Source organism: Megalobrama amblycephala, linkage group LG20 (assembly GCF_018812025.1).
Source record: "Megalobrama amblycephala isolate DHTTF-2021 linkage group LG20, ASM1881202v1, whole genome shotgun sequence".
Taxonomy (NCBI): domain Eukaryota; kingdom Metazoa; phylum Chordata; class Actinopteri; order Cypriniformes; family Xenocyprididae; genus Megalobrama; species Megalobrama amblycephala.
This window is the reverse complement of record NC_063063.1, coordinates 27,061,096-27,205,274: the sequence shown is the minus strand read 5'-3', so window position 1 is coordinate 27,205,274 and position 144,179 is coordinate 27,061,096. Positions and strand designations below refer to the sequence as shown.

Here is a 144,179-nt window from a genome sequence, read left to right as displayed (position 1 = left end):
CACAAGAACACACACACGCACTCACACACACATAAATATTATATATAATATTTTCTGTTATTGCAGGTAATTGATAGCCAGCAGATAACCTGGTGTAGTCTGGCCATTGTAGACAGAGCTAATTAATCTCTTTCAATCCCAGCTGCAGTGCCCAGCACAGTCCAGGGAGTTTGTGTTTCTCTCCACAATTACAGATGCCCTTCCCTGCCTTTTCAATCAATGCCTGCACCTGTATCTGGTACCTCACACAAGGATAGGATAGTACTTTTATTTATACAACACAGGGTGATGGGATTGATTCTCTGACCTTCATAGTGTGTTGAACCTCTGAAGCTTGTTTGGAATATCCCAGCCTTATTGGATACATACTCTAGTGAGCACAAATTCACAGCCTGTGTTCATCTGCGGAGAGGACAGAATGTGAGTGATGCTGTTTTGCCTGGTGAAACAATAGATCATGTCATTTTCTTGAGTAAAGGAAATGTTCAGAGACTATTCTTTCACTATTTCTTATATCCCTAAAGATTGAAACTTTCTATTGCTAGCACTTCTCATGTTATTGCCTCATTAATGCTTGTATTCCTCAAGTTGCTTTGAGTAAAAATGACTGCTAAATGAATGTTTTTAGGATTGACAACCACATTTACTTTCAGGTGTGAGTCTTGAAATGTCTCGTTCACACTATATGACTTGACAGACAACTAGTTTTCCAGTCTGGTTCGGTTCACACCTGTTCTGAGAAGGCAGTTGTGAGTCCTGATAATTTACAGGTGTGAGTTCGGTCATAGATTGAGGTTGTCACTCCTATAAATAACTGTGTGTATAAGTACTATGTATAAGTACTATTATATAACTATAAGTAACTGTATTAAGGACTCAAATACAGGACTGCTGTTGTGTGAACGTGGTCTGTGATAGATGCATGCTGGGTAGTAAATAACTTTTTTTTCAGTCAGAAGTTTATCAGTTGTACTCTTGAGGATCAGATAATTGGGTCCTCCATCTCCTGAGACACAGAACCTGCCTCAACTTTTCAAAGTTCACCAGGACGGCAACATAATATTATCCACAGAAATAAATACAGTATACAAAGAGGTAAGCCATGTTATTCAGCTACACTGCTTTTTCCTACCTTAAAACACTGGGCAAACATGACAGTCGACTGACTCATATTGTTTTTTTCTGCCAGGAGAATAGGTCTCAAGTACATTAGGACTCTCAGAGTCTCAGGAGTGAATTTTATCTGATAATCTTATTGATGTGTTTCAGCTCCTGGAGCCGCAGGGGAAACTGGCAAATAAGCACACAGATACTTGCACTGATTAAGAAGGTGCTGATATGTAGGTAATGACCTGAGTGCTCATGTACTTTGTCTAGAATTGATGTAATGATCAACTATACTTAGTCTCTTTAATGTTAAGACAAGCATTGTGCTTTATTATATTATATTATATTATATTATATTATATTATATTATATTATATTATATTATATTATATTATATTATATTATATTATATATATATTATATTTAAGTGCTGTCAAAATTATTAATTGCTTATAACATAGAAGTGTGTAAATAATCTTTGTGTGTGTGTGCATATATATGTAAAAACCAAAATGTATTCAGACACCTTGAACATTTCATTCATTAATACAGTTTATTCTATTGTTAAAAAAAAAAAAAAAATAAAATAAAATAAAAATATTACAAGATCTCAGAGCTAAACTGTGTCAGAAAAAAAAAAAAAAATCTTAATTATGTCAGATAACACTTCAGCAAAACATGGTCATGTCAAAATGTCTGAATAATTTTTGGTCCCAAATTTTTATAAATTTTACTGGTAGTCCACTGTATGAAGAATTTTTGGGTATAATATGTCACAGTTTACTTTATTTTGCTATCCTCACTTACATAAATTAACTATAGTGTCCTGCTCCCACTAGTAAAAACAAAAATATCAAAAATGTCTGAATAATATTTGGTTTGACTATATATATGTATGTATATACATACATACATACATACACATACATACTACAGTGGGTATGGAAAGTATTCAAACCCCCTTAAATTTTTCACTCTTTGTTATATTGCAGCCATTTGCTAAAATCATTCAAGTTCATTTTTTCCTCATTAATGTACACACAGCACCCCATATTGACAGAAAAACACAGAATTGTTGACATTTTTGCAGATTTATTAAAAAAGAAAAACTGAAATATCACATGGTCCTAAGTATTCAGACCCTTTGCTGTGACACTCATATATTTAACTCAGGTGTTTTCAATTTCTTCTGATCATCCTTGAGATGGTTCTACACCTTCATTTGAATCCAGCTGTGTTTGATTATACTGATTGGACTTGATTAGGAAACACCTAATCAAGGTGCTTTATGGCAGAGTGGCCCGACGGAAGCCTCTCCTCAGGAAGCACTGAGGAGAGGCTTCCGTCGGGCCACTCTGCCATAAAGCCCCGACTGGTGGAGGGCTGCAGTGATGGTTGACTTTCTACAACTTTCTCCCATCTCCCGACTGCATCTCTGGAGCTCAGCCACAGTGATCTTTAGGTTCTTCTTTACCTCTCTCACCAAGGCTCTTCTCCCCCGATAGCTCATTTTGGCTGGACGGCCAGCTCTAGAAAGGGTTCTGGTCATCCCAAACGTCTTCCATTTAAGGATTATGGAGGCCACTGTGCTCTTAGGAACCTTAAGTGCAGCAGACATTTTTTTGTAACCTTGGCCAGATCTGTGCCTTGCCACAATTCTGTCTCTGAGCTCTTCAGGCAGTTCCTTTGACCTCATGATTCTCATTTGCTCTGACATGCACTGTGAGCTGTAAGGTCTTATATAGACAGGTGTGTGTCTTTCCTAATCAAGTCCAAGCAGTATAATCAAACACAGCTGAACTCAAATGAAGGTGTAGAACCATCTCAAGGATGATCAGAAGAAATGGACAGCACCTGAGTTAAATATATGAGTGTCACAGCAAAGGGTCTGAATACTTAGGACCATGTGATATTTCAGTTTTTCTTTTTTAATAAATCTGCAAAAATGTCAACAATTCTGTGTTTTTTTCTGTCAATATGGGGTGCTGTGTATACATTAATGAGGAAAAAAAATGAACTTAAATGATTTTAGCAACTGGCTGCAATATAACAAAGAGTGAAAAATTTAAGGGGGTCTGAATACCTTCTGTACCCACTGTATATACACGGACATATATACACACAAACTTTTGTTAATGCGATTAATCGATTTGACAGCACGAATTATATTATATATATATGTGTGTGTGTGTATATTTTACATTTTACAACATAACTGTTTAAAAAAATAATAAATTACAGAAATATTAATTTTGTATATCACAGACATTGTTTCTGTACACATGTAGCTCAAAGACGAGTGGTTCTGATCAGAGTGTTGTGAGTAGATGCCAACTGGAAATGTATTGATAGATCACCTGCAAGATGTCACTGTTGTGCAACATCAAGCTGTATGGCCCCTCTCTGTCTGTCTCACACACAGTTGGAGAATATGGATAATTGAATGCCCCATACCAGCAGACCAGGCCATTTGGCGTAGCTGATATGTCATGTGCTTATAAAGGTGTGGAATGTGATGACAGTTGCCATGGGAACCTCTAGACCGATGGGTGGGGACGGGGGGATTGGACATTGGGGTCAGAGTGGACAGAATTGCTTCGAGAGCATGCATGAAAAACCAGGATGGTACACTTTGCTTCTGTGCTTTTTTGTATTTATTTATTGCTTGCTGAAGAAATTAAAAATAACATCTTGTAAGATGACATCTTACAATATTGCTTAATTAGAATGATTCACACCTACATTTATATTGCACAACCGACTGTAACCTCATACAGAAGCAATTACTAAAAAGTGTAAATTAAGTCTAATATAACATTTTATATATCTTATTTAGAATAAGAGAACGCTGCAAGTGTAACATATTTTGAAATATGATAATTATACAAATTAACAGCCTGATATTTGTTCAAAGTGGCTTATTAAGATCATAAAACAGTCTTGTTCAAACCTCACTCAAATGTTAATTATATTTGTATTTGTTTGTATCTAAATAGAAAGCAATTATTTTCCTAGTTTCTCATATGTGAAGCTTAAGCACTTGATCACTCTGCTAAATATGTTAAATAAGAAGATGGGAATTGATTATATAGACATAATAACATATTAACCACATCTAATCCTCATTTTCTTTGTCACGTGGCAGATTAAATATGACAGCACTGCTAAAACATAAATAAATGCATAACAGTTTAATTTGAAAGAGCACCTTCTGTGTTCACATCCCTGCTGCCATCAGTGAGAAGAAATGAGGCAGAGATTTGCAGGGGCGCATCAGGCCCACTTTAAAGCCTCTGTTGATTTCTCCAAACAGTCTTTCATTATTGTAATTGCCATGTCTGTCCGTCAATGTGTTGCCCCTTCTGAAAAAATAAAGCATTATCTTAAGTGTGAATAATGTCAGCCTTGATGTGGGAAATGTGTTGTGAATTTATTGCATGGTATTATTAGGGTTGCTTTGAAGGACAGAAAAGGACAAACTTGTTTCCCATCAGCTGTGGCCTGTTTGAATGTAGATAACAATGTTAGCGGGTGCGGGATGCATCAACTCTGTCTTTGTTTGTGTGTTTAAGTCTCACTTGTGGAAGCTGACTAGATATGTATTGATGTAATCTATTAAAATTGTTAATTACTTTTGGAAAATATGGCTTCAAATACCCTCTGTATCTTATGTCTTTGTTGTGCTCACAGAAATGCAAATGCCGTGACACATAAATGCAAATGCTTTACCCTCTAACATCTATTTTTATTTTTTTTTTTTTTTGCAGAGCTTCTAAAGGGACATGGTGGTGAAGAAAATTATGAGATGGGAGGAAAAAATATATTTCAAAACGTTTGCATTCCCCTGACAAACTTTGCGTTTGTGTGCAAAATGTTAGCGTTCCCCCAAGAATCTTTGTATTCTCTCGCAAATCTGTTGTGTTCTCTTGCAAAATTTTTGAGTTCCCCCGAGAAACTTTGCGTTTCCTTTTAAAGAACTTATAATTTTCGCAAGCGAACGCAGTTTCTCAGGTGAATGCAAACATTTTGTGAGAATGCAAAGTTTCCTAGGGGGAACCCAAAAAATATTGCAAAAGAACGCAAAAATATTGACATATAATGTTTGCGTTCTCTTACAAAATGTTGCATTCCCCCTTGAGAAATTGTGTTCGCTTGCAAAACGTTTGCATTCCCCTGACAAACTTTGCGTTCCCCCAAGAAACTTTGCATTCTCTCGCAAAACTTTTGTGTTCCCCTGAGAATTTTTGCGTTCTCTTGCAAAACTTTTGCGTTCCCCCAAGAAATGTGCGTTCGCTCACAAAGAACTCAAAAGTTTTGCAAGCAAACGCAGTTCTCAGGAGAATGCAAACATTTTGTGAGCGAACGCAAAGTTTCCTGGGGAACGCAGGAAAAAAAAAAAAATTGCGAAAGAACACAAAAGAATTAACATATAATCTTTGCATTCTCTCACAAAACGTTTGCGTTCCCCCGAGAAACTTGGTTTGCAAAGAACTAAAAAGTTTTGCAAGCGAACGCAGTTTCTCAGGGGAACGCAAACATTTTCTGAGCAAACAAAAAGTTTCCTGGGGAACGCAGGAAAAAAAAAAAAAATTGCGAAAGAACACAAAAGAATTAACATATAATCTTTGCGTTCTCTTGCTAATTTTTTGCATTCCACTGAGAAACATTGCCTTCTTCTCCAAACTTTTGAAACGTAAACCTATTTTGAGCGAACACAGAGTTTCTCGGGGGATGCAAAAAATTTGTGAGAGAACGCAAAAGGGTTAACATGATTCTTGTTCCCATCTCATTTTTTTCCCCCATCACCATGTCCCTTTAGGGGCTCAAAAGTTTTTCTTTCTAAAACACCTTCATATTGCACAAATAAACAAAATAAACAACGTAGAGCACAAACACTTGATAGAGGCTACCAATCAGGTATAAATAATCCTGTGGCCCTCAACTGGTGGGTTATGGAACTGTTCTGACAAGGTCATGGTAAGCAAGGAAAAAAGTCACATGTGTTATGGTTAGTCACATGTGACTAACCATATAATTGTGCATAGTAAAATCTGGGTCTTGAAGTAAAAAAGCACTTCTAAAAAAATAAATTCATCATTCTACAAAAGATGTGTTCACTCTAAATTTGTGGCTGATTTTGACCTCCACCTGCTGGAGGTGAACAGAAGGAACATTTAGCCCTGCTCAGAATAGCAGCATTTACTTTGAGCTTTAAACCTCAGCATTAGGTCTGAATCATGCAGTAAGCTGCTATTTATTTACAGCATTCACACTGCCATTCTTTGCAAGTAAAAGTAAATCTATTTATCTTTTGCATTTTAAGGTTTTGTGGTACAAACTACTTTTTGAAAAAGATGTCTCACATTTTTATTTAGTAATTCTGGCAAGTATCCAGTAAAGCCTTTATTTTGGAATTTGGGTCCCATTCGATAGATTAACAAGAAAGACATTATAATTAATGACCGATATAATTTGTGCACTATCTAAGAAATCATTTAACATAAAATAAACAGAATAAAGCTAACGAGAGGATGTGGTATTGTGGGTAAAGAATAACACTGACTAATTAATCAGCCTGTAATTAAGAAACTGCCATCTCTGCAATCACGATTACTGATCTTCAGCATGGCATGGTTAACACAGACATTCTTTGTTTTCATCTCTATTTCTGTAAGGACCACTATTGTCAAAGATGATTGACAATTAGCATGCAGTTTGGATTGGCATTATGGTTCTTGGCAAGAACCCCCTGTGCATCCACGAAGCCTAGCATGGATGGGAGTAGGGAGAGTAGCGATAACAGAACAGAACCAACATAAATGTATTGCAGATATATTTAATGTTTAGTAATTTAAAGTACAACATATTTGGAGAAAAATGAGTCTGATTTGAAGAGGAATATCAGAAGGCGATATCCTGACTCGAGAGGAGGAGCTGGGGATGGAGGAGGGTGATTATCTCCTGAGCAATGCGATGAATTTGCTGATAATACTGAATAACTTTATATACGGATGCTGTGATTGGTGTCGTATTCCTAGAGGTAGATGTAGACAGGGCTGGCTAGGTTACTTTTAAAATGTATTTCACTACAGATTACAAAATACATATTTTAAAGAGTAATTTATAACATATTTTGTTAGATTAACCAAGTTTTGTAACTTAATCTAAATACTTTAGAATACTTTGGAATACTAATATATATGTAACACACAATTTTTTTCAGAATTGCATGATATAAAGTTGCAATTGCAAGTTATAAACTCTCAATTTTGAGAAAAAAGTCAGAATTGCGAGAAAAGTCAGAATTGTGAGATATAAACTCACAATTGAAAGAAAAAAAAGGTCAGAATTGCAAGAAGTCAGAATTGCAATTTTCCAGAAAAAAAAAAAAAGTCAGAATTGCAAGAAAATAAGACAGAATTGTGAGATATAAACTCGCAATTGCAAGAATAAAAAGTCAGAATTGCACGTTTTTATCGCAAAATTCTGCAATTGTGACTTTATATCTCCCAATTCTGACTTTATAAAATGGAAAATATTTTGGTAGAAAAAAAGTCGCAATTACTTGTTTTTTTTTTTTTTTTCTTTTTCTTTTTTTTTTTACAATTACATGTTGACTGCAAAACATAAAAACAGTCACGGATCCTCCAGGTAATATTAAGATTCAAGGGTATGTACATTTTTGAATGGGGCAATTTTTATAAATTCAGTCATTTTGTCCTGTGGAGTATATTTAAACATCTGTTATGTGAAATAGCTTATTCAGGATAGTACTAAAAAATAACATGCAATTTTTATGATTTTATGATAATTTGTTACAATTATTAAAATGCTGCATATTCTGCAAGGAGTATGAAACTTACGAGCAGAAATGGAGCTTATAGGATGCTTTTGCAGCCTGTCAGAGTCTGAGAATAGCCAACTGCTGTTTATATCAATTGCCCGTCACAGTTTACATTGATGTTTAGATTAAATAAATTACATTAAAATTCAAAGTAATCACTTTGGTAATCTAAAATATTTTACAGATGTAACTATAATTTGATTACCTCCCATTTAAATGTAACTGTTTTTTAAAGAAAAAGTTCTATAGAACCTTGGCACAGCACAGTTGAGATCATAGGGAGAGGTTGAAAAAGGGTCACTGGTATCAGTGAAGGCGCATATTCCATAATGCTAGTAGATGTGCTTCCTGAACTGTGCTGCCCTCACATTAAGAGGTACCCCAGGGTATATACACATATAGATTACTGCGAACACATAAACGGACACACATAAACTATACACAATCAACCGTACCGTTGCATATTACAGATTTGTGGGCTCTTTGGGAGTATTGAACAGTTATTGGCTGATGGAAATTGCCCCTGGGATGATTTAAGCTCTCAACATCTCAACATTACAATTTTGTTAAAGAGACAGTTCCCTCAATAAGGAAAATAATTTACTCGCTCTCATTGCCGTTCTAAACCAGTTTGACTTTCTTTTGTAGAACATGAAGACAAGCTTTTAACCTTCAAAAAGGACACAAAAGCACCAAAAATGGTCTTTATAGAAAGTCACACAGGTTTGGAATAACATGAGGGTGAGTAAAAGAAAACAGGATGTTTATTTTTGGGTGGACTATTAATTTGAAAAAAAAAAAGAAAAAAAAAAACACTTCATGTCTTAAATCTGCTTGTTTGGCTACGTCCACACGCATGAGGGTGAGTAAAAGAAAACAGGATGTTTATTTTTGGGTGGACTATTAATTTGAAAAAAAAAAGAAAAAAAAAAACACTTCATGTCTTAAATCTGCTTGTTTGGCTACGTCCACACGAAGCCAGAGCTTACCCTAAACCGATCTTTTTTTTCCTTGTCTCAAAAAATGTCTGCGTCCACACGAAACCACTGAAATGACTCAACATGATGTAGTATACATGCCAGACCATTATGTGGCGCTGTAATTCTGCCACAGAGATGCACTTAAAGTAGCAAATAAGACATGGAGCATGCGCATAAACCATGCGCGCTGTATACAAACTATAGGAAAGCTTAGAAATAACGCTTTATTTTGGCTCAGTAGCTTCTGCAGCACGAACACAAGCATCTAGAGTCTGCTATTGATGTTGTTGTTGTTGTTGTTGTTGTGCTGTTAGCGGCGTCTGACCAGGGTCGACATGTGGGGTGATGACATCCTCATTTCAGAAAATATATGGATAGGCTGTCCACACGAAAACGCAAAGACGGTTATCAAAAAAATAGCGGTTTCACCTTTCAAAAATCCGTGTGGACGAAACGCCTATCCGATACAAAATTTGTGCGTATTCACAAAAACGCGTCTCCGTGTGGACGAGGCCTTAGACCAATATATATATATATATATATATATAAAGAGAGAGAGAGAGAGGAACTTGCTGTACTACTGTCTTACAGTTACTGCAAGCTTCATTGTGGGGTTTATAGACTTTCCATTCAATATATCAAATAATTAATTCATCTTCTTCTGTCTTGAGGGCAAAAGCCGTGCGCCCTTCCAGCGGTGTGTGTAAGATCTAAAACACCTAACAAATTGTTCCAATTTCCTCTAAGCATTACCTGGAACCCACAACATCTGTTATTTATACTGTACCCGAGTGCTTAGTGTTACCAGATGTTGTGTGTGTTTTGGGAAGAGATTTGAGGCCATTACCCACCAGCTATTTTACATAAAGGCTCAAATAGAAACTCTCAATGGAATGGCAGATCAGCTGACAACTCTCTAACCAACACTGCATGTAATACACTGAGGTTGTGTAATAGATTAATCCACATCATACTCACTTCTCAGTTGTCGTGATGTACCTGGAACTGGGGTAACTAACAGAAATGTTCACCCAGAAATGAAAATTCTGTCATCATGTTCTCACCCTCATGTCGTTCCAAACCTGTAAGACTTTCATTCATCTTCAAAACACAAATGAAGATATTTTTAATGAAATCTGAGAGATTTCTGTCCCTCCATTGACATTCTACCAGTTTTACACTTCAGAAAGTTCAGAAAGAGATTGTAAAACTAATCCGAACTGAGTGGTTTAGGCCAAATTTTATGAAGAGACTAGGTTATTCTTATGATGGTAAAGCTGGATTTTCAGCATCATTACTCCAGTCTTCAGCGTCACATGATGCTTCAGAAATCATGCTGATTTGGTAACATTTATCATTATCATTGATGTTGAAAACTGTTGTGCTGCTGTGGAAACCATGATACTTTTTTCAGGATTTTTTGATGAATAGGAAGCTTATAAGTACAGCATTTATTTTTCAAAGAGTTTTTTTTTTTTTTTTTTTTTTTTTTTTTACAGTGAGGATGACTTCACTGTCACTTTTGAATAATTGAATGTGTTCTTACTGAGTAAGTTTTAATTCCACAGGTTTTGTGGAGGACAAAAATAGCAAAAAAACAAATGAAATAATACTGCATTTCTATGTTTGTTAGTAATTAAACTGTATTTCATACTGTAATTAATCCATGTTAGTTATCCACCTCCCATGAATATTACATTGTTGACGATCTTGGTAAAAAACTACAGTATAAAACCTATGAAATGCACTGTGTTTGGACCTATTATACCTGCTCACCTTGTTACTTGCCGTCCAGGTCATCAGCTTTAGACATGCTGAGATGATGTTTATTTTCAAATGGTATGACCAATCCATCCATAGCTCTCATTTTCAGGCCACTTGATCAACTTTTTCTCATGGCTTTTCTATTTCACACATATTACTGAAATGTTTTAGCTGCAAATCATGAGGAAAATCAATATTCTGCACAGACTGACCAACGTGCTTAGATTTATAGGTTGGGGATTTCACATTGAAAGGGAGATTTTCTCAAGGTTTTAGAAAGTGTGGGCAACAGGTTACGCTTAAAAAGGCTCATTTCAAAACAGCCCACACAGACCTCTCTTTTTCTCAATCCACTGGGCTTAAAACCCACCATAGCCATTTTATTCCAAGCGAAACTTCTTGGGTAACCAGTACAAAGCTGGATGACAACAGGAAATTCCTGTTTCGTTACAGCCATGGAAATCCTTGTTTGCTCCTCATTTATGCAATCTGCTTAATTTCCCTCAAGTTTCACGTCTTTAGAACACCCAAACCAGTATTTGAGAGAGATGCAAGGTGTCCTAGTTGAGTTTGAGGCAGAAGATTTATGACCCTGAGAATTGAAATTTATATCCTACTTTATTATTTCATATGGACCCAATTAGGTTTGTATTAACTTGGGTGACATTAAGCAAAAGCGATGAATAAAGTTTGAAATTACTTTTAGTTTGCTGATTCCATTGGGCATGCAAAACAGAAAAGCAAGCAGGCTTTTAATTAAAGTTGTCAAAATTAACATTTTTGTTGAATTTTGGAAGAATTGCCAGTTGCCACAATGGTGTTGAGCTTGCATCTCATGTTAAGTTTGGAAAAATATTTCCAGAATAAGCTGTAAAGCTCAGAGCAACAGAAGACAACAAATACAGAACTTTCTGTTTTGTTATGAGACCTCTATTATGAGAACTGTTTATCTAATATAAAATTATACACATTAAATGATTAATTCAACCTCCTGAGATTGACAAATAACATTTTATTTTATTTTTTTTTAAATCTCAATTTCTATGTTTGTTAGTCATTGTACACTATTTCTTACTGTAATGAATCCATGTTTGTAATCCGCATCCATCCCATAAATATATATTACAATGTAATATTGACATTAAAGGGCTTATATGTAGAATTCAGAAGCCGTTGTTATTAGCGACACCAGTTCCTATAGAAACAGTCAGACACTTGTCTCCGAAATGAGACACAAGAGACGCATTTAGGATTGTGCATGCGCATTAGCTTGATCCAGCCTGGAAAATAACGTGCTTTCATAGACAACCTAGGAAGACGGGGAAGGTGTCGTTGTCAACAAAATGCGATTAATACATGACAATTCTTACATAGCACCTTAACATTTAGATAATGATGTTAAATAACCTATTTGTTATAAAAATGATTTAATTAATAGTACTACTACTACTACTACTACTACTACTACTATAATAATACTACTAATAATAAAACTTTTAGGCCCTATATTTTGTACCATATTAATGAAAAACTGCCAGCTGGTTAACTTACCTTGAAAGAAACAGTTTGGCATTTTTACAAATGAAAACCAGCATGACATAGAATGTCTGAGAGACTTCACAGACACCTTCTTATGACCTGTAAGAACTGCTGCTTCAAACGAAAACATCCGTAGGCCATGTCAAACTGTCTTTGCTGATATTAAGGTTATATAGGTCCCCTCAATACAATTCTCTGTCTGAGGGACCTGCTAAAAATAGCACCGAGTCAATATTAAGGCCCTGCTGCCGTGCAGAGTTTATCATTAAATATGCATGATACTTTAATGTAAAACATGACACTCAGCCACAGGAGAACTTGAGAAACATGTCATACCTTCAATACAGCTTGATCTGGAATGCTTGCATTTGAGAATTGGCACCAGGATTTGCAGGTATAGCAAGAAGAGCCATTTATTTGGACTGACAGGTTTTGTTTGGCAACCAATATATCAATGCAAAGCTCAATAATATGTGCTCGTCTTGAAAGGGCTTGTTATAAATAATTCAGAGCAGGTTCTGTCATGGAGACTCAGGTGCAGGTTATGGATATGATTTGTGTTGCCTGTATTGACAGAGGCTAGTCTATGCGGCTCCTTGCTCCTTGAAGCAGGCCAAGACACACACAGTGATGTTGGATAAATCATTAGTCTATGTGGTGTTATTAGTATTATACTATTAGTATAAATCTGGGCTTTTAAGTCACTTACCAGTGAGATTCATTTTTGTTTAGCTGACCTTCCTCTTTCTTTTTTTCTGGTATTTTATCATTGAAATGCATAGTGTGGTTGGTTTTAACAGCCCTTGAAAGCTCTCATATAATAAAACCTGTATCGCACCACTTTAATCAACATATCTTACACTTGCAGTAAATTTCTGCTTTTCATTTACATTTACATTTTAAAGAAAGCACCATAGTAGCATTTCGTTTCAGTTTAGAGCTATTATGTCTAATGCACTGAACTCAGTCACAATGACAGGAAGTACATAAAGAGACTGCTAAACTGCTTTCTACAATAACTACAAAATGGAACTGATTTTATCAACGGTTCAAAGGAGAGAGTGTTATAAATGTCATCCCTCACTTCTCAAGCCATTCTTTAACTTTCTAAACATAATTTGCATTCTCTGCTCTGTCTTTACAATTCATGCATCCTTACACATATGGACTGGAATGTGTGGTGAGGTGAAATACAGCTCCTCAAATATCAGTTGTTGTTTTTTGTTTTGTTTTCTTTTAGTTTAAGAATATGTCTCAGAGGAGATAGGAATTTTAGTGATATCGATCTACATTTGCTGTGCAGTTTCACCCTCAGAACATCTCTTAAAGGGTAAGATTCCCCAAAGATCAAGTCTTTTGGTTTGAGTTCGACAAGCGAGACACTTGACGCTATTATTAGCAAAAGACTAAGCTGTGCATTATAAATTAATTCACAGCTTAAGAGAAGGACTACTGAACTTATGGGGCTTTAACGGGTCTGACATGACTAAGACGTCTTTTAACAAGGTTAAAATAAAATATTCATAGAAAGAAAAAAAAAAAGTTCAAAAATCTAAATGTCACTTTTGTCACACACACACAAAAAAAAAAAAAAAAACAGAAGACAGTTGCTGTAAAAGATTAAGAGCCCCTCTTCTGACATTTACAGTATTTCATGAATAAAACATTCTAGAATGTGCTGCTTTGAAATATAAATAGTGTTCTATACATCTTCTAGTATGTCTCATAACTTTTTTATTTGTGTAGAAGGCAGTGACTTATAACTTGACATATACTGCCATCTACTGTTCATGAGCTAGTAGTGCATGGTTTTTGTTTATTCATATCTTGAAAGTACTTGTGTGTTTGTACATTTGTACAACATATTCTTCAACAGGGAACCCATGACACATTCTGGATTCAATTTTATCAATGAAAGGTTCCTCTTCAGTTGCAATAGCAGTACTGCCCTACAAAGGCAGAACATAACTAGCCAACATGTAACAACGTTTCATTTTTTTAAAAAAATTTTTGTTGAGAGAGAGAGAGAGAGAGAGAGAGAGAGAGGGATATATATATATATATATATATATATATATATATATATATATATATATATATATATATATATATATATAGTCAATTCAGGGTGATTGGGACACTTTTTGCCATTAAGATGACTTGAAAAAAGTGTCCCAATCAACTTGAATTAACCCCTACATCTCATGAAAGATATCCAAGGCTTAATTTCCTGAAGTTGCATGTTAGCTGAATGTAAAATGGACTTAATATGTGCACTATATGGCACATTTCCCAAAAGCATTATTATAAGTAGTGTGTACAAATTGTTATACTACAGTCAACCACACTTAAAGGGATAGTTCACCCAAAAATGAAAATTATCCCATGATTTACTCACCCTCAAGTCATCCTAGGTGTAAATGACACCTTCTTTCAGACAAACACAATCGGAGATATATTTAAAAACATCCTTAGTCCTCCAAGGTTTATAATGTTTGGGAATGGGGGGCAGTGTTTTGAAGTAAAAAAATAATGCATCCATCCAAGCGATGCATTTTTTGTAAGAAAAATATCCATATTTAAAACTTATAATTAGCTTCCAGCGTACGACCATACGCAAATTTTATAAATGCATAAAAAACAGCAGAAGTGCGACTGATTGGATGCACATACTCTGATGTTAACCACAAAAGATGGTAAGCTTTTTCTCCTCCCTTTAAAAAGCTAATACATAATGATAATGATAAGCCTGTCCTATGTACTAATATGGTTATTACTTTTTTTTTTTTTTTTTTTTAATTATCTGCCGTTTCCATCTCTGACTCTCTGTAACCCTATCAGGACAGACCTGCAATCCACAAACTGAGAACCACTGATCTGAACAATATTTGCAGCATTATTGAGAAACCCAGCCAATCAAAAAGGTATTGAACAAATTTTATCACAATACAAAATTGTAAAAGATAAGAACAATGGAAATAGAAAAAAAAAAAAAAAAAGATCATAGATTGATTGTGAACTCAATTATTGTCTGAATGACTGTTAACCCTTCAGTTATTTGACTCACTGTTGAATCCATTAATGTGAATATGAATACAGATTAATTTTAGACTCTTTGTTGCACGTAGATGAGTCATAGCTTCTGGGTAGAAATGTGCATTTCTCTCTTTCTCTGGCTCTATTTCTCCTCTTCCTTACATTTTTAAATGCAGACGCTTGCAGATCCTTATGCTGCATTGAAACCTGCATGGACACAATTGATTGGCACGCAAGGAAGCAACAAGAGCCCAGTCCAAAAGCCCACCCTGGGGCAAAGCTCCTGTTGTCTCACATCCAGGTCTCAAAATTCAATGTGTCAAATTGGTGTGGAGAAAAACAATGCAGAACTGACTATGTGTAAATGAGGGATTCTGGAGAGACCAATAACACCTTCAGTTTGATGTTTGTGTGTGCATTTTAGTGTTTGGCTGCTTTTGGTGAAGAGACCATCTCTGTTGTAATACAATCTGCTCTGTGGTCTTGGTTGGAAGAGATAAGGTGGTTCATACAACAGTTTATCAGACATTCTCCCATGCAGTCTCTTAAATGGATACCCAGAGGGGGCAGTAAAAGGCCGTGTTGCATTGTGTGAGCTTGCTGCTGTGCCCGTGCTGCTTTATTGAACATGGAACAAGGCCATTTGGATGCACAAAGCAGAGATGATCTTGGGTAAAGTGGATGCGCCCAGAATACTGGAGTGTGAAGCTTACATTCTGTGTAAGACTAACCACTTTTACCACAGTGGCACTTTAGAATTAAAAAGAAAAAAAACAAAACAAAAACAACATCAACAAAAAGCAAAAGGTAAGTTCGCTGAATAAGGAATAGTGTAATGTAATGTGGATTATGTATTAAATACTTCTCTTTACCACAAAATAAGGCAGATTTAAAGGGATAGTTCACCCAAAAATGAAAATTTGATGTTTATCTGCTAACCCCCAGGGCATCCAAGATGTAGGTGACTTTATTTCTTCAGTAGAACACAAATGATGATTTTTAACTCCAACCGTTGCAGTCTGTCAGCGTGTGAATGGTAACACAATCTATACGAGTCAAAAAATATGCATAGACAAATCCAAATTAAACCCTGCGGCTCATGGCGGCGCATTGTTGTCCTAATATACGAAACGAATGGTTTGTGCGAGAAACCAAACAGTATTTATATCATTTTTTACCTCTAATACACCACTATGTCCAACGGCGTTCAGCACTCGCTTAGTGAGGTCTGATCGCGCTCTGACAATGGAAGTGATGCCTTGCACTCATTGAAGCATATGCGTGAGACATTACTGCCGTTGTCAGAGCGTGATCAGACCTCACTAAGCGAGTGCTGAACGCAGTTGGACATAGTGGTGTATTAGAGGTAAAAAATGATATAAATACTGTTCGGTTTCTCGCACAAACCATTCGTTTCGTGTCTTAGGACATCAATGCACCGCCATGAGCCGCAGGGTTTAATTTGGATATGTCTATGCATATTTTTTGACTCTTATAAATTGTGTTACCATTGACACGCATTATAAGACTGACAGACGGCAACGGTTGGAGTTAAAAATCATCATTTGTGTTCTACTGAAGAAACAAAGTCACCTACATCTTGGATACCCTGGGGGTAAGCAGATAAACATCAGATTTTCATTTTTGGGTGAACTATCCCTTTAAGTACAAAGGAAAAAGAAAAGTGTGAATAATATTTTCATTCTACTTATAAATATCAATTTGTTACTTGCCATGTCTTTGTAATTAATTATGAAAATTGTTTCTACTCCTTTTTTTCAGTGCTCATTGCATTTGTCCTTCACACATGCTTATTGTCACTTGTTACTGAATGTGATGGATACGAAACAGCAAAATAAACGGTAAGAAAAACATTTCTATTGAGGGATCCAATTTACGAGAAATTGACTTATATGAGCCAACGGGTTTTTGGTGAATCAAAACATACTGTGCAACCCTTTCACAAACAAGTGACTCGTATGAGAAATCGGGTCTCCATCAAGACATCAACTATAGTTATATTAAAGGGATAGTTCACCCAAAAATGAAAATTCTATCATCATTTACTCACCCTCAAGTTGTTCCAAACCTGTATGATTTTTTTTTCTTCTGCTGAAGCAAAAGTGAAGAATGTCGGTAACCAAACAGTTGATAGACCCCATTGACTTCCATAGTATCTGTTACTGATTGGTTACCCATATTCTTCAAAATATCTTCTGTGTTCAGCAGAAGAAAGACATTCATACAGGTTTGGAACAACTTGAGGGTGAGTAAATGATAATAGAATTTTAATATTTGGGTGAACTATCCATTTAATTATACACAAATGACATTACTTTAAAATATTTAGGCCTATATATATATAATTGCTTATAGTACGTAGTAGTACAAACTCAATGTAGCTTATTAAATCTTCAGCTAATTAAAAAACATACCCCCAACCAGTTTAGTACTCCAGTTTATGATCAAATGACTCTTACTGGATCTCTTAATGAATTTTTTGAAAAGACTAGATACCTCTTTGACTCAATCTGACAAATTCAGACTGATCTCCTTAGGAGCTTTTCAGAATGAAAATTTCCTGATAATTTACTCACCCCCATATCATCCAAGATGTTCAAGTCTTTCTTTCTTCAGTTGAAAAAAAAATTACGGTATTTGAGGAAAAAATTCCAGGATTTTTCTCCATATAATAGGCATCACCGGGGTCCAACAGGTTGAAGGTCCAAATTGCAGTTTCAATGCTGCTTAAAAGGGCTCTACACAATTCCAGCCGAGGAATAAGGGTCTTATCTAGCAAAACGATTGGTCATTTTCTAAAAAATAAAAATAAAAAATTATATACTTTTTAACCACAAATGCTCATCTTGCACTGCTCTGCGATGTGCCACACATTACGTAATCACACTGGAAAGGTCACGCATGACATAGGCGGAAGTACCAATCACAAACCGTTTACAAAGCAAACGTGCAAAGACTAAGTCAAACGGCATTTAAAAAAAAGGTAAAACAACGATGTCAGAAGATTTTGAAGTTGGAGGAGAAAATGAGATGGAGTTTTTCGCCCTACCGCGGTACTTCCGCCCAGAGATGGGCAGTATTTTAATTAAAAGGTGCTCTAAGCGATCCTGGGTGGAGTAACTTCCTGTTGACGTTCAAAGTGTTGCAAACAAAACAGAGGCTAGCTAGACCCTCCTTCCTCCTCCCCCTCCCCTCCCCCTCCTCTCCCCCAGGCAGTTAGCGGATAGTGAGGAGATGTTTGCTGTATGTGACAAAAAAATGTTTGGCCTAAAAATACGTGACATCACTTAGAGCACCTTTAAATGTATTTAAAAAAAACGTTATTTAATTACTTTTGACAAAGAAAAAATCAAATGTAATTTGTAATTAATTTGTAATTAAACACTTTGAGAGAAAGTATTTTGTATTTAAAATACTAAAAATACATTCAAATATGTTATTTTATTCTCGCATACAATAACTTTCATCACCAGGCTTAAAGGTAGGGTAGGTCATTTTCAGAGAGGCTAGCAATAGCGAGCTAGCTTTGAAAGCATAAAGATCTCACCCTCCCTTCAGAGCGTCTCCAAAGCCACACCTCCTCCAAAACACATGAACGCGTACAGCAGGGAGCAAAAGCGTCATGAGAGATGGCGTTAAATTACCTCATGTCTCAGAGCACATAACATTACATTAATAATGAACATAAACAACTTAAAGAGCACCAACCTGTACCACCTGACTGATGCAGATTCATTTCGGCGTCGGTACTGTTGCCATTGAAATTCGAGTCACAGACCACTCCTAGTATAATGTCAGGGGTTGCCATCTCTTAATTACAGTAGTTATTGCGTGAGCGCAGCATAAGCTCATTGTTTTGGTTCAGAAGGAACTGTAACGGTGCATACGTCGATCGGTCCACGCAGTGCCGATGCATCTTGAAAAAAAAAATTAAATCTGTGTTCACAAGACTTCTGGGTATTGGAGGTTGTAAACTAGCGTTTTTGCTTCAAAATTATGTAAAATTGTGCTGCCTACTCGTTCATTTATAACAATATATTGATTTAGTTTTTGTAAGACACTTTTTGTCAAGAAACACAGTATGCGTGGAGGCGTGAATCATCATGAATAATGGGTCATTTACACCTGAGAAGACAAAAGAATCGCATAATGAGTTGTAATGACTTGCATAATAATGAGGCCTTTCAGTCAGGTAGGCTGTGAAAAAACCCTCTGTGATCATGTCTCAAGCTCATCATGGTGTATATCAAACATACAGAAAAAACAGCAATATGGTGAAATATTTTTACAATTTAAAATAATGGTATTCTATTATATACTTTAAAATATATTGTATTTCTGTGATGCAAAGTGTCTGAATAATTATGTTACCTCTATGGCATTTCATATAGCCTTTTAGCTTAAACAGTCATTATCCCCCCCCCCCCCCACCCATTTCTGTTTATTTACTATGTTGTTCTAAATATAAAGGATCCTGAGTGCAAATTTTAGTATTTATATGTAGCAACATTGTATTAATTTGGAGCAAAAAAAAAAAAAAAAAACTATACCTTTACAATGACACAACTTCTGGTTAAAAGTTTTCTCATATAGATTATGTGACCCTGTCAAGTATCTCAGATCACTTTTAAGACATCGGTGTCAGGTGGACCAATGTTATCCTAAAGCAAGTATAGAGGCACCAATATAGAATAGATCCGCTTGTGTTGTGACCCTGATGCCCCCCTAGAGATTTTCTTCAAGCTAGGAAGCTTTCAGGCTCCTGGGAGAAGGTGCTCTCCTATTTCATTTGAAATGACTGGGGTTCAAACACACCCTATTTTCAACAGTCTTGCAGGGATTTTGATGATAGGGCTTTTTCCAGCACAAGGATTAGTCTTTCACAGCGTTCTGTCACAGCGTTCTGATTGCCCTTCACATGCTGTTCCTGTTTAATCCTGGAGGACTCCACTTACTTACTCTCATATGATTACACACGTCTGTCTGAACGTCAGTTGTTTGCTGCATTGTTTTCTCAAATGTACAGTGTTTACTGGCACTTATATAGAATACAATATGTGTGGCACAAACTCAGTTACTTTAAACAGTTTACATGGAAATTGTTGGGAAAAGTTCTTCCAAATCAAATGCAACAAGTGTTGTCTACTAAGAGAACCATTCAAATTCTTCAACAGACACATTGTGGGTTGGTTTTTTTAATGTATGAAACTTCTGTTGTAATAGCAAATAGCAATACTGTCATACAAAGGCAAAACATAATAACTACACCAATATTGAAATTTTTCATACTTTATTTATTCTGAATTTTAGCATTATTTGCGCCAAACCCAGGTAAACACCTGATTACCTTAATATGTAGTTACTTTGCTTTTGTGTGGCAGAATAGCAGTAACAGTGTGTGTGTGCATGTGTGTGTGTATGCTTCCTTCACTTGATTTCAGAAATTTCCTACTTTCCTCTTCTGAAATCATGATTATTATATATAAATCATGATTATAAATCATGATTATCATGATTTATATATATATATATAAAATTATAGTATTTTTTTAAGCTTTTTTCCTCAATGTTCTGAATATTCCATTCGCAAAACACATATCCAGAGGCGGAGTATCCTGAAGGTGTTGTAAGTTCATTGTAGGTTCAATCAGCAGAAGCCAATCCAATGTGTCCTTGAGCGAGACACTTAACCCCAGAATACTCCAGGGGGATTTGTCCCTGTAATAAGGGTACCACAAGTTGCTTTGGATGAAAGTGTCGGCTGAATGACAAATTACTAATAAAGAGTAATCCATTTTAACGTTCCCAAAGAGAGGCATGAAGCAGAATAGTTACAAATTTTATTAATTTAAATTAGAAAAAATCTTCTGAGAAGGCAAAGCATAAAACCTTGGCTAGTTACGGCAGAAGAACCAGCTTTTGGCACCTTGCAGAAACCGTAATTTCTCCTCAACCTCGATCCGTCAAGATAAAAGACTGTCATAACCCATGGCCATGGCCCTCTGAACCTTTCAAGTTGAAAGATTGCAGAGCAATATTCATGAATGGTTGGGCACAAATCTATTGAGGCACTTCATGAAATGAGAGACCTGCTTTCTAGGTCAAGGAGAAACCCAAATTCATTCTCATCAAGGCTGCGCTACTAGAAAGTCATCAGCAGGTCTAAATGGCTGCTTTATAAAGATTTAATTGATCTTTTTATTTTTTTGCCAGGAGCCAATTTTAGTGTCTTTGCGGAAGTTGCTTTACGACAAATTTTAATTGATTTATTGTATCAAAACAATGATCTATCAAAACATCATGAAAATAGTACATATAAATCTGTTGAATTGCATTACCAAATAATGTGATGTTATGAATTACTTAATTGGTCTGTAACCAAAACATAGACTCTGATTTAAATTCAAATGAATTTGTATTTCTGGCTCGTCTTTTCAACATAATTTTACCACTTTTAATAATAAGGGTTCCAAAAATGATTTACAGAGAACGAAAAACTATTTTTGGTTCCCCAAAGAACCAATCAGTGAAAAGTTCTTAAAAGAAGTTTTTTTTTTTCTTAGTGTGAAGGACAATCCATGAACCTTTTTCAACTATAAAGAACCATTTGTGCAATGGAAAGGTTCTTCATGGAACCAATGGCAATAAGGAACCTTTATGGGACATTACGGAGTAACGGTATTGGTGCATGTTGAAGGGTATTCAAAGACAACCAACATCCTGGGCTGCAAAAATGATGTAGGACATTTGGACATGTGTAGGTGAATGGTGACTCTGGTAAATCAAAGTAAATTATTTAAACTCATTAATCGAACTACATTATTTAAGAGCATTAATTTATCTCCAATGTGTCAGTGGGTTCTGCTAGGAAAGTTAATAGAGTTTTTTTTTTTTTTTTTTTTTCTCCCAGTTATTTATTTATTTAAACAGGCATTTAAAATGACATTTAAAATATACATGAACGTGTATTACCACAACCTCAAAATCATTTTCAGGGGTTTTGACAGATTTATTTTGTCTAAATGTCAAATTGTTAATATGATTGTTTTGTTGTCTTCTAGGTCCTCCATTTTTATATATTTTTTTCTTCTATTTTAATAGTACCATCACAAGATTACATTTTTTACAAAAATGAGAAACACAAGTCACGTAAGACCTCTCTTCTATGACTTGAAGCTAGCAAAAAATGTGAATTCAGGGTCATCTGAGAACTTATATTAACTTAAGACATATACCTGAAGTGTGTGTTAGATCACCTTAACACAGGTGCAGTTTCTAAAATATAGATTTTTAATTAACTAAATCATCTATTTTTAGTATTTTTTATTTTTTTTCCCCCTTAGATGATTGAATTTCCAAAATGACCGTGAACAGAGGAGTCATACTACAGGCCAAGATGCAGAAACCATGTTTCAGAGATATTTCATCATGCTCATGGCATTCTCACGTGGCAGGCAGATGTTCAGGTGACCTTGGTAAAGTGTGGCATTGTTTGCACACCATACAGAATTTCACCTCAAGATGGCACCAAGTAACTGCTGAACTCAGCATAAGAAGTCAAGGACACCCGAATATGTTGTGCGTTAAAATGCAGGTCTAGTATTTCAATGCGATGTTTGTTTCCCTAAAAAGATCCAACGGAAATATATGCAGATTAGTATGGAGGGTGAAAATAGTGTAAACGTGATATGTTAAGCAATCACAGAATATGGCTAGAACTGCTGTGGTTTCTGGTAATGTGGATAAAAGATCAGACTTCAACATTGGAAGTATTGTTATAGAGAATCTGCAGGAAATAATCTAATATGTACTATTTTAATGTGAAAGAAAAGATTTGTTGTGTATATAATATTCTCTTTACAACTTCACACACATGTATTTATTTTATTTTATTACGCTATTTTGAATCATAAATATTGCTAAATTTCTAAATAAATGAACAGATTTAAATTAATATTACAATATTGTGTAACAATAGTCTGTAGAGCTGTAATATAAACGTACATTTTGCAATGTCTCAATTAATTATCTGTACTATTCAAATGTGAAATAACATATATATTCATGTTATTAAATATTATTAAAAGTGAATAACAAATATTTATACATTTGTAAATAATTTACATTAAAAGAATTTTCACTTATACCTTTGAAACTGCCTGAAGTTTCAAACTGCCTAATAATTAAGCACTTTTACTTTGTAACTAACTATAAAAAAAGACCTAGCCTAAGTGAAATACAGGACAAATGGACCATTGACCACTAGATGGTGCCATCGAATTAAACAACATGATTCACGTGTTCTCTGTGAAAAAGGTATAGTTTTCATGTTGCAAAACATATAGAAACTGGACTTTGCTATAGACTTTAGCAGTTGTTATTTCGTTGGCAGCAGTTGTTATTCCAGCATGTTCCCCATGTGTTCACTATATATATATATATAAGATAACATAGAGTGTACGATCTAAAATGCCTGTTTTATTCACAAAACACCTCTGGAAGATTGTGTGAGTGCCTTTACTTCACTAAACCGTGTTGTTTAATTTATGAAGCTATCGCCTTAGAGTACAATCTGTCATTCATTCAAACCCGTAGAGGTGTGTCAAAATAAAAACAAGCTGGGTAATCTCAAAGCTATTTACCTTCTGCTGTTCGTACCCTTGCGTTTGGGTAAGACACTAATGCAAGCCTTCAGTTTGGCAACCGAAACTGCAATTATCTAAATCAGCCCTCACCACTTCTCTCCTGCTCGTCTTCTCCTTCCTAAACCTCCCAAATTACACATCAACGGCACGAGAAGACCGTGCCATCAGCAATAAGCTGGAAATGACATGACTGGCATCTGCAGCTCCCATAATCACGGCAGATATGATGGATGCGTATTACTGCCGCTCAAAAGAGGCGGGCAACCCGCATTCAAGAATGGCAATTACAGTTTTCCCCCAAGAAAATCACCCAGATGGAGCCAAAATATGCAAAAATTTGTGCAACCATTAACGCTTCTCTTCCAAATTTTGTCTGAAATGGGCATTACAATATAGTGGGGCGTGCACCTCCGTTTTAAATGCTTCAGAGTCATTCCGCAGTGTCGAATGAGGTCACGGCTGTCGCTTAAAATGCTGTTTTGATGCTTATGTGGCTCATTCTTTGCCGATGTTTGTGTAATGAAGCTTGCGATGGCATTATAAGTGGTGTGTGTGAGCAAGACTAGCAGTAACTGAGCGAGGCCAAGGTTTGGGGGGTGGGGGTGGGGCTGGTTTGTGCTCTTTTTAAGAGTTTGAAAAAGGCTTTCTCGTGTTTTTTTTTTTTTTTTTTTTTTAAGATGTGTAGTTTTCTTCCAAACAGTAGATCAGGAAGTTCTCGCTAGTAGCACGAGTCAAGGTCCACGAGACCTCGCAAATCTACCAAAGTGCCAAATATAAAATCTTTTTATGAGCTCAGTCAGGTGAAGTATCAGGGCTTTTTCTCGTTGGCAAGCAGTTTTATGGAGATGCTGAGTGCTTTATCAGAATGCATTTTCGCCGACTCTCTGTGAGTGCCTTCTTTCACAGAGTAATTGGCAAGTTCTCTGTAAATTAGATTTATGGACTTTTATGGAGTAAATTACATTTAAAGAGTGGCATTCAATAATGCCCATGATATAATTTAGTTATATCGCTCCTCTCCCACGACAGTATGTCTTTAAGAAGATATATCACGTTTAGTTTTATTTTACAAGGCTTTTGAACGTATCACTTATGAGCCGACAACTCTTGGCGGTACCCACAACAAAACCACTACTAAGTGCAGAGATGAAAAAAATATATTGCTGTTATATATAAATATATATCCGTTAGACCTTTCTGAGTGTCTGCAAATCCATCAAGCTGTTATCCCAAATTGGTTCAGAATCCCATAACGGCAAGGCATCACCACAACCTCCAGTGCCCTGCGCAGCTTGTTAGGCTGCTATCGTCATAGCCAAACACCTCTAGAGCCCCTACCTGACTATTACCCTCTAAGTCTCTGGAGAGCTGGACTGCTTTTTAAGATGGATTTTAAAAAGCGATGAGTACATCCGGTGGGACGTTGGGCCGCATGACTCAAATGATTAATTGTACATCTGGGCGGTGTTCCACTCATCATGCCCCCTTGAGCTCGCTCTAGAGTACCTGTTTACTGCCTGTGGCACGACCCTGTAAAACTTCAGGGTCCTTTTCTTTAATCTTTCCTTCGCTGTCTTCTCTTTTTTTCCTCTCTCATGTCTTATGAAGATACCCCTGTTTAACCTATGTTGGCACATCAAATAAGACGTGCATTATTGATCAATAATCTGCCCTTTTCCTCCCAAGTCGTTGTGCATCTATATGTGTCTAATAAAAGTGGTAAGATACATTATTAATATTTCACCAAACACATTCAACAACCGTATTTTTGTTTGAAGCATTTGATCTATGTTGCATACATGCTTAAAAATAAAGGTTATTTATTGGCAGTAATGGTTCCGTGAAGAAACTTTAACATCCATGGAACCTTTGCATTCCACAAAAGGTTCTTTTTTGTGGAAAAAGGTTCTTTAGATTATTGAAAGGTTCTTTGGGGAACCCAAAATGGTTGTTCTATGACGTCGCGGCAGAACCACCCTTTTAGAATCTTTATTTTTAATAGTGTATGGTAAAAATAAAAATCTTTACTATGCAAGCACACAATGCTTGTCAGATGACCATAAAATTAGGGATGCACAATATATTGATTATTATCCAATATTAGTATTTATTTTATTATTATTTATTGGATGTTTAATTGTGCATGCTCATTGGGTTAGTTCACCCAAAAATTTAAATTCTGTCATTTATTACTCACCCTCATGTCGTTCCACATCTGTAAGACCTTCGTTCAAATTAAAATCTTTTTGGTGAAGTCTGAGAGGTTTCTGTCTCTCCATAGAGATCCAAGACAACTACTGCACCAAGGTCCAGAAAGGTAGGAAAAAGACATCATTAAAGTACTCCATGTGACTTCAGTGGCTTAAACTCAATTTTATGATGTTTTGTTTGTGCAAAAAAAAAAAACATAATTTACCACTTTTTTAATGCACGTTCACAAGAACTTCATGATGCATGCGTGTTGTGTTCAGACTCGCGCGTCAACTCAACGCGCATGCGCGACTGTTCACGAGAGCATCACAACGCATGCGTTTTGTGTTCACGCGAGAGCTGACATTGTTGCTTGAACATGCATTGGATAATATTATTTTGTAAATAAAGTGGTAATTATTATTATTATTTTATTTTTATTTTTTTTTCTACCTTTCTGGACCTTGAAGTGGTAATTGCATTGGATCTTTATGGAGGGACAGAAACCTTTAAGAAGAAAAGATCTTGATTTGTGTTCTGAAGATGAACGAAGGTCTTACGGATGTGGAATGACATGAGGGTGAGTAATAAATGACAGAATTTTCATTTTTGGGTGAACTAACCCTTTAATTTAATAACTCTGTTAAATGTGATCTTTCAAATAATTTGTCAATTTTGCAAGTTATTTGGACCAATTTTATACTTTTATGGTGCTTTTATGTCCTTTTGGATTCTTGACAGCCCCAGTCCCTTGATTTGAAAGGAGCAATCTTTGTAAAATGATTTGTAAAATAGTACCTTCATCTGAAATGATTTGTTTTGTTTTCCATGGAGACCGGATTGGGTTAGGAAGGACATAATATTGCCCTTTTTGAGTGAACTATTCCTGAACTATGAAAAGCATCTGCCTCAAATTGGGTCTCTCTAGCTATAGGGAAATATTTGCTTCTATTTTTCATACTGTACAATATACAGTGATGTACAATGATGTTGTGATGCCTTTTAACATTTAAAAAAAAAAAAAATCTGTTTTATTTTTAATTTTTTGGAACAAAATAGTATAGCAAGCAGTAAAGAAGGCAATAAATTGAATTTAGTTTAAAAGAGATGGAATTTTCTATTGTGATCATGGCTATAGAAATTCATCAAATGATGGAGAAGAGAATCATAACTGGGAATACCCAGAGGTGGTGAAGTGATGATGTACCACCCCAGTAAAGTATGCCAGATCACGGTTGGCCTCTGACCTGATTTGCAGGTGTTTCCCTGAATTCCTTTAGTGAATTGTCGGTGTAAATAGAAACGCTATCGCTGTGCATAATTCATTCTTAGTAAATTCCCCACAGAATAGTCACTGTCATTTTTACTATTCCTTTCTTTTCAATCTTTTTCTGGCATAGTGCACCATGTGGAGGATGCACATTTGTACTGATTTTTGAACTATCAAAAAATATGATTTGCACTGTCTTGTTGGTGAGTAAACTTCATTTTAAAACAATTTGAGTCATGAATGCTTTGTATGTTTTGAGAAAAATCTTTAATGTATTTGTTGTCTAGAAGCCACAGTGAAATGGATGTGAAGCAAATATGGTTACAGTCTTTTTAGAATTTCTTTTAGGTATCATTACATTCTGTCGGTTAGTTATTTTACATCAGAATGCTTTAGTAATTTTACATTACTCAATGTCACTGCAAATATTAAAATAAATACAAGAATGTTTTAATTAATTTATTTATTTCCTTTGTAGTACATTGTTGCCTCCAGGTAAGGTTCTTTCCAAATTATTATTATTATTATTTAAATTTTGCCTTTGTTTCCAGTAATATGTTCTTTTTTTATGCAAGAAAACTGAATACAACATATTTATTTTAAATGGCTTTCATTATGTGCAATAGAGGCCTAAAGGAGTAGTTCACTCAAAAATAAAAGTCTCATGCCATTGCAAAACTTGTCTGATTTGTAAGTAAATCATTCCATTCATTGAAAAGATTTGATTCAGAAGAATGATTCATTCACAAATTGTACATTGCTACTTCTGTAATCAACTGATTGAAATGAATAAATATCTACATTTTCAGTGAATATAATGCATTTGCACTGATTTTATATACGTTTATGATGCTTTTCATTTTCTTTTTGATTCTTGACAGCTCCAGTCCAGTTGTAATTGCATGGAAAGGAGTGACTTTTTGTAAAATACACTTTAAAAAATTCTGGGTTGAAAATAGACAAACCCAATGTGCTGGGCAGTTTTATTTAACCCAACTATTGTTTAAAAATTACAATATGAATGGCATAAAATGAACCCAAAATAGGTATTTCCAAAATACTTTGGGTTCATTTTAAGCAAGCAATACAGTAATACAGTAAATTTTAGACAATAGTTGAGTTAAATAAAACTAGCAGGTTAGGCAAACATTTAACCCAACTGCTGGGTTTGTCCATTTTCAACCCAACTTGGGTTGTTTTTAACTCAGCATTTTTTAGAGTGTAGTATTGGCTGTCAGTATGAGGCTGAGTAAAAAATGACAAAATTGCAATAGAATTGATTGAACTGAAAGTTCTGTAAAAAGTTGGGTCTCTTTAACTATAGTAAAATAGTCACATTCAGCAGATTAATTGCATTCAATGCGGCAAAGTCCAAAAGAAAAGAACAAGATAGCAGAGCTGAGTCTCAAAGCCCGAAGCCTTGAGAAGAAATACCAGCTGCGAATGTTAAACGCTGATGCGACTGTTTTAAAACGCACGCAATATCAAAGAGATACATGACAATCGATCTCTTTTTAGCCTGGTGGGTCACCGTCACACACCTGCTGTTCCACACTCGTTCGTTGACGTGACTTTGATAAGAAGGCTGACACTACTGAATCAGGGAAGGTGTTCACATATTTCTGTCCTTGCTGACTTAACAAGTTACAGTAGAACTCTAAAATGGCCTCCGGTAATAAGAAACCTACATCAAATCTAATCCTCCCATCAGCTTACAGAGTTTGGGATCCGTGTTGTAATTGACAGCTTATTGAAGACGGTTGACGCTCCGCCAGCAGTTAACTCTCAGAACGCCAGCAAGACATAAATGAAACGACTTTCTCGTGTTATTCTTTATGTTGTGCGACTAGTTTACGATGCCGCGTGAGAAAAACAGCAATACACAAGAGCCTTAGCGCCATCTCTCTGATCGCTCTCTATCATCGGAATGATTGATGTGTGTGAGCATCTTTCATGCCACGGTGCTGCAGCAACCACGCGGTGTCCCTCCGGACTGGAAGCGTTTCCCACAGTTCAATGCAGTCCATGGGTCATTGGTCTCTCCAAATAGCTCTCCGTATGACGCCCGTTCCCCTCCTCAGTCTAAATGCTGTGATTAAACTGTTTCCACCACAACAAGAAGTCAAGCCTCGTGTCAAGCCTCACCCCGTTGGTGGTGAATATGTAGAGAAATCAAGAAGTCGTGACTTTGACAGACATTTTCGTGCTGCAGCAACCTAATGGCAGCATTGTGCCTAGCATTTTTCTCTTTTGATTGAAAAATTAATGACGGCTCCACATGTGTTTTAGAGGCTTTTAATGTGACACTGTCTGCTGCTCAGTATCATTAAGGCTCATTTGAAACGTTATCGAAGACAAATGATCTCAATTAGATCGAAAATTTACTATGGCAGAACTTTCCCTGTTGTCATTATGTTAAAATGGTCTCCGGTCTTATTCAGGCAGTAGACTGTTTGATGATTAGGGCTTCATGAGAAATAGACACGGTCTACGTGAGCGGAGAGTAACATTCTTACATCCATTATAAGCACATTACCTAGAAGCGCTGCAGAAACTGCCCGCACCTCTTTGAAAGATAAGGGCATGAGGAGGAGGAGGAGAGGATCTGGCTTGGTCATTTCAGATTTTAACGACACATTTCTGGCAGCGGGCTGCCCGATAGCTTCGGACCCCTCTTAGATCATCGGGCGGGGGTAATCTGCAGTGACGGCTCGTCTGGTCTCGGTTCACCTTGACCTCAGGTTTAATTTACAGATATAGTTGTATCGGGTCGCCGTGTGCCTTTTTACCAGTGCAAAATACAGTTCTACAGCACAGCAAGGCACACCAACAAACCCTCCAGGTGCGACAGTCCTTCTATGACTCATTGGTCATGTTCAAATGTCGTGCGAGGGTCACGCATGCTGTGTTTTTTAATTCGGATATATGGCTGCTGCAGTATCCAATTACTTCCTCATTAAAAATGGTCTACTTTTCGCGGCATTAAAATGGAGAAATATTTGGCTCGGGAATTGCATCTGCATTGATATTTGAATTAATATCACATTGTCAGATTACAATGGCATCGTTCGATTTGATTAAATGGCCTCCATTAGTGTGAATGTTTTTTTTGTTTTTTTTAAGCCTTTCCCCTTTTCACTGGTTAAGAACCACACTGTTTCATCCAATTCAGAGATGTACAACAGGGTTAATAGTTAGATAAGGCTCAGTGATTGCATTAATGAGTTAGAGATCTCAAAGAGGGATACTGGAGATAGGGGAGACCAGGGAATGTTGCACACTTTTTACTCCAGTGAATCTTATTTATAAGAAAGTTAGTTCCTGTCCTTGATTCTGATTGGTCAATAGCTGTTTTATTCGCGATAACTTCACCCAACGGTTCAGTGTATCACTACACAAGCAACCACTCTTAGCAACGTAAACTGTATGTTCTCAATTGATATTGTTCATTGAAGCTTACTGTATTATGTAGAAGAGTATTGTGAGAAAGAGATCGAGTGAGCGAGTTTATTACCTGCATTCAGATTTAGCATTTTCCTTCAGGTCAGTCCTATGTTCATAATAAAAATGTAAATGTCCGACGTATTATCTTGTCCTTTTAACAGTTAAGGGGTTTTCCCATGACTGACAGCGCTAGTCAAAGCATTTGTCAGTTGCGTCTTGTTCCGTGTTCACAAGTCTTTTCAATGTAAAAGTCTTCGCTACTGACTGACACACTCATAAAGACAATCTTTGCTGCCATCTAATGGCGTTATAATGTAACTTCTGTTGCTGTTCATGGTCAGGGACTATTTTTTCCGGCGGCGTGGTGCCTAACAACGCCCTTCAGCTGTGACTTTTTTCACGATACAGAGCAGCCTTTCGTACCTTATTGCTTACTTAAGGTAAATTTATATTTGAATGATATCTATCTATCTATCTATCTATCTATCTATCTATCTATCTATCTATCTATCTATCATCTGTCTGTATACACTGTCTATCTTTCAGTCTGTCAATCGTCTGTCTATACACCATCCATCCATCCATCCATGTCTACATTATCTCTTTCAATCTATCGTCTGTCTGTTTACATTATCGATCTGTCTGTACACCATCCATTCATCCATCCATCTATCGTTTTGGCCAACAGAAATTGTAATGAATGTATGTTGTAATTGTAATGATCTTTATAAAAACCGCAAGAAACATGATATTTATTTATGATAAGTGCATATGTGTACTTTCGGGGAAAAAAAGAAACACAACACAAAGTAAGATTTAAAGACCTTCTCTTTTTTTTTTTTTTTTTATTTTTATTTTATCTATTACAATTAGACAGTATATTTCATTATGTTTATCCTTCAGGCGTTTCTCTGATTGATCTACATGCTGTATGTGGGAGAACATGTGGGAGAGAGATGATATTCTATACAACAGATAAGTGGCTCCTTCTGTGGAATGACTATATTTTGCATTCGCCTGTAACTCTCAACGTTCAACCATGACTGCTGGGAGATTATGTTTTTTTAGAGACTGCAGAAACAAGAACCCTTCTGAGCTAAAATGGAAGTCAGCATGGTAGCTTTGCAGAGAAAATATCTTCACAAATGGCCGGTCAGGAGCTATTGATCAAATGAAAAGTGGATCTCATTTAGTGATATCCACACTTTTGATGCATTACTGTAAGTAGAGTGAGGGTAGATTTACATTGTCGGCTCAGATTGAGTTGTGGAGTGAGTGTTGGAGGAAAATGATTATCCCCTCTTCTGCCTCACAGTGAAATCTATATATGTGAGATGGCCAGTGTTTCGCAGTTGTAAAAAATATGCCTCTACACACCTGCACAATAGAAATATCAGCAGAACCGCACCTCCGTCCATGGATATTTTGAAGGGTCCATCATTTAATATAAGAATACAACAGTGACCAAAGGACCAAAAGTATGGTTACTATATTTGCATGTGTTCTGCATTGGATATAAAAACTCTACACACCCCTGTTAAACAGCTGGTTTTTGTGATGTAAAAAAAATAAACAAGAATACATCATGTCAGATCTTTTGCACGATTCATGTAAAAATTACAACCAACCAAAGTGACACATTTCTGAGAAAAGAGAGAAAAATAAGAGCTTCAAATGACCTATATCTACTCCATAATTTTTTTGCAACATATTACAAGCAATATTATTAATTAAATTCAACAAATAGAATTGAGTTAGAATTAATCAAATTAATTCCTTAAATGTCAACCATTTAAAACAAGTATAATTTAAGTAAAATTTAAACAAAATATCTGAATAACAGACAGACGTCAAAGATGAATTAAGAACTCTTTTTTTTTTTTTATTTCCAACATTGAAGGAAAGAAAAACATGAATTAACAGAGGTTTAGATGTTGATTTTATTGTTTGGTCACCATTATGGTGATCAGTGTTTCATTTAGTTGTTCAGTTTGACTCTTTGCTTTTTATGTCAGTTTGTTGTTTTTGTAATGGTGTTTGCTAATTTTACACATTTTTAAATGGTTGACTTTTAAGGAATTAATTTAATTAATTCTAACTCAATTCTTATATGTTGAATTTAATTAATAATATTGCTTGTAATCTGTTGCCACAATTTTATTGAGTAGATAGAGCGTATTTCTTTTTGTGCATACTGCTTTGGTTTTATTCCACAAGATCTTGACCAAAAAATGACGGACCTCTCGATGGAAATAACATCACAACATTTATTTCCATCAAGAGGTGCATCAATTTTTGATTAAGATCTTGTATTGACAATGCAAGAGGTGAGCACTCTGTAAAGTCTCCTCCAGCACATCCCAAAGACTTTCAATGAAATTAAGGTCAGGACTCAGAGGTGCCAATTCATGTGTGAAAAAGGATTCTTCAAGCTCCCTCCCAACCATTCTCTTCACAATTTGAGCCTGATGAATCTTGACATTTTCATCCTGGAATATGGCCACGATACGTATTCTTACATGGCAGTTTAAAAAATGAAAAGCACACTCCATCTTTTAGGGTTAAAAGAACCGTTGCCAAACATATAACATGCTAGAAACATAATAATCACTGTAATAATGATCCATCCATAGACTCCTAAGTATTTGTTTATTAAAATCCAAATAGTGAACTTTTGGCCAAGCAATGTATATATGTTTGACTGTTGACAACATTTTCTTATTCATAGAGTGATAAAAATGAAAATGAAAATTCTGTCATAATTTACTCACCCTCAAGTTGTTCCAAATGTGTATAGATTTCTTTGTTCTGCTGTACACAGAATGAATTGTAGCAAAGCAGATCTCGCCCCTGCTTTGACTACCAGAGTAGGAAAAAAAAAAACATACCAAATGATAAAAGAATTTTGAACCTGCCTTTATCCAATATTCAGAAGTCTGTTCTGGAATGGTATTGTCGCATATTTAAACAATGTCTCATTTGCATATTTAAACATAACATTTCACAAAGCTTGTAATGCAAAATAATTGTCTGTCAAATATGGACCATATTCACCTTTAGTTTTTTTTTTTGTTTGTTTTTTTTTTTTTTAATAATAATATAAAATAATAATACATTTTATTTGCTTTTATTTTATTTATAATTTTTTATTTATTTATATTTATAATTAAAAATGAAAATAAATAATAAAATAAAATAATTATATGAACATTTGATTTTGTTGTTTTTACTATTTAAATTAGTATTACTTTATTTTGTGGTTTAGTTGTTTTATTCAGTTTTGAATACACATATAACAACCAGTGCTATTGGGAATGGTTTTGTGTTGTGGGTAAAAAGAAATTGCTGATTTGAACCTATCAAGGAGTGGTCCATGAGCAATTACCATTGTGCCCTTGATCAAGGCATCTAACCTCCGGTCGCTTCAGGGGTCTGTCTCTGTAATTAGTGTACTATAATTCACTTTGGAGAAAAACAACCGCTAACGGCATGCTGTTTATTTACCTACTAACTATAAATCTGAACACGATATTCAACATTGCCTACTTTTAATTAAATATCCAATGAAAAGACACACAATTGGTTGTGCATTTTGGGAATATTGAGGTTGCTTGCCGTTTAGCAGACACGTTTTCATCCATAGTGACTTACAGAGCACTAATTTGAGGGACTGTCTCTGTGGAGTGTTGTAGGGTTAAGTGCCTTGCTCAAGGGCGCAGTGGCATGGCAGGACTGCGATGTTTCTGGGTCACCCCTACTTGAGGCTGAACACACAAAGCTTTGTTTGGCAGTGTTAGTCTTAACCGTTGCAATCACCACCCTAACATGTACTAATCTAGATTAACCCTTTGATTTTAATACCCTCATGAACATGATTATTTGTAGCTGATCCAAGATCAACCTTCATACACTGCAATGCTTCAGCGGCCTCTAATCTGACTGCAGAACAGCACGCCGGCCTCCAGACATTGTTCTTCATTTAAATAACATCATAGTCTTTTATAGAACATCTCTTTTGTCTAAAGAGCTTCAAACTTGAAGTAATGCATTTCCTAATAAACTTTTCTGCCTTTTAAGCAATTTCCCTTGTATTTGAAGTGAGGGTTGAGACTCACATGAGGGGATTGGGGGAGGTGAACACTCTGAACAATGTTTTAGTATGGAAAGATAAAAGGTTCCACCAAATGTATGACTCGGTAACTTGTGCAGGCACAAGCAAAATGTCTTCATTCCTGCTTCTGCCTCTATCAGCAGTTTAACGTTCTCCTAGTCTTCGCAATTACTTTGTCACGTGCAACTGTGGAATAGCAGTCTTTTGTCTTTTAATGAGTTCTTTTTTTTCTTTTCACATTTGTTTGTTGTGGAGTTACCTACACAGATTCTATGGACCTGGTAGCAGCGTATAGAAAAAGATGAGTGCTTTGCAAATGTTTTCCCATATACTAGACGGTGACAGTGTGCAGATGGAGTGTTTTAATTTTTTTTTTTTTCCTTTTCAGAACCAATTTCTATATACACTGGGAGCTGTTGCCTATCATTGGAAGTGAAGGTCACAAATTTTACAGTTCCTCCGAGGGAAGGCGGAAAATGAGAAATGCTGTGGCATTAAGAAAAGACTGTAATAGTTACATTGTCAAAAGAACGATTATTGTTATTGAGCTATTCAAGGTCAGGATGGAAAAGAGGGCAGCGCCAGTCCTAATAGATGCTTATTTCTCAGTTAACCTTACCCGTGTAATAGCGGTCTAGAGTTAATGAAATAAAATGCCAATTATACTCTACCTCAGCTTGGCCATGACCGCAACCAAAGGCCTTTACACTCGAATGAGAACAGACATGCTGCGGTTCTGCCTTTGGACAAACTAATATCAGAATAACAACATCAGAATTTTTTTATTTCATTTTTTTTAAAACAATCTACATAACATGCTCATGTCCTGAATGGAAAAGCCTTGGTTTGAAGGAACACTTCATTTAGACTATAAAGCCACAGACTGCAGCTACATTTTTGATAATTAGCGTGTGTCGTAATCCATCAAACCCTTAATTAAATGTAGCAGGCCATATTGACACTGCAGTACATTTAAAATATGCCTTTATAACTTTAAACTATCATTAGCTGAGTTGGAATGACAGCCCCTCTATTGGTTAATTAGTTAATAACATCATTTTCCCTTCATTTTTTATTGAGGGGAGCAGAAGAGATTTTTAGGATTAAATCCTGTTAGGTTTATTTAAGGACAGCTGGTTTAAGAGAAGGAACTTTTTTGTATGTAGCCAACATAATTGCATGAGTATTCAGGTATAGGTATTTTTATGTAAGTTGTTGTTGAACGCAAACTTGTCACCCATGGTTGGGAATTTGGATGGATGGATGGATGGATGGATGGATGGATGGATGGATGGATAGATAGATAGATAGATAGATAGATAGATAGATAGATAGATAGATAGATAGATAGATAGATAGATTGATTTTTGGATTAACCATCCAAAGGCCAATACAGCCATTTCATTTGTAATTAAAACATCTTAAAATATAATAAATGTATATATATTTTTTTATTCTGGCATGATTTTATAACATCATATATCAACATAGTGTAAAATGGTATTAAAATTATGTGTACAAGTCATTGCTTTGTTATGAGAAAGAATGTCCGGAAAAATGAATTTCATTGATGTCATTTGGAATAACCAATATAAAGGGACCATTTTGGATCAAGTCATGCGGTCAATATCATGTGACAGAATGTGGCATCATTCAGACATCTGCAAAGGACCACATGGTCATGAAGCAAAGTAACTAACTCTCTCTTAACTATTTGAAAAATTCATGTTTTCACTTGCTCATACGCATTTGGTCATTCGGTACAACCGCTATAAAACATGGAAAATGTTGTAATATTTTAAAAACTTGTACTAAATATAAAATGTTTGATTGTCTTTTGATTGTCTAGCTAGCTAGATATCAGTCTGTTAGCATTGTTTGAAAATATTGTCATTCGAGATGATCAAAAGTGTCATTCTGTAAATCCGAAATTTTGGTTAAACCAAATGACTTTTTTGGTGCAAATTTTGTCCATCTTGAAAAAATTGACAAAAACAGTGTTAACTGATTATAAAAACAACATAACCATAATCATTAACATTGTTAACACTTAATAAAACTTAAAAATTAATTATATCTCCATTGTTTTTTTTACACTTTTATAAAAATCTTATTTGTCAATGACCCATATGTGTATGTATATGTGTGTGTAAAAATTTACTAAGTTTACCTTTCCTCGCTAGTTAAATCAAAACTAGACCTTATTTTCCAGAGAAACATGCGCGCCGCCATCTTTAGAATATTGTCTTTGAACTTCTGTTTTCGCAGTAGCCCTGTAGGGGAGAGTGGGGTAAAGTGAGACACTTTTTACATTTGCTCCCCTCTAAGCGAGCTAAAATGATATATCAGTAAAATTTACACATTTCCCATTAATTCAGGATGTTTCCTAGCCATAGAAATGATCAGAATGTATTCAGGACGAAGGTCAGTGAAAATATGATTGTTTTAAAAAAAGTCGTCTTGTGTCTCACTTTACCCCAGCTTAGGGGTAAACCGAGACAGACCAGAGAAATCAAGGGGGTAAACTGATCCACTTACTTTTTCCACTCTGAAACTACCATAACAACACATGTTGTAACAGTTCGAATCCTGACAGCTAGCTTGACAACCACACATTCCAGAACTAATGTCGGACTAGTAACAGAATCATGGGGATTGGTCAATTAAGCAATTTTTTTTTCTAAACACTTTTCTAACTCTGAACAAAATCAAATACAACATAATATAATTCAAAATATTTTAATTAACATTCAAATGACAGATAGAACCAGTTAGATCAGAGCACAGTCTGGGGGTCAGAACACCTGATGCGATTGCTCAGTCAGTGCGGTTCATTTGAACATATGTGAACGCTGCCCTAAAAAGGACAGAATCCTCACGCATGTCGGTTTTTCTTGTCATAGACGCGAGTTTGCCCATCACAGGCATCAGACGCTCGTCTCGTTTGTGTGGGTGGATTCCTGCCGCTGTTTTGACTACTTTACACATTTTATGAGCTCTTCACGAGTTCCCAGCTGGCCAAAGTACCATCACACACAGGCTACGCACTGCTATGCACACACAATGAGCGCATTTACCTCAGCACACAGCATTGTTTGGGATTTTTGTTAAGTTCCGGTTCAAAATAGGCAATACGTCATAAAATCTGACCAATAACATTGTGAATGTATCCCTATGCCTCAAGGTTCGGTATCTTTTGGTTCGGTGATAAAATTGCCAATCTGAACGCTAATTGGACCAGGACTAAATGTTTTTTTTTTTCTTATTTGGTCCGGACCAAATTAACCAACCAAATCGAACTACAAGTGTGAACGCACCCTTAGAGCCAGCTAGTGTCTGGAGGTCAGAGCAAAGCACAATCAGAACCAGCTAGAACAGCCTGGGACTCAGAACACAGGACTAGACCCACCTGTATTAGAACATCAACCTACTGTCATACTCTACAACTAGGCCTACTCTACACTCCAGCCCTGAAGGTTACAGGGAAAGATGAGGAGTTGCTCTCTCCATCTCTCCAGGCCTTTTAGGTTGAGGCAGCTTCTTCACTACATCACTTTTAGGAACATGTGCCACATCATTCTCCTCGAGGGGTGTTTTGCCCCAGAGGTTGTCTTCCTGATGTTTTGCCTTGGCAGGATGGCTTTTCTACAATGTTTATGACATTAAAAATAAAACATATGCAATGTAATATTACATTAAAATATTTTTAAGACTAAATTTAACTTGTGCCTCATGTCTCACTTTACCCCAAAGCATTTGTCTCACTTTACCCCACCACTACATTTTAGAAAAAAACTATCTCTCTTAGCAATTCAGGCTAATCTTCAGCTAGCATCACCACATGGTTTTATATGTTGATAGTTCATCAACATGTATGATATAAGTTTTTCTACCTGAATCAGTCTGCTTTGGCACAACAGTTGATTAAGTTGACCGCAAGAAAATTTACTTTTACATGCAAAAACAATATTTTTGTGAAAAAAACATGCTTAGCACAGCACCATGAGGTCCTCTCCTTCATGGCCAAGGGGAAATGTGAGGGGCTTGAAAACATAATTGTCACATAACCACAAATGTGTTCCGTTGCAGAGATACAGGGGGTGTCTCACATTACCCGATGTCTCACATTACCCCACTCTCCCCTATATTTCTATGGCATCGCTGTTGATTAGCTGGTGAAGTGGATTTACGTGTTGTAGAGTTAACAAAAGTTATCATGAGCATTGTAATGTTTAAAGCGGGTGTCTTAACAAATGTCAGTAGAACGGGAAGATTTTAAAATGAGCAGTTCATTCATAAATACATAAGATCGCTGTGGAAATACAAGCCAGAAGTCAAAAGACAACGACCGCAGCGCTGAAAAGGGGCAGGGCTACATAAGGTCTATAGAATAACACAAGACGTGTCACTCGTATTGTTTTGAATGGGAGAAAGTGTAACGCGGAATAAGTCCCGCCTTCTAAATAAGAGCCAATCGCCAACTGGTAAAGTCATCGCGTCACTTCAGCGGCCGTTAGAATCACCGGTTTCTATAGAAACAGTCAGACGCGCGCCTCCGAAGAGACGCGCATTTAGGTCTGCGCATGCGCATTAGCTTGATCCAGCCTGAAAAAAAAACAGTTTTTTTGTCATGATTCGAGCGTTTAGAAACTAAATTTATGAGCCGGTTGTTGTTAGATTTCATTGGTGATTTCAAATATGAAATTTAATCGTAAGGTTGGCGAACAGTTTTGGAGAATTTGATGTTTCCCCATTCAAAGAGATTGCATGATGCCCAGGATGCCCGAGAGGCGTTTCAAAGATGGCCGCCGAGTGAAATGACTTGTCTTAAAGGGACTTTGGTTAAATAGGATTATAAATCGGCCAAAACATGTTTTTTATTAAAATTTGGTGTTTTGCACGTTTCTGTGAGGGTTATGTTTAGGGGTAGGGGTTGGGTTATAGGTCATAGAAAATATCATTAACTTGATATAAAATCAATGTAAGTCTTTGCAATGGCCTCAGTAATATAATAACAAACGTGTGTGTGTGTGTGTGCAGATATTTATTTGAAAATATATATTACAAAATATTTAATCCAATCCAGCTTTAAATTAAGAACGAACCATAAAGAGAAAAGATTTTAAAAACTTTATTATCAAAATAAGTATAAAAATATAAATACTGTATAAAACAATGCGACAGCATTCGAACAACATGAACAGAATGACCGATATTCTACAAGTACACAATTCATTGTACAGCTCTAACTATGTTCTGAAATGAATCCACAGTATGACAGAACCCATATAAACCTTCCACAGGAAAACTGCCTCATAAACAGAGATATCAAGTAGTTTACATAATGATCATACTTTGTAAAACATTATACACATACTGCACCTATTTTAGACTTGGTCTGCAATAAAAGCTAAGCTTTTTTTATTATTATTTTTGTGTTTTTTTAGCCATAAACATCAATAGTGTAGAAAGCTACTATCACTCACCTTGGTTATAAAACACATTGTCCACACCATTGATTACAACAAGTCCCTAATCTTAAAAGGCATCTTTACTGATTCTTTTGGGGGGAAGAAAGAAAGAAAGAAAGAGAGAGAGAGAGGCTGAGAGAGACCAGAATTAGAAGAAGACAAAGTTAAAGTAGACAAAGAAGTTAAAGAGAAGAGAGAGTTCCCAGGAGTTGAGCGCAACGTTCAAGTCTTCGTCGATTCGTCTATATGTGTTACACAGCAGAGAACAGAGGGAGATTCAGTATGTATGTGTTAATTTAGTGCTCTGAGATATATTTAAGTGTGCTGTGTTGCATATCCGCTTTAAGTCTCTCTCTGGGACTCCTGCCCTATATACATATCCGCCAGTTTTTTGAACTGTGGACCCCAGTGACTCAGATACTCAAACTCCTGGTCGCCTTCGGTGGCGGCTGATTCCAGAGAACTCAGAGACTCCGCCAAAGAGCCGTTGCCTTCGTAGGCGTAGGTAGCCAAGGAGTCATAAGGGGGCGCTGTGGGATCCGAGTCGTTTTCGTGCAGCCGTCCGTTGATAAAGTCTCTCACGTCTGTGTTGTCTTTGATGGGAGAGGTGCGGCGGAAGGGGAACAGCATTTCGGGCATTATGTCCCGGCGGAGCTTGTTGGTATCGATGACCTCGGGGTTCCGCAGAGTTCCGATGTCAAAGGCCTGCGTGTCTTCTTCTCCGCCGCCCTCGTCGTTGTAGCTGACCACGTTGTCCCTGACGTCTTCCTTTGAGATGATCAGGGGCTCCTTTTTCTTTTGTCGCCGCAGGGCCGCAAACAATACCACAATCACTATGGAGACAGAGGCAGACGAACAAAATGATATCATCAGCATGGTGCAAATCATGCTGAACAAAGCTGTGTGATAGTCATGCTTTCTGAATGTCACCGAGACACCTGACACTAACTACAGAGGCAAAGCTGTGCTTCCTACAGGTTTGGCAGGATCATTTGTCTTAAAGGGTTAGTTCACCCAAAAATGACAATTCTGTCATTAATTACTCACCCTCGTGTCGTTCCACACCCGTAAGACCTTCAGAACACGAATTAAGATATTTTTGATGAAATGCGAGAGGTATATGACTCGTCCGTAGACAGCAATATACTCAACACTTTCAAGGTCCAGAAAGGTACTAAAGACGTCGTTAAAACCGTCGACGTGACTGCAGTGGTTCAACCTTAATGTTATAAAGCGACGAGAATACGCAAAAACAAAACAAAAATAACGACTTTATTCAACAGTATCTTCTGTCGTTCTCATACGTTGTTTATGTCCAGCGCTTCTAGGTTCTACGTCAGAACGCCGACTCGTTATTGGCCGTGCCATGCGTCGTGCTGATCACGTGAACAACTTTGGCCAATACTAAGCCGGTATTTGGACATAAATACAGAAGCCTTTACTGTGCTTAGGATAATGACAGGGAACAGAAGAGATTGTTGAATAAAGTCGTTATTTTTGTTTTGTTTTTGTGCACAAAAAGTATTCTCGTCCCTTCATAAAATTAAGGTTGAACACCTGCAGTCATGTCTTTAGTACATTAATGGCCCTTGAAAGTGTTGATTATATTGTTTTCCAAGGATGAGACACATACCTCTCAGATTTCATTAAAAATATCTTAATTTGTGTTCTGAAGATGAACAAAGGTCTTGCGTGTGTGGAACGACATGAGGGGAGTAATAAATGACAGAATTTTCTTTTTTTGGGTGAATTAACCCTTTAACATGCCACTTTTAGCACATTTTATTGTTTTTGTTTCATTTAAATTGAAATACCATGTATTATAAGAAAACAAATTCAAATGCTATTTTCAATTATATATTTTTAAATTACAGATAATTTCTCTCTAATTACACTCTTTTATATTTATGGGTTTAGTTTTAACTCATTCATTTTTAATAAAAAATCTAAATAACCCGTTAAACATGAAAGTATTATGCAATCATTTCAGACATTTCTCCTTATATAGAACTGTTTTGGCATAAACGGTTATTTAAAACCTCTATATAGAACCCCATTTAACCCTTTTTTTATTTTATTTTATTTTACTAAAAGTGTGATAGCTAGTTGTTTTCAGGGGGAAAGACATTTTTATTCTAGTGCGCATTTGTTTGGATAATGATCTTGAGTACACTGATAAAAAATGGCTTTGAAACAGTATTCATTCAGAAATTGCTAGTAAATTTCAATACAAAAAAAGAAACGGCACATGAAATAAACATGACATTTTTGAATTTCTTGAATTTTCTTATAAAACAGCTTTATTTACTACTTTAAAAAAAAAATAAAAAAAATAATAATATATATATATATATATATATATATATATATATATATATATATATATACATATAAAGTTATTTTTTTAAAATAATTTTTAATAATAATTATTATTTAATAATACTATTAAACAATAATAATAATTTTATTTATTTTTGGAAATAAAAAGGTCCCTAAGATGCATATTGTTGTTTTTATTTTATTATTTATTTTTATTTTATTTAATAATTCATAATTCATGGAGTTATTATAATTCATGGAGTTATGGATAAGATGCCTATTGTTGTTGGTATTTTTATTTTTAAATTTTTATATTTATATTTTTATTTAATGATTCATAATTTTGAAGGTTCCAAAGGGCACATATGTAAAGCACCTTTAGTTAATTATTTTATTTATTTATTGGAAATTTGGAAATGAAAACGCTCCTAAGATAAGATGCTTATTGTTTTTTTGGTTTGTTTGTTTGTTTGTTTGTTTGTTTTTGTTTTTTTATTTAATAATTTATAATTCATGGAAATATTTAATAATCAAATCAATTATATTTAACAAATTAGGTTAAACAATCAAACATAATTAAGTGAAACAAATTCAATGCATTCAATTTAAAATAGACATCTAATATCATTATAAATTATAATTATAATTCATTGCATTATAAATTGCAGTTCAATATTTCTTTGACTGGGATTCTGTTATTTATTTATTTGTTTACTTTATTTTATTTTTGTTGAAACAATTCATTTACATAGAATATTTGATTTAGTACTGTCCTTTTTTGAAGTCAAATCATGATATATTTTTTCTTTTCTTTTTTTAAATTTTTTCCAAAAACAAAAACAAACAAAAAAAAAATCTTTTTTTTTTTTCTTTTTTTTTTATTGTGTTTCAGGAGTGTGCTAGCATAGAAATGGCTTCAAAGATGCCATACATGGAATAAAAGATACAAAACTGGAACTGGCTTGCAGTTCAGTAACAGTGTCAGTGTCCGTTCAAAAACTGATCTGATTAGTATTTTTGACTAATCATAACTCGATTCAAAAAGTCTCTTAAAAGTCATTTTTTGCATGGTATGTGCATGGTATTTTATCTCCTTTTTTACAGGAAAATATTAATTTAAATTCCTTTGTTCCTAAACAAGATGTATCAGAAAAAAATATAGCTCTGAATAAATGATAAATTATATAATTGTATGTATGTAGATGTGATATATAATTATTTGCATCATATATTTTTATATTATGTAATGGATTTAAATTTAAAAAGGAGATACTTTTAGTTGTTTGTAGTTGAGCTACTGTAGATTAGCTACTTAAAATAATAACTAACTAGCAACAGTTTGAAAGTAGTTTATGCATAGTTCATGTGGCTCTGCATGCTTACAACTAAAAACAAACGAACAAATAAACAAACAAACAAAAAAACAGTTTCTTTTGCTGTTTCATTGTAAACCGATACAGAGTACAATTTCTATGGCAACATGCAAGATACAGTACACACCAAAGAGTGAGACCTTATGATTAAGTTTACTAGTTAATTCAATCAGCGAGAGCCCAGACAATCGATGCCTAGGACAATGAAATTGTCACAGTCACCGAAAACAGAAGCACTGAGTCAGCTAAAAAAAGCAGACGAGCTAGTTTGTGGCTGCTCAGAGAAACAGATAGAGAAAGCGTGCATAATCTCAATCACTGCAGTGAGAAGAAAGGACTGCCGGAGAATCACAGGCTGTTCTTGGATGGCTAAAGCAGAGCACCCAGATAAGAACCCAGTGAGCACAGCACAGCACTACACACAGAGCTTAGCTCAAGATACAGAGGAGTGTGTTTCAAAAGGTGTCATGCGCTTAAGGTGCTCATGAATACAGAAGAGAGAGACCCACTGTAATGCAGATAAAGACTTAGTACTGCCTGGAGCAATCACCTTGCAGTTTGAAAATTGTGTGAGAAATAAAAAAGACCTTGCATTCTTCTCTCATGCATTACAAATTTGGAAGGTTCCAAAGGGCAAATATGTAAAGCACCGCAGTAAGACATTTTTATTTATTTTTTATTTTTATTTATTTTTTTGAGGAAGTGCATGGAGAAACAATAATTAATAATAGCTATTATTATTATTATTATTAATAATAATAATAATAAACAATAATAAACAATAATAATCATTTTATTGAATCATTTTATTGATTGATTGATTGATTGATTGATTGATTGAGAAAGTTGAAAATGAAAAATAATAATAATAATATTATACCACAATAACAATAATAATGATTTTTATTTATTTATTTATTTATTTATTGAAAATGAAAAGACTCCTGGAATAAGATGCCTATTTAGTTGTATTTTTATTTTTTATATTTTTATTTAATAATTCATCATTTGGAAGTTTCCAAAGGGCACATATGTAAAGCATCGCAGTAAGGCATTTTTATTTATTTATTTATTTTTTTAAGACGTGCATGGAGAAATATTATTATTATAATTATGAATACTTATTATTATTATTATTATTATTTAATAATATTAAACAACAACAACAACAATAATAATCATTTTATTTAATTATTTGATTGATTTATTTATTCAAAATGAAAATACCCCTGGGATAAGATGCCTATTGTTGTTGGTATTTTTATTTTTAAATTTTTATATTTATATTATATTTTTATTTAATGATTCATAATTTTGAAGGTTCCAAAGGGCACATATGTAAAGCACGTTTAGTTAATTATTTTATTTATTTATTGGAAATGAAAATGAAAACGCTTCTAAGATAAGATGCCTATTGTTGTTTTTTGTTTTTGTTTTTTTATTTAATAATTCATAATTCATGGAAATATTTAATAATCAAATCAATTATATTTAACAAATTAGGCAAAACATAATCAAGCATAATTAAGTGAAACAAATTCAATCCATTCAATTTAAATTAGATGTCTAATATCATTATTATAAATTATAATTATAATTCGTAGCATTATACAATTGCAGTTGAATATTTCTTTGACTGGGAATATAATATTTATTTGTTTATTTATTTTATTTTATTTTTGTTCAAACAATTCATTTACATAGAATATTTGATTTAGTATTTTCCTTTCTAAGGAAAAAAAATAACGACACGAGATGTATTTTATACAAAAATCAGGCGACACTGTTTAAGGCACAGGTTTGCATGCTGAAACGGCCACATGCAAAAGTGCTACAACTGTTTGCTGAAATATTCACATAATGTTCATATGTTAAGCTATAAAGACAAGAAGAGGGAATTATGGTCTTAAAAAGGGAACAGGTGCTGTAGTTTGCAGCTTGTTTTTCCTGTTCACTGGCTGCTCTCTCCTCCCAGCAGGTAATCGGAGAGCTCGCCCCTGCCTCCCACTCAGGTGTTAATTATGAAGAAGGAATGGTGGGGGGCAACATGCTGTGTTCTGCCCAGCCTGGGGGCCTGTGGTGTGTGCAGGGCTCATTCTGTGATCTGGAAGGGAAATGGTGGTGAAAGAGTGTGGGCTGGATGCGGATATTTCTCGCTCTGGCCGCGTAAACCAGCTACTTCCTCTTACAGTGTATATTCTGGGGTTTGCATTAGCCAGCTCATCAGAAAAGAAAGAATGTAAAATGAGGGGCAAACAGAGAGCAAGAGCCTGGGACGAAAAAAAAAAAAGAGAAAGAGAATAGCAGAAAGATGCAATAGTTTGTTCTGGAAAGGATCTGTCCTCAGTAACCTGTCCACTCAGCGCCAGCAAACGGGTTTAGGGGAAGATACTGAAAATGGAGAAGGATAAAGGGGAAAGTATCCATATTAAGTTTGCCCAGAGAGGATCAGTGGTGGACTAGACGGTGCCTGCGCAGGGGAACAGCAGAATATGAGATGGCAGAAGTGGTTGAACACACGGCGCACAATTGTCTGTGTTGTGTAATGGGTAGAAACGTATACATATAGACATATTAGGGGGAATTTAAAGGGTGAATTTAAACTACTGTTCTTAACAGTCGTGGCCTAATGGATAGAGAGTCGGACTTGTAACCCAAAGGTCATGGGTTCGAGTCTTAGGTCTGGCAGGGATTGTGGGTGAGGGGAGTGAATGTCCAGCGCTCTCCCCACCCTCAATACCACGACTGAGGTGAGACCCTTGAGCAAGGCACCGTACCCCCAACTGCTCCCCGGGCGCCGCAGCAATGGCTGCCCACTGCTCCGGGTGTGTGTTCACGGTGTGTGTGTGTTCACTGCTGTGTGTGTGCACTTGGATGGGTTAAATGCAGAGCGCAAATTCCGAGTATGGGTCACCATACTTGGCCACAAGTCACTTCACTTCACTTCACTTAAACTTTCACTTATAATGTTAGGCAAGGTTTCTTGCACCATATTTTTTTGATTCTTTTGAATTCAACAGGCAGTTTTTCTTACTGTACCTTTAAAGTCAACATGAAATATATACATGCACAGGCCAGTCGCTATATTTTTATTGTAGAGCTTCAGTGTTTATGTTTGAACATGGGCTCAGTATTGTCCGGCTCTTGCATCAGCATCACACGTATGCGTCGTGCTGCTCACGTGACCGGAGCCGGCCAATACTGAGCCGCCGTTCGGACGTAAACACTGAAGCTCTGCAACGAAAATAGCATAGCAGTATGCATGACAGGGGAGAGACAAATTTGTTTAATAAAGTTGTTATTTTTGTGCACAAAAATTATTCTCGTCGCTTCATGACATTAAGGTTGAACCACTGCAGTCACGTTGACGGTTTTAACGATGCCTTTAGTACCTTTCTGGACCTCAAAAGGTGTAATGTCGTTGCTGCCTATGTGTGGATCAGATACCCTCGGATTTCATCAAAAATATCTTAATTTGTGTTCCAAAGACAAACGAAGGTCTTACGGGTTTGGGATGACATGAGGGTTGAGTAATAAATGACAGAAGTTTCATTTTTGGGTGAAACTAATCCTTTAAGCGTCTTTAACTATGTACTTAGATCAAAAAAGTAAGTACATTGTACTTACACCGATCAGGCATAACATTATGACCACCTTCCTAATATTGTGTTGGTCCCCATTTTACCCCCAAATCAGCCCTGAACCGTCGAGGCATATGTCTACCTACAGTCTTGCTATTTTATTGCAAAATAAAGTCTTTAATTTGTATAAACCATTTTGGCCAGCATGAATAATTGATAGCTAAGTCTACCTGAAGCCCCTTAAAATATTCCGTTTATCCCATTCCCAGATAGTAGAAAATGCTGAACGATGATGGATTGCCTCAGGTTAGATTGGAGACTTGAGAGATGCACTCGCCAGCAGTTTCAACAATTACTTATTGATGGATGTTTTAACTTAAGTACAACATATTTTTTCCTTTTCTCTGCAGAAACAACACAGACTCATGCTGTTCAGAACCGGCTGCGCTTTCATACCGCATTACCTTGCACAAGTGGCGTTTTAGGACGTCAAGAAGGAGCATGCGACCTACTTAAGCCTCAGAAGAACACAAAGGCCTTTTTGTCAATTGCATACATTTAATAATGAAAGCTATTTTTCCACACTGCTGCACTTTCTGAGAAAAGCAAAGAGAGAGAGAGAGAGAGAGAGAGCACCTACAGTAATTTCTTAATGGGGTGCCCTACTTTTTTTATTGTCTGGAGGAAATATTTGGAGAAAATTCAAAATAAAAATGAATAAATAACAAAATAAACATCTCAAGAAGGATGCTGCATGGCCCACACTGTGGTGCATCATCAGAACAGCAGGGCAAGAGGTCAGGATACATTATGTTCTGCTCGCCAGACGCATCACTGAGATGTTACAAGTGTTTATTTTTGGCCCATGTCCTCAGGACAGATATATTTTATCTTTAGTGTCGTTTTGAGATCGTGACTAAATATAAGAAAGTTTATTGCAATAAACAGGCAGTGTTGGTCTAGAAATATTATTGAATCTATCTATCTATTTATCTATCTGACTGACTGACTGTCTATCTATCTATTGTCTGCCTGTCTACAATATCGATCTGTCTGTACATTATCCATCCATCCATCCATCCATCCATCCATCCATCCATCCATCCATCCATCCATCCATCCAAAGCACCACTTTTGACCTTAAAGGATTAGTTCACTTCAGAATAAAACATTTCCTGATAATTCACTTACCCCCATGTCATCAAAGATATTTATGTCTTTCTTTCTTCAGTCAAAAAGAAATTGAGGTTTTTGAGGAAAACATTCCAGGATTTTTCTGCATTAAGTGGACTTCAACAGTTACCAACGGGTTGCAGGTCCAAATTGCAGATTCAATGCAACTTTAAAGTGCTCTGCACAATCTCAGACGAGGAATAAGGGACTTATCTAGCAAATCAATCTATCCATTTTCTACAAAAATTACAAATTTATATACTTTTTAAACACAAATGCTCATCTTGCACTGCTCTGCAATGTGCCACGCATTACGTAATCACGTTGGAAAGGTCACGCGTGACATAGGCGGAAGTACCGAGCAAGTGTTTACAAAGCGAATCTGCAAAGAGTAAGTCAAACGGCCTTCACAAAAAAAGGTAAAACAACGATGTCAGACGATTTTGAAGTTGGAGGAGAAAATGAGATGTTGTGGAGTGTAATAAGTGAGGAGGCAGGAGACAGATGTACGTCGAGTCAGTTTTACTCTCCACTTCAATACAACACAACAGCGGTACAGTGGTACAGCGGTAGAGCGAGAGATGTAAACAACCCTCTCGAAATGTTAACCCGGCAACTCTATATCCCGCAATAGAGTCTCTGGGTGAATGTCTCTATAAGTTCAACTTGTGGGCACCACAATGTAGTTTTTCGCCCTATCGCGGTACTTCAGCCTACCTTTTCAACGTGATTATGTAATACGTGGCGCATCTCAGAGCTAGTGCAAGATGAGCATTTGTGGCTAAAAAGTATATAAATTGTTATTTTTTTTAGAAAATGACAGATCGTTTCGCTAGATAAGACCCTTATTTCTCGGCTGGGATCGTGTAGAGCCCTTTGAAGCTGCATTGAAACTGCAATTTGGACCTTCAAGCCATTGGTAACTGTTGAAATCCACTACATGGAGAAAAATCCTGGAATGTTTTACTCAAAAAAAACCATAATTTCTTTTCAACTGAAGAAAGAAAGACATAAACATCTTGGATGATACATTTTCAGGAAATCTTAATTCTGAAGTGAAAAAATCCTTTAATATATTGAGCCTTATTGTGACGTGTTAAAAAAACATCTGACTGTTATATCAAATTAAATTAAAATTCTTTAGATTTTAAAATACCCTAGGACTAAGACTTGTAAACAAAGACTGTGATAAACCAACCAGTTCTGAGAGAGGTTTGGAGATCCACAAGAACGTGTAGAACATAATGTGTGGCCACTTCTGAAGTCCACAGCCAATCACAACACTGTGCCAAAGTACAGTCTCCTCCTCATCAGAACTGATTAAAGTACCTTCTGAGTAAACACACCCTGTTCTGAGTCTACAACCCAGAAACATCCCATTTATGACCCGAAGAGGTAAAACAACAGAAACAGCTCCAAAACACTTCTCTAGTCTCTGTTTGAGCCTTGTTGATTGCACTGCAGAGCCACAATATTGGTACTTTTTGGTGGGTTTGTTCTGTAATGTGGTTACATCAGTGCATACTGCACTTTCAATTTTGCTGAAATATAGATATTGATATAATCTATATGAAATGCTTCTGAGAAAGTGCACTGTATATGATTAGAGGTTTCATATCACACATTAGAGTAAACAAAAATGGTGCAAGTAAACAGGGCTGCAGTGTTCATGGGTGGCTTAAAACAGGGCCGGATTAACCATATGGGCAATTGGGCATCTGCCCAGAGGCACCATGCAGGGGTGTATAAATGTTTTTAAATTGCTAAACATGTCCCAATTATGTGTGTTTACAGGAGTTCAACACTTACTCAGTAGTATTAAAATGCAGAGTAAGATGGCCACCAGGGCTCCGGTGCTGAGTCCGGCTGAGAGCAGCAGGGCTTCAGTGCTGCACGTCTGCACATTCCCACGGCTGTCACATGCACAGACACGGACCGTCAGCGTGCTGGTGCTGCTCTGGATGGGGTAATCATTGTCTGAGATGACGACAGGCAGCAGGTATGAGCTCATCTCTCTTCTGTTGAAACCGCCCCGGCGGGTCAGTATCCGCGCTGTGTTGTCTACAAAACGACGTCAAGATTAAGACTGTTATTGAGATACTGTGTAATGGATGGTGTTGTTTGCAAAGCTTAAATATTGAGTTATGTTTATATCTAGCAATTTAATTGTTGCATCATTGGCATCATGATTAATAATATTTGAAATACACTAAAACACAATAACTGTTTAGAGTTTGCATAAGGGACAGCACAGTCTGCTATCAGTTGAACCAGGATGATAGATGTGCATCTTTAGTGTTCAATACCTTATTCTGAGACCATTAACAATGAAGAGTTCTAAGTAATATTAAGGTAAAGTGAGTCATGCCTGTGCCTCTAGTGGCACCAAATGGAATTGCAAAAATAATGACTCTTTTTAATTTACCCTTCACAAAGACCCGCCCCCTTAGTTACTGTTGCTTTGTCCGACAAGCCGTGGCGCAGAGTGAAAAATACATCGCAGAGCAAAGAGGACACTGACTTATGATATTAAACAAAGTCCAAAGTCAAACTGTGTAATTTTTTAAGAAATTCGAACAATAAAGCTCTTTAATGTGTCGTGACAGATTGCTGTAGCGCCTCAGCTCAAGCGGCTCGTGAACCGATCATCTCCTCCTACTGGTTAATTTATAGCATCAAATAAACATGAATGAACATGAGAAGGAATGTTGTTTCAAAGGCGGAAAGACGTCAGTACACACCATTTTTCAAGTTCATGTCCACCGAGGTTAATCTTCTAACTCCCGACTGCTTTGTCGGAAAAAATGGCGGATTCGGCGTTATGATTGGTTAGATCGCTTGTCAATCAAACTCCCGGCAAAGGGTCAATTAGGTTGTCCAAAAAATCAACCCCATTTTCCACTGGTAAATAAAAAGGTAAATATTTTTCCTCTTAATTCTGCCTTTTATATCACATTTGTGACTTAATTTCTTGCAAGTTCAAATTTATTTTTCATAATGGTGACTTTATTTCTCCTAAAGAATGTTGGTAACCAGACAGTAGCTATTGACCAATGGCTTCCGTCAACTGTTTGATTACCAACATTCTTTAAAATATCTTCTTTTGTGTTCAGCAGAAGGGAAAAAAATCTCATAATACAGGTTTGGAACAACTTGAGGGTAAGTAAATCATTTTTGGGGAACTATCCCTATAAAGTTATATTGAAAATTGCAACCTTTTATCTCAGCAGTTATATTTTACATTGTTTTTCTTATTTTAAACTTTATCCCGCATTGACCCGTTTTAATTTTGTTACTTTGATGCAGAAACAGGCTTTCATTGAAATACCTTCATTGTCGAAGATGGTGAAGTTTGGATTGATGGTGCTTAGACTGAAAACAAACTTGTGCCCAACAAGAGGTTCATCAGTGTCCACAGCACTTATGGTCTGGATGAGCTGGAAACATAATAAGCTAAGATTATTCACTTCATTCTAACTTAAAATAGAACTGTAGAATAACAAAACCATCCTTGTCACGAATGTAGAACATAGAACAGTAGAACAAACAAAGCAAGGAGGAGCGTTCAGTAAAATATTTGCGTGAAACAATGAATAAACACGAATAAGCGGCATACCTGACCGGCTCTGACATTCTCACAGACAAAGGTCTCGTAGTACATGGCGAATTCAGGCGCATTGTCATTCACGTCTCGCACTTTGATAAACACCGGCACTCTGGTTTGCAGGGCAGTACCTAGACACCAATGATTAATGCGTTTCAGCAATTGTGAAAGATATTCAGTTTGCATTCAAGAGGTCTAATTTTGTTTCTCTGTATTTCTCTTTCAACCTTTTACCCCAGGCATATATTCTTCTACAAAGAATGCAGAAAACATGAATTAAACCACAACTCAAGTTGACAGTTTGATTTTTGTCATCAGTCATTTACTGCAGTGCTGTGGTTTTAGCCATTTCTGAAAATGTCTTGAGGCTCTAGAGGTTTTAGTCCACCTCAGATAATGTTATAGCACATTATTTTTAACAAGTTTGAACAAACAAAAATTCACTTAAAATGAATTTCAGGCCATAACTAGTTCACAGTTTGAAATGAAAAGGCAAGATCTCTCCACATTGTTAAAAGTAAACCTGCCGGCATTATCCCATTTCATACATCAGCAGTGATCTAGCAAAGGCTTACAACGCAAACTTACTGAGTTCTGTCGCCAGAACAGAGATGTTGTGCCATTTGGAAGTTTCTCTGTCCAGGGCCTGTAGTGTGCTGATGGTTCCATTGTTGGAATCAATGTTAAACAGCCTCTCCAGGTCTGTGTGGCGATCAATGGTGTATCTGAAAGGAGAATGACAGTAATGAATGCAAGACAATGGAGCTCTGATTATGCCCAGGCACAGGGATGGAACATTCTCAGTGTTTTAAAGTGCTGTAAACGTGGCCCCAGGAAGTGAAAAAGGCCCAGAACAGTGCCTGTGCTGGCCACCAAAATAAATCAGCCAAGATTGGTTTAATTTTCCTTCAGACAGTGGGACGTATTTGATTTGACATCTCTATTAGAGAACAAATTTGTGCTAGTCAAACATATTGATGTTAGTTACATGCCGAGCACAACAAACTATACATTGTACCTCTGCTTTTTAAGACCACGGCTACAAACTACTCTGCTGAAAAGACCGGATATTGAATTCCCATGCTGGTCCAGATTGGTTTATAGCATCTATAAAACAAGTATTCGCCATCTTGGAAGTTTTATGTTCTGTTGTTTTATAGCATTGATCCTCATAGGATCTAATTTGCCTTTTTGACAGTGATCAACAGAAAAAAAAATCCTTTCATTCCAGCGTGGAAACATTTTTAAAAGGTTATCAAGCACAAAATCATAATTTTTTAGTTATTTTTTTTAGTTCATGTATTTCAATTGAATCGGCTACACCCTCAGGTGGCTTACGTTTATTGAACTGCAACAAGTAATTGCATAAAAAAAATTAAATAATTCAAATCAGTTCAAATTCAGAAATTGATTTGGAATTTAAAATGCTTTAATTCAATTCTGAATGATGCACAACCCCAATTTCCGCAAGTATTCACATTTTCAAGTCAGTAATTTAGTAAACAAACTTCAACTTTGCACATTAGACCACTGTAGTTTTTCCTCATTCTGACTTATTTTCAGAACTGCTCAATCTCAGTCAGGCTGCATGGAGATCATAAGTGAAAGTCCACCCGTAAATGCTAGGGCCACTCCAGGGGCCTCATTTATAAAGAGTGCGTACGCTTAAATCCACACCAATGCTCATATTTATAAAAATGGTCTTTGACGTGGAAAAGTGCTTAGAGCCACGTGAGGGTCTGAGCAGACATACACACTTTTCCTGGTCAGATTACTGCGGGTTTTGGAAATCTAAGCTCGCTAAGGATTTGGATGATGACTGGTGATCTTTTATATGTAAATGACATTAATTAGGTGTGCTTTACAACGCGGAGAACTGAAACCATTCAGCTGCGCGCGAGTTCAGGATCATTTGCAATTTATAGATTTCACATCTGAAAGAGAGGCGTACGCTCGTTTTCTGTGGGTACGTTCATTCTATGAATCACACGTACTCGCATCGGATCAAATTTAGGACGGTTTCTGTGCAACATTTTATAAATGAGGCCCTAGGACACCAAACATTGTTGGGTTTTTTAGCTATTCGTGCGCCACTTTGACTTTATGCTTCGGGTCATTGTCTTGCTTGAAAACAGATCTTCTCCTGCGGGTGTTTTGCAGACCCCATCAGGTTTTCCTCCAGGACTTCAGTGTATTTTGCTGCATTCATTTTACCCTCAGAAGCCTTCCAGGACCTGCCGCAGAGAAGCGATATGCCCCCCAGCATGATTCTGCCACCACCACGATTCACAGTGGAGATGATGAGTTTCTGCTGATGCTCAGTGTTTAGCTTACGCCAGACGTGGCGTTTATTTTAATGGCCAAAAAGCTCAATTTTAGTCTCATCAGATCATAGAACCTTCTTCCAGCTGGCTTCAAAGTCTCCCACATGCCTTCTGTACAGCCGAGATGTCATATGACAGCTTTTTAGCAGTAGCTTTCTCTTTGCCACTCTTCTATAAAGCTGTGACTGGTGAAGAACAGTTGTCGATTGTCCTTCCAATCTCAGGACACTCTCATTGTTTGAGGACATCCTCTTCTAGGTAGATTTACAGCTGTGCCACTCTCTTTCCATTTCTTAATTATTGATTTTAACTGTACACTAGGGGACATTGAAAATCTTGTAATCATCCCCTGCCTTGTGCTTTTCAATTACTTTTTGCTTGGAGTGTTTTAATGGTGTAAGTTATACCACAATGACTCACCAGAAGTTACACCTTCCAGATGGATGTGTATTTAGCTATACCACAGTCAATTTAAAACCCATTGACTACACAAAGATGATTTTTATTGAACTATTTATGTAACTTCAAATAGGGCTGTATGATTAATCGTAATTGATTTTTCAATTTCGATTTTGGCTTCCAACGATTATGAAATTGTCAAATGTCATTATCTTGTTTACGTTCACCATCCTTTCCTTCACAGCAGTGCGCTTTCATTCCTTCCTAAAAGCCCAAACTTAACATTCAAATCAACCAAATAAGTGAGTGATGTTAAAGGTGCCCTAGAATCAAAAATTGAATTTACCTCGGCATAGTTGAATAACAAGAGTTCAGTACACGGAAAAGACATACGTTGAGTTTCAAACTCCATTGCTTCCTCCTTCTTATATACATCTCATTTGTTTAAAAGACCTCCGAAGAACAGGCGAATCTCAACATAACACCGACTGTTACTTAACAGTCAGGATCATTAATATGTATGACCCCAATATTTGCATATGCCAGCCCATGTTCAAGGCATTACACAAGGGCAGCCAGTATTAACGTCTGGATCTGTGCACAGCTGAATCATCAGACTAGGTAAGCAAGCAAGAACAATAGCGAAAATGGCAGATGGAGCAATAATAACTGACATGATCCATGATTACATGATTTTTTAATGATATTTGTAAATTGTCTTTCTAAATGTTTCGTTAGCATGTTGCTAATGTACTGTTAAATGTGGTTAAAGTTACCATCGTTTCTTACTGTATTCGCGGAGACAAGAGTCGTCGCTATTTTCATTTTTAAACACTTGCAGTCTGTATAATGCACAAACACAACTTCATTCTTTATAAATCTCTCCAACAGTGTAGCATTAGCCCGTTAGCCACAGAGGCATATAGCCTCAAACTCATTCAGAATCAAATGTAAACATCCAAATAAATACTGTACTCACAGGAATCGATGCATGCATGCAGCATGAATGACGAACATCTTGTAAAGATCCATTTGAGGGTTATATTAGCTGTGTGATCTTTGTTTATGCACTGTAAAACTGCACTTATAGTCGAGAGCTCGGGAGGGCAGGGAGCGAGAGATTTAAAGGGGCCGCGCAGCCTGAATCGGTGCATAGTTAATGATGCCCCAAAATTAAAAAAAATCTATGGGGTATTTTGAGCTGAAACTTCACAGACACATTCAGGGGACACCTTAGAATTATATTACATCTTTTGAAAAGACGTTCTACGGCACCTTTAAATGCAGGGTATTGTTGCAAAAATGCGGGATGTGCTTGATATTAAACAGAAGAGACGTGAATAATCAAAGTATCCTGTGGGCTTCGGATTCACACCTAAATGCTCAAATAGCATACACACAAAAATGGCGAAATGCCTTTTTGGCGAATATCCTCATAAACACCGAAGGTTATGTCTAAGTGAATGTAAACATTTGAGAAAGAAAATGCAGTATATTGGATCCGTGCAGCTCTTAAAGTGACAGCAGCCTAATAAATCTGCTGCAGTCATTAATGTTAATCAAACAACAAATGATAAAGATAAAATCACTCACTGCTCTTGAATAAATATCTTTTGTTGTTGTAATAAGAATTAGTCAATATTTAATATTTGTTGTTGCAACACCAGCACACTAGCATTCAAAACCTGAAGACCAGCTATGCCGTTTATCCCAGCAAAAATGCAGTACCTTATAATGCCAGTAACTGCTAATTTTTAAGTAATCAATTATGCGTTCTGTGTTGAATAGCCAGCTGTGACGAACACCTTCCAAGCCGAAACAACTAGCAACTATCAATTATCCTTAACCGCATATTGCGTGTTTTGAATTTTGAAGTGGCTCGTTTGAAAGAGCCTGAATGCTAATCACTCTGTTGATCCCCTGCCTTTTGTTTTCCTGAAATAAGAAAAGGAAATCTTTCCTATTAAACCCATTTATCAATGTCAGCTTACATATTCTGCTGACATTTAAATATGCAACTGAGTGTGACGTGCATGAGTATGCCAGAAGGACAGGCTTTTCAGACAATCGCCCGTAGCGCGTGTATGGACAGGAGACGAAAGACAAGACACACTCTTTCACATCAACTTTGTGACTTATAAAAGTCTGAATTCAGAAAGGAAGGGAGGGGGGAGATAAAACAGCGCCTGTATTCATCTTGCCAAACTTCCGGAGGGAAATCACCAACTGAGGCCCCATGAATAATTTGCTTTTCCCTCGCATTTACACACATACACACACGCACGCTTGGGAGCATGTTGATGGATTGGATTTAACCGAGCACAAAACATCTGATCAACAACCAAAATGTGGAAGGTGAAGATGCTTCTGCTTGATTTTTATACGGCATAATGAACTTTATGTTCTGATGCTTTGGGAGACACTTTTCAAGGTGCCATTTTGCTGTTTCCCCCCGGATGTTGGATGTTAGGTTTTGATTGAATGTTGCACCTTTTATTTTTTGTCTAAGGTGAAAGGAACCACTTGTTTGTTAGCTACATATTCAAAAGCATTTAATTACAGACTCCCTCTGTTCAAATATCTACTGGACCATTAAATTGCCTGTTACAATGGCTAAGATTATCTGTTGACAGAAGCCTCCTTATTAGCTAAATAAGCCTTTGGATGGTAATGAAACTAATATAATGAGTGTGACAGAAAGCAAGTGCATCATAAAGCTAGTATGAGCATCGGATTCACAACACCAAAATATTAAAGGGGTCATGCAGAATCAAGTTTTTTCTTAAAGGCACAATATGTAAGATTTTTAGATTAAAATATCCAAAAGCCACTAGAACAATGTTATATATTATGTTGAATTGCATACTTACATTATCCCAAACGTTTCCGACAATGCTTACATTGTGAATGATGTCATATCCACGTTACCCTTGATTTCCAGTTTTACTTTCATAGAAATCATGGAATCACCAAGGACACTTTAATATATTAAATGTTTTATTAGACAGCTGAGCAACTGTTTGGATACATTCATTGACAGAAGACTAATCATTGTTATATACAGTAGCTCAACACGGTTAGTCTTATTGTTTGAATCGCTTGTTTTCATTGATTTACCACAAGTACCATGTTCACTATTTTGTCAAGTGACTAACATAGCATAATCAGAGAGAGCTTTCGCCATCATACAATATTTTTTAAATGGCATGTTATTTAGCAAAATTAGCAACACAAGTCATACCAGTTTTTATTAAAGGTGCCCTAGAATCAAAAATTGAATTTACCTCGGCATAGTTTAATAACAAGAGTTCAGTACATGGAAAAGACATATGTTGAGTTTCAAACTCCATTGCTTCCTCCTCCTTATATAAATCTTGTTTGTTTAAAAGACCTCCGGAAAACAGGCGAATCTCAACATAACACCGATTGTTACGTAACAGTTGGGATCATTAATATGTACACCCCCAATATTTGCATATGCCAGCTCCATGTTCAAGGCATTACACAAGGGCAGACAGTATTAACGTCTGGATCTGTGCACAGCTGAATCATCAGACTAGGTAAGCAAGCAAGGACAATAGCGAAAAATGGCAGATGGAGCAATAATAATTGACATGATCCATGATTACATGATATTTTTAGTGATATTTGTAAATTGTCTTTCTAAATGTTTCGTTAGCATGTTGCTAATGTACTGTTAAATGTGGTTAAAGTTACCATCGTTTATTACTGTATTCGCGGAGACAAGAGCCGTCCGCTATTTTCATTTTTAAACACTTGCAGTCTGTAGAATTCATAAACACAACTTCATTCTTTGTAAATCTCTCCAACAGTGTAGCATTAGCCCATTAGCCACAGAGCATATAACCTCAAACTCATTCAGAATCAAATGTAAACATCCAAATAAATACTGTAGTCACAGGAATCGAAGCATGCATGCAGCATGAATGACGAACATCTTGTAAAGATCCATTTGAGGGTTATATTAGCTGTGTGAACTTTGTTTATGTACTGTATAACTGCACTTATAGTCGAGAGCTCGGGAGGGCAGGGAGCGAGAGATTTAAAGGGGCCGCGCAGCCTGAATCGGTGCATAGTTAATGATGCCCCAAAATAGGCAGTTAAAAAAAAATTAATAAAAAAAAATCTATGGGGTATTTTGAGCTGAAACTTCACAGACACATTCAGGGGACACCTTAGACTTATATTACATCTTTTGAAAAGACGTTCTACGGCACCTTTAATATGATATTCTAATATTGATCTTGAATACTGCATAGTACAACAAGTCTCTCATAGCAGAGCGAATGGATAGAGTTATAGATGTATAGATGTTAGATGTTAGATGAAGATATAGATGTTAGATGAAGTATAGATGTTATAACTTTCAACACACTCAAATGTATTTAGTATGATTGTTTTAACCATGTAAAACAGCACTGTTACCACACATACGCAAAGAAAAGAGCGGCCGATTGCAGCATAAGCATAATAAAAGCTCCACTCGAGACCGGCGTGTGTCGCGCAGGTTTCTAGTATTCGCTCAAGCAACCTCGTTCTGCTCCAGCGGCTAACGTTAAAGGGATAGTTCACCCAAAAACTAAAATTTGATGTTTATCTGCTTACCCCCAGGGCATCCAAGATGTAGGTGACTTTGTTTCTTCAGTAGAACACAAATGATAAACTCCAACCGTTGCAGTCTGTCAGTCGTATAATGCATGGCAATGGTAACAAAATCTATGAGAGTAAAAAAACCATGCACAGACAAATCCAAATTAAACCCTGCGCTTCGTGACGACACATTGATGTCCTAAGACATGAAACGATCGGTTTGTGTGAGAAACCAAACAGTATTTATATAATTTTTTACCTCTAATACACCACTATGTCCAACTGCCTTGAGCGCGCGCACGGCATCTGGTGCGTGAGGTGTGTACGCTCTCTGGCGTAGTTTACGCAAGCAGCAGAAGTGATCTCTCACGCGTATACGTCACTCATCGAGCTCAAGGCAGTTGGACACAGTGGTGTATTAAAGGTAAAAAATGATATGTTCGGTTTCTCACACAAACCGATCGTTTCGTGTCTTAGGACATCAATGTGTCATTACAAGCCGCAGGGTTTAATTTGGATTTGTCTGTGCATGTTTTTTTTTACTCTCATAGATTTTGTTACCATTGCCATGCATTATATGACTGACAGACGGCAACGGTTGGAGTTAAAAATCATCATTTGTGTTCTACTGCAGAAACAAAGTCACCCACATCTTGGATGCCCTGGGGATAAGCAGATAAACATCACATTTTCATTTTTGGGTGAACTATCCCTTTAATAAAACTTTAATACATTAGCTTATCCATGAACATAATTTCATGCCCGAGTTCCGTAGGATTCCTTTCCATCGGCGTGTAGATGGAAGATGGTGATGACAACTCCTATGATTCCACGCTCATTCATGGCATCATCGACCTATAGCGGCGAAAATTACATATTGTGCCTTTAATTTTTAAGGTAAGAGAGTTTGTTGTACACTAAAAAAAGCTAATTTCAGACTCAAAATGTATAAAGTAATATTAATTACTAATAATATTTAAAATAAAATAATAATTTTAAATGTTTAAAATTTGTTTAGTTATTCTAAACAAGTCTGATATTCTAAAATGTATAATATTTATGTTAAATATGATGTAAATGATAGTGAAACTTATAAAAAGTTATTATAAATAATATGTAAAATAAAAAAATATATATTTAATATTTGAGTTTTGTATAGTTGGTCTAATATTATTATTACATGATAATTATATTAAATATTATGTATATATATATATATAGTTATATATAATAAGTCCAGATATGTTGCATGTGAACACTATTTTTGGTTACAGCCAAGAATGTTCCTTTGGGTTCATCACTAGAACATCACACAGAATGCGGCAGTATGATGGTCTTCGTTCGAAAGTTAACGATGCCTATTGGCTGAAAACTTGAGGTAATGGACCCTTTTCACTGACTGTGATGATGCCTTTCCACAGTTATTAACATTGTAATCTAACCAAGCATTTTTGTATTTAACTTTTTTTTTTTTTTTTTATGTATGTACATTTGTAACACTGTGTACTTTGTATTATATGACCTTGGCATTCAATTACAGAAAACTAGTTGAACGCTGCTGTGTGAGTGTTTCTAATACAATGGCTGAGGGAGTGACTGCAAATTTGATCTTTCTCCCTTCTGACCACCATAATCAATCTCTCAATATTTCTTTCCTCTTTTGGAAAGTCATAGAAACGCTACAATGTTTGTTTGTTTTTTGCTTTTGGAGCAAATTGTAACACAAAAATTATATTTGTTGTAGTTTCCATTCAACACTATAAGTATATGGGTATACGTTTACCCAACTGTGACGCCTTCCACTTCTGAGAACCCCGGAAATGTGAAAATGGTAGTAGCATTCAAATCTAAGGGCCAATGAGAAGGTGAAAATGGTTGTGACCCCTTTAACATTTATACATATTTACTTTTTTTTAAATGTGTAAAAGTTTATGATGTTTGTAAAACCAACCAATAGTTACTCACTTGACCAAGTGATTGATTATATCAGGGTCCCGAGCTGACACCGTGCCAAGCGAGCTGCCAGCGGGGGTGTCTTCATCCACCTCGAAAATGTACAGAGCCCGACTGAAGACCGGAGGTTCGTCCACATCCGTGACTGTGATTCGGACCATCGCCGTGTCGCTGAAAGGCCCCAAGGTGCTCAAAGCGTCGATCTACATGCGTGTTGGTCACCTGCACCCGGAGTGAGTATAACCTCTTGCTCTCGTAATCTAGTTGCTGAACGGGAGAAAGGTTTCAAGAAGAAAGATAAGATGTTAGGCCAGTCTTCCTTACCTGTCTGGATAAAGGAAGGCTTACTTTTCTGATCTGTTTCAGCTCAGGTCTATTCGGTCACAGATTAACGACATGCTCTAGCAATGTCGTCCTAAACTTTTCTAAATCTAAAGCTCGTTTTTGGTTACATTCATTGAAGAGTGCTTATCGCTATTCCTTTTCTTTCGCATTGAATGTCTTTTTTTTTTATATATAAAGGCAGGGCATCGTGCTTTAATGCAGCCTTTTAATTATGAACCGATTAAAGACTCAAGGTGCGATCTTTTACCTTTCGCCCATTCAGACCTTCTTCTGTAGCTATCTTTCATTCTAGTTTAAGCAATAGGATTTGCATAATTGCCTGAGCCTCGTCAAAGCCTGACCTGACAGAGAGTGGAAATAAGCTATAGGCAGATTTCAGCAGGCAAATAGATCCCTGCATCACACAAAAGGGAAAAAAGGGACTTTTTGGGCTGTGAATAGAATTAAGCACCTTTGTAAAGTTGATAGGACACGAAGGCTTCGATTTAGGGGATTACTTTCTAAGCACTTCGCTTCGTATGGGCGCGTGCATGCGAACGAATGAATGAGAAAATGAGAATGAGGGAAAGACCATTGCATGGCGCGGATTTTATTTCCAGCTGGCGACTTACAGTGTCATGTTTAAAACTTTAGCTATAGGGCCTGTTTACCTTCTTTACTGTTATCACTCCTTCCTGGCTGGTGCCGTCTGTGATGATATTGAACATGTCTTGCCCGTCGCCGTCCAGGATGGAGTACCACATCTCGGCGTTCTCCCCCACATCCGCGTCGTACGCTTTGATCCGGCCCACCGATGATCCGATTGCGGCCGACTCTGGAGTGGAGATATGGTAGGTACCTGGAAAAGGAGAGCGAAATAAATCAATTGAGTAAACAGTCAGGTGTTTGTACGAACTCTTTGTTCTTGAGCGAGGTGCATTTGTCTATTTGTTTATCCTTCTCTCGGGGGAAAAGCAGAGCTGCCTCTCAGTGGTTATTCTTTAATAGAATTTCAGCTCCGATGAGCCATTGGAGAAGGATCTTTTTTAACCCAGTTTGTGGAAACTGTTTCTGATGTGGCTCTTGTATTGGATTTGAGACTGTGGCAAAGAGAGAGGGATTATCACCCCAAATGAAGCTCCCGCTGCGCTCTCTTTCTTCATCTCTCTGTCTTCTAGTTTCTATCCTTCTTTCTCTCTCTCCCCCCATCCACCCTTTTCTCACTCTCACTCCAAAAGCATCTTTCTGTGCAGATTTTGTTCTGGGTTCACATTGTGACTCATTCCTGGTCAGTAGGAGAAATGGGCCCCAAGCATTTCCATGATAATTCAACTGAACCACAAAGCACGGTTCTTACGAAATATCACTTGCGGAGAAATGCGAAGCATGCCATCTGAACAGTTAATTTCATATGCTGATTCTGTTGAAGTCTATTTGCAAGTCCAAGCACAATTCTGCTAATAAACACTCTGATAATCTAGCCTGCATCAATTATTAATAGTTGACTGGCAATCAAACCCTTGTTCATTTGATATACACCTGCTGGGCTTGTTCTAGGCCTTTTGTTCTAGACATTTTTCTTTCATCAAATTCCATATAATAATAAATTCAAGGTAATTTGCATCAAAATGAGTCGTTAATTTTTTTATGTGACCCAAAAATGGGCTGTTTTTGCTACTGTACCTTTAAGGACTTTATTTGCAGTTGATCTCTTGTGGATTGAGCTGAAAGCTTTGCATTTTGTGTTAGGTTATGGCTACTTAGTACATGAAACTCTTTAATTTGAAGATTTAGAGTAAGGGAAATGTATTCCTGTAGATCAAATAGTAGAAACTAAACTAAAACAAGCTAAAACTTAAACTAAAAAAAAGAGTTTAACTGTTGGCTTGCCAACACAAAAGTTGTTAAAAAAAAAAAAGGTTACAGTATAAGCCATGGATGGATGGATGGTTTGGTTGATTGGTTGATTGATTGATTGGTTTAGCTCAACATATGCATGGAAGAGGAGATTTTTTGTGCTGTCTTACTATGTGGGAATCGAGGAGGACTGTTGTTGACATCCAGAAGGGTGATGTTGACGGTAGCAGTCCCGGAGAGACCACCCATCTGTCCAGCCATGTCCTTAGCCTGAATCACCACCTGATAGTGCTCCCGGTTCTCTCGAATCATGTTCGGAAGCGCCGTCCTTATGGTGCCTGACAGAATGGATGGACACAGGTTTTAGGTGCTATCTAATGAGCTTCTCTGTCTTCATTATTTATATGTTAATGTCATGCTGAAAAAGAAGGTTGGACGAGGTGAAAAAAAAAAAAAAAAAAACATAACCAAGGAAATGAATTCCCTGCCTCGGGGTATTTTAAAGAGCGAGTTTTAATTGAGTAGGATGTCAATCTTAAAATTATGTTGTGATAAGGCTATTAGTACTTGAGAACATATTGTATGTGTTTTTTTAAGGAACACACTTAATTATCACTTAATTATCATTGAAAGTAATGAGAATAGTAAAATGTCCACACAGATTGGAGAAATTATAATTTTGGGTGTAAAATGTGGTTAATTTTCTCAGACACAAAATGTAAAAAAGTCTTAAATGTTGTGTTAGTTTTCTTTATGCAAAATATAATTTATTTTGCTTTTAGGGTGAAATATGACCTGGACATTTTCTTGACAGACCTAATGCGATTCACCGACAACATGTAAGAAACTATGTTAGCAAATACTGTATCACCGTACTAGTATTGTATCCCATCTTTTAATCATTTCAAATAATGCTTGTTCTCTCATCTTTGCTCAACTTACCCGTTTCAGGTTCAATTGAGAAATACGGCTGGCCCTGCAGTATGCTGTAAACCAGCTTGGCGCTGTTGCCATACGCTTCATCATCTGCATCTGTGGCTGTAACTGTCGTTACAAATGCACCTTGAGAGAGAGGGTGAAAGAGAATTATAGAGAGAGGTGTTTCAGCTCCAAAAGCCCTAACATGGGTGTAAAACATGATCCCCACATCCAATATTAAAACCTCAACCATGATCAAAGCAGCATATCCTAAAGGTGCAGCATGAACGACAAATTCAAAGTTGTAAAACTCGCTATTATCCTATATGAAGAGAGCCCCACCCTCCCAGCGTGAGCAGTGATCAAGGCGAATGCATGATCACTCGTTCTTTCATCTTCTTTATCTCAGTGTATTTCTTATCTAAATCCTAGTCTCATAATTACTCCAGCTGCACGGTGAGATGGACATATCTTTAATTGTAGTTTTTCTTTCGCCCGCTCTCTCTGGGTCATCCCATTCATTTTCCACTCTGATGGAATCTGCTGTATGTTGCTGGGAAACGTCAGACAAATAATCTGCTCAAAGAAACATTATAATTAGACCAATTAATCCAGAAGTAACATGATTTTAGGGCGTTCGTTTCCAGCTTGATACAGCTTTGAACAGCTGTAGGAGAGGGAAAAAATAGTCTCTGATATGAAAAGCTCTTCAAAATTTGACTATGGTGTAAAGTAATAGTAAAAATCTCATTTCAAACCCATTTCGCTGCTTAAATTTGGCTATTGTGTGCTATTAGGGCTGGGCAGTATATTAAATATTCACAATGATTTTGTTGGCAATTCGCAAGATGAGTAATTTTGCAATTTTTTATTGCTCGCCAGTATGAAAGTATTAAAGCAGAGATGTATCAGTAGCTTAAGTAGCAAAAAATGGCATTAGGCCTAGTTGTTGGTAAGTTTGATTCATTTCTGTGAATCAATTCAAAGTGGCATTTTTCATGTACAGTAGGCCTATTTATTTTGTATAATATATTGCAGAGGTGGGTAGTAACGAAGTACATTTAGGCTACTTCGTTACATTTACTTGAGTAGTTTTTGAGAAAATTTGTACTTTTTAGAGTAGATTAAAATGTGGGTACTTTAACTTGAGTAAATTTGTAATGAAAAATCTGTACTTTTACTTCGCTACAATGGGCAACGTTCATCTCGTTACTTTATTTTAATTCAATACTGTAAAGTATGAAGAAATGCGTAGTTTATTCATGCGCGCTGTCTCTTTTTTCATGAACGATGCCCCATTCACAAATGAATCACTCTTTTGAGTCGATTCTGTTCAAAGACTTGATCAAACAAGTTGGAAAAGCTGTCTAAATTGATTCGCGAATCAGTTTGAATGATTTGTTCAGTTCCTGCACGCGCTGAATCGTTTGAAGCGGTTTCTCACTCGGAGCGGATGAAGTGGCAGTGGACCTACAGTCAATTAAAAGCAAATCTGCAAATGCATACAGTTGTTTGCCAGCGATGAAGATCTTTATTAGTTGAGCTGCGTATGCTGTCTGTGAACAATTCCACAGGTAGGCCTATCGATTTCATTTGATTTTACTTCATGATACAGCCGAGCCAATAGCCGACATTTTACAACCAAACAGATTATTACGTCACTATAACAAAAGTATGTAGTATTTCTTTACCGTTTTTATGGGCATATATCTTAATTTATACATTAATTTATACATATACTATTGCGCAATGGCGGCGCCAGCGACCTTTTCGTCTTGAAAACGAACGCTTTGCGTTGACACAGTTAAGCAGTTACACGCGCCTGCTGAAATATACATTTGATTACATTTTGGAGAACAGACCGAAGAAGATCCGTCAATGTGTATTTGATCATTGTTTGTGTCAAGTTCAGATATGAGCGCGAGCACATGTAAAGAGTTTTCTCTCTTCTTTAAAATGTAACGTTAGCTGTATACGTTATTAATATAGTAACGATACATTCGGGTTACAGATGCTAGAAATAATGCTTGTCTCTTCTATGTTTGTTTGTTGCAAAGATATCTAATTATGATAATAAATTAAATATCTATTTAAATAATAAACATTAAATAATAACATGCTATTGTGTGTGTGTGTGTGTGTGTATATATATATATATATATATATATATATATATAAATAAAAGTAACTAGTAACGAGCTACTTGAGTAAGATTTTTATTGGATACTTTTTTACTCTTACTCAAGTAACTATTAGGATTATTACTTTCACTTTTACTTTGAGTAAATATTTCTATAAGTACTTGTACTTTTACTTGAGTACAGTTTTTGGATACTCTACCCACCTCTGATATATTGGATCAATACTGCTGTGTGTGTGTGTGTGTGTGTGTGTGTGTATATATATATATATATATATATATATATATATATATATATACATATATACATATATATATATATATATATATATATATATATAAATAAAAGGGCTGTCAACGTGAACGCGTTAACGCATGCGATTAATTCAAAATCCTTAACGCGTTAAAATTATTTAATGCATTTAACGCAAAATAATTACTGAAGCATGTGTTGTCTGCATGTGAAATGTGAAGTGTCTGTTTCGCTTTAAAGCACAAACTCTCTGCCATATTATGTCATTGTGAAGAGCGCAAGCCTTTTTTTACAAGATGGACAAAATTTGTCACCAAAAAAGTAATTCGGTTTAACCACAATTTCGGTTTTACCGAATGACACTTTTGGTTATACCGAATGACAATATTTTCAAACAATGCTAACAGGCTGATATCTAGCTAGCTAGCAAAAGGAAAATCAAACATTTTATATTTAGTACACGTTTTTATTATATTACGTTTTATCAATATTATTTAATATTGTTTTATAGCGGTTGTACCGAATGACCTGATGTTTCGGGACATGCGTATGAGCAAGTGAAAACATGAATTTTTCAAATAGTTTAGAGAGTTAGTTACTTTTCTTCACGGCCATGTGGTCAAGGTGTCTGAATGATAACACATCCTGTCACATGATATTGACCGCATGACTTGATCCAGTATGGTCCCTTTATATTGGTTACTCAGATTGGCATCATGAAATTAATTTTTCCGGACATTCTTTCTCATAACAAAGCAACAACTTCTACACATAATTTTAATACCATTTTGCACTATGTTAATATATGATGTAATAGAATAAACAGAATAAAAAATATATACATTTATTACATTTTTAGATATTTTAATCACAAATGAAATGGCTGTATTGGCCTTTGGACGGTTAAACCGAATGACCTTTTGACACTTCAAACCTTTAAAATACCTTTATATGTGTCAAAATATAATCAAAACTTTTTGGATTCAATAAAAGAGATCTAGATGTACTACCTTACATACTTTGGATACATATATATGCAGATAAATATTCCTGTAAATGTAATGTTATATTGGTACATATACTGCACATGTAAATGATTGTATTCATTGGCTCTCTGCCCATTTCAGATCTTCAAAATCTATTTCAAATATCATCAAAAGGCTCTAAAAAAGTCTTGTAATGTTTTCACTTGTGTAGGACACCATTACCCACAATAAAATCTGATCTTGGTCTGGTCTCTGATATAACTCGCGACAACAACTTTCGTCCTGCCACATGAAGGGCAAAATCACTCCTCATTCCTAGTTGCCAACAGCCGCGCTTTCCATTTCAGTCACGGCTCCCTGTGAGTAGTTTCCTCTGAGGTTTCGCCTTCCTCATTTGTGTACTACTGACATCTTACAGTTCTTTCTTCTGAATAGACTTTAGAGGTGACTTCGCGGCTTCTCAGTCTCACCTCTGAAGGTGGACCGAAAGCACATGTTGTTTCTGCCATGGATCAGCGGCGTCCTTGGCATCAACAAGACCTCCGCCGAGCGGCATTCGCTCTCCGAACGGCTCGGAGAATACTAATGAATGCAGAAACATCTGTCGCCCTCCGATCCCATTCCGATAACACGGAGGGAAACAGAGTCTCAGACTTCATGGATGGCCAGATCTGATTAACGGCAGGCACGTTCGCAACACATGGCCGGTTTGTTCGGCTTAAACGCGAGTGCCACCGTGACCTCACGGTTTGGCAAGCAGAGCCGTTCGTGAATTCGTACACAGACGGGAGAAAGGAAGAGCTCAAGTGAAGTGTCAAACGAGCACGGTGTCCCATTTACGTTACGGAGTGCTGGGGATGATGTAACTTTGAACCCCACGGAGAAATACAGATATGAAAGGGAGAACGAGCCTGCCGGAAAGAGAAACGGAAAAAGAAAGGTTGAGCTCGGGTTTCAAGTGCAAAAGCCTCAGGGAAAAAGACTGTGGTCCATTTACGAGACTGCTTTTACCAGATTTGTGTTTAATAAATAACTCTGCCCACAGCTGAACTGCAGTAACGTGACATGCTTTTAAATTTGTGAGGGAAATAAATATTAGTAGTGACTGCAAATCTGCCATGTATCATGTTAAGAACCTGAATAAAACAACATTGCATGTTCTCAGCTTGTAAAACACAGGTGCTTTGAGACTCTCGACGGCAGAGACAGAGACATAAAGGAGATCAGGCACTGTAATGTAAGAATCCAACTGAGAGTCCCTGGAGTGGTCTTGCATTTGTCTGAAAGGATGACTGGTAGTGTTTCACGCCTCAGGGATCTATCTTTTAACAAACACGGCTGCGTTAAGATCTACTCTCCGATGGGACACTTCAGACTTTAACAGAAATTTGAATACCTATATGCTTTAATAACACATTACATTTCATGTTGCATTGAAAATGTCACGACAAGGACGTAACAATAGTGCTGATTGGCCGATGGCACCACAAGAATGAATATAGTCGTTCCAAACCCTTCACTAGTGACTATCCTGAGCTGTAACTGGAAAGGCAGCAGCAGGGAAAAATGTTAGTCCATTTCATGCTTCAAAAACTATTGGGCACTGGTGAAGCATCTTCTATAATATAATGAAATATTTGTGATTTGTGACAGTATGTTGCTCGCTAACTTTTTTTCCCCATTTCATCAGACTACACGCCTACTTCTATGGAAGCTTGTTTCCGCCACTAAATAAAAAATTCAGACTCTTTTGTTCTCTCACAATTGCGAGTTTACATCTCGCAATTCTGACTTCTTTTCTCAGAATTGTGAGATTTAAACTCTCAATTGCAAGTTATAATGTCAGAATTGTGAGATACTGTATAAACTCACAATTGAGAGAAATAGAAGTCAGAATTGCGAAAAGAGTTCTAAACTAAAATTTTCATGTTATAAACACAATTCTGACTTTTTTTCTCAGAACTTTTTTTCTCAGATATAAACTTTATATCTCACAATTCTGACTTTTTAACTTACAATTCTGACTTTAAAACTTTAACGATTGTGTGTTATAAAGTCAGAATTGCGAAATATAAAGTCACAATTGTGAGTTATGTCAGAATTGCGAGATATAAGCTCCAGTAGTAAGATGAAAAGATTTATCTTGAACTCTGTCATGGAAACTGTAAAAACCTTACTTAAACAGTTTAATTATCAAGATATTAAGTAAGATATTACGCTGTAGCCACATTGGACCAGAAGTTTGGAAAATCGATGGATGATTCACCTGTGGGCGCCATCTTCTGGTCAGAATTCCTTCAATGTGCGACTCTCAGTGCATTATGGGTATTTTCTAGCCGTTGAGCATACATTGGTTGTACCCTCATTATTGCCGTGCATTGTGGGATTGAATGAGTGCACTTAATAATAATAATTCCTTACATTTATCTAGCACTTTTCTGGGTACTCAAAGTGCTTTACAGGTGCTGGTCATATAATTAGAATATCATCAAAAAGTTGATTTATTTCACTAATTCCATTCAAAAAGTGAAACTTGTATATTATATTCATTCATTACACACAGACTGATAGATTTCAAATTTCAAATTTTGATGATTATAACTGACAACTAAGGAAAATCCCGAATTCAGTATTTCAGAAAATTAGAATATTACTTAAGACCAATACAAAGAAAGGATTTTTAGAAATCTTGGCCAACTGAAAAGTATGAACATGAAAAGTATGAGCATGTACAGCACTCAATACTTAGTTGGGGCTCGTTTTTGCCTGAATTACTGCAGCAATGCGGCGTGGCATGGAGTCGATCAGTCTGTGGCACTGCTCAGGTGTTATGAGAGCCCAGGTTGCTCCGATAGTGGCCTTCAGCTCTTCTGCATTGTTGGGTCTGGCATATCGCATCTTTCCTCTTCACAATAACCCCATAGATTTTCTATGGGGTTAAGGTCAGGCGAGTTTGCTGGCCAATTAAGAACAGGGATACCATGGTCCTTAAACCAGGTACTGGTAGCTTTAGGCACTGTGTGCAGGTGCCAAGTCCTGTTGGAAAATGAAATCTGCATCTCCATAAAGTTGGTCAGCAGCAGGAAGCATGAAGTGCTCTAAAACTTCCTGGTATATGGCTGCATTGACCTTTGACCTCAGAAAACACAGTGGACCAACACCAGCAGATGACATGGTACCCCAAACCATCACTGACTGTGGAAACTTTACACTGGACCTCAAGCAACGTGGATTGTGTGCCTCTCCTCTCATTCCTCCAGACTCTGGGACCCTGATTTCCAAATGGAAATGCAAAATTTACTTTCATCAGAGAACATAACTTTGGACCACTCAGCAGCAGTCCAGTCCTTTTTGTCTTTAGCCCAGGTGAGACGCTTCTGACGCTCTCTGTTGTTCAAGAGTGGCTTGACACAAGGAATGTGACAGCTGAAACCCACGTCTTGGCATACGTCTGTGCGTAGTGGTTCTTGAAGCACTGACTCCAGCTGCAGTCCACACTTTGTGAATCTCCCCCACATTTTTGAATGGGTTTTGTTTCATAATCCTCTCCAGGGTGCGGTTATCCCTATTGCTTGTACACTTTTTTCTACCACATCTTTTCCTACCCTTCGCCTCTCTATTAATGTGCTTGGACACAGAGCTCTGTGAACAGCCAGCCTGTTTTGCAATGACCTTTTGTGTCTTGCCCTCCTTGTGCAAGGTGTCAATGGTCGTCTTTTGGACAACTGTCAAGTCAGCATTCTTCCCCATGATTGTGTAGCCTACAGAACTAGACTGAGAGACCATTTAAAGGCCTTTGCAGGTGTTTTGAGTTAATTAGCTGATTAGGTGTGGCACCAGGTGTCTTCAATATTGAACCTTTTCACAATATTCTAATTTTCTGAGATACTGAATTTGGGATTTTCCTTAGTTGTCAGTTATAATCATCAAAATTAAAAGAAATAAACATTTGAAATATATCAGTCTGTGTGTAATGAATGAATATAATATACAAGTTTCACTTTTTGAATGGAATTAGTGAAATAAATCAGCTTTTTGATGATATTCTAATTATATGACCAGCACCTGTACATATGGAAGGGGGAATCTCCTCAACCACCACCAATGTGCATCCTGGGATTTTTAATGACCTCGGTTTAACTAATAATGCTGATAATGTCAACTATGGTTTCGGAACACCTACAAATGGCTGCCCCCTCAAATCGCTCTCTATTTAAAGCTATGGGGGGGGCGATTTTGGACATAGCCTTAGTCTCGGGTTCTTTACCCCAGTGCGATTCTGAGTCCGCATGACAGCTTTCACATTGCCAATTTTTCATGCGAACCGTGCCCCATTTTAAACTAAACGGCCAGTGTGAAAGCACCCTAAATAGATGGTGGCATGATGAAAATTGTGCTCCAGAGGGCAATACATCTCAACCACTGACACACTTTACCCCACTCTCCTCTAATTATTAATAATGTGTCAAAAAGGGCAAAAGTAAAAACGCAAAAAGATTTAATTCCTGTTTGGTAAACTTTGACACAGAAATTGAGTCAAGCGTTCTCAAACAGTGCTTTATGAATTGGCAAACACAAATAGGTACACCAGGACCACTTCAAGCATAATTTCCTCATTTCCTAGTGATTAATCTTTGATTCATTTGCCGGGTCACAATGATTAAGATCCACAATGATTATCTTATCATAGCACAAAATCTTTAATCAAAAACGGCTGCCTTGTTTTTGTCAGAACTGCAAATGAGTTTTGATTCATTTGAGATAAACCTGCGGGTTAATTTGTTGCTTCGTGAAGAGTAATTGATTTCAGCTTGCTGCATCCCGTTCATTTACTTTGATTCTCTCTGCTGCTCTTAATGGGTTTAAAATCACTGATAATTGAATGAATTCAGACGGGATATTGTAAGATCTTTATCCTCCCTCAAATCACGTGAAGTTGAATGTTTGTCATAGTTTTAATCAGCGTTGATTAAGTGGCTGAAAGAAAGTGTGTTCTGTTTAGCATAAAAAAACCCGAAAGTCTCTTTATTGGCCAATTTCACTTTTCCCGTCATCTTGGAGACAGCTTTGACTGCTCTGTAAGCACGCATCCAGTTTTTCTGCTCACATCAAATAATCTCAAATTATCCTTCTGAAATCTTTTTAAGCCTGTTGTTTTTTTTTTTAAAGTGTCCACGGCAACTTCATTTTGCATTGGACGTTTATATGGAGGCACTTTGACATAAACAAGATTCTTGTGTGAGTGATTGTGCGATTGCTTTTAATGATGTAGTGAAAATAACTTGCACCTGGATGTAAAAATCTGCATAAAAGCACTGCTTTTATAATAGTTGTCATTTGACGTAGTTTTTTTCATGTAAAGTGTGATTTACATTTGTATAGACACGGATAAGTATCAGCATCAATGTATGGACAGCTTCTGATTTTCGTTGATAAATAAATTTGCCATTTGGATACAGTTTTGAGTAACATTTCTCTATACTGTACTGATAAATGAATTGCAAATATAGAACTTTAATTTCCAGTCCCAACCTGAGGGACTGTAAATATGTAATTAAAGTAAAAAATTGCATTTTAGATGCTATTAGTATGTTAAAGCTGTACATTTCAGTGTTCTTTAGAAAAATATAAAAATAATATCAACTCTATATGAGTTAAAAATCAGGTAATACTTTAGTATGGGGAACAATTCTCACTTTTAACAAGCTTTTAACATATTGGCTGTTTATTAGTACTTATAAAGCACATATTAATGTCTTATTCTGCATGACCATATTCTACATCCCCAAATCCTACCTCATACCTAAACTTAACAACTACCTTACTAACTATTAATAAGCAGTAAATTAAGAGTGTATTGAGGCAAAAGTCATAGTCAAAGGGATAATTCACCCAAAAATGAAAATTCTGAACACAAAGAAAGATATTTGGAAGAATGTCAGTAACCAAACAGATCTCACCCCCCATTTACTACCATAGTAGGGCAAGATCTCTTTGATTACTGACATTCCTCCAAATATCTTCCTTTGTGTTCAGCAGAACAAAGAAACTCATACAGGGTTGAAACTACTTGAGGGTGAGTAAATGATGACAGAATTTTCATTTTTTGGGTCAACTGTCCCTTTAAAAGTGAATATGTGTTCCCCATACCAAAAATGTTACCGAAAATCATTATATATAACCCATAACAAAAAGTTATGGGTTAAAACTCGAGTCAGCCACTCACCAACATTTGACATCTCTGAAACACTGGCCACGTAGGTGTCCTTGGCAAACTTTGGCTCGTTGTCATTGATGTCATGGATTTTGATGATGAATTCCGAGGCCCTCTCCAGATCCTGTCCAGAGGTTTTGTTGACGGCTTTGGCGCTCAGGGTGTACAACGCTTTCTCTTCCCTGTCAAGCCTCCTGGTGGCATGGATATCACCCGAGTTCTCATCAATCTCGAAAATAGTTCCGGCCCCGTCTCCGGTTAGGACATACTTCACACTTCCATCTTCCGTGTCCATATCTGAGTGAAGCTTAAAAGAGCAAAGAGAGTTTTGTTGGAATTAACAGTTCCCAAATTAACTGTTTTCTTAGTGTGCGACTGGCAAATTGTTTGCAAATATACTCAGTCTGTCAAGGCAAAATGTTCAGGCAGTGGCCCTAAACCCTGTGCAAATGGAAACAGAAATTAAACCATTTGCTAAATGCAGTTTAAGCCCTTTCTGGTCGAAGTCAGAATGTGTTTCTTGAGCAATGTTTTTAAATGAGTCATGAATATGTGAATATGAATGTGAATTTGCTCAAAGGCCCCGCTCGGTTTAATTTTCTTTGTGGGAAAAGCTCAGAAATTTTGACTTAAATATTTCATTGACATCAGTATCAGTAATAGTTTCCGAATTCTCCTTTTCCTTTTCAGCAGCAAACACAGTGCACCGAATGGCGATCTAGTCATTATCTGCAGGAGCGCAGAACTTACTGCATAGAAAGCTCTGTGTTTGACGTGGTTGACGGCATATGACAGATATCTCAGGAAACTCTCAATAGACTCCTGTACCTTCAAACTGTGGAGGAAAGATATGACCTGTTTTTGTTCAGAACGGTCACAATTACACAAAACGCTCCTTCAGAGCAGAACTTTCATTTTACACCTGTCTCTTAGCAACAAGAGGAAGCCCGACAGCCCTCTCCATTTGATTGCAGTTCCTCTTTTACTGATTAGGATTTTACCAGAAGAGGCCAGCCATACAGTCTTGGACAAAATATCCAATCAGCATAGGTGCCTTGAAATGTTTCATATTTAATAAATGATCAATCAACACCCAAAAAGAAGCTGCAAAAACAGTTTTGTTTTTCTAAGCAGTAAATAAAGAAGAACCAAAAAACATCTTTCCATTCTAAGAGCAGCATTCTAAGCATTGCACCCTACAATTTCATAATCTGTCCACTTACGGCTAAATGTACACTATAATTGGAAACAATTTTAGAGGCTTTTCTAACCACTGCTATCAGGATGTAGATAATTTGACACGCAACAATTAAAACCTCAATTTGGAGGTTTGCGTCATTGTGAAACAAGTGTTCTTCTCCGTCCTGAAACTGAATTAGGTATCCATTACACACGCAATTGCATTAACAGCACACTAGCAAGCTGCTCAGAGAAATGGCTATCTTTTATTTAGTAGTTTTATGTCCTGGCATAGGCAATTGTGGGGGGAAAATCTTTGTGAATGTGATTTCGCTTCATGTTTACTGTAAACAGCAATTGCAAGAAGGCATAAATTGGTAATTTCATGCTAAATCCTCCCATACCAGTTGTTAAAAATGTCATCATTGCATTAATCCTGGTGAAGTCACAAAATAAAATGCAACCAATAAAATGCTTTCTTACAGGGATACACTGTAATGTCAGCATAAACCCTCATGCTGTTCATTTTTTGGACCTCAAGAGGAGGAATCGTATTGGTCTTCTTTCATTCAATTACCTAGGGTGGATTTAGGTTGATTGGGACACCTCAATGGCAAAAAGTGTCCCAATCACCCTGAATTCACCCTATAAGTACCAATAAAGCATCAGTGGTACATTTGACTTGTGCACTATGTTCCAAGGTCTTCTGGAGTCATGTGATAGCTTTGTGTGAATAACAAAAAGCATTTTGCTGAATTTCACTCATATTTTTCTCTTCCAGTGAGCTTTTAAGTTTGTGAACTGATTCAACGAGGAGACTCAATTGGACGATTTGTTCACAAATTGAAGTTGTCAAGATTTTCAGTGAGTAAATACCTACAATTTAATTTTGTTCCTTAGGCAACTGTCAAATCATATGAATTTAGAGGTTTAGGAATATAGTGAGTCAGATGGACTACTTTTATGATTTATTTTGCATCTGTGCCCTTTTTAAAGCTTGAAAGCTCAGTTCCTCTTTTTTTATTCTATGGAAAACAGTTTTGTTTTAAATGAGTAAATGATGACTTCTTAAACTTTATTACACTGTATATATATATATATATATATATATATATATATATATATATATATATATATATATATATATATACAGTTCAAAAGTTTGGAACCACTAAGATTTTTAATGTTTTTAAAAAAAGTTTCGTCTGCTCACCAAGGCTACATTTATTTAATTAAAAATACAGTAAAAAACAGTAATATTGTGAAATATTATTGCAATTTAAAATAACTGTGTACTATTTAAATATATTTGACAAAGTAATTTATTCCTGTGATGCAAAGCTGAATTTTCAGCATCATTACTCCAGTCTTCAGTGTCACATGATCCTTCAGAAATCATTCTAATATGCTGATTTGCTGCTCAATAAACATTTATGATTATTTTCAATGTTGAAAACAGTTGTGTACTTTTTTTTTTTCAGGATTCCTTGATGAATAGAAATTTCAAAAGAACAGCATTTATCTGAAATAAGCTTCTGTAGCATTATACACTACCGTTCAAAAGTTTGGGGTCAGTAAGAATTTTTATTTTTATTTTTTTGAAAAGAAATTATAGAAATGAATACTTTTATTCAGCAAGGATGCATTAAATCAATCAAAAGTGGCAGTAAAGACATTTATAATGTTACAAAAGATTAGATTTCAGATAAACACTGTTCTTTTGAACTTTCTATTCATCAAATAATCCTGAAAAAAAATATTGTACACAAATATTTTGTACAATTGTACACATTAAATGTTTCTTGAGCAGCAGATCAGCATATTAGAATGATTTCTGAAGGATCATGTGACACTGAAGACTGGAGTAACGATGCTGAAAATTCAGCTTTGCCATCACAGGAATAAATTACTTTGTGAAATATATTCAAATAGAAAACAGTTATTTTAAATTGTAATAATATTTCACAATATTACTGTTTTTTACTGTATTTTTAATTAAATAAATGTAGCCTTGGTGAGCAGACGAAACTTCTTTTAAAAACATTAAAAATCTTAGTGGTTCCAAACTTTTGAACTGTACTGTGTATATATATATATATATATATATATATATATATATATATATATATATATATATATATATATATATATATATATATAATTCATTTCATTGTTCATTTAAAAAGTTACCTGGTTGCCTTAAAATTTTGAGTTCATTGAAATTAACAATTTGAGTTACTACAATGAAGGAGATTGCTTTAATACATAGATCTCAAAATATGATGTTATGTGAACCACAATGATTATCTAAGTGTATTTGACAAAAGAAATAAGGGTAACACTTTATTTTAGGGTCTTTTAACTAGTTGCTTGTTAGCATGCATATTACTAGAATATTGGTTATTTATTAGTACTTGCAGTATTAAGCACATATTAATGCCTTATTCTGCATGACCTTATTCTACATTCTTAATACCCAATACCTAATCTTAACAACTATGTTACTAACTATTAATAAGCAGTAAATTAGGAGGTTATTGAGGGAAAAGTTCTAGTTTATATGTGTTCCCTATACTAAAGTGTTACCAAAAAAAGCTGTGATAACAAATCATGAAAAAAAAAAAAAAAAAAAAAATATATATATATATATATATATATATATTTTTTTTTTTTTTTTTTTTACAGTGTAGGAACTAAGCCCCCTTATATTGAAAACATATGTGTGTTCTGTGTGGAATATGTAACCATTTTTCTCTTTTTTTCTCAACTAAAAGCTTTTTCATTACAGTGCTGTGTTTGTAGTTTTCTGACCACCCCAGTGGCTTTCTGATTGGTTCTTTTCAGTTTCCATCAGCATACTGATGAGTCAATTATACACATTTATATGTGTATACCTACCGAGTATTTTTTTTATTCATTTATTTAGTTTTTCATTTCATTATAACACAAACACGAAACAGAGAGGGTCATTTATTTCATAATTTTTAGTTCTCATATTTTCATCCCCATTTTCCAGTTTTCAGCCTGGTAAATGTACCCTTTAGATTGAGATTTTAAAATGCTTTTGAAAGAAGAGAGAATGTTCCCCAGGGCTGCATTTATTTGATCAAAATACAATAAAAACAGTAATATTGTGAAATATTATTACAATTTAAAATAACTTTTTTGATTTTAATATAGAATGTAATTTATTCCTGTGATGGGAAAGCTGAATTTTCAGCATCATTACTTCGGTCTTCAGTGTCACATGATCCTTCAGAAATCATTCTAATATGCTGATTTGGTACAGAAAATGGTTGTGCTGTTTAATGAAGTGTGGCTTCCCTGATGAACAGAAAGTTTAAATGAACAGCATTTATTTGGGTAGAAACCTTTTATAAAATTATAAATGTCTTCAGTGTCATTTTTTGTTTTTACATACAGCTTTTGAATTTTAGTGTAATTTATAGTCATATGACAGAGTATGACATACCATAGTTTATCACAGTACAACATCTAGAATGGTCAAAACACACTTAAAACTATAAAACTCACATGTCATTTTAGATGATATATTGATTGCTGGATTAGAAATGCCCCTGGTTTTTATTCCAGACATCTGTACATCTTATGCAAGTGCATCTGTGCTGTTTACAGAAAGAATTTGCTTACAGTTATGTCAGAATTGGCTGTCTAGAGGTGACACGCGTAACACAAGTTTGATTAGTTTTGTGAACTCCAGTCTCAGAGTTGGTTCACACTCTATTGATCGTTGGGGTTCTCCTGGGATTATGCTGTCACCGCTGACACAGTGAGAGGAGAGAAACATACACCGCTCCCTCATAAAAGTCATCTGATAGGTTGACGTCAGGCATTATGGAGCGTATCAGTTATCCATATTTACAGCCACAAAGTTTAAATTACAATAACTGTTGATGACACTTCAAATCTCAGTGCATGAAGAAGAAAAACTAAATATAATGGAGATACAGCTTTGAAATGCGTATAAAGCAACTGTTTGGACAACATGTGACAGCGTCAACATGTGTAGACCCAGATGGTAGATACAACATATTTTTCACACACTGCTGTAGTGCTATTAAAAGATGGTTTAAGAGGTTTTTTTTAATTGGTATTCAGTTGAAAGTCTGTACTTGACACCTGACAAATGTGCTATATTAGCAGATGCACAATGTATATAATTGGATTATGTTTTTTTCTTTTGTTTCTCATAGTGGTTAGAAAAGACATCTGGCTCCAGCATTATAAAGTTGAGAGAAAGTAATGTCAATGTGGCCAATGTAAGACATGTTCCCATTTTACTCTGAATTTTAAATGCACGATAATATGAAGTTCATATTAATGAGGGTTTGTGTGGAAAGCTACAAAAGACTAAATATAAAATATCCTTTTTTTAAAAATACAGAATCGAACTGAAATGCTGTAATGGACATTAAATTTGCAGTCCAGTCAGTGGTTGTTATGACATGGCAATGGCTAATCTCATGAATATTAATTCATCCATGCTGACGTTGCTTGGTAACCTTTCTAGACTGTCCAGTCATGCAAATTATTAATATTCATGAGGCAAACCTTCACCATAGTATGTCTCATAATTCATATTCTTTGCTTGAGTTCTGGCCTTTGAGATTGAATATCAAACCATATTTGATCAAGCAAAGATGCATTAAATTGATCAAAAGTGACAGACTTTTACATTGTTACAAAAGGTTTCTATTTCAAATAAATGCTGCTCTTTTGAACTTTCTATTCATCAAAGTTTCCTGGGAAAAAAAAAAAAAAAGCATTCAAAAAAGACATTTTTCTTGAGCACCAAATCAGCATATTAGTGTTTTCTGGAGGATCATGTGACTGAAGACTGAAGAAATACATTTATTTACTGTATTTTGTAAAGTATTTTTGGTGAGAGTGTAAGAAATTTCTTTCAAAAATATTAACAAATATTACCAATCCCATTTTTTTTTTTTTTTTTTTTTTTTTTTTGCTTTTTCAGGCAACAATAGTGTATACTAACACAATACAACCTACAATATGTATTGATTTGGAAACCATGTTTGTTTAGTATTTGGTCTTCTCCATGATGTCAAAACTGTAATATTGACCATTTAACCCTTAAATGCATACCTCAGGGTCTTTAATGACCAGGGACGTCCATTCACGTACCCTCCTCCTCGTTCATTTTTTAAAGTTAGACATCAACCTTCTTGGTATTCCTCAATTAATTCATTATAAAGAATATAACAAGAAAAAAATCATAACAATTATTAAAGAATGCCTATTTTTGTTATTCATTTTTTGTAAAAATTGTATAGGGTCACTAACGACCCGAAGGTGTGTATGAGTGTACAGGTGAGGTGGAATTCACCTTTTTTCCACAAGGTGGCAATGTCTGATACACAATGCTGAAGTGACGACTCATTCAGACAGAAAACGAAAGAATAAGAAAAACATGAAATGGCTCAGCGATTTACTGCAGAGCAAGTACTGAACGCAATCAAAATATGATTGTGACTGTTACTGGATAGATGAAGCTAGGTGAAGCTGTTAGCGATCAAAATATTGATTTTGAAGATGTTAAAAATTATAGTTTTGAGAATACATTTGAGATCACGAATGGGCTCCTATTCATGACCTCAAACATAAAACTATCCCATTATTTGCTGAATTTACTGGGAAATGAGCTCTGATGAGGACAGTGATGATGGCATAAAACATCTGCTCAAACGGAGCCCTTTAAAGCTCCAAAAGGTGAACAAAATATGCTTTATTTTATTCTTCTGTAATTGTTACTTTAATATCAGAGGAGTTTTATATTATCGCGACAGGTAGAGATCCATCAGTGTTAGATATAGATCCGGGTCGATAAAGACCCGAATATGTAAGAATGATTGGCGAAACAGTCATGCATTTAAGAGGTTAACATTAAATTATGATTAACAATACAATGTTCAAAATCATTTAAACAATTAACAATAGCTCAGTTCAAGACCCCAATCGAACATTTGACAAAAACGATTTTATTTGTGAGCTTATTCATTAGCCTGCACTCTTATAATAAAAGTGCCAAGAAGAACCAAAGATTAGGGTTTTTCAACAATGCCACAGAAGAACAATGTTTGGTTCCCTCTAGATCCTTTTCTTTTGGGAGGTAGTATGAATAACCTTTTTACACTACAACCTTTTGTGCAATGGAAGAGTTTAATGGGTAAACCTTTATTTTTAAGTGTGAAATCAAAACGAAAATGCTGCCTTGATATGTTAGATGAGTGCAGATGTAGTACCGTATGCTTTCTAATTTCCCCATCTAGTAAACTCAATGTGCATTGTGTGCCGTCATTCATTTGTGACTACCAGACACTGCAGACTCTGTCGCTCCAGGGGTTTTGTGGGTCAGTGGATATATGCACACATCAGACGTCTGTATTTCGTTTTTTTCTTTCTTAGTGTATGGGCATAAAAGACATTTTACCTTTTTTTTAAAAAAAAGAAAAAAATAGTACACACTAGGAGTGCACTTTAGTAGAGTAGACTGTAAGTCTATCTCTAGAAAAGAAATCTGTCAGTAAATATTAGATAGATAGATAGATAGATAGATAGATAGATAGATAGATAGATAGATAGATAGATAGATAGATAGATAGATAGATAGATAGATAGATAGATAGATAGATAGATAGATAGATAGATAGATAGATAGATAGATTCCATTGGGTCTTTGTGAACATATTGCATTTACTGTATATGATTTTGTCATAGATTATAGTGACTACAATGCAATATTAATGTTTAAGAAAATAACATTGCATTCTTTTTCTCAAGTGTCCTGGACTTGATATCTATGAAGCCGATGTTTTTAATCAACCTTCTGCGACATAATGACAAACCTCAATGTTTACAGTCACTGACAAGAACGACAGAAAAGTCCAAATAAATAAATCCAGAATTTGTCAGCCACAGCGAGCAAAGGGGGGAATGTCTCTGCTTTCAGCTCCAAGCCAGTAATCTATGCAAACATTAGCATGCGAGTCATTAGCATGTGCTTAATGAAATGTTTGTGCGCTCTATCTCACGGGTCCACATTCTCCTGAGTGACAGAGCGAGTGAGGGACACAGCATGCAGGAAAGCCAAAGCAGATATAAATAACTTGAGATAAGATCTAATTATTTTCAACATATTTACAGCCAGCGACTCTAGACCCAAGTGTGATGGTGGTTGAACCAATTTTTGGGAAGAAATGACATCTCAAGATGCATTTATTTATTTTTTTCTGATGGAAATGTCAACTATAAAGAATGATTTTCTTTCTTTTTTTTTAAAGGTACATTATGTAACTTATTTTTGTTGTAACAACATTTAAATAATGAGTCAACACACCATCAATCCTTCTTCCAAAACAACGTTTTTGTCTAACCCTGATTCACTATGGTACGTGTTTATATTTTAGACCTGGCTGGATGGTTTTCACTGGAAATTTGCGTACATACGTCACTCGCCCGTGCATGTCTCGTCATATCCGTAAATAGAGAGAGTTGCTCCGGCTACTTTGACACGTTTATGGTGTTGGAGTGGCATAGGTTAGTTGTCAAAACAAGTGAGAAAGGTTGACACAGAGCACGGTAAATCTCCAACCTCCAGGGAATCACCCGTTTTTTTAAAGTCTGCTGGCAAAAAGAAAAAACGTCAGATCTCGTAATAAAACAAGAATCAACATTAGCTTAGCATTTTTGGAGATAGCGAGACCTGAGGGGTTTGAAATGTTGTAAAAGCGACGCAGAGATGGTGTTTTAATTACTGGTAAGTAAGGTATTTTATTGAACAGATAAACTGCCATATGTAGCTTTCTAACAGAGTTCATTGTAAAGCATTATCTAGTGTGAAGGGTCATTTCAATATGGTTGTTGTAGTGCTGTGCTTACATAGTGTACCTTTAATGTAGAAGCTACGATGGTCTACAAATTATCAAAATTATTCACTTTTTTCACCATAAGATTCAAAATCATTATATTTTATGTATAACGTGATGAATTACCAAACAGTTTCCAAGAACTCACAAGTCTTGAAGGAGATATTGAACTTCTAATCATTGTTTCGTAAATGTTATTAGTGAACTGCGAGGTTTCAGAAATGAATATGAGTGCATCCTCTCAATGCTCATACATTTGCCACGGTTTAGGGCAGAGTTAACATTTAAACCAGACAGAAAAGCATGACAGATCACATTGGCTACAGTCTGAAATCTACCCTTGTGCAACCTTGATTTTTTTAAATGAACGTCTGAAGGCCTATAAGTCCTATGTCAGTGTATGCTACACTTCTGACACTTATCATACATTGTATTTGTGATGCATCATTTAATTCTCTTTCTTTCATTTCAGAACAAAGCGCGGTAAACCACCAAAGAGTATTTTCTGAAAAAGGACTTTCATGTTAGTTGTAACCAGAGGAAGCCGATATGAAGATGTAGATTCCATTTTCATCTCCGCTATGTATAAAATCCCTTGACAGCACCATAATTAGTCTCTCTATGTCCTTTATTGTGAAGAAATCCTCCAGCGCTGCCATGGCCCACACAGACGTGAGTTTGAAATCCATAAAAAGACATCTGAGACAAAGACATGCAATGAAAGCAGACAACCGCATAAAGCCAATACAAACCCCAGCTTCTCAGGGCTAATTGGTATTTGTCAGGCGAGCGTCTACGTGCGCTTAAAGGGTATACATAAAACATTGCATTAATCTCTGAGGTAAACACACGCTTGAGCGACAACAACAGGCTTCATTAGGTCATTAATTTAAGGTGGACTGTGGCCGAGCCTGAAATTCCCTGCAGGAATGAAGGTGATGTGTGAAAGATGTTTTTGGCCCCGCTTTAGCAAAGGCGTAATGCGTCTCGTAACAACCTGTCTTGTTCCATAAAATGCTGTGGGTGAGTCTTTAGCCGTTGCATGTTATTTCAGCAGTCAGAGAGCAGGAAATATTCGTTAAAAATGTTTTGCAGAGAATGAAAAGCCTGAATAAACATTGACAGTGTTTAGAAGCAGTAATTTACAAGTCTCAGCGCTTTTTAAGTCATTAACTCAAAGTGCTTCATTCTAAATATAAGCATTTGAAAACTTGAAAAAGTTGCCACTTGGGCTGTGTGTGTTTCTTCTTGCACAGTGCAAACAAATTCAGGCAAACCTGTAAAATGCTAAATGGACCCATGAGGGCAGAGGGTTTAGATCAACAAACAGGAAAGTACACTGCGAAAAAAAAAAAAAAAAAAAAAAACATTTTTTAGCATTGCTGTCTTGTTTTCCAGTACAAACAGGGCCTAAAATTAACACTCGGCAAGCGCCAACTACGAGTAAAAATCAGCGTTGGCGAGTATATAAAATGGTGTAACATTTTTATGAATTCTAACAATGCCTGAATGTGAACAAACGTGAACGCTCAGGACAGCTGACAGGCCAGCGCGGCATTGTCACGAATGTTTAAGCCTTGACAATTTATATACAACTACAAGAAGACGCAAGAAGGGGTTTATTTTGTTACTCGCGTGCTGAGTGGAAAATACTGAACTGAGCTCTCTTTCACATCTTCTTGCACTTGAGAGTACAGATTCACACACAATTATGTCAAAAATTATCCTAGTAAACAGTCAGTTATGTCTTAAGTGGACGTAAACAGTTGAGAAAGTAAACGCATGCGTACAGTGTGAGTATATTAGATCCGCGCATTCGCTCCTAAAGTGACAGCAGCTTAATATTCCTGCTGCTGTGTTTTTAATGTTAATCAAACAACAAAGGACAAAGACAAAATCACTCACTGTTCTTGAAAGAATAACTTGATGAGTAACATTAATAAGAATGTTTTATTTATTCAGTGAAGACTATGCAGTGTTATTCTGCATTTGCTTACATTTCTGTACCTGTCAGATCTATACCTGAAAAACCTGAAAAGCACTGTTTATTTCATTTGTATTTTTGTTATATTGTATTTATTTGTGCTTGTGCTTTTGCTTGTAATTTGATTATTTGTTTTTATTTTACTACTCGCTGTTTACTTGTCTTTAATAATGTTTTAAATTTCTATTAGTTAGGCTAGCACACTGCAAAAAAAGAATTGTTGGTTTAACTTAAGAAAGTAAGTTACCTCGTTGCCATAAAATTTTGAGTTCACTTAAATAAATAATTTGAGTTAATACAATTAAGGCGATTGGTTTAATCGAAACTCAAAATATTATGTTATCTGAACCACATTAATTATCTAAGTTGATATGACAAAATCATGAAAATATTTGTTTTTAGCGGTGGTATCAACATAGGAATAGAGAATTGTGAATTTTCACTGATAAGCCTAAAATTTAGTGTCATAACTGCCTGTTTCATGGTCGGTAAAAAATATTTATGGCCAGTAAATTCTCTTAAGTCACTGGCCATTAGCAGGTGTGGTAAAAAAAAATTAAAAAAAATTAGTTTTAGGCCCTGAGTACAAACATTCTTGAATCAAAATACATTTAATTGTGAAGCAAAATGACTTGCTGTTTTTTCTGAAAAAAAATAAATAAAATTATATATCAAAAAATTATATATATATATATATATATATATATATATATATATATATATATATATATATATATATATGTATATATATATATATCAAAATTATGTGAGTTTATGCTTAAAACAAACAAACAAAAAATATCCATTGATTGGGTGAGAAAAATAAACAATTTAAGGACATAAAAAGATTAATTTTCATACCCCACAGGCGGATAATTTGTCTTGCTTTATCCAAAAACAGAAAGCAAGACCTAATATCTCATGTAATTTCTCTTCTCAAGTACGCAAATGTATATTGATTTAAGAATATTTCATATTTGTCCTGGAAAATAATCTTTAGAAGTGTAGAGTTAAATTAACATGGTGCTTCACACAAACATTCCATTTAGCCTCAAAGTACAAGTTTAAATTTGCTCTGTTGGTTGTTTGCGCTGCTTTGGACAAAAATCGTCGCATTTCGTGAACACACGGCACATGTATGAATGCTATAGCTGCTGGCACCTTAGTAACTTGCCTAATTGATTGTAAACCCCATTTATTTATTTATTTTCCAACAGGTCTATATCACAATACACCAGATGTTTCATTTCCACAGTGTAGCCAATGTTTTCCATTTGGCTGCTCACTGGAAGACTAGAGGTGTCCTAATTACTGCCAGCTCCAAAAAAAAAAAAAAAAAAAAAAAAAAAAAAGGAAAAGGCAAAGCACCTCTGGGCCTCTGGGGACGAATTAAAAGACATTTCAGGATAAGGCGTCTGTCGGCCATGTGGCGGCCTTTCGCAGTGACTCATGAAAAAATATGAGCGATTTGATTCGGCCTCATAGATCCTGATTCAACCCTAACCACAATCCCTCTGTTCATTTCAAATGCACTACAGGGAGAGTGCCGCATGGCACTGAATACTGATCACTTGCTCATTTGCTCTGGGAGCACTTTTTGGCACAACACTGCGCTCTCTGTGGCACCGGCAATCCTGAACAGATACCCTTTGTTTATTGGCAGGAATATGTCTCCGGCGTGAGGTTGCCTAAATAATCTCTGCCAGTCAAAAATCCGACTGTGTCCCCAAAGAGGCAACATGGAGAAACACACGGAGCGTGCCAGTATTCCAAGCGAACGTGTGCTTTTTCCATTATTTTTGAAGGAGGTTCTTGATTATAATGAGCTGACAGTTGAATATGAAGTAAAGGCAGTGTGGATTTATCCTGGCCTTGCTTTCATTTGCCTTTGCTAATTCGCGTAGCACAAAATTAGCCTTTGACTCGGAGCAGCTTTAGGAATTAAATCCCCTGCACTCACACAGAGGGATTGTCAGCCGAGCACGGGAGAAATCATTGACAATTCTTGTCAGGTCGGTGGTGAACACTTGCTTAGTACTGCAGAGAGGAGATTGTGAAAATGAGAGCCTGAGCCCAGAACGGATACAGAATAATTATGTATCTCCCCCCCTCCCCATTTTTTTCTTTGTGTATATCTTGAGCTCACTCAGAGTAGGACCGAGTCACATTCAAGTTGACTAACTCGACACAAACACTACGATGCAATCTCCCTCTCGCTGTCTCGTCCCTCCCTGGTCACACCTTTTGTAGTTTCACTGTTAGGCATTAATCATAAGGCCATGCGGTTTGCTTTGTAGTTTTTACTTTTTTTTTTTTTTTTCTCTGTCACTCACGGAGGTTTGCAACAGATTTCATCGCATGCAGACTCTCTGAGGAGTTGAAAAGCGCATGAACCCAAACTCAGCAAAGCTCTCTCTCTTCTAATCTCCTCTGCTGGCTGTGGACTCCGCTGGTTCATTTGAGTGGATAAGGACACGCACTGCAACTACTTAGATAGCTGGAGGTTCCTGTGAGGCCTGACTTTGCTGTGACAGAAAGTGGAAAAAAAAAAAAAAAAAAAAAAATCTGCAGGGCCTTTATCAGGTTTTGTCCAACACGTTAAGTGTGTTTCTTGGCATATTTTAGTCATTTGTACAAATAATAATGAATTATTATTATAAAAACTATGATGTTAGATATTGATACAGTCATAATATTTTATTTAAGGGGTGACAGGTCACAAGTTCAAATCTAAAAATTACAATAATAAAAAAAAAAAAAAAACATGTAAAAGATATATTAAAAACATACTTCCCTACTATATAGTTGGCGGAAACCTTATGTGAAAAGAGTAGTGTGTTCAAATTCACAGTATCCAAGAAATAGAAGGCAAAAAGTTCCCGGATGACCTAATACTTCCAGTGAGATCCTGAAGTGCCCATTCAATGGTCTCTTTACTATCCCATGAGGCCACAGAAGAGGATTTATGAATGGCAATGACGCAACAAAACTGATGCTGGTAGGTCACATGACAATGATAACATGACAAATGTAGTGAGTTCAGATTACATTCATACTACTGTATATGGAAACATACTTTTTTAACGTTGCAAAGTATTTACTTATTTACTCAGAGAGTATGCTATTTCAGACACAGTCTTAGTGTTCGCAATGATTTTGTGGGAAATGTTTTGAATGTTCGGTAAGAGTGTCAGTTAAAGCTTTAATAGATTTACTGTATATCCCACCCCCATCCATAGATAACTTATTCAAAAGTGACCTTTTTAACTTGTAAAATATTACTTTAAGGAAAAAAAAACACCAGCTAAGGGTGTTTCCTCCAAGGAGGCAAGGGAGGCAGTGCCTCTTCAAACAAACAAACAAACAAACAAAAATATTACAAATTTTACAAAATGTGACATACACGGAAGTCAAGTCAAGTCAAGTCACCTTTATTTATATAGTGCTTTTTACAATGCAGATTGTGTCAAAGCAGCTTTACATTGATAACTGGTACATAATTTTTGCTGCACAGCAGCTCTTAAATAATAGTGTCAATGCAGGCAGATCAAAGCACTGTTGAATAAATGTCAAGAATACTGTTGAATATCAAATGTCAAGTAAAATGTCAAGTGTCCCCAACTAAGCAAACCAAAGGTGACAGCAGCAAGGAACCCAAACTACAACAGGTGACATCAGGTGGCAAACAAGTGGCAAATAGGTGTTAAAATGGAGAAAAAAACCTTGGGAGAAATCAGGCTTAGTCGGGGGGCCAGTTCTCCTCTGGCGAACAGTGCTTTGTTACGAATCAGGTTGCTATCATAAATCTGATACTATCGCAACAATCAAAGTATTTATTTCAGTTCCATCCAGTTGAGGATCGTATTCATCACGCCGGTATGGACGGTTTGTCGAGGAACTGTGCTACTGGCTGTCGTGTCGATGAGGCCTTCACAATGGATGATCTAGTCGACTCGATCTCTGCTGATACTTCAGGGCTGCGTTGTGGTCGTGTCCAGTTGAGGATCGTATTCATCACGCCTGTATGGACGGTCTGTTGAGGAACTGTGGAAGTACCGCGGTAAGGCGAAAAACTCCATCTCATTTTCTCCTCCAACTTCAAAATCGTCCAACATCATTGTTTTACCTTATTTTGTAAAGGGCATTTGACTTTGTCTTTGCACGTTCCCTTTGTAAACACTTGCTAGGTACTTTCGTCTATGTCGCGCGTGATCTTTCCAACATGATTACGTAATGCGTGGCGCATCATAGAGCTAGTGCAAGACGAGCACTAGAACTACACTTTTTTTTTTAGAAAATGACCAATCGTTTCACTAGATCCTTATTCCTTGGCTGGGATCATGTAGAGCCCTTTGAAGCTGCATTGAAACTGCAATTTGGACCTTCAACCCATTGCTAGCTATATGGAGAAAAATCCTGGAATGTTTTCCTCAAAAACCTTAATTTCTAAAAGAAAGAAAGACATAAACATCTTGGATGACATGGGGGTGAGTAGATTATCAGGAAATTTTAATTCTGAACTGAACTAATGCTTTAAAAAGTGTATAAATCATTTGGTTTTCTAAAGTAACACTGTCCATCAGCAACACCCGCAGGTGAAGTTACAGCAGGAGTCTGCGTCTCTCTTGCCTCCCTTGCCTGAGCCCATTCAGTTTTAACAGACCCCCTAAAGCATGCAGTGGGTTTGGGAGGTGGTAATTGAAAATGAATAGGGGAAAGTCCTGTGAAAGGAGGCAATGCCTCCATCGCTCTATGATTGGTTATGATTGGATATGATTGGTTCATGCGATATTGGTTTGTGAATCGATTTGAATCTCTTTTTTTTTTTTACTGTCTTTAATGGTTTGAATGAACAACATTATGGTAAACAGCTTCAAAATCACTGCTTAGTCACATCAAAATCAAACTGGAAATGGCCTGAAAAACATGATGATGGGGGGGTATTTTAGTTATTATTTTGGAATAGATGTAAGAATGCTTAAAAATAATTTATAAATAAATAAATTGTTGAGATTTATACTTGGCTTAAAACTGTGAGAACTTTGTCTCCTCAAGCACACCATCTCCCAGAATTATGTTATCTTACTTAACATTTAATATTTAGAATTGCTGTAACACATCACATAATTACTTGACACTTGCAATAGTGCTACAACTGTCAGATTAACACACAGCTGAGTTTCCCCTCTATCGCTTCATGATGTGGTTTTCCACACTCAGATGAGTTTATAATCCTGACAAGTCCTAATGAACCTGTGCTAAATATTTAAACATTTAAATGTGAGCCATCACTCTCTGCCTTTCTGTTATAAATGGCTGCAAAAATGATTAAAATCATGGCATTCTATTTTTTTCTTTCTTTGTTTTATTGAAGTATTTACATAAAGAGGATCAAAAGGGTTAGGTAGACAGAAGAAGAGAGCTCACCGGGAAAACGGGAACGGGTTTATTTGCACAATGCATTATGGGGCTTGGAGAAGGTTAATAGGATTTTGTTCACATCAATAGCGCTGATGGCACGCCATGTGAGCCGCTGCCCCCACATCAAACTCATGACACAAAAGCGGCAAAATGCATGGCGCCCTTCAGCACTTCTGAGCTTCTTTCTGCACAACAGGGCCACAAGGCCTGGGCGGTCTTAATAATGACCAGTGGATAGCCAGCATGATGTTTCTGGTTTGTGAGTTTTATACATATTGGTATGTGCTGTTAAAATGTGAAATGTTTCTCAGTAAATTTAAGGTTGAGTCATCACGAAATTACATTTAGAAAACTGCCTCTTTAATCCTGTTTATTTTGCATTTCTGCCTGATGCAGCTTCATATTAATTCTAAGCAGTTGCTGTTTTCACATATCATGAACTAACTGAATTATAAATTATAGTTTACTTGCTCTGTAGAGCATTAGTGATAATATAGAATCTCTCACTTTTATATTCATCCTAGTAGCAGTGTTGGTAGTGTGCAAATTATTCATTATTCAGTGACTTTTGGGGGGGGGGGGGGGGCATATATATGAGTAATATATATGGCTCATTATTACTGTTTGTATAAATGGAGTTTTCTGGTTTTATTATTGGTATTTATTGTAAATTTATATTTTTCACATCCCTTCATGCCATATAAATACTGCTCAAATTAAATACCACCAATTAAACTTGAAAACACCACAGCGTACTGTATACAACTGTCAAAACATATATTCTTTCAAATGGGACCTATTGTGTCCCTTTTACAAGAATATAAGTAATATAAGTCTCTGGTGTCCCCAGAATGTGTCTGTGAAGTTTCAGCTCAGATAATTTATTATAGCTTGTCAAATTTGGCCCTATTTGGGTGTGAGCAAAAACACGCCGTTGTTTTGTGTGTCCCTTTAAATACCAAATGAGCTGCTGCTCCTGGACGCTTTCCAAAAGAGGGCGGAGCTTTAACAGTTCGCACTTTGGTTGCTCACCAACAACAAAGCTGGAGAATCTCACGCAGCAAAATGAGGATTGTCAGTAACGGTGTTCAGCCTTACATTGTTTAAACCAGAGTCAACACTGATGGAAAGACTCAGGAAGAAGTTACAACTTTTAGAATGAAACTGGACGTTTCTGAATGGTTAGTGGATACATTTATGTAGTTGCTGTGGAGTTGATTCAACTCAACGTCTAGCATGTGCGTCATGTTAAACTTTTGTGCAAATCCAGCATTGAACCTCATTTGTGAAGCAGACCGACGTAAAATGACGGCATGATAACAACACTCTAATACAACAACTCTTCCTCTTCTCTAAAGCAGCCCAACATGGTCTCAAGCCCTTTGTTGCGTGTTCTAGAGGGCAGGGTTTATGTACACTGCCCTCCAAAAGTTTGGAAACACCCCTGGCAAAGTGTGGTTTTGGACGATATCAGCATAAATCCTTACCATTTTTTGGTGCAAATACATTACAGTAACTTGACATTATCATTGAAGACCAGCAATAATAATTTTCATTTTATTTACTTAATAATGGCAATATCAGACATGCCCCTTTGCCAGCTGTGATGCCTGGTTACTGGTTTAAACTTGGCCCAGGTTTGTAAAAGATTTTTGGGTCAGCACACCTTAATAGCTTCAACAATTGATTGCCAATTAAGTTTATAATACAATGGACCAATCAGAACCCAGTTTAGGTCAGATAGCTGCTAATGCTGGATATTTTGATTAAGCGAAAATGTAAGTTTTTTTCTATGTATAAACTGATTATATAATAAAATATGTTTTCGTAGTTTGCAAAATCATCACAAATTAAAAGAATCCATGCTAATATTGTCCAAAACCCCACTTTTCTAGGGCATTTCCAAACTTTTGGAGGGCAGTGTAAATTTTAGGGTTAGTAATGTCACTAACCTGGGAAGAAGCTTGTTGTAGTCCTTAAACAGAGAATTCTAGAAATAGAAGAAAATATCTCCCTTTGCACTGAACTTTGAGCGTTGTAACTTTGCAGATGTTGTTTATGCCCAAACAGCAATATTTCACACTAACTAAAGTTAAAAAAGTAAAATCACAAATCAACCACCCCTTTAATGTAGTTAACTATAGTTGTTGTTTGTAGCTTGCCGTGTAGCTAACTACTTTTAAAACTATTTGACTGCTGAACTACTTAAAACTGTAGCTTGTACTGTTTGTTTGTACCATATAGATGTTTCTTGTGAAAACACATCAAATGGCTGTAGACTACAAAGTAGAAACAGACCTCTGCTGAACCTAGCGATGAGAGGACTGTTGTTTTATTGGAAATATTCTTCCCATTTTATGGATTATTTCTGGCTCCACACTGGAAAATAAATCCTCTTTTAGGACTTGTCTGTGTCAGGGGGCCAGTGGAGACCTTGGTTCGATAGACATAAATATGGTATCCCACAAGGCTCCGTAAAGGTTGCTGAATTATCTTTATGATGAAAACCATCAATGGATTTGATGGCTTCTCGCTGGGGCTCTAAGTACCCATCTATTGGGCTACACAAGACGTCACCCACACACACACACACACACTAGTAAGAAATGGGGGAAATGGATGGAATGGATGATCAAGTCGCTCCACAGTGGTCTCCCCGAACCAGCATGTGGGTGTTTCGTTCTCCCTCGCCCTCCTACAGTATTTATGGGAGCCCTGTGTCTTTCTGGCACTTTAATTGGGAACGAGAGTGGACGGTAGATGAGAAGCGGGCCAAAAGCATGTGATTGCTGTCATGCCAGAGAAACGCAGCAGCCGGGAAAAGAAGGAGAGATAGACGGAGAGAGAGCTAGAGAAAAGAGAGAAGCATCAAAGCTCTGGGAAGGAGGCCAGGACACTGCTGAGTCTGACACTTCCTCATCCGATGGACTCTTCGCAGTCAGCGCTGTTTTGTTGCCTTGTCACGTAAAATGCAACGCTATGAGGGCGGAATCTCATTCTCGTTTTTGATTGATTTATTGTTTTCTCCTCACCCACTCTTGCTTGCTCGCCTTTCTGTTTCCGTGCGCTCGCATGTTTCTTTTCTTGCAGTATCCTCCACAAAAACAACCCTGCGCCATAAGAGGAAGAGATGTTGATCTGTCTGTGTTACCACTCCTCTCTCCACCCAAAACATCACGTTTACTCGTAGCCGATGAATGCGGTGATGAAAGCTGAAGTCTTTGACATAAAATTGGCCGTTGACGGGCTGCACCAACCCCCTCCTTGACAAGCATTCCACTCTGATCTGACGCCACAAGAGTTGCATTTGATTTTAACCGAATCGTGTTGCACTGGTAGGCCCACCTTTCAACAACTGGCACGTCGAGGTTTCACTCTCCACTGATTCGTGTCCCGAGTTGATCTTAGCTAAAATGCATCATTCGTGCATGTTGAAAGCCAGGACATCAGCTGTTATTATCAGGTCGTGGTTATAATGTAAGCCTTTGAGTTAATCCCACACAATCATTTCTGTTTTGGAACGTCAGGATGTGGTCATTAATATAAAGAGGGTTATTATGGCACTTTGTATCCCACACATCGATTCATTCTAATAGCCTGGATTCTCATTGATTTTGTTCTAATACATCATTAGCTATCATGCTGAAAGCATCATCCACTAGGTATGAGTTCATTTGATGTTTGTGATTCATTCTCGTAACTGACCCTTTGTGCTTATTTGTGTTGTGTGTTAATGGTCAGACTGACTGAAACCACTCATATTTTATACTGTAATTCCCATGATGCTAGCAACCCCACAGTCACAGGTTCGATTCCCATTTTTGCATTTGGCAAATGCTTTGATCTATTGCATTAAATGTATATATTTTATCAGTTCATGCATTCCCTAGGAATCAAACCCAGGACCTTGGTGTTGTTAACACAGTTCTCTACTGTTTACGCTGATTTGCAAGAACTCAAAATAAAAAAGTGAATTAGCTAAATATTTTATGTTAATTGCTATCAAAATGTATGAGTTCGCTAACTCAGTACTTCAAGTTAGGAGCAATTAACATGCATGAGTACTACAAACTCAAAACTTGATAGTTCTGCTTACTTAAAATTGGGAACATCATAACTCAAAACATTTGATGTAACAGATTACCTCATTTTTTTTTTATCAATTTTTTTTTTCAGGTTTACAGTGTAGAGGGCTTCACTATTTGTAGAGAGAAGCTGCCAGGTAGACTTAATTCACATGCAACCACTCTCTCACTAATGCATTCATATAAATGTAATCTTTACTGTGCTACTTTATCTGTATCAGATCTAGAACGAGCAGAAATCTGTGAGAAATATAATGACCTAAGGACAAAAGCATCATATGCCATAGCTGTGCACAAGGCAACCCGCGTTCGAGTCTTCAGACTTAGGGCTCGTTCACACAGATTTTTGCTTTCAAAAAGGCAAGCCATGGGCAGTCTCGAGAGCAGTTGAACTGCTTTGAACTTGAGCGCTGTGTTTTTAGAATGCCGTGTCATGCGTGAGATGCGGCAAAAGACGCAAGACACGAGCGCTACAATTATACATGTCTGTCTAGCATGTGTTTACATAGAAAACCAATGGAAAAGTAGCGCATTGGAATGGAAAAGCACATCTGTGTGAACAGCCCCTTTGTTCATTAATGACATCATCATCGACTAGTTGACGTCGACTCATCTTTGATCACATAAATGTTGAAAATCAGAAGTCGTTCAACCCCTACTTGAAATACAGTCACTCTGTAAGTTTAAATGGCTAAAATGGCTTTTTGAAAAAGTACCATGATACAGATGGTAAAAGCATGCTATTTTGGTGGTACTGTTCGTTTATATTTCATTTAAATGGTATTTGAAAAATACCATGGTATTATCATCATGGTACGTCCATTGTAATACCATGGTACTTTTTCATAAAGGGTGAAAAAAAAACCTCTGCATATATATATTACCTCTACCCAATGATTGCAGCTTTTCAACCCTAAGAGTAACAGCTCTTACCTTTCCGACATACTGCTTTCCAGTTCCTGTCCACTCCTCTAAGAGAAAGAAACTATTCCACATCCATCCCCGTTTAGTGCGGTGTAGAGTCCGTCCATCCCGATCCAACGTGCTAATTCCAGGCACCGGCCGGATCAGTGCGCTGCTCCAGCCCAGCAAGCAGGACAACAGGAGGAAAGTAAGTTGATTGATTATCATTGTATCCGATCACTCCTGGAGAGTCCTTGATAAGGAATCAATTAAGAAACAGAGCTCTGTGTTGAAGATACTGCTGAATAGTGGGACCGACAAAATGGGGCATCTTATCCTTAATTCTCTTCAGTTCTGTCTTCTTGGGGCTTGTGATGGAGAGAGAAAAAAAAAAAAAGAAGATCTTTAAGAAAGCATTTCATTTGCTAAATTACCTCTGGGTCGAGTGCCACATATTACAACAACACTCTGAAAGTTTATGCTAGCTGACTAAAAATCATGTTGGCTAACTAGAAAACGAATCATTAATATTGATTGATCTCAAAAGATTAAGTGATTTTAGCACACAGCAGTCACTTGGTGGTCTCTAATTGATGAACTTCTTGAGCCTGAACCTCTCTAAACATTTACTTTCCTCACTCTGCATAGATTTGCGGTTACCACCGAAACACAGCAATAGACAAAGTCGATAGCAAATTCGAAGTGCTGCAAAATGTTGAGGACTTCCAATTCTATATAACAAACTAGTGTAAAAGAATTACAGCAGTGGCTCACTGAAGCGGTCTCTCCTCTAGGACTAGTTCTGATAGGTAATTTGGAGGATGTATGCATAATTTATTGGCTTTTGGAAGTTAATCCTAATAAATCTTTCTTCCCTCATTTGACGAAAGCCCATTTTCCAGGAGTCTGCAGGAAAAGGCCAAGGAGCCAGGTTAGCCTGACAGGCATTCATTACGGCAAAAGTCTCTAGGGGTCTTACAAGCAAATGAGGAGTAGATTCATAATGTTGTGGCGTTTTTGTTTAACGATCTGAATCAAAGAAAAGAAGGGGAGGCTAGGCAAACGGGGGAAGAAAAAGAAATAAATAAAACACACACGGTGTCAACGGGGCCATCTCAGCGAACAAAGCGATTCCTTTCTTTGTCTAAGAGCAAATTAGGGCTCTGGTTCTATTTGATGTGACTGAAGTTATGCATGTAAATGAACATTGTCTTGTGAATACGAATCAAATAATTTACTTAATGAGATATGGATGAAGTTGGGAATTATTCACTAGGCAGCGTTTGAAAGTGTGCAGACTACTGTAATTTGTGGAATCACTGGCTTCGCTAATGCGAGTAATGAATTTTGTCAGCCCCGGCAGTGGAGGCCTTTTGTGGCCCAATCTTCCGTTCAGACATATGTTTCAATGCAGCTCAGGGTTAGCTAGTAGGGCAGAACTTTGACATTAAGAAGGTCTGCAGAGGTCTTTATGAATTAAACATGATTTTTATTTTCACAAAACCAAGCTGAGCCTTTCACATCCGGTATGAATCACACACTGGCACGAACTGAGATGGTCTGTGTCTATGTAGGGAAAGTGCCGCCCACATTTGATTTTGGAGTAAGGGTCGTAGAGAAGCATGTAATCAGCAGCTGGCACAGAAAAACCTGCTCAAGTCTCTGGCGTGACCTTGACGGACAGATAAATATCCATCTGTCAGCGTCATGGTCCACAACCGACTTGATTGATTTAACGGTTTCTATGACACGTTTTCCATCCGTGGTCTTAGCTCAAGGGCGAGCGCGGACAAAAGAGTAATAAAAACGAGTTCTGATTCATGCATGTTTATTGCACACTCTTTCAAATCCTGATGAAGTCTGCTTATTGACAATCCCCTCCTCATAGCACTGATGGATTTAATTCAGCTCTCAGTGATGTGTCATTTAACTATCAAATTCATCTCAGATGGACAAAAATTGTTCATATTCAGTAAGAGAATATAGCTATAAAATGAATGTGGATAGCAGCACAGAGGGCATTTAGGCATTTATTACACACACACATATTATATATATATATATATATATATATATCCAATCCATGAACGCTGTTTAAGAATCGGCATTCTTTCAGTCAGAGGTTGCTTTTTGTTATAGCTCAGCCAGGAGATTTAATAGAGTTCTCACTCATGTCTCATTCAAAAATTCTCCTAAAATCCCTTAAATAGCCACAAAATAGACATTTGTTCACATACAGCAAGAGTATAGAGCTATAAAATGAATGTAGAAAAAAAGCAGCACAGATAATTTAGTCTATTGCAGAAATTGGTATCTTAACTTTTTTTAATAGAAGACAATTATTTATTTATTTATTTGTATGTATTTTGTTTATTGTTTGTATTCTCAAAGTTTCCTGAAATTAATTGTGGCTCCATTCCATGAATGTTGTTTGAGAATTGACATTCTTCTCCTTTAATAGAGTTCTCATTCAAGTATTATATTTTCTTGTCTCGGATGATTCTCCTAAAATTCCCTAGAATAAATGAATAGCCAAAATAGACATTTCCGGCCCTTTATTCTGATTGGTTGAGCCGTGTTCAAAGCCGTTGTTAAATTCCCAAAAACATACAGCTGCCCGCATTATTTAAGTATCACTGCGCCACTGAATGTGTATGTTGCTAGAAACCACTCTTAGCAACGTAAACATGTTTGTTTTCTATTGATTTTGTTCAGTGAAGCTTACTGCATTATGTAGAAGAGTTTTGTGAGAGAGATATCGAGTGACCGAGTGTATTACTTGCATTCAAATTTAGCATTTTCCTTCAGGTCAGTTCTGTTCATAATAAACAATCCGTTTGAATGTCCGCTGTGATCTTGCCCTTTTAACAGTTAATGGGTTTTCCCGTGCCCTGCTGACACTGACAGCGATAATCAAAGCATTTGTCATTAGCGTCTTGTTCCGTGTTCACAACAAGTTTCAATATAAAAGTCTTTACGACTGAGTGACTCGTTTATAAAGACAATCTTTGCCGCCATCTAATGTCATAATAAATGTAACTTCTGTTGCTGTTCATGGTCAGGGACTATTTTTTTCCAGCAGAAGGAAGTCTTTTAATGATTTTACTTCATGAAAGTTGCATTGATATTTGTATTGTTTAGTAACCGTTTTATAAAAGCAATAAGCCCAGTGAAGCTGTGGTTTACAGTGAATTTATAACAGCTAAGGGGGTTATAAATTCACCGTAAACCAAGGCTTCTTTGGGCTTATTGCTTTAATTATTGACATACAGTAAGAGCTGTACAATATATATATATATATATATATATATATATATATATATATTATATATATTTTTTATTTTTTATTTTTTTTTCATTTGCATTTGTTGGTATATTGTCAAATGTGAGCACAGTTTGAGACATTTTTGAGATCTTTTCTAATCATTTGTGGTTCAAATTGTTGAATTTATGAATTGATGTTCAGAGGTTGCTCTTTCATCCCTCAGATTTAATGGAGTTCTCAAGAGAGTTATGTCTCAGTACACAATTATCATCCAGTTTCTTTGAAAATGTAAAGCTTTTAAATGAGGATAGCATAGCTCAGATACTTTGGTTTTGGAAGAATTTGATGGGACTTTTTATTGCAGTCTTTGGTATGCTGGCAAAACTAAGCACAGTTTAAGATGTTGTTGAGATTACAACATGAGATTACTAAAAAAATCTGAGAAACGAGATTTAAGCCATTAAAAATTCTTATCCACACATATGTTTACTGCACAAACAACTTGTGGTTCGCAGTGTTCATAAGCGTTGTTTAATAATTGACGTTTACCTCCTCAGGGTGCTTTTGTTTTCATTAGGCATGGCGAGTTGAGTTATCAGATCACACGCTGTACAAGATTTTTGCAAGTTTACACAACATAATAATGGAGTGAGAGGTGCTGTATATATATGCAGCTCTGCTGGGGAGATGTAACACTACAGCGTGTAGCTTGTGAAAAGGCCCAGACAGAAAATTGTGCGTTTCTATGATGACTGCAGGACTCACAGGGTGCCAGAAACCCAGAGATGTTATAAAAAAAAAAAAAAAAATCATGTTATCGTGCACTCTTAGTTTAGCCCTTCCTCTGCAATGTCAAGAACATTCTGGGAAAAAATGCCCGCAATTGTGTGCACCAATTTATGCGTGGTGATTCTCATGATTGCATTTTCTAATTATCATTCAAGGCTGTCCTTGAGGTTTAATAGCATTCTGGATATTAATCTTTGATACAGCATGCCTATTAAGCATTAGGCCAGTGAATCTTTTTTATTATTGTTTTGCCTGTTACCATACAACAAAGAAAAAAAATCTCTTGCCAGATGTGTAGGACTGTCACTTTGATTGGTGCATTGAAAACTTGTTTATGAGCAGCAGTAAGGGAGGATACTTGATGCTATATAAGGGGAGGAAAAAGGGATGCGCCAGGGAGTCGGGCGAGGAGGAAGAATCTTCTCACTTGTCCTATTAAGAGTGTCTAATTAGTGTGTATATGTGAATTTGGGCGTATGTGGATGTGCTAGTCGAGGCATAATGAGGTAATGCTATATAATTATGAATTAATTGGCAGAGAGGACGACGCGTTGTCTTTCCGAAACTCCACACGGCTGACCCCGTTGATCTGTGACACACAAAACATTTTGTGCGCATCCAGAGCGGCATTTTGTAAATGGACGGCAAAGTTCACGTTTTGTAATTTGCAGACTTGATTGACAATGATATACCACTCAAGTCTGCAGGATCAGACAGCTACCGCAAACACAGACCGCCATAGTCTATGTACTGTAATTGCTGTAGTCTGCAAGGTATACTGCTGTTTTTCTCCCGAGGTTTATAAAAGCAGTCTGGGGCAGTGTTGTCTTTAGGGAATACATCTGCCAGAGTTCAGCACAGCTTCGTTCACTCATGCTATCTGCCTCCAAACACCCCCCTCTTTCTCTCCCAAGAATATTCCCCCTAAGACCATATCAGACACGGATCATTTAGGGAAACTGGGTTATTTCTGTCCACACCTGACTGTGTTCTGATGGATGTCTGGAGCCATATGTGGGATACGGCAGCCTGTGTCTGCGCATTTGTCGTGCTTATTATGCTGGGCGAAGTTTTTCAGTGCTTCTCTTTTTCTTGACCTTGAGATTTTGACATCTCAAGCATTAAAGGATGGAGACTTTATGCAGCTCATAAGTTTGATGGGAAAACTTCACTTCTGGAAACAGGACGAACAAATCGCTTAATAATATATAGAGCGAATGTGGTCTAAAAGATTGAAATATTGCCTGAGGACTGTCTGATATCGCACAATCGAAGCAGCCTCCTGGTCTGTCCAGATTACTTGCAGGGCATCAAACTCTCTGCCATGGTCAGATAAAAAATGAACGTCGAGTTTGTTTTGTTTTAACATTTAATATGGCAGAGCCCTTCCGTCACTTTAAATTCAGGGCTGGGACTTGTGACAGCAGGATTTTGTGGTTTTAAATGTTTGTTTGTGAAAGTAAAGTCATGACGGCTTAAAAGATTCAAAATCAACCATGATCTTCATTGCTGCTTAGCACTGAATTTTGTGCCACTTGGTGGAGCTAATTCTCTCTCATATAACACTGAAAGTTCTGTATCCGTGTCTCGCTCGGTTTCCCTGTGTATATCATGTGTCTTCAGTATAAAAGGGTAAAAATAAATGCTAAAGGTTTTCTACTGAAGGCATAATCCAGGAAGTGAATTCTGATTGGCTGTTTACCTTCTTTTTAACCATAATATCAATTCTAATGTTAATTGCAGGACAGATTTTATTTAGAAAGTGATACTTAATGCATCACCTTTTATATCAAGTCAAAGTATACATTCTTAGAAAAAAAAAAAAAAAAAGGTTTAGTGGGGTTCTACAACTATAGGGTTCTTGACTCAATTTTAAAGAACGTTATTCAACAAAGATTCTATATAAGGAGAAATGTCTTAAATGATTACATAATACTTTAAAGTTTAACAGATAATTTAAAATTTTGGTAACACTTTAGTTTAAGGTTCAATTCTTACTATTAACTAGTTGCTAGCATGCATATTACTAGGATATTGGCTGTTTATTCAAACTTCTAAAGGAGATATTAATGCCTTATTCTGCATGACCATATTTTACATTCCAATACCTAAACTTAACAACTACCATACTAACTATTAATAAGCAGTAATTATGAGTTTATTAAGGCAAAAGTTATAGTTAGTTGGTAGTAAGAATTGGACCCAAATCTAAAGTGTGACCAAATTTATTTCTAGTGATGATGTGTTAAAATGAATTAAAACACAATTAATTAAAACTAAATCCATAAAATGATCCCATAATGTGACCCCCTAAAATATTTTATATATGAAGCACCTGACAAAACCCTTTAAAGTTCTATATAGAGTGAAGCTTTACAATTATTGTGAATAGCTTAGAATTTCACAAGAAATGTGAGTTCTTATCGGAATTTCTGAGTTTGAAAGCTCGCAAATCTGAGCAATGCATTGTTAAGATCTCTTCCACAGGAGACTATTAAGATGTTTTTCTCAGAGAGAAAAAAAAAAAAAAAAAATCTGAGAAGCATAAGGTCTCCATTTATGTTCAGTTTAATCTCATGTAGAAAATACTGAGATATTAAAGAGATCTTATCTTAAAGTTTATCTTTCCAAAAGAAGAATCTGTTAGTTATATAAGCCTGTAAATTTCTCTCTTGTCTCCTAAATGTGTATGCTGTCAGTGACAGATCTTCTATTCACAGGCTTTTGTGTGTGTTTCCAAGTGAATCGTTTTGCATCGAAAGAGATGCTATTAGTGTGGCCAATTTAGAAAGCAGAAATGCAGCAAGCACTTTAGAGGTTAATTTGTGTTGGACAACAATGACCGCTCACTAATGACCTCCAATACCGAGATCCAGTTGATCGGCTGTATTTATCCTAGTGTTTGTGTGTGTGTGTGTGTGTGTGTGTGTGTGTGTGTGTGTGTGTGTGTGAGTGTGTATGTGAAAGAAACAGTGAGTGAGTGATTAGGCATGAGCAGTGGGGTAGACTCTTGCTGTGTCCAATGCAATACATATTTATGAAATATTCCAGCACATCTCTCTCTCTCTCTCTCGCACACACACACATTCACATTAACGCACATCGTTTATCTTCAAACTGAGGCTGCCTGTAAAATAGCTGCCAGATGACACACAGGTCAAGGCAATAATCTGCTTATCAGAATCAAGCAAACGCATTTGTGTAATTGCAGGATTCATAACAGAGAAATTGTTAAATAAAATTACTGCAGAGGAGTGCTGCCAGCCCGTATGAAGTTTTTTAGACACATCTTTTGCTGTCATTTTTGATTTTTTAATGCACCTATAACAATCTTACCTGAATGTAGAAATACAGTTTTATTATCATATAAGAAATAATGAAAAAAAAAAAAAAAAAGCTCTTTGATCTAAAATGAGTTTGCCTGTGTATTGGCAAGCAGGACTATTAAACATCTTTTGAAAGTAAAACCAACGCAGTGTCTATGAATTTCAACAGCACAGCACAGTTTTAACACTTTCTAGCCAGGAATTTCCTCTCAATACAAACTCAATAAGCTTCAATAAATCCCATACAGTAAGTCCTTGACTATAAATATGGCATTGAGAAATTCACAAAAGAGACTGAACTATCTCTTTAGATCCTAGACACATTATCTGAAACCACCTGCAAAAGAAACTAATCAACCGTCTACTCACACTCTCTTTTTTGCGTTTGCCACGTCTTTCTCAGTTGCTTTAAATCCGTCTTAGCCACTCTTTAATCAAATAGTTCCTCCGGTGTAAAATGATCTCCACGGCAACCACTCTGCAGGGCACATCTGTCTTAATGATAACCTTTAGATTCAGCGAGCGAGAGAGAAAATTACGTACATGACTGCTCTCTTTCCGGACTCTCCTCATCCGTCTGAGCAAGAGTGGGGGACCGAGAGCACAAGAGCAACAGAGCCGGAGAGGGAGGGAGGGACGGACGAGAGAGTGGCACACTGAGAGAGAGAGAGAGTTTTACCTTCGTTGTCTGTACTCCATTGTTTTCTGCTGTGTTTTCAGGCACACTTCTATATCGCCTTAGCATAAGCTTCACGCTTGTCACCTTCCCTCTCAGTTTTCGCCGTAAGATGGAACATTGTCCTGAAGCTTACTGTGTGTGAAAGACAGAGAGAGAGAGCTGTCTGACTGTTCCCTCTTTTCTTATTCTAGTCCTTTTGTCTTAAAATTTTTCCTGTGCTTTTGATTTCTACTTGTCGTTTTACCTCCTTTTTTTGTCTGTCTGTGTATTATTTTTCCTTTCATGTGCGTTTCTCCCTCTCTCTTTTTCTCCTTTTGATTGTCAGGGAGATTGTGGCAGCAAGAGTGAGCCCATGATTGGCTGCCACTCAGTCGTCGCCCATGAAAGACAGCAGAAAAAAGAAGGGTAGAGAGAGAAGAAGAGGCTTTACTCCCCTGGAGCTGCGGTTTTGACTTCGCTTGCCACAGATTGTGGAGGGTGGAGGGTGGGGGTTAGGAAGATACACTGCCAATGACCGAGAGAGATAGAAAACGAGAAAGTGAGAGGGAAGAGGTCAAGGAGATGAGGGCCACGGGCGTTAGAACCGCAGGCAATAGATGGCGGTAGCGATCCACAGCTAATGGACGTCGCGTGATAGATGGACTCATCGATGCTAACTGTCCAAAGCAATCCGAGCTTGATCTAATCAGGGTTCAATGACAGTGGAATGAAGGAGAAAGAGCCCATAATAAGTAAATCAACACCAGGAGAGAGGCAAAAGTGAGGTAGGAGTTGGGGGCGGGGTGGACCATGTCCAGGCACTCAGCGGGAGTGTCATTACCAGCTCTCTCCTCCAGTTCATATCAGTCCATCATCTCACATAAACGAACCGATGGAGAAAGCTGGATTTTTTTTAATGCTGTAAAGACAAACTTAACAGATCGTATAGTATATTACCAGAGCATTTGAGTTAAAAGTCGTGACAGACTGACATATATTGACAAGTACCAATGTTGTAGATCCCTTCTTGTATTAATATGAAAATGTATGGCTCAAAAATGAAAAAAAAAGGTTATCAATTACCCTCGTGTTGTTCCAAACCCCTTCCATATTTGCAACACAAATTAAGATATTTTAAGTGAAATTTGAGAGATTTCTGTCCCTCCATAATCAGCTATGCAACTACCAATTTGTCACATCAAATAAAGTTTATAAAGTGTTTGTAAAACTAATCCACATGAATTGAGCAGTTTAAACCAATTTATCTGAAGAAATTTGTTATCTGATGAACAGATTGAATTTAGGCCTTTATTCACATATAAACATTGACCAGTGAACCGCATTTGATTGACGCATGAGAACAAACCTCATCGGTTCTTGCAGAAGCTCAAACGTGCTGCATAATACGTGAATGAACCTCATTGGTTCTCGCACGTCAAACAAGCATGCTTAAGCTTCTGTTTAATATATCTGATGTGTGCATTGATGAATGTTTATATGTAAATAAAAGCCTAAATTAAATCTGTTCATCATATAAAGCAATCATGTCTCTTTAGAAAATTTGGACTAAACCGCTTGATTCATATTGATTAATTTTTCGATCTCTTTATGAAGTTTTTAAAGTGTCAAAGTGTGTGTAGCTGTCAATGAGGAACATAAATCTCTTAGATTTCATTAACACTCTGAGGTCTGAGGTATCGCCGGCGATACCACCATGGTTTTTTTTCTTACCAGTGTGAAAGAGACTCAAAATACTCCGTCAATGTTGCACATACAATTAAGAGTTATACACCATTTTAATCTGTGGAATAGCCTATCTTCTTTTATTTGTGTACACTCAGAGTAAAAACAAAATGTTGTGTTTTTTGCAAAATAAAGAAAACTAACATGATGCGTGATCTCTCGTCTCCCTCTGAACGAAGTCCAATCTGATTGGATACTACCTTAGTATTCACTAAGGTATTCACTGTACCTTAGTGAATACTAATCACAAAAAAATTAGACTTATGTCTAAAAAAACGTTGAAATGTCAGGTTTTAAATCGTGTAAGTCAAATCGAAAACAAATATTCTCTGTTTATGTAATCTGTATGAAGAGAGCCATGTCAGAAGTCTGTGATTCAGCTCATTATCCGCTAATGCGGCCACGCCCACGGAGCCATCGCTATTCAGACACAAATTCTGAGGCAATGCATGCATTCATCGTCTCAATCGTGTATTTATTGTCTTGAAAAGTGTTTTGAATAGCCATAGTTAGCGATCTCTGGCCTCTGTTAGTTCGGTTAGTTCCTGGATTGCCTATTCTTCTTTAGTGCTCAGGCATTTGTGGACTAAATGTGCACAGAGCGCCCTCCGGCTGCAAGTATGAATTGAAAACACAGTATCCAGCGCTCATAGTGATGACAGTAAATATTGAATAATTACTCCTCTGTATAGAAAATTGACATAAACATATGAGAATCCATCAACATTTCTCCAAATGTGCATGCTTTTAAGCTAAAAGCCTATATGAAATGCCATAGAGGTAACATAATTGTTCAGACACTTTGCATCACAGAAATACATTATATTTTAAAGTATATAATAGAATACCATTATTTTAAATTGTAATAATATTTCACAGTATTGCTGTTTTTTCTGTATGTTTGATTTACACCATGATGAGCTTTGAGACATCAGAGATCACAGGGTTTTTTTCACAGCTTACCTGTCTGAAAGAGCTCATTATTTATGCAGCTCATTAGAGCTCTTTATGCGATTCTTTTGTCTTCTCAGGTGTAAATAGCCCATTATTAATGATCATTCACGCCTCCACGCATACTGTGTTTTTGAAAAAAGTGTCTTACAAAAACTAAATCAATATATTGTTTTATATGAAGGAGTAGGAAGGATAATTTTTACATTATTTTGAAGCAAAAACTCTAGTCTGTAATCTCCAATATCCAGAAGTCTTGTGAACACAGGTTTAATATTATTTTTTTGGCCTTATTTCAGTGACTTAAGTTTTTTGTTTTTTCAATAACCACGCATAAACGTTATTCCTTCAAAAATACAAACATGTACATACATGTTCCTCACATATTATGGTAGCCTAGTTTGTGCTGAATACAGTGTAATGACACTTTTGTCATTTATATGTTTATGAACAATGTCAGGGCATGTCAAAACTTCTCCAGGCCACAAATCAGCCTCAGACACCAGAGGGTTAAAATATTTTCATTTGTGTTTCGAAGATGAACAAAAGTCTTATGGGTCTTACGGAACGACATGAGGGTGAGTAAATTATGAGAGAATTGTATCTTTTATGGTGAACTAGCCGTTTAAGCCTTTTAATATGTTTAGTGAATTATGATTAAATATTGTATAAATAAGTGCTAAATTATTTTTACACATCATTTGTCATCATTAAGTTTACGTTTTATGGCCATATTGGGAAATCACCTTAAAGGTAGAAAGGATACTATGACAAAGATATCGCTTTCATCCTCTGACAACTGACGGCAAACTGATTTTTTCATGAATATATGACTTGACCTAAAGAAGGACAGACACAGGTAATCACCCACTCTCAGTCTGTCCGCCTGTCTGTCTATCTATCTATCTATCTATCTATCTGTTTGTCTAAATTGATTAATAGTGACAGTAAAGGCTTTTAAATGGTTACCAAAAATGTTATTAAATAAATGCTGTTCTTTTGAACTTTCTATTCATCAAAGAATGAAAGAAAAGTATCACGGTTGCCGTGAAAATATTAAGCAGCACAACTGTTTTCAACATAATAACTGCTTCCTGAATAGTAAGAAATGTTTCTTCAACATTTCAGTCTTCCATAACAGGAATAACTTACTTTATTCTAAAATTTGTTGTTGTTTTTTTAAATTGCAATAATATTTCACAGTATCACTGTTTTTAATGCATTTTATTTTAGCAAATAAATGCAGCTTCTGAGCTTTAGAGACCTGTTTTAAAAAACATTAAATAATCTATCAAATGATAGCATCATATATTGAGTATTAATACTTAAAATAAGATTTAAAACATATATAAAATATTAAAACAAAAATGTCTTCTGATTGTCTGAGATTGTCATGTCATGAGGCAGTATCACACTTAGTTAGTGCTGACAAATTGCTCACTGCTGGAAGCCAGGTTAGGACTCAGTTAATAAGGGTACATTTACAAAAGGCGCACAGGATTGTGTTTTAAATGTGCCTACAAAGAAAGAAATGTAATGGAGGTTGGTCTGAGAGCAGTGATGGGCTCAATTAACACAGTCTGTATGCTGTAACACACTGCTTTGTTGTAGTGCCAAGTCCTCATCTTCCATAATTTACACAGAATGTGTGTATGCACTTCTGTTGTTTATGAACATTCACATCACTGTGATAAAAGGGAAAGACAAACACTTTTGGAAGTATTTTAGATACTGTAAACACAAGGTTTATTTTCATCCTGAGAGGAATGCTGGGAGCTCTGTAGATTACTTGAGCCAGAAAATGGGGTTTCTATATGTTTAATACATCAATCTTGTAAGTTTGTGTGAGGCTTGAATGAAATGAGATAGATTAGGCTCAAAACTGTTATATATTTGAAATCAGACATTTTTATGTAAATGTATGCAGTGGAATGAATAACCACATGGGGCACTGCTGCTGTTTGACACGGTTTCACTGTCATTTAGCATCATGTTGTGATCTAGATTTGTCTAAATAGCCAGTAGTGGATCTCAGAGCTTTAACAGACTCTCTTTTTCCAATTCCAGTTCATCTCATCACTGCTGATGCTCAAGTGTGAGAAGTTTACTCTGTGGTTGAGGACAGTCGTTGTGTGTAATGTCTCCAGTTGGAGGCAGTATTGGGCCAAAGTTTTTAAAAATGTTATAAATTCACTCACTCTGACTAATGACACATTATTGGGCCTTATCAACAATAAATAAAAATAAACAATTAAAACCAGAGCTACCATGTGGCCAGCACAGTTATGCAGATGTGCATGAGAAATTGAGACCACAGGAACTGCACGACCATGACTGATGATGTAGGGGGGCGTTTATATGAAAATATAAACACTTTCACACACACACACAGAGATACTTACACTTATTACCACATTTTCGCAATTATATTTACTCTACCTTTATGCTTATTACTGGACACTGCAGGGGCACCATTAACTTCCCCTCGCATAAACACACATATATTTTCATAAACAAACAGAAATGTCAGAGTTGGTTGGAGTCATCAGGCTGGTAAACACTGCAGGCGGGATACCGCAGTGCTTTCAGATGTTTTATATTCTCTCTAACTTTTTTTTTCTTTTTTTTTTTCTGAAGTGGCCAACCACAGATGAACATTATTGATCATGGCCACAAGACAGTGATGTGATTTGAGTGAAACTGATACATAGTGATGTCAAAGACACCGCAGTACCATCAAAAAGAGCAAAAGGGCATTAACAGTAGCTTTCTTTGGATTTCACCGCTCTCTGATGAATAAAGCGAGTCAATATGATTCATGTGAATTTTGTGAACTTTTGTGTATGTCATAGGCTGTCAGTTCTTGTTCACTTTAAACTAATTTTCAATGACTTTGAAAGTCAGCTTCTGTTTATACATCCATTTGCTCATATGGGATGGACTCAAGCACAACGTCTTAAAGCTTGTTGTTGTTCAAAATGAACAAAATTTAAATAATGAGTCGATACATGATCAACCCTTCTTCCAAAATGTGTTTTTGTCTTACCCTAACTTACTATGGTAAGCCTATTATATAGGTGTGTATTGTGTTTAGACCTGCTGGAACCGTTTTCGCTGGAAATTGCATACGTCACTCGCCCATTTGTGTCACGTCATATCCGCAAATAGAGAAAAGTTGCTCCTGCTACTTTGACGCGTGTACGATGTGGGAGTGGCATACGTTAGTTGTCACCAGTGTTGCCAAGTCTGCAGTTTTCCCGTGGAATTGGGCTACTTTTACACTGTTGCTGCGGGTTGTTTTTCATGTCCGCGGGTTGAATCGACCCAAAATAATGTGATATTTAGCCCCTGGAATGCAAATTTTACCAGGGGAGCCCCGCCAAAAACGCGAATTTTGACCTCCGGAACGCGATTTTTACCGTGGGACCCCCGAAATGCATTGGGCTAGTTTTGAGAAGCAATTGGGTGGGTTTTGTTGTGAAAACCTGGCAACCCTGGTTGTCACAGCAAGCAAGAAATTTGGTAGGGTGACCATATTTCTCATGGTGGAATATGTGACGGGTGAGCAAGGGGTGGGCAATATGACCATTTTATTTGTAATATGAGACATTTTATTTTATTTCACGATAATTAATGTTATATAAAAAATAAATTACAAACAATACGACAAATACAACAGACATACAAATTAAATAAACGTGTTTTTCAGATACAGTAGGTTTATTTACCATGTATACATTTATTTAACATATTTTGTTGTTTGATTAACATTAATGACTAAAAAAAAAATTTTATTAGGCTACTGTCCCTTTAAGACCGAATTCATGGATGTAATATACTGACATATCCTGTTTTCACCCACCTGTTTATGTCCACTGTTTATGGCCACAACCGACGACTGTATTTACATGTGATACTCCACACGATGGACGTTCTGCCCATTTTGCGCAGTGAGAACTGATCATGCGCAAGGAAAGAGAGAAAGCGTGCACGAGAGAGCGCTTCTGGTGTGTATCATTCAGCATGATTCCGCCTATCCCGCCTTCACTAACGGCAAGTTAATCGATAACGAATTGTGATTGGATGGTAATTTTGGAATTTGATTGGGCTGTTCTCACGTGACAGACCACTACTACTAGCCTACTACCAAAGAGTATAGAACCCAAGAGGCGACACTCTGATACTTTTTAGGCAACAGTCACTAGGTGGCACTCCGGTAGCACGGCCGCCATTATGGGGTGAAAATACTAACCGGACCATAGAATCCTTCACATCTCATGCACCCAAAATCGGTGAACTTCACTGCCAAATCAGAAGCGCAGAAGAAAAATTTTCAAATGAAATCATCAGTAAATTTTATGGCTCCTACAGTAAATGTTGTATTGTCTTATATATGTTTTATTTGACCAGTTGTGGAATTCAACCATCTGAGGTAACGTAGTTAGCCTACTTTATTGAGTATTTCCATTTTATGAAACTTTTCACATTTATTAATAGTAAATTAATAATTAATACATTTAAGATCATCATGTTTGCAGCGAACAATATATTTCAGACCTAGTGGAATATTAATAGTAATAATAGTATCATTCCACTAGGTCTGAATTGAAATCGGCTATATTGTATGTTTTAATGGATCACGCTACAAACATAATGATCTTATAATAGGCTACATGATGCATTGCTGTGTCCGTTATCTCATAATTCCCACTTTTGGACACTTTTGGCTTTAACAGACATTAGACAACACTGCAAAACCAAGCTGTTATATAATTATTGTCCAACATTCCCAATTTTTCTGATGCATGTCCTTAATTTAATTTCATATGTTGGTAATAACTCAGTGTTTATAAGCCTAATACTAGATATTTTAAAGAATTTTAACCCAAACTGACTGGGTTTCTAAAGAGCAAAAAAGGTTTTGTAAAAAAAGTGAAAGGCTTACACAAAGTCTGTAAAATAAACTGTAAAAAGGATTTGATGATCACTAGTGATAGTATTTTATTCTGTGTTGTCATCAAGTTTCGATTTCAAGTTTTAATGTACGTTTTTTTAAGAAAGCAGCTGATATTGCCATAGAAACTAGTGGACTGACGAGTCGCTTTCACCACAAAATGGTGGAAACGAAGGGCTGCTGCTGGGCACCGGTGTTGCAATGGAACTTTCTATTGTGTGTCGCTTCTTGTTAGTGTATATTCTTTGCTACTACTTGTTCTATCAGTCATAACGAAATTTTAGGAAAGATGAAATACCAGACAAAACATGTTTTTTTCTTAATAAGTCGGGACTGTCCTTGGAAAAACGGGATATCTGGTCACCCTACTTTTTGGAGATCTGAGGGTTTTTAAATGTTGTAAAAGTGATTCAGAGATTGTGTTTTTATTACTCAACAGGTGAGTAAGGTATTTTATTGAAAAGATAAATTGCCATATGTAGCACTCTAACAGTGTTCAGTGTAAAGCATTATCTATTAAGAAGGGTCATTTCATTATGGTTGTGGTAGTGCTGTGCTGAAATTTATACGTAAACTGGTTATATCCCTTAAGCCTATAATGAATGTTTTATGAGCAGTTGGATAACAATTTTCATCCGCACAGTCACGTAGAGCCGAAGCACAACCAAAACAATGTTCTTCCACTAAATGAATTCAGTTTGTTTTTAACTGCTAGAGGGCCAAAAGTTACATAGTAAGTGTAGCCTACCTTTAAAGGAAGCATCATCAATTATTTCATGAATGTCTACATTAGGATGAAATGCTGCACTACAATACTCTGACTGTGGTTCCTGCATTGCTCAGCCATGCTGCTACTCAATCTACAATGCCACAGCAAAAGAAATTATGTTTTAGCTGAGTTGTGCTTGCAGTCTGAATTGGATGTAATGAAAGAGAATCACTAGGAGCCACAGAATAATACAGAGACAATAAATAGACAACACATCTTTCTATTGAGCTGTCCTCACAGCCACGAGGGGGGCAAACAGCACCAAACCACCCCCCAACACGATTTCAACTGAGGTGGACCCCCTCACTACGGCCCCTGTGTAGGGCTACAGAGTCTGTGGAAAGGATTTCGAGGGAGGAATTCAAATTAGTACAATTTTTAGGGAAATGAAAGGGATTTGTATCTTTTATTCACTCAGTATAGCCTTTGAAAGTGATCCAAATTTGAAAACGTAGCTCAATAATAAAAAAAAGTTAAAATGTAGAGGGGTATTCTATGGTTGACTGATCATAGAATGAATGATGAATTTCGTGATTTCAGAGAAAAGTTTAGACGGTTCCAGCAGGTCTAAACACAATACACACCTATATAATATAAGAGGGCCATAATATCTGTTTCAGCCAATGGACATGCTTCTCTATTAGTGTGCATCCTCACAGAAGCGTTCATCAGAAACCACAGACAGGTAACCGCCTACAGTAGAGGGGACTCTTATGAGCTGGTTCTTTGTAATGAAACACACTAAAAGATTCACAAATCAGATTCATCAGTTATCTGTTTTTAAAGGCCTACTGAAGTGATTTGAAACACGCAGCATTATTCATTGTGTTGACATCATTTCCGCTGAAACAGGAATATATATTCCAATGACATATCAAACAGCTCCTCACCTTTTTTAAAATAACCAATAGTGTTGAGTTCATCACAGCTCGTCCAGAGCCATTGAAAAAGACTAATCGCTAACCATTTCTCCTCCTAATCTCCTCTATATCTGTGCAGAATTCAGTTTGGTCCAATACGTCTGCGCCAAGTCTGCTATTGTGTCTCTGAACCGGAGCAGACTGTTCGTGTGACACTAATACGAAAGCAGACTAGGGCAGCACGATTAATCGGACAGTTAGAAAAAAACAACGAAATCACGCTTAAACTATTTATCTTAGTGCGATAATGAAATCGCAAAGTTGTGATTATTTTTTAATGCGCGGCTTGTCAATGAACTATGGCTCCAAATACTAATCTAAATGCACTTATAATGTGCATTTGAAAAAGCAACATGCATCAAACATCTTTCCAGAAATGAGAAGCATTTATTAACATCTTGTCCAACAAAAGACAACATTTAATAACATTTTTACTCCAGACTCACTTCATAATGACAGTTGAGCATGCTTCTGTGAGATGATGTGGCTTCTTACACAGAAGAAGGCAGTCATGTGTTTATTAGTCATGTTTACTCAATCAAAACGTTTCAGTCTTCTGTTTATTCAGCAATAGTATGGGATGTCCTGGAATGACGTGTGTTCTACTTCAGCAGCAGGGCATATTTGCAGTTTCTGCTCGAGAGCGCCCTCTGGCTTTGAGATGGAGAAGCATTTACTACTGATCACAACGCCATAGGCTAAAGCTCTGACAAGCTGCGCATAAAATAATCGCAGCCTTTGCCAAAGTGCGATAAAATTGCGATAAATTGTGCAACCCTAAAACAGACTTCATTCACACCAATGAAAAGCATATTTACATTGAATCGTTCCCTATCCCCTATATATCCCCATTCACCATGTAGAAAATAGTAAATGTGTGAACAAGTGACCGATTTCAGATGCAGTTAGGGTGACCACCAACAAACAAACCAAATGTGGGACGATTAGTAAGTTTGTGTGGGACAATGTGGGACATATTACCAACACTAAAACACAACCTGATTATATAATGTCTATCTAACTTAATAACATTTGTAATCTTCCTTTCAGCTGATAAAAATACTTTGTTCTTTAGTCCCTTCCAGAAAACACCATTACATCACACTATAACAAAACATGTCTTTATTTTACATGTAATTTAAATTAAACATCACTGACCCTAAAGGCAGCAGGCATCATGCAGATAACTATTTTTAATAAGGTGACCAGATTTCTGAAATGGAAACTGGGGACATTTCCTATTTGAGTGATTAAAATATCACCAAAATCTAATTTGTTATTATCTATTTAAAAACAGGGACAATACATTTTTGAATGTTTTTGTTTTTAATTGTTGTGGGTTCCTTATAGGCTATTATTACATTAATAATTATGATTTAGTTTTATTATTAGGATTTTTGCTCTGGTCTAAATACAGTTCACCAAAAAAAACTTTTACATAATTAATAGTAACCTGTAAAAGCAGTTCAAAACAATATGTATGTTATAACATTAGTGTGACTTTACAAAAGCACATTACATTACAAAAATAAAACATAAATATAAGAAGATAAATATTTTACAGCATTTAAGATATTTTTTAACATTATTGAATTTAACATTTTAATTTTCACAAGCTGTTTTTAGCTGTATACAGTCATTACAACGGTTTTAACTATTTTGAACTATTATTCTGCATTTTAGACTCATTTTAAGCACAAAGTACGTGTATTATTTTATTTTATTTTATATTTATTCATATCTGAGTGTACCTTCACGTAGTTAAGACGTGTGTGTGGAAATTGCTGCGTTGTGACGGAACTTATGTGGACGTTTAAAATTGTGCAAATCTCGCACCCTGTTGAGGCCCTGTTATAAAACATACAAACAGTATGAATAGTTAGTATGTTACTAACCTTGAAACTGATAACGATGTTTATTATGATATTTGACGATAATGCCGTTTTGCTCTGTTCCAGATCCAGATTACGTTCCTCAGGAAGTAGCGGCGCGCGCGCGACCAAGTGTAGCTGCACAGCCCCCTCTGTTGGAGAACATGATCACTACACAATTTCTCCAGCAGGCTGCTGTATGCTCGTCGGTCTTTTTGCAATCATGCGGGTTGGTTTGAACGAGCTGTAAAACGGGGACATTTCAGGTGACAGAACATCAAAAACCGGTCTGGTCACCCTATTTTTGAAACAATTTTGACCAAGTCCAACTCTGCTCTACATTTGGATTGACAGCGTCACATCCTAGTGACCATGTTTACTCCTTTCTTTTCAACCATTGGATAGGATTTAAAAAACGGCTGTTGGGATGTTACTTCTGTCGAAGCGCTGGTAGGTGAAAAACTACGCAGCAAAAATAATAAATTTAATGCTTTCTTAAAAAGTCAAAATAACGCAAGCACGCGTTTTCTAAATATTATAATTAAAAACCAACAAACTGATGAAAATGCGGGACATTTTCTCAATATGCGACGTGCGGGACAAGGAGTCAAAATGCTGTGCGGTACAACGCAAAGCGGGACGGGTGGTCACCCTAGATGCAGTTACAGTGTCTATATATAATTTAGGGGGCGGGATGCTTTTGATCCTAGAGAGCATTTGATTGGACAGAAAATCTGATGAGAAGCTGAAGTGCAGAGTGATGTCATCAAAATCATTGATCCATTTTAGCGGAAATGAGAGACTGTTTTGCAATGCTTATATCTCCTAAATGTGAATTTTGTCATTGTTTTGGAACACACCAGCTTATTCACAACCTTAAGGCTAACATATTCATACTAAAAAGCTAAAAAAAACTTTGATTTTGATTTCAGGGGGACTTTAAAAACAAATAATGCTACTAGCAATTACTTAAAATCTGATTCACTCTGTGTTATTATTGTTAACTAAAATGAAAACTAGAAAAAATAAAATGTAGGCAATGAAAATAAGTGAAAAAAAAAATGAAAAGAAAATGTTTCTTTTGCAGTTAACTGTAACAAAATAAGTTAAAATACTAAAAATACAAAACTAAAACTGAAATAAAAAATACATTAAAGCTAAACAGAAATATTTAGAAAAACTAATAAAAATGACAAAAGCATGTTTCTAATTCACTTTAAAAATAAAAGCTAATTAAAAATATTAAAAAATACTATATAACAGTATATAAATAATACTAAAATAACACTGTTATTTATTTATTTATTTTTTTAATAAAATCAGAGCAATACATTTTATTTGCATGGCACCTTTTAGACATAAAATGCAGCTCAAAGTGCTTCAAAGGTCAGACAAAAAAAAAAAAAAAAAACTAAAACACGTACATACATGCATACTTATGCACACAATGAAAGAAAAAAAAAAAAAAAACAGATACAATGGTTTGCAAATAGGATTTCAATTTGAACTTAAATTCCTTATTCACAACCTTGACCTGAACCAGTATAGGTAGCGGATTATGAGCCATCATCATTCACAAAGCGATTTAGAAGAATCACATCAGCCTTCAGTGTCAATGTCAGTATGATCCACTAGATTTTGGCCTTTTTCTTGAGAAGACAGGAAATGATAGGGCGGATCAAGACATGTTGAAAGCCGAGCACCACAGCTCATTGTGTCAGGACTAATGTGTGTTAAACGCTGGGCCATTTTCAAAATTGGTTTATAATAAATCAGCACACTGCAGATCTGTTAGGGAAAATCATCTGTGAATCTGCGGTTAGCTCTTTAACCTTTGGTTAGCTCAGCTTGTGTGGATTAATAGAGAGGATTGCCTCCATGTGAGTAAACCAACCCAGATGCTGAGATAATCCTGGAAAGACATGGTTGGCATGGCGATAGACCCTAAAGCACAGCCGCTGTCTTTGTTGGCAACTGGGAGATTTCTGGTGTGTCGTCACCAGATGCTTCCGTGGCTGTCAAGTGCTCCAAGGGGTTTCTGGGATTGAAAATGAGTTATGAATGTCTCAGGCTTAAAATAAGATGTGCAAAAACTACCTAAGGTGTCTTTTTTGACATATGCTAGTACAGTATGTACAGTATGTACAGGCATAACATTATGAGCACTGACAGGTGAAGTGAATAACACTGATTATCTCTTCATCACAGCACCTGTTAGTGGGTGGGATATATTAGGCAGCAAGTGAACATTTTGTCCTCAAAATTGATGTGTTAGAAGCAGGAAAAATGGGCAAGCGTAAGGATTTGAAGGAGTTTGACAAGGGCCAAATTGTGATGGCTAGACGACTGGGTCAGAGCATCTCCAAAACTGCAGCTCTTGTGGGGTGTTCCCGGTCTGCAGTGGTCAGTAACTATCAAAAGTGGCAATGTTCTGCTGGGAAACCTTGGGTCCTGCCATCCATGTGGAGGTTACTTTGACACGTACCACCTACCTCAGCATTGTTGCAGACCATGTACACCCTTTCTTGGAAACGGTATTCCCTGGTGGCTGTGGCCTCTTTCAGCAGGATAATGTGCTCTGCCACAAAGCAAAAATGGTTCAGGAATGGTTTGAGGAGCACAACAACAAGTTTGAGGTGTTGATTTGGCCTCCAAATTCCCCAAATCTCAATCCAATCGAGCATCTGTGGGATGTGCTGAATAAACAAGTCTGATCCATGGAGGCTCCATCTCGCAACTTACAGGACTTAAAGGATCTTCTGCTAACATCTTGGTGTCAGATTCCACAGCACACCTTCAGAGGTCTAGTGGAGTCCATGCCTCGACGGGTCAGGGCTGTTTTGGAAGCAAAATGGGGACCAACACAATATTAGGAAGGTGGTCAAAATGTTATGCCTGATCGGTGTATGTATGCATGCATGTATAGGCCTATACAGGCCATATAAGAGCAATACAGTACCATTCATAGTTTTTAGGTAACACTGTAAAAAAATTATATGATCAATAAGTCATGGCAACATATGTTTTAACATTATTTTAACTCCTAAAAAAAAAAAGTTATTCAAGAGGTCAGTTTAATGTAATTTCATTTTGAAATGACTTATACACCCTAGTTGACTACTTAAAAATCTAAGGCATGCACATGTTATTTGGCAGATCAGAAATGATTTGGAAAGGAACTGATAAAGTTACAGAAGAGTTTCTATTCCTCCTAGACTAAAATGCATGTTTGAGTTGTTTTAACTCCAAGTTACTTCCACTGATATACCTTAAAATAAATCAGTGCCATTGTTTTGTCTCGCAGATGCACACCAGTAATGTTTTTTTTTTTTTTTTTCTGGTGTATGTTCATAAAAGCTACTTAAATACCCTAATTTAACTAAGGTTTAATCCTGGCTTAGGCTAAGCCGTGTCTGTGAAACCAGGCTTTTATTGTTTAAAGACTGGAGTAATGATGCTGGAAATTCAGCTTTATTTGAAACTGAAATAATATTTCACAATATTACTGTTTTTAAGTAATTTTTTGATCAAATAAATGCAGTCTTGGTGAACATATAGAGACTTAATTCTAAAACATTTAAAAAATGTCAAAAATCTATATAGAAATAAATAAATAAGCATTCTTGTGAGATGAGCTAGTCTTTGTTTCTTAGTGAAACTGTAACTTTCACAATACCATGAATACCTTTTTTTCTTAGATTTACACCTAATGTGAGGAACTTTCCTAACGTGTTGACATTTTAGAGAAAAACTAATAATAGCATCCTAGATAAACTTCAAGTTATCCATTTTCCACTGTTGTTGAAGTTGTTAGAAGACGTGCGAGTCGTGACAGATGTTTTCTTTAGATGGCTTGTATGTCTTTCAATTGAATCTCTTGCGTCAATGAGAGTCAGACAATCAATCTTACTTGTGATTTAAACCATATGTTGCAGATGTCCACACAAAAACACACCTTTCAGACACCAGACACCACATGCTCAAGTAATGTTTCGCTTATAAAGCTGCCCTCGTTGAAACGTTACCAGAGCCATGTTTTGGTGTACAACACACCACTTTCAGTGATCATGTGACATTAGGCTGTCAGTTACAGGGAGAGAATTGGGCCCTCTCATGGCGATTATGCTGACTAATGTCTGCTCTCCGCAAGTTTTGCAGAAGAAAACATTAGGACGAGCGCTGCTGGAATAATGAATGGCGCTCTGCATGTTTCTCTGAGCTCCTCACCTCTCATCTCCAGCACCGTCAGCCGCACTGAGGCGTGTTTCATTTCAACCTTCCTTCAGCTGTCAATTCACATTCACATGAGGACAATGACTGAAAGGGGCCACCACACACCTACCTCAACTGTGAATTAGACCTGACTGTGTAATTAGTCAGACCAGCTTACTTGTAGAGATCAAACACATTTGAAGGGAAGATGGCAGAGTGGACAGAAAAAAAAAAAAAAAAAAAAATCCAATTCTCTTTTTAGTTATTTAAAAGCTTTTGAACCTAGTAATTACTAAAAGAAAAAGAAAAAAAATCATAAGAATAATTATATATTTATTGACTTATTTGACACTGCTGAGCTACTGGTGGGCCTGACAAGAAAAATGCCCCTTACAAAAAGTACTGTGTTGACAGTAAAACCTATGGTACTTTGAAAAATACCATGGTATGATTGTCAAATTAATTTAGAATGGGATTGTAGGGTATTTCAAAAAATATTATCCCAGCTAACAGGGAACGTTCACGCCAAAGTCATGTGATTTCAGTAAATGAGGCTTCGTTTATGTGATCCGAACCACTGATTCGAAACAAAAGATTCGTTAAGCTTCGAAGCGGTGTTTTGAAATCGGCCATCACTAGATATTGTAGAAAAGTCGTTATTTTGTTTTTGTTTTGTTTTTTTGTTGGCGCACAAAAGTATTCTCGTCGCTTTAATATTAAGGTAGAACCACTGTAGTCACATGAACTGTTTTAAATATGTTTTTAGTAGCTTTCTGGATCTTCAGTGACATTGCTGGCAATGGAGGCCTCACTGAGCCATCGGATTTCATCAAAACATATCTTAATTTGTGTTCCGAAGTTGAACGAAGGTCTTATGTGTGTAGAACGACATGAGGGTAAGTAATAAATTACGTTATTTTCATTTTTTGGGTGAACTAACCCTTTAATGGTAGCTAACGTTGGCAAAACGAACATATTTTTGTCCATAGAAAACAAATATAGTCTATTACCTTGGTGCAGTGTCATTCTGTGCAGGACTGCAGGACAGTTTTTGTCTGAGGTAAACTGTTGTGATTATCTGTAAGAAAAATGTTCATACATATTGTCATAGTGAACATGGCTGTGGATAGCAACACTCACTATTATAGCCACAAATCAACAATCCTGATAACAGCTGTTGTCTCAGAACTGTCATTATTACAAAGGGCTCCTCATCTGAGTTTCCACACTGTGCAGGAAAAAGACAAAGTGAGGTAAAGACAGGAGGAATATTGTCGGCAGTATTTTTAAATTTTCACTGTGGATCAAGACTGTGTTCCTAGCACACCACATTTGTTACAGTTATAGCTGACTGGAATATGTGGATTTTTGTGGTTTGTTTGTTTTATTTTGGTGTGCCTCGTTTTTTATTGTCATAGCTGACAGGACAATGTGAATCTGGAGGAGGTGATCTATCATAATGTGGAATAGAGTCGTAAGTGTGCGAGATGGAACTCATATATCACTGCCATGTTTACCTGTAAATAACCCGGTTTGAGGCTTCTCATCATTTTGCCACACGCACGGACAGAGCTACTGTGAGTGTTACTGAAACTGCGAGTGTGAGTGTAAAGTCTTTCGCACTGTACCTAAGACATCTGTTTCAGGAAACCACACATTCACACAACCTTAATTTGTTTTCAAGCTCGCATTGTATTATGCAGAAGTGGCGATCATTTTTATGTACAGCTACTTCAGAAGGTGGGGAATTTTCGGCGAAATATCAATATCATTGAATCATCACTTAACCGATTCATTCAAATGCACTGATCCATTCTGGAACAAAATAATGTGTTTAAAGTGAGTCATTTAAAGGGATAGTTCACCCAAAAATGAAAATTATACCATAATTTACTCACCCTCAAGCCATTCTAGGTGTATATGACTATCTTCTTTCAGACGAACACAATCTGAGATATATTTAAAAATATCCTTAGTCCTCCAAGGTTTATAATGGTTGTGAATAGTAACCTACATTCTGAAGACAGAAAAAATGCATCCATCCATAAATAAAGTAATCCATACGGCTCCAGGGGGCTAATAAAGGCCTTTTGAAGTGAAGGGATGTGTTTTTGTGAGAAAAATATCCATATATATAACTTTATAAACTCGAATAACTAGTTTCCGGTAGATGACCACACACAGAATGCGCAAGTTGACTTGCGCCAAATGAGTAATCCTCTGACACCATGTATAATGCAGGATGTTGGAGTATTGTAAGCTTAGATGCCTCTTACGGTTCAAACAAACACGGCTGGGCAACAAACAAGCTCCTCTTCTCTTATATCGAAATCCTCTGACATTTCTCTTTAAAATTTCTCGTTTTAGACTTCTAATTTGTGACCAGTGTTTTGTTTTGCCCTCTCCTCTTCGCCTCCACGTTCGTCATTGCGTTTGGGTCAAAGGTTGCTCTTCCGGTCAAAATTGACAGCCGCAATAGAGGGTATGCACGTGACGTCACCGTCGACCGTTAGGACTGCGGTCACGCCCACTGAGTGGCAAAAGACTGAATGGCAGCATTGGTTTTCAGCGTGAATGTCGCGAAAAACACTCAAAACACTTCCAAAACGGGAAAGAACTTTGTGATTGACTGTACGAATAGCTTTGACAGATAACCTGAGGTATATTTTAAAGACTGCCGAAAGCTACAGAAAAAAAAAGCAAATGGATCGCTGAAGTTCACAGAAACAGCTGGACTCCAGCAGAGAAACATGTATTTGCAGTTAAAATTTTGTGTCAAATTGTTGGATTTTGAGGTAAAATCATACCGTATATATTGTATTGTTATATATCATGTTGACAACTCATCAATTAAATATTTTCCATCTTATATTCTGCATAATTGGGTGTTTTTAAATAAACAACACTGACAAAAACTATACTATAAAACTATATATGTTTTAGGGCTGGACAATATGACAATATAACATTGATATAAGTGATTACTTGGATTTAAACCTACCTATATTGTAGTTATATAAAATATTCACAGGCAGATTTGCTTTATGTATTTCCCCGCCGTCGAAATCAGGCATATATAAATGTCAGGAAACACGACTCCTGGCTGCATGTCAATATCCACGGATTAGGTTTATTTGACCTGTCATAAGGAACATTTTCGAGCCCAAACTTTAGAGTAATCGTTTGTTTTACTCGCGTTTTCGCAGTTTCTCCTATTAAATCCAGTCACGCAGCAGGTTCTTTTGCCACTCAGTCCAGCTGAGGGAGCGCGTTCCGGCGGGAAAGTGACGTCGATGCATACCCTCTATATGCCTGCAGAGGATGGCTTGAGGGTGAGTAAATCATGGAATAATTTTCAATTTTGGGTGAACTATCCCTTTAATAATTTACCCAACCAACTCCTTCAAAATCACTGATTCATTCAGGATTTCCAACTGAATTGTTCTGTCATCATGCTTGTTCGAGAAGCATCGGCGCTGTGCAGACCGATCGGCGTATGACATCAAAGTACCGCGAGAGCGATTGTGGAACAAAACTGGACAAAGCAACGGTTAATATTTCATCTTTAATGTAAGTTACTCTATAAACTTCTTAACCAGTTGATGTTTACAAGCCATGTCAATTTGTCAGTTGTGCTCTTGGTTATCGTGCTATTTTAGTTTTCCTTAAGAGTGTTCGTTTAGGCAGTGTCACAAGGTCAACATTAGAATTGTTTATTGAAATGTAGTTTATCAGTAATGTCACTCGCAATTGTGCTGTTGGTTGCAATGCTTTTTCTTTTCTTTGAGCTTGCTCCTTTATAGAGTTTATACCATTGATCAGCACTAAATCTTTTTGACATTCATGATTAGTTCTAAACAGCAACCGAACGATTTTCATGACATTCCATGACATTTACGCTTCTCAATTAACGCTTCTCAATTAACGCTTCTCAAAAATGCTTCAGAAAAATCTTATGAGCGGATAATGTCAAAAACTATGTTTAGTGAAACAAAAACATACAACATCATACACTACCAGTTTAAGTGTCATTTCCGAATGAATGACTCTTATGAGTCGATTCATGACTAGCTCTGTTTTTTGTTTTTTAAACGGAAGTACGGAACTGAATGATTTTCATAACGTCTGGTTCTGGTTAACGATTGTCGAACAGCTCGTGAGAATTACTAGCCGATTATGTTTAGTGAATCAAAAACATTTAAAAGATTGATCACTACCAGTGTAGTGTGATTCCTGAACGAATGACTCCCATGAGTTGGTTCTTTTAGTGATTCAAAATCAAAACACAAATCAGCCATAGTGCTAAAGCTCATGGTTACTGTGTACAAAGGTTACGCTGGAGTTTTCTTAATTCATTACCATTTCTAGTCAGTAAGAATGACTGACATCTCTTAGGTTAGGTTAAGAAGGCCAGAAAAACAAATCTATTTTCATTGAGTCTGTCAACCACTATTAGTCTTCTTTGACAGGGTGTGTCTTTGACAGTCTAACCAGCCTCAGGAAAATGACATGGCTTTATGATGACATGTGTCTCATGGAAATTGTCATGCTGGACATTTTGGAAGTAGCTTGTCCAGAATGTTCTCTTCAGGGTATATAAAAAAATAATGATTGATAATTCATAACAACACATCTACTGCATCAGCATGTCTATCGCTTTGGGAAGAAACTGTAGTCTTGAGTGGTCAAACTTTTGATTGCATATGTTAGTCCCGTAAACCATATTGAGTTTATTTTTTAAACATACCTGCCAAATGAAAACTTAATCATTAGCTTCCAATTTGCACACCAACGAGGAGAAAATGAAGAGAATGCTGAAGTAATGAGATCTAATTGGATGGGTTCCAGTCATCTACTCAGCTTCAATTAGCTACCAATTTACTTCAATTTTGACCAGAGTGTAGATTATTTGTCATTACGGTGCATAATGTTAGCCTTGATGCTTTTCCAAATGGCCCCTAAACTCAGTATGAGTGTTATTTCATTTGAAAGATAGAGAACAACAACAGTTAACCATATCTTTTGGATAGACTCTTGCTTTTCAAGCATGCTGGATTTATAAAGGTATAGGCACTTGTGATTTCTCAGAAAACCTGTATGGTCAGTGCTTTATTTACTGGCATTTTATGTTAAATTCTTTTCAGCATTTAAATGCTGCCTTCACATCAGAAGCTGTAAGATTCTGGATAAATCACGATTTTTTTATTGTTGTTTCAAATAGAGATTGTGATTCTCCCATGATTCTGAACACAACAGAGAGCTAAGCAAAACAGCATGTAATTTACTAACGGTTCTGACAACAAATTGTTGCAGTCTATTTAAAAATGTTTCATTTTAATTATTTGAATGAATGATTCAGTGATTCATAAAGAATTCACTTGTTTCATTACTGGATGATTCAGTGTTTTTGAACAAATCTCTTGAATGAATGATTCAATGACAAATATATTTTTTGACAGTCACTTGTCGCCACCTACTGGTGTAATGATGTGTTTGGCTGAAAAGACTGTTTGTGAAGCTGTTTCAAACCTAAACAATGACAACTGCTCTCTCTGGCTCAGCGGCAGCACCAGCATAGATCTGAATGTTCGCTGTGATGGTACTTGTCATAGACAGAATAGCTCTACTTCATGTGCTAATCTTTAAATATTATCAATATGAGTTTCCTAGTTAAAAATTGGACATGAACGCCCTCTCAAGTCGTATTTTCCACTGGGAAGCTCGGGGATAGTTTTGATAAACTCAAGTTTCTGAGTTGGGTGTGTCATAAACTTTAAACATGGCGGAGTGGAGAATGATTGCTGCTGTGACTGGTACTCTTTATTAATTTTTTCCCTACAACAGCTACATTTCCTTGTCTTGTCGTTGAAGTAGTGCATATCTACATATATGAAAAATCATTTGAAGCATAGTGTATTTGAGCAAAATTCCAGAATCGTCAGCATGCTGACTATCTGATAGCACAATGAATGGTTTATATGGTTTCCAATGAATGGGATGCTAAATATCATGTTGGTTTTAAAGGTGCCATAGAACATTTTTTTTTACAAGATGTAATATAAGTCTAAGGTGTCCCCTGAATGTGTCTGTGAAGTTTCAGCTTAAAATAACCTATAGATTTTTTTAAATAAATTTTTTTAACTGCCTATTTTGGGGCATCATTAAATATGCACCGATTCAGGCTGCGGCCCCTTTAAATCTTCGCGCTCCCTGCCCCCGAGCTCTCGACTATAAAACAGTGCATAAACAAAGTTCACACAGCTAATATAACCCTCAAATGGATCTTTACAAAGTGTTTGTCATGCATGCTGCATGCATGCTTCGGATCATGTGAGTATAGTATTTATTTGGATGATTTACATTTAATTCTGAATGAGTTTGAGGCTGTGCTCCGTGGCTAAAGCTAACATTACACACTGTTGGAGAGATTTATAAGGAATTAAGATGTGTTTATGAATTATACATACTGCAAGTGTTTAAAGGTGCCCTAGATTCAAAATTTGAATTTACCTTGGCATAGTTGAATAACAAGAGTTCAGTACATGGAAAAGACATACATTGAGTTTCAAACTCCATTGCTTTCTCTTTCTTATGTAAATCTCATTTGTTTAAAAGACTTCCGGAAAACACATTGATCTCAACATAACACCGACTGTTACGTAACAGTCGGGGTGTACGCCCCAATATTTGCATATGCCAGCCCATGTTCCCAATATTATGAAAGGCATTAGACAAGGGCAGCCAGTAACGTCTGGGTCTGCACAGGTGAATCAACAGACTAGGTAAGCAAGCAAGAACAACAGCGAAAATGGCAGATGGAGCAATAATAACTGACATGATCCATGATAGCATGATATTTTTAGTGATATTTGTAAATTGTCTATTCTAAATGTTTCGTTAGCATGTTGCTAATGTACTGTTAAATGAGGTTAAAGTTACCATCGTTTCTTACTGAATTCACGGAGACGAAGAGCCATCGCTATTTTCATTTTTAAACACTTGCAGTCTGTATAATTCATAAACACAACTTCATTCTTTATAAATCTCTCCAACAGTGTAGCATTAGCCGTTAGCCACGGAGCACAGCCTCAAACTCATAGAGAATCAAATATAAACATCAAAATAAATACTTTACTCACATAATTCGAAGCATGCATACAGCATGCATGACGAACATCTTGTAAAGATCCATTTGAAGGTTATATTAGCTGTGTGAACTTTGTAAATGTGCTGTAATATAATCGAGAGCTTGTGTGGCAGGGAGCACGCGAATTAAAGGGGTGGCACGCTGTAAAAATCAGTGCATAGTTAATGATGCCCCAAAAATAGGAGTTATAGCAGTTAAAAAAATTAATTAAAAAAAATCTATGGGGTATTTTGAGCTAAAACTTCACAGACACATTCAGGGGACACCTTAGACTTATATTACATCTTGTGAAAAAGCATTCTTGGGCACCTTTAATAATTAAACTAGCGACGGCTCTTGTCTCCGTGAATATAGTAATAAACGATGGTAACTTTAACCACATTTAACAGTACATTAGCAACATGCTAACGAAACATTTAGAAAGACAATTTACAAATATCACTAAAAATATCATGTTATCATGGATCATGTCAGTTATTATTGCTCCATCTGCCATTTTTCGCTATTGTCTTTGCTTGCTTACCTAGTCTGATGATTCAGCTATGCACAGACCTAGACGTTAATACTGCCTGCCCTTGTCTAATGCCTTGAACATGGGCGGGTACATGCAAATATTGGGGGCGTGCAAATTAATGATCCCGACTGTTATGTAACAGTCGGTGTTATGTTGAGATTCACCTGTTTTTCGGAGGTCTTTTAAACAAAAGAGATTTACATAAGGAGGAGGAAACAATGGTGTTTGAGACTCACTGTATGTCATTTCCATGTACTGAACTCTTGTTATTCAACTATGCCAAGGTAAATTCAATTTTAAATTCAATGGCACCTTTAATACGATTTTCCCAATAAATAGGCAAGAATCAACGTGGTGTCCTCCGTGATTCCTATTCATTCCGACAGCAAAGCAAAATGCGACGCAAATGCGACGAGCTTGTGATGACGACTTCAGAAGAAGAAAGTAGGAAATTTTCGATAGCATATGAAGGCAGCATTAAAGGGCTAGTTCAACCAAAAATGAAAATTCTGTCATTAATTACTCACCCTCATGTCGTTCCAAACCCTTTGATGAAATCTGAGAGATTTCTGTCCCTCCACAGACAGCTACAAACACTTTGACGCTTCAAAAAGTTCATAAAGAGATTTTAAAAACTAATCCATATGAATTGAGTGGTTTAGTCCAAATTTTCTGAAGAGACATGTTCACTTTATATGATGAACAGATTAACTTTAGTCTTTTATTTACATATAAACATGTACATATCAACACACATCAGTTGTGGTAAACACAAACTCAAGCATGTTTGCATGACATGTGAGAACCAATGAGGTTCATTCTCATGTGTTACGCAGCGCGTTTGAGCTTCCGCAAGAGGTTTGTTCTGCTCAATTCATATGGATTAGTTTTACGATCTGTTTGTGAACTTTTTGAAGTGTCAGAGTGACAGTTGCGTAGCTGTCTATGGAGGGACAGAAAGCTCTCAGATTTCATCAAAAAGATCTTAATTCGTGTTCCGAAGATGAATGAAATTCTTATGAGTTCGGAATAGAGTTGAGTTGTCAAAAGTACTGACTTCGGTACCAATCGGTACTGAAATTTTAAAAATGTGATGCTTTGAGCGCTGTTGAGTGGATTCATAAACACCTTTGATTGGCCATTGTGTTGACGTGCTCATCAGATACTTCTATGATTGGCTACAATGAACAACGCAGGGGGGCGTTTTAAAGCACACTGAAGTGATTGAATTTAAAAGCATTTTGAAAGCAGGAGCGTTTGAAAGCAGGCACCTCCCGTGTGTATGTGTGTAAGCGCTCAGTGAAGAGCATCATTGATGACTATTTACAAAGTTTTAGAAGCGTCGATCATTGAAGACAATCGCAGACATATCCCATGATGAGCGTGTCAACACAATGGCCAATCAGAGGTGTTTACGAATCTGCTCAACAGCGCTCAAAGCATCACATTTTTGTGACCAACTTGATTTCAGTACCGACTTGGTACCGAAGTCTGCTACTATGAGTCTACTACTACGAAGTCATACTACTATGATTTAGGATTTTGCTCATGAATATTAATTAGTTATGTGACTGGGCAGTCTAGAAGGTTAACTATAGCATCATCAGCATGATGTGCCACATATAAAGTTGTTCCATCACCTTATATTCTTACATTATGACACATCTTTAGATTGCTTATGATAGTACATACTTCAAAAATAGATCCCTTATACTCACAGTTGCAGAGAAAGTGAGCGAGGGAAAGAAATGACAAGCGATTAAGCCTCAAGACAAAATGGCATCATCTGCAATGAGCTGAAACGGCACCATTAGTGTTCATAAAGAGAATCGGAAAGGATTGCTGAAGATTAGGCTACCAGATACTGAAAACTGTGGGCTTGCTGACATAATGGGGACTAGTCAGGATTTTTTACAGCTCTACATACTGCAGGACATGATCATGTTTAGTGTGAGTATTCATGGCTTCTGACAGCTAGTGAAGTTTAAGTCCCATCAGTATTCCAGTAGAGCATGATAGGAAGGTCATTACTGAATGCAGATAAATGTTACAAGAGATAAAGCACTGACCTCAGATCAGATTTGGAGAATGAAGAAAGGTCAAATTTACATTTTAGTCTCTCTTTCTCTCCTTCCTCTCTCTCTTTCTCCATCCTCTAAAATGGGATGCAATCAGAGGATTGCTTGGGAAAATAATTGACACTTATGGCAAGGTTATGACTGATGGATGTATGTTTACTGTATCCTTTTGATTAAGTAAAGCCAGAGATCATGCCTAGACACATCACAAATACATTCATTTCCCATAGGGCAGTTTTATAAGGAAATGTCTTTATTGCTTTTATCCTGCAACACCAAAACATTGCCCTTTTGACATTCTCACCTCAGTTTAGACTAGTGGATTCTGTCAAAGCCTCTGGGAATCTGTGAATATTATCAGATTTTTGAATGATGTGAAACAGGAAACTGGTTTCAACTGCAGTATGTGTAAAGATTATATATTATGCTATTATATTTTATATAAAGTAATGATTTAATTCAAATTTTCACCATAAATGTTGGCCATGACTGACATGCTATATTCAAAGTCTTTTGAAGTTGTATGATAGCTTTGTGTGAGGAACAATTAAGAAAAATGTATGAATTTTATTAATGAAAAACTTTACTTTTTGCAATAGTTTACAAATCATTTTAGGTTCATAGAATATTGAGTTTATGGAATTAATTTATTGTATTTAATCAGTGATATTAATTAAATATGTCCAGTTCCATGATATTCATTTAACACATTCAAGTTATTAGACATTATAAGAGTGACATATTCAACTGGTTTTCATTACTTTATCCAAACCTTAATTTGTTAAAATGAATGATCACTGTGGAATGGATCAGCTTTTGCTATAAAATGACAAACACACCATAAAACAAATAAAGATATTTACGTATAATAGTAACTAAAATGGTTCTGATGTGAATATGTTATCTGCCTATTACTTTTTTTAATTGCTGAGAACTGGTCAGGTTTAGAAAGGACTCGGACAATTTTTCAGCGGCGTTGGTTCCGGAAGTATTTTTTCCATTCATTTTTCCCACAGGGATTTTTAAAAAGTCTTTGTTAAAGTGTTATAAGCCATGAACCAAGCCAACCAGCTATGATGTGCATCACAACATCACAAACTTTGTACCACCAGAAGGTACCACCAGACTGTGCTAACGGCTTTAGTGAGGGAAATAACTACTATCCCATGAAGCATTGCGAACAGCATAATCAAATTAAAATGATGGAGTAATATAAAACTATTCATTTAAAAATGTTAATTATATACAAATATTGAATTTTAAGAGCGTGCTTCATGGGGGTGGGTGGAGCTAAAGAGCTCTTTTGGCACATTCTCTTTGTTTTGACTTGCTGATTGGTGACATTTTCTCCATAGAATCATGGGTAATGTAGTTTTTACCACAAATTCCTCTCGTAAACAATTATTTTAAAAACAAATAATGCAGGCTGGCGGCTTCAACAGTAGCAAATACTCTCGATTAACAATTTCGTAGCTCATAGTCTTTAAAGGTTCATCATTTTTCGTTAAAAATCAATTTCCCTATGGAGAATTTCTTTCTGGAACCCGACTGACTGTTGCACTCTATTGCAACACTTTTGTGGTGCATTTGTCATTTTTGGAACTTTTTAACTGCAAACATTCTGGAAAGAAAAGATAAACAGAAGACAGATAATTCAATTCAAGTTGTTTTTTTTTTGTTTTGTTTTTTTAAGTTAATGTTGTTTAAAGCAGCTTTACAGAAAATCCAGGTTTTAATGATAAAATATCTTTAGACCTTTAACTATATAGACATTACAATAACTGTTTCATTCTGTGCTGATTTCTGGTGACATATTTAACTCACTTTGAAGGATACTCAAACCTAATTTGAAAACTAATGGAAATGCTGTCATCATTTAATTATTAGGCTACTTAATAATTTCATTCTTTTTGTTTACCAGGGGACAGTTGTGGTTTAAAAATGACAAACACACCATCAATTGAATAATAATATCTATATTATACTGTGCTGAACATTTTTGAATATTCATACAGGTTTTGAACAACATGATTCATGTGAATAAACGATGATGAAAATTTCCTCTGAAACGGCACTAGAGAAACATTCAAATACGGCACCGCAGTGGCGCTATGGTGGTTCAGGAGAAAAAAATCACTAAAGTTTTGTTTCTTTATGAGATTGCATTGCCCCCTCTCTCTTTTTCTCCCTCTCCCTCTCATTCTCTCTCTATCTCACATCCTTAGTTAAACGCACAATAGTGAGGTGTGTGGAGTCTTTGATTAGAAAATGCTTTATTTCCAGACTGAGGGTTTCTTCCTCCTTTATTACTGCCTGTAACCTTCACTGGGACTCTTTGATCAGATTATTTCCCTTGTTGCTGCTTATGATGAAAATACTACTTCGCAATCTGTGTAGGACTTATGGAAGAGAGGAAAAAGAAAGGGAGGTAGGAGGGAAGCAGTAAGTGAATGTTGACATCCAATCCGCATAATGTCTGCGTTTGTGGATGTAGAGTTCCTGTATGTACAGGAAGGAAGAGGATTAGGTTATCTCGTTTTCCCATTGTGACCCACAATGTCATGACTGAACATATGAGATGTTGATCATCAAGCTGATTGATCCTTGACAGAAATGGTATTGGATATCCAAGAAAGATAACAGCATCAATCCATGCAATGAAAGAAAAAAATGAATTATTCATTTTGATTTCTTATCTGATGTACTCGAAACCACAGAGGTGAGTGAATTCCCAACAAGGCCTGACATCATAACTACAATAAAACACGTAAGTGCAGGAATTAGAGTCCCCCCACACAGTGGATGAGCCCCTAAATAAAAGATGCACTGAAAACAGTTAGCAGGTTTATGTTCTGAGGTGGATTGCTTTATCATGTATTGATATCTGTGGTCTGCTAAAAGGGAAAGCTGAGGTAATTCAGTCAGCCCCAGTTGTGTGTGTGTGTGTGTGTATTGAAAGGTTGGAAGGTAGAAAGAAAATGTGTATTTAGAAGTCTGAGCTTGTTGTTGGTTGTTTGGTCTTTAAATTGAGCCGTTATCAGTCAGCACAGTTGGAAAAAATACATTTTTATATATATTTTTAAATATTGGAAGTTAGGATTGGAATGATTTTCATGACATTTGGCTCAATAAACAGGTCCCAAACATCTGCATTCTTCCATGTTATGTTGTCTTTGTCAAGGCACGAGTCTGTGAAATTGTACTTTTTAATGTAATGTGAAGTCAAGACTTACAAATATTTATTACTTATTTATAAGTAGGCCTACTTGCTTGTGAGATGAAGATCAAAGATGCAGAGTTTAGTTTTTTTTATAATAAAAGGTTGATCAAATTATTATATACTATTATTATCATTATTATTATTATTATTATTATTATTATGACAGCTCCTTTTTTGTGCCTTGAAAGAATGAGAACTTTATATCTTATATATATACATATATATATATATATATATATATTATTATTATGACAGCTCCTTTTTTGTGCCTTGAAAGAATGAGAACTTTATATCTTTATATATATATATATATATATATATATATATATATATATATATATATATATATATATATATATAGATATAAAGTTCTCATTCTTTCAAGGCACAAAAAGGAGCTGTCATAATAATAATAATAATAATAATAATAATAATAGTTTATTTATTTATTTTTTTAATTTTTTCCAAATTCTGTTTTTTTATTTTATTTTTTTTTTGTTGTCTTATTAATTTTCTAATTGATTAAATTAATTGAATTAATAAAAAGCAACTTAAGTTTTAATTTGTTTACAATAATAGTAATAGTTTTTTTCAGAAATTAATTTAATTTCTGGTAATCAAATGAAGACATAAAACATTTATTTTAACTAATTTAAATTTAAATAAACCTTTCATTTTTTTACTTTTTTACTTTTTTGTTTACTTTTTTGGGGGGGTTTACTGTTAAAATTAAAACATGGATGAAAAATGGTGCAATTATAATTTAAAAATAAAGTCTTAATAATTATTGTATTATTATTATTATTATTAGTAGTAGTAGTAGTAGTAGTAGTAATAGTATTACATTAAGACATGCATTATACTGTACAGTAGTAATACAAAAGTAGTACATAGTACTATACAATAGTAATAGGCTATATGTCACAAGTTAAACCAAACTTTTATTTTGACAGGTTGCAATGAAGATCTTGAAGTTTCTGTGTGTACTGTATATGTTATAACAATATTTTTTTTTTCTCAAATTAAATAGTAAAATGCTCATGAAGTGACTCTCAGAGCAGCTCTGGAGATGAAGTTTGTGTTCATGTCGTCATATAGTCAGATCATATGGCAGATGCTGGAAAAAAAACACAGTGAGCATCACGCGTATGTGTAGTAAACATATTTGCGCGTCTTCTCCATTCATTCGCACAGAGACAAGCAGAACGTGCAGGATTCATATTGAAATAGTTTTCTTGCGGTTTAATATTTACAGACACTACTCCATATCGCAATAGTTCCCACCTACTTTTGATTTATTCATCCAAAATTTGACAAATTCCGTGACATTCCGCATTATGCAGTAAATTCCATTTTTTATGAATGAATTACACGATTCTGTACATGTTTTCTGCATAGCAGAAATCATATAGGGTCCTGAAATATATATAGTGCAGATGTGCAGTCACTCAAATGCATCTGTGAATCTTCTAATTGTATTGAATAGAATCTATGAGCACATTCACAACTGGAATTCACAAAATTTGTGGACAGTTTAGGAGATTGTGTTTGATCGCTGACTCGTTTTGCTTAGCTGCAAGGTTGTGTACACAACACTCATAAACAATGCTAGTAACTGAAAAACTGCACTTTTTTGACAACTGAGCTGAGCTATGCTATTTAATAATGGATCTCATTATTTCTTAGTGTGAATAAATTGGGCACCATATGGATTTCAGGGGTTCATTTAAAAAAATTTGAACTAATGAATCACTTAATTAACATTTTTAATAAAGTTGGACAGACTGGATTATGTGAATGAAAACTACTCACCTTTTTCTTTTTCTTTTTTAAACCAACACTGAGCACAAAAACAGATTTGTGATATTATATTCCATAATTTTTTTTTTTTTTTTATGGTAAATAGTAAACATAAAATATCCCTTTCTCATCTGCGACAGCCCTATACAATCTGTAAATAGCATAAAGTCAGGGTAGCAGCCCATGCTTGTTTAAGAAGTTCTTGTTAAAAACATCTGAATTCCCTTATAGCACCTTTAAATCAGTTACATAGAAAATATTCAACAGCTACAGTAATAATCTCTGTGTTTCTGAACACTTTCTTTGAAATGTGCCTCTCTATATGAATACTAAATGCTAATTTGCTCTTTAAATGCAATGAAATTCTTATTCTTGGGGTTCCTACTTCCTCCTTCACCTCCAAGAACTTGCATTTGGTTTACATCGAATCCTGTCCATAGTTAATCATGATTCCTGTATCTTCACTTTAAGCAAATATGCAGAATCTTGTGAGCAGGTAATAACGTCCTAGGCACAATGAAGGCCAAATACAGAGAGCAGAATATGAATGGATAATTTACCTCCAGTTATAACTTCACAACTGTACAATATTTCTCGAACAGACAAAGTGAAAATTTACCTTCCACACTGCTGCAGTGTTTTATAATGTAGGCGTCCATTCTTTCATGGCCCATTGTAAAAGCTGGTATCTACTGCAGAGCTACAAAAATAAAGGCAAGAATACGTTTAGGGCTTTATGTGGAATAATAGAGAATATGAATTCACTAAATTCAATAATCACATTCAAACATGAATTTCCTGGACCATTGAAAAGCTCTCCAAAATGAAGGCTGTTATGACTATTTCAAAGTTATTTTGTGAATGCCATTGTGATTTGCTTTGTATCAACCACCTGAGTTTTGAAACTCTTAAATTACATTTTGAGGGATAGTGGAACCATGTTTTTTTGTCATCATCAACATCAACATCTTCTTGTTTTGGGGGTAGATGTATACGCCTGATAAACCATTTTCATATACAGTAAGCACAAAAATTTAGACACAGAAAATAATTTTTCAGTATTTTCTAATGGAAAGATACTTTGGATAGTTTTAGGTACTTAGGAACGAACTTAAGTAGTATAATTTTACATATGAATTTGAAATACATTAAATTTAAATTAATTTATTTTATGCGGAATGGTTGTGTTTTTCCTGGGGATCAAACCCAAGATCTTGGTGTTGCCATGCTCTTACTTTGCATTCTTTGTATTCTTGATGATGAAAATTTATTCTATATAGAGCTACACAATTAAATGTTAAAAGCTATATCTATGTCTATTAAATGGCTATGTCTATTAAACCTATGACAAATACCATCACAGATCTATGTGCTGCCTCTGAACCTGAAAGAGCAGTTGTTATGTTTAGGTATGAAACAGCTTCACAAACATTCTTTTCAACCACACAGTATCATCTTACAATCAATCAAATTAACACAGAAGTACTAGGAAAAAAGTTTATAGCTCAGATAGAAACACTGATGTCTGCGGTAGTGATCAAACTAGAGCTAATCACCTTTTGAATGTAACTTGAGGCTTCAAATAACGATCATATCAGTTACATCATTACACCAGTAGGTGGCGACAAATTGTATTTGGCATTGAATCACTTATTCAAGAGATTTGTTCAAAAACACAATCAGTAATGTAACAAGTGACGTGTTTATAAGTGAGTCATTGAATCATTCATTAAAACTAGGGCTGCACAATATAGTAACGGGAGTAACCAACCAACACCTATGAAGAGACGGCGCCAACTCCTGCGAGGACTTCAGAAGACGCAATCATCTGGATCAACATGCACATTCCCAAAATTCTATATCCTAATTATTGTTAATGTAATTCATTTTTCAGGAACTCATTGCTTCTACGTTCAGTTGAACTACTAACAGTGATTGTAAATTAATTGCCTAAATTATTGCATTATTTGCTAACTGCATTCTTTAAATTGTAATGTTGACATGCATTCTCTGTAAAGCTGCTTTGAAATGATATGTATCGTGAAAAGCGCTATACAAATAAATGTTAATTGAATTGAATTGAATTGAATTGAACTATGACTCTCTTACTTACATGGCCCAGGTGCCTCCTCGTGGCGACCGCTGGGGAGGGCAGGTTCTCCATCTGTTGGGAGAGGACTTAGTGCCTCTCCTGGCCCTGCCCAAGCTAAGACCCGGGTTGCTGGTTATGAACAAGAAAAGAGGAAAGAAACCTGAGCCCTCTGGCGATCAGGTAGTCAGCAATATGGGGATTGTCGGCGGCATCAATAATCAAGAGACCCAATGCATCTGTAATGATGTGTAACGATCATATATCCATTATCTTATAATAAGTATTTTAGTCTTAGAAATACGATGTTGAAATACCGCAAATGTATCGCGATATGCATATAGCAACAGCTCGCGATATCTGAGTGATTTTAGGCTACTTCAAAAAGCTATGAAAAGTTTTAGGTTGAAGCATAGACGCACGAGAATAGACTGGACGTACCACTGTTACTTACGTGTGACTTGCTTGATGTTTAAAAGAATTATTAAGGGCAATAAGCTGTGGAAAATAACTAATTTTTAATAACAAAGATAAATTAAAATAACAAAAAATTACTAATTGCCACCACTAGTTTCAGGTGTTTTTGTTTACCTCGATGTTCTTGATGTTAAGTTTCCAGGTTGATATAACTATATATAAGAGTTGTTTGTATTTAGTAGTTTTTTTTTTTTTTTTTTTTTTAAACATGCATAATGGTTATTTCATTTTCAGTTTTTAAATATATTTAAATATAATTTAAACAGATTTACACACTTAAAGCAATATCATATCATATATCAAGTATCGCATTGAGAAATTATTGCATATTGGATTTTTCTTCAATATTGTGCAACCCTAATAAAAGCAGATTTAAAAAAAAAAAAAATGTAGTAACATTTAACATTTACATTTTGTCAGAACCTCTAGTAAATTACATGCTATTTTGTTTATTTGTGTGTTCAGAATCATGGGAGAATTACGATATCTATTTGAAACAAAAAATTGTGAATCTCAATTTATCCAGAATCGTACAGCTCTACTCTTATATTCCTATTCTTTTATTTTCCCTTCATTGTCTATAGTTAACAATCACATATACATTTATCTTATAATAAGTATTTTAGTCTAATGTTGTGGCTAACATACAAACCCGATTCCAAAAAAGTTGGGACACTGTACAAATTGTGAATAAAAAGGAATGCAATAATTTACAAATCTCATAAACTTATATTTTATTCAATAGAATATAGATAACATATCAAATGTTGAATTTTGAAATGTCATGCCAAATATTGGCTCATTTTGGATTTCATGAGAGCTACACATTCCAAAAAAGTTGGGACAGGTAGCAGTAAGAGTCCAGAAAAGTTAAATGTACATATTAGGAACAGCTGGAGGACCAATTTGCAACTTATTAGGTCAATTGGCAACATGAATTGGGTATAAAAAGAGCGTCTCAGAGTGGCAGTGTCTCTCAGAAGTCAAGATGGGCAGAGGATCACCAATTTCCCCAATGCTGCGGCGAAAAATAGTGGAGCAATATCAGAAAGGAGTTTCTCAGAGAAAAATTGCAAAGAGTTTGAAGTTATCATCATCTACAGTGCATAATCTCATCCAAAGATTCAGAGAATCTGAAACAATCTCTGTGCGTAAGGGTCAAGGCCGGAAAACCATACTGGATGCCCGTGATCTTCGGGCCCTTAGACGGCACTGCATCACATATAGGAATGCTACTGTAATGGAAATCACAACATGGGCTCAGGAATACTTCCAGAAAACATTGTCGGTGAACACAATCCACCGTGCCATTCGCTGTTGCCAGCTAAAACTCTATAGGTCAAAAAAGAAGCCATATCTAAACATGATCCAGAAGCACAGGCATTTTCTCTGGGCCAAGGCTCATTTTAAAATGGACTGTGGCAAAGTGGAAAACTGTTCTGTGGTCAGACGAATCAAAATTTGAAGTTCTTTTTGGAAAACTGGGACACCATGTCATCCGGACTAAAGAGGACAAGGACAACCCAAGTTGTTATCAGTGCTCAGTTCAGAAGCCTGCATCTCTGATGGTATGGGGTTGCATGAGTGCGTGTGGCATGGGCAGCTTACACATCTGGAAAGGCACCATCAATGCTGAAAGGTATATCCAAGTTCTAGAACAACATATGCTCCCATTCCAGACGTCGTCTCTTTCAGGAAAGACCTTGCATTTTCCAACATGACAATGCCAGACCACATACTGCATCAATTACAACATCATGTCTGCGTAGAAGAAGAATCAGGGTACTGAAATGACCAGCCTGCAGTCCAGATCTTTCACCCATAGAAAACATTTGACGCATCATTAAGAGGAAGATGCGACAAAGAAGACCTAAGACAGTTGAGCAACTAGAAGCCTGTATTAGACAAGAATGGGACAACATTTCTATTCCTAAACTTGAGCAACTTGTCTCCTCAGTCCCCAGACGTTTGCAGACTGTTATAAAAAGAAGAGGGGATGCCACACAGTGGTCTTGTCCCAACTTTTTTGAGATGTGTTGATGCCATGAAATTTAAAATCAACTTATTTTTCCCTTTAAAATGATACATTTTCTCAGTTTAAACATTTGATATGTCATCTATGTTGTATTCTGAATAAAATATTGAAATTTGAAACTTCCACATCATTGCATTATGTTTTTATTCACAATTTGTACAGTGTCCCAACTTTTTTGGAATCGGGTTTGTATGAGAAGATAAGTAATTTTCCTCAGACTATAGTTATTTATTTCAATAGGCATTTTGTCTTTATCAAAATGGGTTATTCAGAGAAATGATAGGGGTGAGCTCAGATCATCTGCATCCAACAATTTGGAGCACATGTACCATTTCTGATCAATTTGTGCATTTTTTTTTTTTTTTTTTCATACTTAAAGATACACCTGAAGAATTTTGCATATTGTAGAATCAATGGACCTCAGATTTGTTGCAGAGATACTGAACATGCAAGGACAAAGTATTTACTTTGCCTGTTATGTTTGACTTTATCTGAAATGAGTAGTTGTAGGACATCCTTATTAACCAGTCCTGCACTGGTTTTGGCAGACATCCATGACTGACTTTGGCTGTATGCCTTGCTTGGCAGGATTATTAATCATAATTAACTTAACGGTAAGGTGTTCAGGCCTTCCAGTGCCCTAATGATAATCAAATGAGATGGAGGTCTGTGAGAGAATATACCTTAGTAATGAGGTGGCCTTTCCTGAACGACAATGTTAGTGTATCATTAGTACAGTTCTCCATGTGTACCATAATTTCTACATTGTGTATTGTTTTCGGTTTAACTGTGTCAAATGATGCCAAAACATTGCAAGCATTTCATGCCACTTTAAAAAAGGTGGAAAAAATTTACCTCAGTGATTCAGCGGTATTCAGTGGATTTTCAAGAGTAAATAACTGCATAATATTGATTTTATTAGCATTGTAATTTCCACCGCTTTTTAGCGAGCAACTATTGTCTGGAGCCATAAGCAGGTAGATATTACCTCAGAGAAAGAGGGACCTGCAAATCAAAGAATATCAGGTTCATATCCAGCGCTCCACACACACACACACCCACACACCCACACCCATGAAGTATGACACTGTTGCTATGGGACATGTACTGCCCACTCGGGGACTAAACCAGGCATATCGAGTTCTAGAGGTCCTTGTTAGCATAGCCTGAAAGCATACCACAATATCATATTCCACAAAAGAGTCAAGACCCACACATTACATTTAGATTCTATTACAGCAGAGACTGAGAGAGGCCCATGGTTTTGTATAGCTTGCATCGCTACATCACTTCAGAACAATAAGAAAACTACTTAACCAGACCGCAAAGAATTGTCCCTGCAGCTATTGCAATAGGGATAGTGTTATGGATCAGTTCAACGTGTTGCCTGTCTGTCTGCCTGTCATAAAATGATTTGAGAGCTAGAAAAATATACATACACTACCATTCAAAAGTTCAGGGATCAGCAAGATTTATGCATTGAATTGACCAAAAGTGACAGTAAACACTTTTAGATTGTTACACACGATTTCTTTTTCAAATAAATGATATTCTTTTGAACGTTCTGTTTATCAAAGACTCCAAAGAAAACCAAAATCTATCACTATGTCCACAAAAAAAAAAAAAAATTATCACTATGTCCACAAAATATTAAGCATAACTGTTTCAACATTGATAATAATAAATGTTTCTTCAGCACCAAATCGGCATATGCAAAAAATTTCTGAAGGATCATGTGACACTGAAGACTGGAGGAAAATTCAGCTTTGCCATCAAGGAATAAATAAAATAATTAAAACAGAAAATAGTTATTTTAAATTGTGATAATATGTCACAATATTGCTGTTTTTCCCCCTTTATTTTTAATTAAATAAATGCATTCTTGGTGAACATACAGTTAGAGAATTTCAAAAAGATTATATATGAAAAAAAACTTTTGAACCATATATAGCATTTACATTTTTTTTTTAATAAATGTTTAAACATGTCCGTAGGCTATTTGATAAGAAAAACTCCCAAATTAATTAATTAAGACATTATTACTGTGACATACAATATTGTGGCAGACAAGTAATAGACAAAGGGTGCCTTTAGAGGTCAATATACATACAATATATATAGTCCACTTTTCATCATGTTTGACAGTCTGTCCTATTTTGTCATGACTTTCAGGTCATTGGAAGTTGTCACATACAGTTAAATTAAAAAAAAGTCTATAATTGGATGTTTAAAGCAGGTTCCATTGGGGCAACATGCCACACTGCTGGATAATATCTCGATGTGATCCTGGGCTGTCAAACTTTCAGTTGATGAAAAAAATTGTGCGTTTCTCTGCTGGTAATGTGGCTATTGAGGCAATCACACCTGTGTCTTTAGAGCGGTGCTCAATCAAGGTTGCTGAATGGCATCCCAGATAGCTCAGCGAATAGTCCTCCATTATTGTTCCAGTAATGGCTTCATGCGTAGCATCTTATTTTAAACCCAATTTCTCTCTGAAAAAAGAAACACACACACACACACAACATAAAATGCACCAACATAGAAAAGAAAGACAAAATAATAATTCTCAGTATCTCAGTGTCCTTTGGGTGCAGTTCTGTAGTTATATGTGTCTAGGGACCTGTTTACATCTGGTATTAAGAAGCGTTTGTGTCAATCGAATCACAAGTGGACACAAATGCAGGTGTAAACGGGGTCTAAAACGTTTTGAGGTTGAGCACTTTCTGAGGTAGTCAAAAACACATTAGACCGGATGGCTTTCGTAGTGTAGACGCTTATGTGGTCGAATGTGTTTGAACGACCACAAAAGACCGGCTACTCTCCGTCTACTGGCCTAATGCAGAAACATTATGGGAGGTGCACTAGCCAGGTGGGATTTAAACTTTGTTGGCTGAAGACCCAAGTTTGGTTTGAAGATGAAAAATGTACCAAGCACAATGTTCTCTCACCATTCCTGATTTCTAACATACACTCACACCGGTCTTACGGCTGTCAGAGCGAAAAAACAAGAGCTGCTGCTCTCCGTATGTTTTTACGTTATCTCCATGCGCGTTCATATGTAAATTGCGCAACCTTATTTTGTCCACTAGATTGAAAGATCTAAAAAAAAGTCCATACATTTATCCGCCAATAGACCTTCCTCTTGAAGAAATAAGGACAGAAGTGGTCAGAAGAGTAAAAACACCAGGTATAAATAGGAATGTGTCTCCCTCGTCTACTTGTGATCCGATCGACCAAAACGCATCTTAATGCCAAGTGTAAACAGTGCCTAAGGGGTTAATGGTACACAAAAATGATGGTTTATGGTGCTGTTGTAATTGGGGAAGAGATTTGAATTTAGATATTAGAATTAGATTTGAATTATTGTTGTCCTATTCTAATCCCCTCTGTCTATCTGACATACATGCGCACCGGCACTCGCTCATTGAAGTCTGTGTCACTTCTCATGTTTAAGACAACTTGGATCGTGCGCTTACCCGGCAGCAGCTCACTCTGTGTCCTTCATTATTTTGTGGTGTGTTCTCAACCTCAAAGTATATGAATATTAACAGTATTGTCCCATCCTAAGAGGCAAACTCTGAGTTTGAAATTATGTTCCGCACACAGAGAGGTTCCACACATACAGTGGTTAAAATAACAATGTATTTATTTGGCATAAATGTGAAAATTTTCAGTACGAATATATGTACTCTTACACACTTTTATGTATCCTATAGCTCATTTGTCGTCAGTCCTTCATTTTCATCCCACCAATGCTGATCTTTTCAGTATGTATTTGACATTACATTAAATTCCACTGGTGTGTGTGTGTGTGTGTGTCAGTGTCTGTCTTCTCAGAGTGAAGCAGGACTTTCTGACATCCGTTTTCTTGCTGCTGCCTCTCCTGACCTCCATAATCTCCACCATGAGAATATTAGTACAATTTGCCACCATTAGCAGCAGTTATATTAAATAATAGGTCTGTGTTCCATCTTTAAATCAAAGCTAATTACACCCAGGAAAGAGGACCCAGTGCCAGAGGACAGGTTGTCCTCATCCTTGAACAGGCACTGCCTTATTGGCCCCAATCAGAGCGCAAAACACAGAGCAGCTCCAGTAATGCTACAGTAAGCTTCCCCCCATCACACATACGTTACCCCATAGGGGCAGATTTGATAAAGAAAACATGCTCTAGTGGACCCTGAATAGATTAGGACTAAAAAAAAAAAAACTCTTTAAAATGCAAGTCGCCATTATGGGGTTATAAGCACAATAGCCTCTTTAGCTTATCGCAACATATCACAAGCTTATAGCTCTTGCAACAATTGTTATTCATATTCAAATCAATATTTTTTATACAGAAATTATTAACAACTTGTGCACATTAATATATATATATATATATATATATATATATATATATATATATATATATATATATATATATATATATATATATATATATATATATATATATATACTGTTATACACTGTATAAATGGCACACAACTTGCTTTTCCGTACTAAGGGTAGGGATACACCTAACAGATGCCAAAGAAGTAGCACTGATAAAAGCTGACTGTGTTGTCGCCTCGCGTTACCTGTGTCGGGGCAAAAAAAACTGCACTTGAACACACCAAGACAACTACGGCCAGCATAAGGAGTCCGCTGTCTAATTTTTCATGTATATTAATCTATATTCGTAATTCAGAAAGGGAGACTGGCACTGCAGACTGCAGATACACAAACCGTAAACAAAGCAGCACTTGCTTACCGTTTTGAATATCAGTCATGCTGATCACTTTCTTTATTCCACTCGGCTCACGTTAATATTAAACATTCACCCAGGAACACTCGGGTACATGATGTAAAATTAGAACAGCCTTTTGTCTGTACCGCCTTGACTTGTTTGCTCACTGTTTTGCTATTATTCTCACGCTTCGACTCGTTCACTAAACTGAACAACCAATCAGAGTTCTCTCTCTCACCTGATTCTACATGTTGAATCAGCCCAAAAAACCCAGACGCCATCCGACTAGAGCCAATGGTGCAGAACACACCGGGAAAACTTAGTTGGCTGATGCTTAAAAACAGTCCGACTTTGCCTGACGGCCGATAGTCGGCTTGGTGTGTCCCGGGCTTTAGACACTAAAGGAATAGTTCACCAACAAAGTAAAATCCTGTCATTATTTTCACCCCTCTCATGTCGTTCCATACCCGAAATATTTTCTTCATTTTTTTTTAACACAAAAGAAGATATTTTAAGACAAGGGGATTGAAAAAGCACTGAGAGATTTTTCAAAATATCTTTTTTTGTGTTCATACAGGTTTAAAACAACAAGAGGTTGAGTAAATTGTTGATCTAATATAATGACCAATTAATTTAGTTGTGTTCATAATACATATACCCATTTGGGACATTTATCAGAGATGCATGCGATAATTTCAAGAAAAT

At 36.4% G+C, this 144,179-nt stretch overlaps 1 protein-coding gene across 1 annotated transcript; it reads right to left on the bottom strand.

The window, feature by feature from the left end:
• Positions 1–40,066: 40,066 nt before the first annotated feature.
• On the bottom strand, positions 40,067–103,909 carry LOC125255662 (cadherin-10). The gene is given in 13 exon segments (XM_048171071.1): positions 40,067–41,255; positions 50,678–50,929; positions 52,197–52,305; positions 52,485–52,603; positions 53,061–53,197; positions 61,772–61,935; positions 61,937–62,026; positions 62,755–62,942; positions 64,111–64,278; positions 64,883–65,002; positions 74,464–74,758; positions 95,958–96,295; positions 103,677–103,909. Coding segments are annotated over 12 exon segments (2,331 nt in total). The 5' UTR covers positions 96,156–96,295; positions 103,677–103,909; the 3' UTR covers positions 40,067–40,764.
• Positions 103,910–144,179: the final 40,270 nt, after the last annotated feature.